We start from the raw sequence: 144,179 nt of genomic DNA on the forward strand, positions 1-144,179 counted from the left end.
AGCAGATCATATTCTAATTTTTGGTGATTTTAATATTCATATGGAGAAGTCCACAGACCCACTCCAAAAGTCTTTCGGAGCCATCATCGACTCAGTGGGTTTTGTCCAACATGTCTCTGGACCTACTCACTGCCACAGTCATACTCTGGACCTAGTTTTGTCCCATGGAATAAATGTTGTAGATCTTAATGTTTTTCCACATAATCCTGGACTATCAGACCACCATTTTATTACGTTTGCAATCGCAACAAATAATCTGCTCAGACCCCAACCAAGGAGCATCAAAAGTCGTGCTATAAATTCTCAGACAACACAAAAATTCCTTGATGCCCTTCCAGACTCCTTCTGCCTACCCAAGGACGTCAGAGGACAAAAATCAGTTAACCACTTAACTGAGGAACTCAATTTAACCTTGCGCAATACCCTAGATGCAGTTGCACCCCTAAAAACGAAAAACATTTGTCATAAGAAACTAGCTCCCTGGTATACAGAAAATACCCGAGCTTTGAAGCAAGCTTCCAGGAAATTGGAACGGAAATGGCGCCACACCAAACTGGAAGTCTTCCGACTAGCTTGGAAAGACAGTACCGTGCAGTACCGAAGAGCCCTCACTGCTGCTCGATCATCCTACTTTTCCAACTTAATCGAGGAAAATAAGAACAATCCAAAATTTCTTTTTGATACTGTTGCAAAGCTAACTAAAAAGCAGCATTCCCCAAGAGAGGATGGCTTTCACTTCAGCAGTAATAAATTCATGAACTTCTTTGAGGAAAAGATCATGACCATTAGAAAGCAAATTACGGACTCCTCTTTGAATCTGCGTATTCCTCCAGGGCTTAGCTGTCCTGGATCTGCACAGCTCTGCCAGGGCCTGGGATCGGGAGAGACACTTAAGTGTTTTAGCACTATATCTCTTGACACAATGATGAAAATGATCATGGCCTCTAAACCTTCAAGCTGCATACTGGATCCTATTCCTACTAAACTACTGAAAGAGCTGCTTCCTGTGCTTGGCCCTCCTATGTTGAACATAATAAACAGCTCTCTATCCACCGGATGTGTACCAAACTCACTAAAAGTGGCAGTGATAAAGCCTCTCTTGAAAAAGCCAAACCTTGACCCGGAAAATATAAAAAACTATCGGCCTATATCGAATCTTCCATTCCTCTCAAAAATTTTAGAAAAAGCTGTTGCGCAGCAACTCACTGCCTTTCTGAAGACAAACAATGTATACGAAATGCTTCAGTCTGGTTTTAGACCCCATCATAGCACTGAGACTGCACTTGTGAAGGTGGTAAATGACCTTTTAATGGCGTCAGACCGAGGCTCTGCATCTGTCCTCGTGCTACTAGACCTTAGTGCTGCCTTTGACACCATCGATCGCCACATTCTTTTGGAGAGACTGGAAACCCAAATTGGTCTACACGGACAAGTTCTGGCCTGGTTTAGATCTTACCTGTCGGAAAGATATCAGTTTGTCTCTGTGAATGGTTTGTCCTCTGACAAATCAACTGTACATTTCGGTGTTCCTCAAGGTTCCGTTTTAGGACCACTATTGTTTTCACTATATATTTTACCTCTTGGGGATGTTATTCGAAAACATAATGTTAACTTTCACTGCTATGCGGATGACACACAGCTGTACATTTCAATGAAACATGGTGAAGCCCCAAAATTGCCCTCGCTAGAAGCCTGTGTTTCAGACATAAGGAAGTGGATGGCTGAAAACGTTCTACTTTTAAACTCGGACAAAACAGAGATGCTTGTTCTAGGTCCCAAGAAACAAAGAGATCTTCTGTTAAATCTGACAATTCATCTTGATGGTTGTAAAGTCGTCTCAAATAAAACTGTGAAGGACCTCGGCGTTACTCTTGACCCTGATCTCTCTTTTGACGAACATATCAAGACTGTTTCAAGGACAGCTTTTTTCCATCTACGTAACATTGCAAAAATCAGAAATTTTCTGTCCAAAAATGATGCAGAAAAATTAATCCATGCATTTGTTACTTCTAGGTTAGACTACTGCAATGCTCTACTTTCCGGCTACCCGGATAAAGCACTAAATAAACTTCAGTTAGTGCTAAATACGGCTGCTAGAATCCTGACTAGAACCAAGAAATTTGATCATATTACTCCAGTGCTAGCTTCCCTACACTGGCTTCCTGTTAAGGCAAGGGCTGATTTCAAGGTTTTACTGTTAACCTATAAAGCGTTACATGGGCTTGCTCCTACCTATCTTTCCGAGTTGGTCCTGCCGTACATACCAATACGTACACTACGGTCACAAGACGCAGGCCTCCTAATTGTCCCTAGAATTTCTAAGCAAACAGCTGGAGGCAGGGCTTTCTCCTATAGATCTCCATTTTTATGGAACAGTCTGCCTACCCATGTGAGAGACGCAGACTCGGTCTCAACCTTTAAGTCTTTACTGAAGACTTATCTCTTCAGTAGGTCATATGATTGAGTGTAGTCTGGCCCAGGAGTGTGAAGGTGAACGGAAAGGCTCTGGAGCAACGAACCGCCCTTGCTGTCTCTGCCTGGCCGGTTCCCCTCTCTCCACTGGGATTCTCTGCCTCTAACCCTATTACAGGGGCTGAGTCACTGGCTTACTGGTGCTCTTTCATGCCGTCCCTAGGAGGGGTGCGTCACTTGAGTGGGTTGAGTTACTGACGTGATCTTCCTGTCTGGGTTGGCGCCCCCCCTTGGTTTGTGCTGTGGTGGAGATCTTTGTGGGCTATACTCGGCCTTGTCTCCGGATTGTAAGTTGGTGGTTGAAGATATCCCTCTAGTGGTGCGGGGGCTGTGCTTTGGCAAAGTGGGTGGGGTTATATCCTTCCTGTTTGGCCCTGTCCGGGGGTATCTTCGGATGGGGCCACAGTGTCTCCTGACCGCTCCTGTCTCAGCCTCCAGTATTTATGCTGCAGTAGTTTATGTGTCGGGGGGCTAGGGTCAGTTGGTTATACCTGGAGTACTTCTCCTGTCTTATCCAGTGTCCTGTGTGAATTTAAGTATGCTCTCTCTAATTCTCTCGTTCTCTCTTTCTTTCTCTCTCTCTGAGAACCTGAGCCCTAGGACCATACGTCGGGACTACCGGGCGTGGTGACTCCTTGCTGTCCCCAGTCCGCCTGGCCTTGCTGCTATTCCAGTTTCAACTGTTCTGCCTGCGGTTATGGAACCGCCACCTGTCCCAGACCTGTTGTTTTTCAACTCTTAATGATCGGCTATGAAAAGCCAACTGAAAATTATTCATGATTATTATTTGACCATGCTTGTCACTTATGAACATTTTTGAACATCTTGGCATAGTTCTGTTATAATCTCCACCCGGCACAGCCAGAAGAGGACTGGCCACCCCTCATAGCCTGGTTCCTCTCTAGGTTTCTTCCTAGGTTTTGGCCTTTCTAGGGAGTTTTTCCTAGCCTCCGTGCTTCTACACCTGCATTACTAGCTGTTTGGGGTTTTAGGCTGGGTTTCTGTACAGCACTTCGAGATATTAGCTGATGTACGAAGGGCTATATAAAATAAACTTGATTGATTGATTGATTGATTGTTATCGCCAGAGAGGCACATGTTAGGCTAAGTAACGTTAGCTAAGTTAGCTCTTTGTTATCATTACGCAGGATATTCACAACATTTAACTACACAACACAGATGCCGACCCCAAATGGAGGGCTCCATATTGCTCTGTATTTACATGATTGGTTGACAGTAGGTGGGGACGGGAGGTCCTGTTGGAATACAAACTCACTTTGACAAATTCTTCGTAACAGGTCTGCTCCATGAAGCACAAGAAGTAGGAATGCCCTGACTTATTTTTATTTTATTTAACCTTTATTTAATTAACTAGGCAAGTCAGTTGAGAACAAATTATTATTTACAATGACGGCCTACCAAAAGGAAAAAGGCCTCCTGCGGGGATGGGGGCTGGAATTAAAAATAAAATATAAATTATAGGACAAAACACACATCACAACAAGAGAGACAACATAACACTACATAAAGTGAGACCCAAGACAACAACATAGCAAGCCAGCAACACATGACAACACAGCATGGTAGCAACACAACATGGTAGGTAGCAGCACAAAACATGGTACACACATTATTATTAGGCACAGACAAAAGCGCAAGAAGGTAGAGACAACAATACATCACACAAAGCAGCCACAACTGTCAGTAAGAGTGTCAATGATTGAGTCTTTGAATGAAGAGATTGAGATAAAACTGTCCAGTTTGAGTGTTTGTTGCAGCTCGTTCCAGTTGCTAGCTGCAGCGAACAAAAAAGACGAGCGACCCAGGGATGTGTGTGCTTTGGGGACCTTTAACAGAATGTGACAGGCATTGGTGTGGAGGATGAGGGCTGCAGTAGGTATCTCAGATAGGGGGGAGTGAGGCCTAAGAGGGTTTTATAAATAAGCATCAACCAGTGGGTCTTGTGACGGGTATACAGAGATGACCAGTTTACAGAGGAGTATAGAGTGCAGTGATGTGTCCTATAAGGAGCATTGGTGGCAAATCTGATGGTAGAATGGTAAAGAACATCTAGCAACTTCTGCAGAGGCCCAGGCAAAAACGAAACGAGGATGTTTGGTCACATAATGCAAATGTCGAAGTTCAAATCTCATAATGGAAACTTTTCAACCAATTACAATTTTTTTTAGCTATTTTGTAACTACTTAGCATGTTAGCTAATCCTCCCCCTAACCCTAAATTTAACCCGTTTAGCTAACCCTAACGCTTAACCCTTTAACCTAACTCCTTAACTCAACTCTAACATTAACCCTAACCCCTAGCCATGATATAGCTCCGCAATGAGATGATTGGTTGACGGTAGGTGGGGGCGGTACGTCCTGTATATATACAAACTCCCTTCCTTCACAACAGCTCTGCTCCACGAAGTATGAAATCCCTGATTTCTGCAGAGGCTGCATCTCAGTAAACACTGTATGGCTATTGTAGACGCTGGATTGACCATGCTGCTAGCTTTATGCTAACCAATCACCTACAATTTCACTACAAATATTTTACCTGGAATTGACCAATAAAAGAATTGCTGTTATGCCCGCTTTTATCATAAGCGGGCTTGTGGCGCAATGGATAACGCGTCTGACTACGGATCAGAAGATTCTAGGTTCGACTCCTGGCAAGCTCGTAAATTTTATTTTTGCTCCATCCAACCAAATCACAAAACGAGATTCTCACGTGATGTCTATTCAGTTCATCCAAATAAAAAGGCTCTGCGGAAACTATGCATTATCACCAAGAGAGGCATATGTAATGCTAAGTAGCGTTAGCTTGCTACAGTAGCTAACGTTAGCATTATTCGACAGTTTTTGTTATCATCACGCGGGCTATTCATAACACAGTTGCCAACCCAAAATCGGGGCCTGGGCTGCTTTACTGAGTGAGATTTAACGTTCAGAACATTGTCCATATTTCAGTAGGAGGGGGTGAATTGTTATGGGGGTGCCCGGTTATCAGCACAGACTCTAATTTAACCTTAACCCTTTAACCTAACTCCTGAACTTAACGCTATAACCTTAACCCTAACCCCTAACCTAGCTAACGTTAGCCAGCTAGCTAGAATTTGTAACATATACGTTTTGCACATTCAAAACATATTGTACAGTATCACTACCAATAATGTACCAGGAATTGAAGAATTAAAAAATAGCTATTTTGGCAAATTATGACAGCTGTGGGCTTGTGGCGCAATGGATAACGCGTCTGTCTACGGATCAGAAGAGTCTAGGTTCGACTCCTGGAATGCTCGTACATTTTTTGCCACTTAAATTGATCCATGTCTTATCCAAGATCGTTAGATCAGTATTATAAATCATTGTGTGCTATATTTGCCCTCTGTAGCAGCAGAACCAATTTATAGACTATGTGCGGGGGCATAGGGTCAGTCTGTACTATTTGTGAACTGTGATGTCAAATTATCCTGTCCTATCTGGTGTACTGTGTTATCATATGCATGTTCCCTCAAATTCTCCTCTTATCTCTCTATGTCTCCCCTTCAGGAGGACCTGCGCCCTAAGACCATACCACAGTCCACCCGGTCGTGCTGGCATCTAGTTCTGCTGTTCTGCCTGTGACTATGGAACCCTGACCATTTTCACCAGACGTGCTACCCTCTCCTGGACCTGCTGATTCAACCCTCTCTCTCTCTACCTTTGAATCCTCTACTATGAAAAGCTGACTAACATTTATTTCTAAGGTGCACCCTCTATAACCACTGTTGTTATTATTTGACCCTGCTGGTCATCTATGAACATTTGAACGTCTTGGAAGAATTTTATTTAACCTTTATTTAACTAGGTAAGTGAGTTAAGAACAAATTCTTATTTTACAATGACAGCCTACCCCGGCCAAACCCTCCCCTAACCCGGACGACGCTGGGCCAATTGTGCACCGCCCTATGGGAATGAGCTGGCCTTGATGGCCATGTATTCTTCTTATAATCTACACCCGTCACAGCCATGAGAGAACTGACCACATAGAGAGATTATTTAATTACTAGTTCCAGAATGTGGTGAAACCAGTCTAATTGGAATGAGTAGCAGTAGAGGCATAATCCTGATTTGACTTATGCAGGAAAATAAAAGGCATGTGATACATCAGAAATAATATAATTATTGTCAACCTAAGATAGTCATAATTATAAATGCAGTTTATATACCAATTTTCTGTATAAATAGTCTCTAAAATACACTATATATACAAAAGTATGTGGACACTCCTTCAAATTTGTGGATTCGGCTATTTCAGCCTCACCTGTTGCTGACAGGTGTATAAAATCAAGCACACAGCCATGCAATCTCCATAGACACACATTGGCAGTAGAATGGCCTTACTGAAGAGCTCAGTGACTTTCAACGTGGCACCGTCATAGGATGCCACCTTTCCAACAAGTCAGTTCGTCAAATTTCTGCGCTGCTCGAGCTGCCTTGGTCAACTGTAAGTGCTGTTATTGTGAAGTGGAAACGTCTAAGAGCAACAACAGCTCAGCCGCGAAGTGGTAGGCCATACAAGCTCACAGAACGGGACTGCCGAGTGCTGAAGCGCATTGTGTATAAAAATCATCTGTCCTCTGTTGCAACTCTCACTGCCGAGTTCCAAACTGCCTCTAGAAGCAATGCCAGCACAATAACTTTGTCGGGAGTTTCATGACATGGGTTTCCATGGCCGAGCAGACGCACACAAGCCTAAGATCACTGTGCGCAATGCCAAGCATCGGCTGGAGTGGTGTAAAGCTCGTCGCCATTGGACTCGTTCTCTGGAGTGATGAATCATGCTTCACCATCTGGCAGTCCGACAGACGAATCTGGATTTGGCGGATGCCAGGAGAACTCTACCTGCCCCAATGCATAGTGCCAGCTGAGAAGTTTGGTGGAGGAGAAATAATGGTCTGGGGCTGTTTTTCTTTTTTCCGGCTAGGCCCCTTAGTTCCAGTGAAAGGAAATCTTAACGCTACAGCATATAATTACATTCTAGACGATTCTGTGCATCCAACTTTGTGGCAACAGTTTGGGGAAGGCCCTTTCCTGTTTCAGCATGACAATGTCCCCGTGTACAAAGCAAGGTCCATACACAAATGGTTTGTCGAGATTGGTATAGAAGAACTTGACTGGCCTGCACAGAACCCTGACCTCAACCCCATCGAACACCTTTGGGATGAATTGTAGCGCTGACTGAAAGCCAAACTCGTCGTGTTTGGAGGACAAAGAATGCTGAGTTGCATCCAAAGAAAACCATACCTACTGTGAAGCATGGGGGTGGAAACATCATGCTTTGGGGCTGTTTTTCTGCAAAGGGACCAGGACGACTGATCTGTGTAAAGGAAAGAATGAATGGGGCCATGTATCGTGAGATTTTGAGTGAAAACCTCCTTCCATCAGCAAGGGCATTGAAGATGAAACGTGGCTGGGTCTTTCAGCATGAGAATGATCCCAAACACACCGCCCGGGCAATGAAGTAGTGGCTTCGTAAGAAGCATTTCAAGGTCCTGGAGTGGCCTAGCCAGTCTCCAGATCTCAACCCCATAGAAAATCTTTGGAGGGAGTTGAAAGTCCGTGTTGCCCAGCAACAGCCCCAAAACATCACTGCTTTAGAGGAGATCTGCATGGAGGAATGGGCCAAAATACCAGCAACAGTGTGTGAAAACCTTGTGAAGACTTACAGAAAACGTTTGACCTCTGTCATTGCCAACAAAGGGTATATAACAAAGTATTGAGATAAACTTTTGTTATTGACCAAATACTTATTTTCCACCATAATTTGCAAATAAATTCATAAAAAATCCTACAATGTGATTTTCTGGATTTTTTCTCTCTCATTTTGTCTGTCATAGTTGAAGTGTACCTATGATGAAAATTACAGGCCTCTCTCATCTTTTTAAGTGGGAGAACTTGCACAATTGGTGGCTGACTAAATACTTTTTTGCCCCACTGTACATATGCATTGCTTGCTGTTTGGGGTTTTAGGCTGGGTTTCTGTACAGCACTTTGTGACATCGACTGATGTAAAAAGGGCATTATAAATACATTTGATTGATAATGTATATGTAAACAGACCATAAATGTCTACATTTTCATTTTATTTTATAGCTGTGAGTGATATATGATACAATATCAGTACTTGTTGCATTTACAACTTGTCAACAACTGATTTCAGCCAGTGTATGGCTGTGGAGTGACTGCATTGTTTGAATGTAATGTCATATTGGCAGTTAATGGAAACATTTATGGAATCATTCCTCTAAAACTGTCTGGCTAGCTCACTAACAATCATACAGTGCAGTTACATTCTTCAAATTCATTATTTTACACAGTATTTTATCACAGCACTGTCGTACCATGGTTGACTAACTCCCTAACCAAAATGGTTGCTCTTTATCCCATAATTACGTTTCATGCCCGTTCTAGTATTCTAATTCTGACTGGCCACCCCTCTGAGCCTGGTTCCGCCCTTCTAGGGAGTTTTTTCCTAGCCACCGTGCTTCTACATCTGCATTGCTTGCTCTTTGGGGTTTTAGGCTGGGTATCTGTATAGCACTTTGTGACTACTGCTGATGTAAAAGGGCTTAATAAAATTCATTTGATTGATTGATGTCCAAATGTATGGCTTTATGCATTTAAGATAGCAATTTTTATAATTATTTATTCACCAAACCACGACTTTGAATATTCTTTATATTACGCCTTTACAATATATTAGTCAGTCAGAGATTACAGAAGCAAGAATCATATTTTATTTCACATACAGAAATGGGTAGTGACGACAAAATAGCAACAGTGAACAGTATAACCTGTTTATGATGACGTCTATTATTGTACAAGCGGATGAATTACATGGAGGAAAAGAAAAGTGCTTGATATAGAAAACAAAGAGCATTCTCCAACATTTATTTATAAAACCACAAATATAGAAAAATGAGAACGGATGAATACAAAAGATACATACAGGTTATAAAACAAATACATCATTTTAACAGTACAAAAACAAGAAAAAAAAAGAGTCAATTTTGACACATGTTGAATTGAACTTGATTCTGTTTCATTTTAAACAGGATCCTGCCATTAAGTCCTTTGGCATTTAAACTAAATTCTGCCGTAAGGTCCTTTTGCATTTCAACTTGATTCTACCATGAGGTCCTTGTGCTTTTAAACAGGATTTTTCCTCACATCAATTATGGAATTGTTTGAGATCAGTGGTCCGGTGTTGAGGCTGGATCGGCGGGACTCTCTGCGTGATTTGGCAAATGGCAGAGATGTCGTCCCACTCCAAGGCCCCGTGCCTGTCTGAACCACCCGGTTTACAGGCGTCTCCACGGCCACCCGCTGCTGTAGCTCCTCCATGCCGCAGGGGTCCTCGGTGGGGAGGGAGGAGCGCCTCCATGTGGCAGGGAGAGGGGTGTTGACCAGCTCCCTTATTTCCTCCCGGGACCTGGTTGGTCTCTCTGGATCCCCTGGCCCTCCCCTACGGCTGTCGTCTGGGCCTCGGCTCAGCCTCTCCACACTGCCACTGCCTGCTGTTCTGCCCTCAAAGACCGGAACTGCAAACCAACATATACAAAAATGAATATTCACAGCCCAGCACTGAACAGGACAGACTAGGACAGAATACTCACAAACACTGAATGTTGAATACTTATTATTGCTTGACAGATGTGCATTTTACATATGTACTTTTTTTTTTTATCTGAGAGAGCAGATGTCTGAGTATTTGAGCAGATGAGGATTATTTCAACAGAAATCAGAGATTGGATTATGTTTTTTATACTGATGCCTTCTGTTATCTTATCTTACCTACATTATGTATTTAAAAAAACTATTTTTTTAAAGGGATGGATCAGCTTAATATTGCAAAAGAATGTTGCTTCCAATGTAATTGTCTGCATCATTTCCAATCCCCCATATTTTTGGGTAAATATATATATCCATACACGTATGCATACATATACACATATATACATACACATACCTATGTATATAGACATACATACTTTTTTAAAGAATATACATTTATTATTATTCCCCGCAAACCCTACCACCGATCCCCCAATTGGAGTAAACTAATAAACACTTCTGCCTTTACCTTCAAATAATACATCTTATACACATTTTACAGACACAGTCTACTTTACAATAGTTCTCTCTTGTTTGTTCTTAGTCCTTCCTCTATTTCTGATGTCCATCCAGTTCTATTTGTAACTGTGCTATTTCACAAAAGTTCCGAACCTATATACATTTTACAGATCCCGTATGCTTTACATTGTTTATCTTGTTATTAGTCCCACCCTTCAGCTCCATTCAACCCCTCTCATCTATCTCTCAACATCATCCATTTCGGATTTCTATTTGCCATATATTTTTCAACTGTGCTGTGATGCTTCACAAAATAATTGAACCTTCCTATTCTCATAGCTTCTACAGATTGTAAATTAAAAATATATTTTTTTGCTAAAATAATTATTATATTATTGATTGATTGACTATGGTTTTTCAAATCCCCCAGTATTGCTATCTGTAGCGTTAGTTCTAGGCAAATGTTGCAATTCTTCAGCCATTCCTGGACCTGTGACCAAAAACGAGCTACATATGGACAATACCAAAATAAATGATCTAATGACTCTGCCTCCTCACAGCAGTATCTGCAGAGCTGGGAAGATTGTATCCCCCATATATATATAACATTCTATTAGTTGCAAGAATTTTGTATAGTAATTTAAATTGAAAAATTTGAAGTTTTTAATCCGGCGTTGTTTTGCGTATCAATTCATAAACCATGTGCCATGGAATGGGTACATCGAAAATCTCTTCCCAACTATTTTGCAATTTATATGGCACAGCTGTCAGTTTTTTGGTCCTTAAATGAAATTGGTATATATGTTTTGTATATGTTTTTATTTACCACACTTTCTTTAACCATTTATGTTCTTTAATATAGGGCCGACATACAAGTTCCTTACTTTTCCCCCCTTCTACTTGCCTCTTCCATTTTGTGGTAATGCTGCAATTAATTGGTTGTAATTTTGGGTAGAGCAGACATTTCCACATTAATGTACTTTACCTACTGACAAGGGCGCTTTGTAAAAGAAATGACAATAGTATGTCCCTATCCAAAATGAGCCATACAGTACCCTTTCCCTGCTCCGTGGGTTGGCTGGCGTTGCCACACAGCTCCCTGAACCTGTTGCTCAGTTCCAGGTTGGCAGCCTTGTAGTGGTTGAGCTCTTTACTAAGGTTATGGATCCAGCCCTCGTACTGCCTCTGCCTCCCCGCCAGGCCCTCGTCCATTTGCTCTGTAGGGAAGTAAACATCAGGGGGACCACAACAATACCTGAGGAACACTGCGCTGCAGATAATGAGCCTGGTGGCTGTTATCACACTGGGTGTGGGAGGATTGAATGGGAGGTATAGACATGGCAAACTGAATGGAGATAAAATATCTTAAAAAAAGAAAGGGGTAGTTGTGCCCGTGTCTCATTTTGTTGTCTTGAGGTGGAGCAACAAAGTGTGCCTAGATCTTTGTTGAAAACCAAAACGTGTGGTTATATTCTGACATGTTCTGCCTAAATCCTACTGGTGTGTGTATTTATTTGTGTGAGGCCCACCTCGGCACTGCTGCAGCAGTAGTTGTACACTCCTCTCGTGCTCCTTCTGCTGCTGTGTGAGCCTGCGGTCCGTGTCGAGCTGTGTGCGGTCCAGAGCGTTCTCCAGCCACTGCACCAGCTGCAGCTGCTCCTCACCACGCATCTCCAGATCTGCCAGGGCCAGCTGCAGCTTACGCTCCTCCTCCCGCAGCGACACCACCTACACACACAAACAACTTACATCCCCTATCTTTCTCTCTCACTCGATTTCCATGCTGCTTTGAATCAGAATGGAGACTTGCCGTGTACACATTGGCTAGGCGGCCATGTATTTGAGCTGACACAGTGAAAACCACAACAGCAGGGAAGAGGGCCACACAGACAGACCTTGTCAAAGTACTTGCAGAGCAGTGCACGGGTCTCTGAGGCAGACAGGTAGCTGAGTTTGGCCATGAGGTTCATCTCCCACTGGGAGAGCATGCTGGCAGAGGCCCTCAGCTGCCTCTGTCTCTGGGTGATGGCCTCGTTCTTATACTCTATAGCCGCGTCCAGAGCCTCGATGGCCTCGTCCAGCTGGAACACAGACCGCTCCTCCTGGGGACAGAACAAAGAGAGCCACAGGGGTTGAAATATGGGGGGAAATACAGGCACACACACAATATACCAAACTACAGGGGCACCGCCAGCATTGACACTCAGAGCCTAACACGCCAAACTACAGAAACTATACAAATACTACGTATGGAAATAATCCACAGAGAAGTGTTGGGGCGGTGTTAGAAGCTTCTGTAAGCCTGTAGGGTCTCTGACCTCTGGTGAGAGCAGACTACCCTGGCGTAGTTTGTCGTCCAGCTCCACTCTCTGTTTGAGCAGTGTGTCCTTCTCCTGGCGCAGGTTGTTGATCTCCTGGCGGATCTGCTGAGAGTCCTGGGCACTGCTGCTGCGGAGCAGGCCGTTCCTCTCACTCAGCTCCCGCTCCAGAGACTCGATACGGCCAGACAGCGTCACCAGGTCCTCACTGAGGGCCTACGGGGAGAGAAGAGATATACTACAGTTGAAGGAAAGACGCTACTCGGCCGTACTAGATTTATGAATGATTTATCAATGAGTACAGTAAATCATTAAATTGACAGTAAAATTAGCTTGGCAAACCACTATACCTGAAGGGCCACTGAATGTGTGGGGCCTGTTTAATGTGTGTGTACCTGACTGGAGCGGAGTCTCTTGGTCTCCAGGCCACTGCGCTCCTGCAGCAGGGCCTCCTTCTTGGCTAGGATCTGTTCCCTCTTGGTCAGCTCTCCCTCCAGGTCCTCCAGGCCTTTCCTCTGCTCCAGAACACTTTCCATCTCCTCATCCAGCCAGCGCTTCTGCTCCTCAATCTTCTGCTCGCACGGGAACACATGCAGACACACTTCATTTGGATCCACAATGAAACACGGTAGTACCGTACAAAGGAGCTCAATATTTCAGACGTAACTCACATTGCACACAAAGGGGCACACACAGCAAATGCAGACACATCCCACATCTGAAGAACGTTCAATAACAAGACGAGCCATTTAGCTCATTGGAAGCCCGGACAAGAAAAAATTAAACACTTGTGCCTCACAACATTGTAAATCTATAACTTACAGGCAGCTGAGTTTTTGTTGTTGATTGCCCATCATTCAGTGTATTGATCTATATCGCACCTATCTCCATCACACAGACTGCCAGGTCTCTTACTCTCTTCATTAAAAAGACCATGCTAAGAGACCCACTAAAACAGGCTTTCTCACAGAGTTCAGTATGGTGGCTGTGTATCACGCTGGTCCAGTGTGAGTGTCAGTGTGAGCTCTGGGCCTGTCCAGGCACATAAGTTAATGACTTGAGACTCTCTCCACTCAATGTGTACTATGAGTGTGAGATATAAGGAAACACACAGGGGAAACTCAGCTGCATTTAGTTGCTCGGGGATACGAGGCATTTTTCATCTTTCACTCTTAACAATGGAAATAAAGCCTTTGGATGTTGAAACATGCTTTTTGGATAAATATATAGTCAGCTGATCTCCTGGCCAGGCTAGTTTTTAGTTGTTTTATGTCCTTGGCTCATATATAGATGAAACTATGAGTAAAACCACATAAAATACTTTAAAAGGCCGTAGATTTACTTTATAAATGGTGTAGAACTACTGCATAGAGGTGAATGAGCATGGTTTGTATGTAACATCTGTATAAATGCTTTTGAGATTATATGCCTATTGTATAACTGGTGTATAAATACTTAATCAACTGTTTATATGTGCTATATAAATGCTTCATAAGCATTGTAGAAGCCACATGTCCCACCAGCTGCTCCTCCAGTGATATGACAGAGCCGTTGCTGCCGCTGCGTCTCTGTCTCTGGAAGGCAGCAATCTCCTCCGTCTTTATCCTCAGGATCTTCTGCTGCTGTTCATTCTTTATCTCCAGCTCCTGGGGAGGAAGGGATGGAAAGAGGGAGGGAAAGAGGGATGGAGGGAAAGAAGTAGTATTAAGTAAAAACAGAGGGATACCAAGGTAGGCAGGCATCATATTCTAATAGCAACAATATAATTGCCTTCCAACTGCCTAGTCCTTCTCTCATTTGAGAAAACTGATGTGGGGAAATAGCTGCTAAGAAATAGCTGCTAAGAAATAGCTGCTATGCATAATTCAGGTGTTAGTTACATGTTGGAATTCTGTCCACAGAATTTAGGCCACAGTGGAGTGTTTGTAATACGCTATGAATGAAAATTAGTCATGTGTTGATGTCATGTGATCACTGAAAACTTTTGGATGTGACAAATGCCAATCTGTAAAAACCACAGCATTGTCCTGCTCCACTTTGTATTCTACATTCTCCAGGGCTGCACCTTGACTCTGTGCGTGCGTCGCTGCATCTCTGTCTCCAGGCGTCGTTTCTGTTGGCTCTCGTGTCGCAGACGTCTCTGCAGCTGCTCCTGCTGCTGCCTCATGCCCTGCACGCTGCGCTCCAGCTCCGAAACACGCCGCTCGCTCTGTGCAGACAGTGAGGCCAGCTGCGCCGTGTCCCTCTGACGCTGGCTCAGGACCTAACGCGCACACACACACGCCCACACACACAAAAATGAATAAACCGACACAGGCAAGTACAAACTAGAGGTCGACCGATTGCGATTTTTCAACGCCGATACCGATTATTGGAGGACCAAAAAAAGCCAATACCGATTAATCGGACGATTTTTATATATGTATATTTGTAATAATGACAATTACAACAATACTGAATGAACAATGAACACTTTTATTTTAACTTAATATAATACATGAATAAAATCAATTTAGTCTCAAATAAATAATGAAGCATGTTCAATTTGGTTTAAATAATGCAAAAACACAGTGTTGGAGAAGAAAGTAAAAGTGCAATAAGTACCATGTAAAAAAGCTAACGTTTAAGTTCCTTGCTCAGAACATGAGAACATATGAAAGCTGGTGGTTCCTTTTAACATGAGTCTTCAATATTCCCAGTTAAGAAGTTTTAGGTTGTAGTTATTATAGGAATTATGGAGCGTTGACTATTTCTATACCGTTTGTATTTCATATACCTTTGACTATTGGATGTTCTAATAGGCACTATAGTATTGCCAGTCTAATCTCAGGAGTTGATAGGCTTGAAGTCATAAACAGCGCTGTGAATCAAGCATTGCTAAGAGCTGCTGGCAAACGCAGTAAAGTGCTGTTTGAATGAATGCTTACGAGCCTGCTGCTGCCTACTACCGGTCAGTCAGACTGCTCTATGGAATATCAAATCATAAACTTAATTATAATAAACACACAGAAATACGAGCCTTTGGTCATTAATATGGTAAAATCCGGAAACTATAATTTTGAAAACAAAACGTTTATTCTGTCAGTGAAATACGGAACCGTTCCGTATTTTATCGAACGGGTGGCAACCCTAAGTCTAAATATTGCTGTTACATTGCACAACCTTCAATGTTATGTAATAATTATGTAAAATTCTGGCAAATTAATTAGGGTCTTTGTTAGGAAGAAATGGTCTTTACACAGTTCGCAACGAGCCAGGCGGCCCAAACTGCTGCATATACCCTGACTCTGCTTGCACTGAACGCAAGAGAAGTGACACTATTTCCCTAGTTAATATTGCCTGCTAACATGCATTTATTTTAACTAAATATGCAGGTTAAAAAAAAATATACTTCTGTGTATTGATTTTAAGGAAGGCATTGATGTTTATGGTTAGGTACATTTGTGCAACGATTGTGCTTTTTTAGCGAATGTGCTTTTGTTAAATCATCACCCGTTTGGCGAAGTTAAAGTAGGCTGTGATTCGATGGTAAATTTAACAGGCACCGCTTTGATTATATGCAACGCAGGACAAGCTAGTTAACCTGGTAATATCATCAACCATGTGTAGTTAACTAGTGATTATGTGAAAATTGATAGTTTTTTTATAAGTTAAGTTTAATGCTAGCTAGCAACTTACCTTGGCTCCTTGCAGCCACAAGGTCCTTTTGTTGCTGCACTCGCATAATCGGCGTCCAAAAAGGCCGATTACCGATTGCTATGAAAACTTGAAATCGGCCCTAATTAAATCGTCCATGCCGACCTCTAGTACAAACATCCACTATGAGCAGACACACTAACTGATGTTACGAGTGTACAGTATGCATTAGTGTAGGAGTCTGACTCAGACAGACAGACCTGTACTTTGCTCTGTGCTGCAGCTATCTTCCTGCGACACTCCTGGGCCCTGGTCCTGTCAGTGACACCGCTGGTCTCCTTCTCCTGTTTCTCCAGGTCCTGAAGCTGTCTCTGGGCCTCCCGGACCTCCTGCCTGGCCTGCTCAGCTTCCCCCTCCAGGGCAGAGATCTTACGGGTGTACTGCCTGTTCAGAGCCTGGGCGTCCTTACCTACAGTAACACACGATAACATCTGTCCCACCACTCCATGGTACATTACGTATTTTTTATGGGGGGAAAACAGGCATGTGATTGCCATCATATAGAAAGCCAGGAAGGAATGGTCTTAGGTATGTACCGGTCTTGACCAGTTCTCTGATGAGCTCCTCCTTCATGCGGATGGTGACAGACAGCTCTCTGATCTTCTGCTGGGCCTGTAGCAGGCCCCACTCTGACCCCAGACCCACTGAGCTCTCCCCTACACTGGAGTTGGCTGCACAGAGAGAAGGGGACGCAAACACATGTTAGTGCTTCCACAGTCAACTTAAATTTGAATTAGTTCATTTAGAATTTGATTACGCCCCGTCCTGCTGTGGGACTCACACGGTCGCCTGGTGGAGAATTGTTCAGAGGCAGGCAGCCCAGGCAGCTGAGACAGGAGACCTCTCCCTCCAGCTGCTGATCCACCCACAATATCTCTCTTAGTCCAAGTCAGATTCACGTGTCTAAGAGATACATACAGTAGCCATCAATAATCTAGACAGTCAATGATGCTTGGGCATTCTATAATCTGCCTGATCTCACTCAGTTTTAAATAAAGATGTGATATTCTCTCCATACTTCCGTCTGTCGTGGCTCATGTTGACGTAAGTGTCCTCCTCCTCAGAGTCCTTCACCTCTCCCTCTCCTAGGTCCTCGTGGTCATGAGAAGATTGACCATAACCACACTGGATCTGGTCACCAAATGAGCTGCTCTCCACACAGTCCACTGGACTAACCTACAGCCAACACAGTCACACTCATAGCACACAGCGACATACACTGTGGAACACACTACTGATTAACGTTGAGACTGTGGAACTTCATGCCAGTTTTCATTCCACTACTAAGAGGTGCTGATCAGTCAGTTACCTGTCTGTTGGTGAGTCCGTTGTGGGAGTGGCTCGTGGAGCCCTGGGGGGCGGTGTGGGGGCGTGGTGTCAGGTGTAATCCCAGCCTCGGTACACCTGGCCCCGAGAGCAGACACTGCAGCTCCACTATCACGTCCTGCTGCTCCTGCAGCTTATCACTCTAGGGGAGGGGGAGAGAATAATTGAAACATTGAAACAATGAACAATGTTGATCATCTCTCAAGACGGAAATTATTATCTACGGAGACTAGTACTGAAATATTGGAGGCAAGTGAGGACAGACTAAGAAATGAGACAAAATGTATTTGCTTTTATTCTTTGATGATTACAGTGCTGTCACGTTGAACACCAAAATGCCAGTAAGAAGTCAAAATGCTGTGTAGTTCTGACCTGCTGTTTGTACTGCTCCATGGCATCCTCCAGAGCAGCCAGGAAGTCTGTGTTCTCTCTCTCCAGCTGCTGGACCTGGCCCTGGAGCTGAGCCACACTCTCCTCCCTCTCACGGCCCAACTCCTCCCCACCACTCTCTGCCTCCTGTGGGGTTCAATGACAGATACATTATGAGTCACAGAGCACAACAACACTTCCTGGATTGTTCGGTGAGATAATTGATGTCTTACCACCATAACTCCATCAGGTTGTTTGAATGCTTTTAGGATAGGATGAACTAGGGCTGGGCGATATGGCCAAAATATCACATATTTTTCAAATTTTTGACAGTATTCTATGTTTCTGAAAAATAAACATTCTAAATATGCTTTATGAGCAGTGAAACCTCTCTCTTCACCTCTTCCTCTCGGAACCTTATCTGTGTGTGCCGGGTATCATTTATCCACAAGAAAATACTTTCAACCACTAGCGTTGGGTGCGCATGCACTAGAGATCGGACAGATGAGCATGGACCAAAGTGCTTAAAAGTATGCCACCATGTGCATACATATGAAAACGTTATCCATCACTCTGGCAACAACTCTACTTTGGTGAGTTACAACAACAAATTAATTTTAAGTGGTTTTATTGGGCTTCCGCCATTCTGACTGCTTTAAACTCAAATCAAACTAGGAAAAAACTGACCGTGAAGTAGTCCACTTTTAGGAAAGGGTTAACTTACTTAGCACTGTATCAACATATCGCTATAAACAGCATTGTAAAAACCCATAGCAGTATGTGGGTCCATACCGGTATACCTTAAAATCCGATATATTACCCAGCCCTAGGATGAACCTCTTGTTCATAAGATCAAATATTTTGCTAAGCCTTTTCTTTGAATAAATAGGAGCTTTATGAATATGTAGTGAGCGATGTAGTGATTGTTAATGTGTGTATGACCTGGTTCTTGACGGCAGCCCTCCCCCTCCTCAGAGCGGCGGTGTCCTCGGTGGAGTTGCTCTCGATGCCGCTGTCAGGTCCTGAGGCAGTGGTCAGGCCGCTGCGTTCTTCCTCCACAGAACACAGCCAGTCCTTCACCCTCAGGCCTTGCTCCGCAGTCAGCGCCCCCTCACCCTGCAGCTCACACAGCAACCTGGGGATGGGTACACAGACTTACATATTCAGACAACTACTCCTGAGCCCATTAGCCAAACACAACACCCACACACATCTATCCTCACAATGAAGTGCCCTTTTATGAAACTGTTTATGAAACTGATAATATTACTTCTAGTCAACTACTGAACTTAATGCCAGTGATTATTAATAAAATTAAAGCAGTTTGTGTACATTTCATCTCACCTGTATGCAGTGTCAGTGCAGGTCCTGTAGTGGGCACTCTGGGCTTGCAGTCTGATGATCTCTCCCTCTCCGGGGCGCAACCGTCTGTCTGGGTCCGAGCGGGCGATGATACGGGTCTCTGAGCGTTGACGGTTCTCAAGGGCCCTGCGAAGCGCCCGGATCTGCTGCTCCAGCCCCTCCACACGGTCCGGCTCTCCTCGGCAGTTCACCGTGGCCCGGTTCTGGATGTTACGGGCTCGCTTGGCGTAGTTCAGTGTGTTCAGGCTCTCGTCAAAGTCCGCAGAGGAGGGGCTGATGCATGCAATCATCAGCGTCTTGGCGTTTCCTCCGAGAGAATCTTTCAAGATCCTGAATACAGAATTTAAATGTCAGACTTAAATTATTTGCAAAAAAAAGGAGGAAAACAATATATCCTGCCCAAATGTTAGATGACTACATACCTGGTGATTTTGGAGTCCCTGTATGGTATATGGGTGCCTCTCCTCTTGGGGTCTCCCAGGGCTCCTATGACATTCCCCAGGGCTAGCAGGCCACTGTTGATCTGGATGCTCTCCTTCAGCCTCTCTCCTGTGTTCCCTGTGCGGAGGATCCTCTCCGACCCCGCTAGGTCCACAAAGTGAAACTTAGAGGAGAGGACGTGAGGCCCGGTGCCCGTGGTGGGGTTACCATGGGCCCGGGAGCTGCCGCTGCGCTGGTCCATGTGCACGCTGAAGATGGTGTGTGAGCGGCTAGAGTGGGGGTTCATCTGGGTGGCGCCTGTGTGTCTGGCCGTGTTGCCAGACTCCAGCAGGCTCAGCACCTCGTCCAGCCCCTCCACCTCACACTCCTTCACCCCGCACAGCACTGCAGGGAAGCGCACACACGAGCACAGACAAGAGACATGAATAACTAACACACATGACTTTGACTACTCCCTACCCTCATGTTGAACTTTAAGATCCCTGACAATACAAAGATATGCTTGTTTGCGATAAATATTTTGTTGGGGGAAAAAATTATATATATATATCCATACCAATGTTGCCCTTGTCATCCTCTCTGATGTGGATGTCCTTGCTGGCTGTCTCCACCTCCAGCAGGTCCCTGAAGTCCTCCTTGTACACCTCCAAGTAAGACACTCGGACAGAGAAGTCACTGAGGTCATTCTCATCCAGCAGCTTGAAGACCTCAGCCACAGCCCTGGGGATGATGCCCTGCTCCTCATCCCTAAAGGAAGCTACACACAGACACTGGGTTCCTATACCCTGTATGGTATAGCCTAGTAACCGCTCTGAGGATAATTAAGTATGTACGTATATAAAACCATTGCCTGCAGCTTTGCACTGTTTTCATTGAAGGAACACGTACCTCTGACACACACATGCACCACAGAACTGATCTAATATAACACATACTTCATCACACACAAACACACACGCTCTGTGTTGTAACCATAACCCACCCACACAGATTTGCCATCTCACACACCAGTAGCTCAGATGGCAAGCCTGTCTGGTATTGACTGTTCCCGCAGGCTGTGGCAGCTGAATTGTAGGAAGTGCAGTTGGCTTCCAGGATGGGTGTGAACTCTCTGCATATCAGCATTTCTATATCACACACCAGAAGATGTGCATCTATTCTCCGCTCCTCTACACTACAAACTAGTACATCTTCTCTGATGGAACTCAAAAGGCCTAGAACAAAAATTATTAAATGACCAAACATTGCAGGTAGCGGGGAAGAAACCAGAAACTCACAAAGGTTGGCTTCTCCGATAGTGTATGTCTTCCCAGAGCCTGTCTGCCCATAGGCGAAGACAGTGGCGTTGAAGCCCTGAAAGAAGGCCTCTATGAGGGGCTGGACACACACAGCGTACACCTCTTCCTGGCAGCTGCTCTCCTCAAACAGGAAGTCACAGTGGAAGTGTCGGTCGTGACCCAGAGTGACCCTGCGCTGCTCAGGGTCAGCCGTCATGCAGCTCTCGTGGCTGTGCAGCAGCTCCTTGGGCAGCAGGGGGCGCACTCGAACAGCGACCTGTACCGCCGTGTCCTCCGCCCTGCCATGGCCAGGCACTTTGGGAGACATCGCTGGCAGGCTGGGATAGTAGTCAGGGGTCCAGGACTCCCTTCAGGGTCTCTGGTTTGTGAGTTCAATCATCTTAGACAGGACATCCTACACAGGCCAAAATAACCACAATCAACTCATACACTCATAGAGAAAAACCCCATCAATAATCCTCATACAGAAAATATGTTTACATTCAATAGAAATAAGAAATAAAATGTGTCAAAGAAAGAAAATGCCAGTAGAAAGAGACTAAACAAATATATTGTGTAAATAATATATTATAAACTGGGTGGTTCGAGCACTGAAGGCTGATTGGCTGAAAGCTGTGGTATATCAGACCATATACCACAGGTATGACAAAACGTTTATTTTTACTGCTCTAATTACATTGGTAACCAGTTTATAATAGCACTAAGGCACCTCTGGGGATTGTGGTATATGGCCAATACACCACGGCTAAGGGCTGTATCCAGGCACTCTGCGCTGCATCGTGCATAAGAACAGCCCTTTGCCATGGTATATTGGCCATATACCACACCCCCTCGGGCCTTATTGCTTAAATATAGGCCTAGCTCTATCTAGTTATATAGACAATGCCAATGAGTCCATGCTATGATGGGAACTTAATAGATAGCATTGTTATCTGGTCATAATAAAATAAGCATCTAGCAAAGCAATATGTGGATTTCTGTAACTGGCTAGTCATCTGCTAAACAGCACGTCCAGTCTGAATTTGTTTTGAGGATTTTTATACATTAATTACTTTAATTAGCATGGAAAAGATGTCTGACGTCTAGACCGCCAAGTAGACAAAAACTTTGATTTGGAACTCGCACAGCCTGCAGGCTAGCTTTAGCTTAGCTACACACAGGATAGCATAGCTCTGGTCCATTGCGTGTCCATTGCATAGACGAACCCAATCAATGATTTGTAGAGTAGACCCAAAAGTATAAATGTTGCCAGAGAGTGCTGTCTGGAGAAGTTTTCCAGAGATCTGTATACAATGAGGAGATGTTAATGTCTCCGCCCTAATAACGGGAGTCATTGTTCCAAAGGTGGGAAGGTGTTAATGTAAAATATTATCCCATACATACTAACGCTTCGCATCTTCCTCTCTGACCCTTCTCTGCGTGTGCAGGGTACCATTTATCCTAAATAAAATACTTTCGACCACTGGCGTCGGGTGCGCCTGCACTAGTGGCGATCCGTCGTATGAGCGTGGACCAAAGTGCTTAAAGGTATGCCACCCTGTGCGCGCATAAGGAAACGTTATCCATCACCCTGGCAACATCTTTACTTTGGTGAGTTACAGCAGTGGTATATTGATGCCAGTCACTAAACAAAAGTAATTTACTGCCAAAAATAACACTCAGACTGAAGATGTTGTTAGCAGATGACAGTTGTGGATGCTTTGTGTGATGTATTGTTGTCTCTACCTTCTTGCCCTTTGTGCTGTTGTCTGTGCCCAGTAATGTTTGTACCATGTTTTGTGTTGCTACCTTGCTATGTTGTTGTCTCATTTCTCTATGTAGTGTTGTCTCTCTTGTGATGTGTTTTGTCCTATATTTATATTGTTTTTATTTTTAATCCCAGGCCCCCGTCCCCGCAGGAGGCATTTTGCCTTTTGGTAAGAATTTGTTCTTAGCTGACTTGCCTAGTTAAATAAATGACCAGCCAATTCGTTGTCATCGCGCGATGGACCAGATCTAACGATAGCCTAGGTAGCTAGCTTGCTAACTAGCGAGGAAAGTAACTTTTTTTTGTTGCTAACTAACGTTAGCTGGCTAACATTGTTTTACGAGAACAACAAAATACATACACGTATACCGTAACGTTAGTTGCCAAAATAACTAGTTTGGTTGAGCATCTTCACAAAACGCCATCGTTAGCTAGCAGAATTTGGCAAAAAAAGTTATCTAGCTAACGTTAGTTAGCTAACGTTAGCTACGTTTTTTGTTGTTGTTACACACCAATTAGTTATTCCGTACCTCTTATGCATTCATAAAGCATCCACAAACAAATGTGTAAAATGAATACGTAAATAACATATTGCAATGTATTCACTTACAGAAAACTTTAACTTTTCAGCTTCCAATCCATTAAACCTCCAGCAGAGAGACTTGAGAGTTGCATGAAAGGTGTGGGAATGTTTGGATGAAGTGATGTCATTCAGTAGACACAAGCAGATGCTCGTCCAAGGGGTTTTGACTATGTGGTAGCACAGATAGAACACATCTTTGGGTATACATCCATGACCGTAAGTTACTTTTTCGTAGCAGGTTGGGAGAATTAGGTTAAGGTTAGGAAAGGGGTTAACTAAAATCCTTTACTAGCGTACAATGAAAAGTCACTTCCGGTCGTAGCTGTACTATATCTATTCACAACCAGTCCAAAGTAATGTGCTGAGCGTGTTCAATTGAAACCGCTCTGGTCCAATGACTGTAATCAAATAAACTATGATTCTGAATCTTCTCCGATTGTTTTACATTTGAATAAGACAGGAGAAATAAGAGTACTCTAGCAAATATGCAGTAGGTTATTTGGCAGTTTATCCTTCAATATTAAAACATGGTTAATCATAGTCTCATTATTATTATTGCAATATCCACATATAGTTATATTATGTTATCTATGTGATTTAATATACAGTGCATTCGTAAAGTATTCAAACCCCTTCCCTTTTTCCACATTTTGTTACATTACAGCCTTATTCTAAAATGGATTAAATAAAACATTTTCCTCAATCTACACACAATACCCCATAATGATAAAGCAAAAACAGCTTATTAGAAATGTTTGCAAATTCATTAAAAATATATAAGTATTCAGACCCTTTGCTATGAGACTTGACATTTTTGCTCAAGTGCATCCTGTTTCCATTGATCATCCTTGAGATGTTTCTACAACTTAATTGGAGTCAACCTGTGGTAAATTCAATTGATTGGACATGATTTGGAAAGGCACTATAGTGCACTATAGTTTTTCTGTTGAGTTTCATAAATGATTGCTACTACACAGCAAACGCCACAGTCTTTGACTTCATTCATACTTTGTTTTGAAGATTCTATGAGACAAATTATAACTTGTTCTGGCTTTGTTGGTGATGTCATGCTGTTTTCTGCAGCATTGAAGGTCCCCAAGAACACAGTTCCTCCATCATTCTTAAATGAAAGAAGTTTGGAACCACCAAGACTCTTCCTTGAGCTTGCGGCCCGGCCAAACTGAGCAATCGAGGAAGAAGGGCCTTGGTCAGGGAGGTGACCAAGAACCCAATGGTCACTCTGACAGAGATGGTCACTCTGACAGAGCTCCAGAGTTCCTCTGTGGAGATGGGAGAACCTTCCAGAAGGACAACCATCTCTGCAGCAATCCACCAATTAGGCCTTTATGGTAGAGTGGCTAGATGGAAGCCATTCCTCAGTAAAAGGCACATGAAAGCCCGCTTGGAGTTTGCCAAATTGCACCTAAAGGACTCTCATGCCATGAGAAACAAGATTGTCTGGTCTGATGAAACCAAGATTGAACTCTTTGGCCTGAACTCCAAGCGTCACGTCTGGAGGAAACCTGGCACCATCCCTACTGTGAAGCATGGTGGTGGCAGCATCATGCTGTGGGGATGTTTTTCAGCGGCAGGGACTGGGAGACTAGTCAGGATCGAGGGAAAGCTGAACGGAGCAAAGTACAGAGAGATCCTTGATGAAAACCTACTCCGGAGCGCTCAGGGCCTCAGACTAGGGCGAAGGTTCACCTTCCAACAGGACAATGACTCTGAATGTCCTTGATGGCCCAGCCAGAACCCTGACTTGAACCCGATCGAACATCTCTGGAGAGACCTGAAAAACGCTGTGCAGCGACGCTCCCAATCCAACCTGGCAGAGCTTGAGAGGATCTGCAGAGAAGAAGGGGAGAAACTCCCCAAATATAGGTGTGCCAAGATTGTAGCGTCATACCCAAGACGACTCGAGGCTGTAATCGCTGCCAGTGGTGCTTCAACAAAGTACTGAGTAAAGTGTCTGAATATTTATGTAAATGTATATATATATTTTTTTTAATGTATTTCTAAAAACCTGTTTTAGCCTTGTCATTATGGGGTATTGTGCGCAGATAGTTTTTTTCCTCGTCAATCAATTTTAGAATAAGGCTGTAACATAACAAAATGTGGAAAAAGTCAAGGGGTCTGAATACTTTCCAAATGCACTGTATGTATGGATCATGTTTTGTCATGTTTCTGCAGAAAGCCAGCTGGAGTCACGTTAAAAATGACCTTTCCCAAATAAAAGAAAGCAAATAATTACAAATAAACCAATAATAACACTATCAATTTATGTAAATGTGATGTTTTGGGTGTAGTATCATATCCGTGCTCATTAAAGGCCTCGTGAACAGCTAGTTTTCTGTCTGTAAAATTATTGCTTGAGAAATGTCTTTTTGTTATTAGAAGTATTTATTTTTTATTTAGGACCATTTTAATTGAAAACAATCACAGTAAGGTACTTAATTGTTACCCATAAATTATTTGATATTGAGATAAAAGCGGCTGCATTGGATCTTTAAGAAATTGATTTTGAGACTATTGGATCTATGCTTGAAAAGCCATTTCTATAGGCTATTGCTGCTGAGCCCCTGTCTCAAACCCACTCATCCTAACCCTATGGCACAATTAATGACCTAATAAAAATGTAGACAGAGGAGGTCTACTGCTAAAATTATCCCAAAGGTATTTCTCCAACATTGAGTTCAGCTTGGTATCATCTATTATGGATTAATTTCAAAATGCACTGTATAAAACAATCTTTTCACTGTACTTCAGGCCATTTTAATACTCAATTTTGCAAAAAGACCTTGGAGATTATTCTTCCTGCAGTATAGCCTGATATTATTGTAGCATTTATATCTTTATATTTTGGTTGTCTGTCCATTTCAGTTGAGGCACCGTTCAATTATCCAGCTATCTACAGCATGCCCCTTTTCCATAGAGATGTATTTCTACAGCACAGTGAAAGGGTTGTTGAGTTTCACCAACAATGACCCTCAAGGCCATGGAAATCAGACTATTCCATACTGATTTGTTCTAGGCCGATGTCTGTTTTTTAGTAAAGGTTGCCATGGTAGTAACCATGGAAACATCCTACACTGATCTCAGAGTTGAAGGTAACGCCCACTCTCATTGTTACTCTCTGTGATGCATATTCATATTCAAAAAAAGCTATTACAAATGGCTGTCATTAGGCTTCTATTTCATCTGTCCATCTCTTTCCAGTAACTACTGTAAATGCAATAAATACAACTAATTTCCTCCAATACATTCTTCTTTCCTTGCGGCGAATGAATTTAAAATTCTATAGAGGTCTAGAATTTCACAAAATTGTAAAGGCTATACTGCTGGGAAATTATACATCATAGTCATTTGGCACTATGGGCCGTCTGGCGTGGACAAGGCTTACCTGTTCAAGGGTTACTACTTACTATTTGCCACTCAAGGTCTATGGAATGATATCTGTAAACAGAGTGTGTGCATTGTGTTATTACAGTGTTAATAACCTTCTGATTGGTAACACTAAAGAAAAAGTTAAAGTACCTACGCTAAGATTTCATAAGACTTGATCGAATATGAAATCACAACGCATAATCCATTGTTTTATAACATATTTCAACACATTTGCATTTTCTGTTCATAATATATCAATCCCATTACTGATCATGGATGGTAGTTCATAGCTCAGACTGGTAATATCAGATATATAAAGTTCAATAAGATGTGCTCAACTCTAACCAAGTTCACTAGTATTAATCTTTGAGTATGTATTCATACTGACTATTAATTTAGACAAGAAACCTGGAGAAGAACCGTGGCGAAGGAGATGAATGACTGTGGCCTGTCATGGAATAACATTCCCAAAAAGACTGGAGTTCAGCAGCAGTGGTGCTCTCTTATAGAAAACTTGTGTTCCACATAGGAATGAAGAGGATTAAGTATGAGTATTTATTCCATATCAACACTCACAATGGACCCAGCATCTGATGATTGAAGCCTCTTTGTCCGAAACGTGTCCATTTTAACATCAGATGTAGCCTAAACACAGAACTGACAAAAGCCATTATATTTTAAAAGAAGAATAAAAGACGCCTCTCAATCAAGATGAGTTTTCTTTAATGGTAATAAACATACATTATGTGAATTTATGATGAAACGTCAAAGCACACATAAGCCATCGAAAATAACAATAGGATAAGAGTCCACTCTTCCTAAGCGTTCTACGTTTATGTCTCTACTAAAAGCTTGACGTGTCATTGATGCATGAGTTCTGGACACTGAGGTAGACTATGACTTGTTGTCTGGGTGCTGAATTTACAACAACAAAATCACTAGTCTTCCATAGCGTCCAGGACCACAATAGTCAGAACTCTTCACCTTGAGCTGTGGCTCCGTTTCTGTTGTAGCGTTCTGTAAGGTCAGCTTGGATGGTAGCCCCCTGAGTCACGATGCAGTGTCATCTCCCTAGGGAAAATAAAAAGACATGACAAGCTCGATCAGGGCCAGCCAGATACATTGTAAGATTTAATTTACCACCTGTATTAATTACTAGGAAATTAAGACAAATTAAAGACTGCAGTTATAGCTACTAAACTGTTGGAATTGTATATTATGGCTCCATGTGCCCTTACAAATCCTGTTTTGGAGAAATTAATAATGTCATGGTGTAAAATCTCAATGCCCTTTCCAGTGAGTGGGCAGAGAGTCTCCCAAATCCATAATATTCTCCTTCATTTCCGGAGACTGTCACCTGTGTCCCCCTCCTCTCTCAGTGCTCAGGAAGGACATAGTCAATACAACCACAGCACTCTGAGTCTAATAAAACCCATCAATGGAGAGGGGTTGTCCTTGTAAACGCTCAAACTGCATCTAATGCATAGTGCAACCAATGGTCCAAGTGACACGGTGGGACACAGAGAAACTAATGTGCAATAGACCGTGTTTATGCACATCATTTTCCTAAGATACTTTCAATCACGATCAGATCTCTTGATTGGATGCATTGAAGTAGAAATAAAGAGTTCAAATAGGACATGATACTTCACCCGCTATCCTCTCTGATGAATATTTAGCCATTCTGTTTAACGGTCTGAACATACTGAGTAGCAGAAGTATAACAGTCTTTCAGTGTCAAGTTATCAACTTGCTCATCAAAGGCAGTTCAACCTGTCTGGATGCTGAAAAGGTGCTGAAAGGGAGTTGGGTCCTTGAATTTTAAACAAGTCAATGTGAAATAAGGCACTTGGGTAAATGAATGATTCCCCATTGATCTCAGCAGGTAGTGTAGAGCTGTGTTGGCCGCCTCTGATTGGAACTGTGGCTAATCTGCTTAATTTGAAATGGTATTGTGACTGCTTAGCCTTAGACTGTCTCTCCACTCTTCTCCATCCCTCTTGCTTTCTCTTTGTCTACACGACATACACCTACAGTACAAACACATAATTCTATATCAATGAATATATAATTATTAGCCTCTAAATAGCTTTTTGTCATTACCCCCACTGACGGGTTTGGCTGTGTGCTAACTGGCCTGATTAGCCTATATTTAAGTCCCATTTATTTTGCATAAGGAACTGCTTGGGTTATCACAAACAAAAGCGGAGGTCATAATTGGATAGCATTGTATGGGAGTCAGCTCCACTCAATGGGAGCAGACTGGCTGGGAAGGAAAGGGTAACTTGCCACCGACATGGGTAATGTATTACATTAGGAGTCCCACTGTGAGAGGGAAATTGACTTGGATCAAATACGTTTTCCCAATTAAATATATATTAACCATAATAGGGCCATCCGCTAGTGTGAATATGAGAGACTTGTTCAAAATAGCAGAGCCTGCCTCTGCATCCATTTATATATTTACTTGGGGTCTTCATGAGGAAAAAGGGCTGGAATATGTTCCTCTTATTTCTGCTGGAGTCCTGGCAGAACTAATAGGTGCAGCATAGAATGGTAATGCATTATTAAAGCCGGCTGAATTATGCTCTCCAGCTCAAATGAAGGCCTGTCCTCTATACAATTACCCACACATCGGGCAGAGAGGGGCCAGGGCCAATTCTGTCCTTGTGCGCTTTGAATGGAAACTAATGTTCAACTAGAGCGCCTATGATTATGGCAGACTATGATTCATAAAATGCTGGCAATTTGCCTTTTTTTTTCATCAACACAGAAAGGAGAAAATAACAAACACCAAAGCATGTTTCTTCCTGACCCCATGACTAAAACACACCACCTCTGAACATTTCACATTCTCCGTTCGACATAAGATGTAGAATGGTGAACAACAGAGGAAGAACACCTAGAAACAGTATATATGTCGTTACATTTAAAATCACAATGTCTAGACAGTGCAGTTGGAAACATTCTGATTCTAAATAACACTGACAAATTAGACCAGCATGCACCTGGCATGGGGGAGAAAGATAAAACAGACTCCCTGAGGCCAAACAATCAGGTGTAAAAAGAAAAATACATTCCAGTTTTCCAGAACCAGACTGAAATGAGGATGAGGGGGACTTTAATTCAATAACTCTGAGTGAGAATAATCATGCCCTTAGGGCAGCTCTCTGGCCTCACCTTAACTCCATTATAACATCTCATCACCCAGCCCTGTCAGCAGGAAACATGGCAGGAATTTCTTAAATGGCTTTTTATTCACCCCTCGTTTCATTAGTTCTGTCTCTCCACAGGAGTGGAGCGGCTCTGATTAGTGGAGAGACTTATGGAGACAGACAGACCCTCCCCTATCTCCGATAACAACACACACACACACATATACATACATACTGTATGATGTGCATGCACAAACGCACAAACAGATGAACAAACAGACAGGCACTCGCATGCATGCAGGTACACACACAAACACTGGTGGGGGTTTCCCTTTTGATCTCACATTAAGAAGCTGATGAGGGAATACCTGTCTCACTCTGATCCCAGGGGCCTCATCTTTACGCGAGTGACAGCAAACGGCTCAGAATAACAGCTCAATTCGATCTGAAATGCAGTTTGTTTCCATCTGACAGACTAACATTACAGTGGCAGGGGAACATGAAATACAGCAGGCGTTGTTGTTGCTTATTGTATGTAATAATAGAATACCTGCCTGTGGCCTGTCGGCAGATCTGAGGAGGTATCAGAGCTCTAGAAACAGCACACGATCCAGTGTCTGCTATGACTGGAGCACAGCTCAGCTTCTCTTTACTACTCAAGCATGATGTCTCCCCTGAGATCTCTGTCAAGCTACATGAACAATTTGTTTTATTACAGTAACGAGAGGGCTGCGCTTTAGAAATCAGTCCAGAGTCCCTGTGCTCATCTTCTTCACGCCCGTCAAAGTGTAAAAAATCCACTCTGAAATACATCTGGCACAGAAAGAATCTTACACTAGACGGAGAATCGTACTCTATAACGAGGAACACTGCTTGTGAGAGTGTGCAGTGCACACTAACTGTTGCTGTAATGGCAATTGAATGATTTCCTACTGTAGCTCATCTACATGGAGTGATTCCCAACAAAACTGTACATGTCCTACCTAGAAAGCCTCCCTAGTATTGAATTAAGAATGATCATTATCTAAATGGATTTTTTATTATTGTGTAAATTGATTTTGGTTTGTCTTAAACGGTAGTCTTATGGGCCAATGGGGTTCCTTTGGAAACAAGCTCTAAATATGTGGCTTCTTTCTTGTAAAAAGCTGTGGCTAGAAACTGAATTTTGCACAATGGAAGAAATCCTGTAAGTCCTAATATTACATCTTATCTTACAGCTGCTGACATGCGGTGCAGGAAAATCAAATCCACTACATCCCCAGGCTATCCAGACTGTATTTTCCCTTATCAATTACCCAGCAAATCAAATAAAAACACCTTTGGGTCAATACACATTCGATTACAATTCTCCGTCACCTCAAAGAATCGGCAGTTTGATCCTATTTTCAGGAGACACTAACCGAAATAACATTTTGCTGGTGTTTGATCAAATGACAGTAAAAGATCACATTAGGTGTAGCCTGACTGCGACTGTCCGCTGTATTTATTTTGTATTCTCCATGTTTCATTGCATTTAGTGTGTAATTTCATGTCAGGTGCTGTGCTATCAGTGACCCTGTTCATGTGTAGGGCAGTGATCTATCTCCACTCCTGCACCAGAGCTGCTGCCACAGACAGTAGGCCAGCTGGAGCCTGACGACTCACCACCCACAGCCATGCCTCAGCAGGAGAGAAGACTGGGGGCAGTGGCCCCCTTTCCTCCACCCTGGCCCCCTCCCCAATGGATGTGCTCTATGGTGACTCAGTTAGTGTGCACTGCACGCTCTCCCAATCGTTTTACCTCGTTATAGTGTACGATACCCCGTCTAGTGTAAGATTCTTTCTGTGCCAGATGTATTTCAGAGTGGATTTTTTACACTTTGACGGGCGTGAAGAATACGAGCTCAGGGACTCTCTACTGATTTCTAAAGCGCAGCCCTCTTGCTATTGTAATAAAACAAATTGCAGGGAAAGTAAGGTGCTGGGGGATGGAGGGAGGGGAGTCAGGGATGGAGGTATACAGGGGTGTAGTGGAGGGTAAACGCACGTTATGGCCGTTAACCCACCTTTTGCGTAAAAATGAATTGAAAGTATAGGGAACATTAATTTACTCACCGAGAACTGCGATCAGAATAGTTCTTTTTATACCACAACATCACTGGAGGTATATCAAAGTAGCGGTGGGGTGGGATTCTGGGGTTGAAATGGAGGCTGCTGTTGAAGAGGGGGTATGGATGGGATGGGGGGATGGGTTATGAAGGTTATAGGTAGATGCAGGGTGATAGATTGGGGTATTGGGGATATTCAAAGTGTGGGGGGAGAGTGGTTGGAGGTGATGGTAAGTGTGTAGAAAGGGTTGGGGTAGTCATAAGAGGCAATGTAGTCAGTCATAAGAGGGATATGAGAGATATGTGAGTAGTAATATTATGATGTGTGGATGCAGGGAATGAGTGTGTTGGTTAGAGACAGCGGCTGGGGGGTTAGGGCCATGGTGTCCGTGTCAGTAAGTGAATATATGGTCCTCTGAGAGGCTTGGTGACTCTCTCTGGGCACACAGCCACACTGACTGTCTCTCAACTCATCCATCTGGTGTCAGATCTGCCACGTTCCTTCCCCACTCCTCTGCATTACATTAGGACTGAGCTTCAACTCTGACTACATGTTAACCACCAAACTGACTGTATAACAGACATCTACCATGCATCCGCACCGCCACCTCACCTCCTTCTCCATAGATACCGTTCACACTTTTCCCCTTCAGCGAAACCATGGAAATGTATTCTAAGACACCAAAAGCTGTGTGAACAATCTATCGTCACAAACCAACAGGGATGGATATGCTTAGACACATGATTCACTTTCTATTCTATTATTCATATTGTATTATCCTTTGAAAGCTGACATTAAACAGGTTTGATTTTAGTGGACCCTTCCTCTGATCAGCTGTGTTCTTTCCTGTCTCATTTCATCTCGGCTGTTGTGGATTTCTTCTTTCTCTATATATATCTGAGTCGTGTGGTGATGAGGAGTCTGGGTGCTCTTTCTCAGTGTGGGTGACCAGCTCCCTGCCCTGACAGGCTGATGAAAGGACAGTTCAGATGCTGGGGCTCCTCCCCTGGGCTCCATGGGGACACACATACAAACCGGCCACTCGGGCATTAACTACTGGGACTGCACTTCATATGTCTCTCTTTAAATGGCATACATTCTCTCTCTCACACATGCACACACATGCACACTCTCTCAGACATACACACGTGCACACATGCACACACATGCACACTCTCTCAGACATACACACGCGCACACATGCACATACATGCACACCATCTCAGACACACACCCACACAACACATAAAAATACATTTAGACCTGTTTTTGTGTATGTGTGGGTTTTCTGTACCCTGTGGCGCTTCAAAAGAGCTACTCTTTCAGAAGCAGATTGCCCTCTTCAAGGTTAGAGCTGAGACTGAATTTCGCACGATGTGCTCCTGGCAGATGCATCCCTGCTTGCACATATCTGTTTAGCCTTGAGGGAGCCAGAGGCATCAATATGATAAATAATTTCTCCACAAACAATCAGACATCAAAGATTGACTCTTAGCATGAATTGGTTTGGTTCATTTCTACATTTATGTATACTGCTTTGTTCCAAATAACTACACCAAACCCACTGAATTAATTTAACCAACCTGTTTGTTAAACATGTTTGCTCATATTATATGCTACTCCTTTTCTCCACCAGTTTAACATAATGCATCAATAAGTACAGGTGCCCTATTCTGCCACTTCAATTGGTTAAACAGGAACAACGAACAGGTATACCCGTTAACCTGCAATTGTTATGAAAATATGATTTCTAGAAAATATATCTACTAGTTTTGTTGTGCTTACCGTGGATCATATACAGTGGGCAACTAACAGGCCAATTACAACCAACACATAGCGAAATGAGCTGTCCACATCGGTGGTGCTGAACCGCAGATGATAGTGCTGTGTGTTATGGATGGTTTATCTATCGGAAGTAGCATAAAGCAATAATAAATGATGTGTCAGAAATGGCAATGGTTACATATAGTCTACTTATCGGAAAGCAAAGTAGCAGACGTTTTTACAAATAATTAACTGCAAATCCGTTTGATAGCGACGCACTACAGCTGCTCAATCCTAATCCTAGGAATCGTGAATAAATATATAATGTAGTCTACGGTTCGAAAGGTCATGGTTTATGGGAATATATAAACGGTACCTAGGCTACAAGAAATCTATGTCAATCGGGGGTTCTTTACCAATGCTTTTGACCGACGAATGTAGCCCAAGTAGCTTACTGTGTAGGTGGAGGAAAAAGCCGTCTGTGTGCTTGGTTTTTGCTTGCTACAGCCGACCTGTTGCACAGTCCGGCATCCTCTCTCCTTTCACCCCGACTCCAACATAAACTCTCTCTCTCTCTCACACACACACACACACACACACACACACACACACACACACACACACACACACACACACACACATTAAATACAAGTATCTTACCTTCAGAGTACTTAGACACAGCGTGTTTTTCTTTCTTCAATCCTCCCTGGTTGCTGATGCCTCACGCGTCACTGGTTTGCTGAGAAGGACTATCATGCTCAGATGGTATAAACTGCACATCATGAATTAGCGCCAACCTATAGCACTTCCTTCTCTCCCTCTGTCAACCTGCTCTATCTCTGTTCCTCCGTTTATTTGTCGCTTACTCTCTTGCTATCTGTTGAGGAAGAAAGATGACGGCCCGTCTCGTTGCCATGTGTAGAGAGAGAAGTCTAGCGTTGTTACAGCCCTGCCGCTTTAAAGAGCAGCTCGCCCGACAGGTGGCCTGTCAATATTCTGAACACCGGTGACGTCACCATCGAGGAGACTGAATTTGAAAGTCCCTGAAGATTTTTTTTTTAAAGGGCACACCACAACTCCAGCCAATCTTCCACCGAGCCATTCAACATATACATTTGAATATGCAAGATACTATATACCTGTTCATATTAGAGAGATAGATATCACAGCTGTTGCCTGTTGGGACTAGATCTGGTTAAACCCCTTCCACATTTTTTGCATGCATTGTGAAAACCCAATTGAAAACACCTCCAATGAACCCCTTAATGCATTAAGACTGCATCTATAATCTTAATGCCTTTATAATCATAGGGAAATTAGCAACTGTATCAATAATTGTGACAAATCATGTTTATCCTTTTTATTGTGATAAGTCACTATATGTATTATTCACAAGGCATTTTATTATTCAAATAAGACACATACTATTCTGTTCATGTTGACCACTGTGTCACTGTATTCCTGTCCTGTTAAACAAGTAGCTGTATAGTAGCGTACCAGCATGCTTGCCTGACTACATCTGGCTGATCTGCTCCTGCTTTGTCTCACTGTGTGTGGACTACAGTATACAGAACATTGCCTCCATTCTCCACTGGAGATCAGCACCTCAGCCTTTCAAAGAAACAGCTTGTATTTAAACACAGTGTCTCCACCCTCAGGAAGAACGCATGGAGGCAAATTGTTCTCTGTATTCATCTCAAATTGGGCTTTTTACATGCATATTTCCTCTCTTTTATCCAAGACAGCAGCAAAAAGCCTGTAACTGGCATTTAGCAGTTTCATAATGTTTCACAAAGCAAGAGACCATGTAATCTTTTCAGATGTCAATGTGCTGCTTTAAACAGTATTATCTACTCAAAATATGTAGAGTTATAGTTTTTTTCTGATTGAATGAACACCTGAATTTTGTATTTTGTCCAAAGAAATGTGCTTTGATTTGTATGCAAGTGTCTTGGTGGGTATAAATGAGACATATGGAAATATATCTTATGAAGAGCGCACAAAAATATAGTTTGTCGAGCGTTATACTAATGACTTCAATATAATATACTAGCTTTTTTATTGTGTGGCGCTAAATGTTCGCGTTTGACATACTGTAGTCGATGAAAACACATTTGAATATCACAGATCTAGATATTCTTTCATGTATGAAACATTATTACTGAAACATTCTGGTTATTATGATATTGGTGTAGTATTTCTACAATACCAGTCGATACCATCATTTTCTCTGTAAGCGTGTGATTCTTGAACTGCATTGTTGGTTAAGGGCTTGTAAGTAAGCGTTTCATGATAAAGTCTACATCTGTTGTATTCGTCGCATGTGAAAAATACAATCGGATTTGATTCTATTCTAATCCCTGTGTATAAAGAGTGCTTAATGAGACAATTAATAAAAAACCTGGATCAGAGGGAATGGCTCACATTGTATTTATACACCATGGTTCATCATGCTCCCCGATGGTTCCAATCAGCCACTCAGAGTTCTCAGGAGATGATAAGGGCTTTGCTACCTGCCATGAAAACAGAGCTGGGGTTCAAAGGTCACTAGAACAGATGTCTGTACTCGGTATCAGTGCTACAACACACACACCTGTCTGCGATGGGCTGGGTTTGTTTAGGCAGGGTATGGGTAATTCACTGTGCTGCGTGAGAGCGAGCATCTGCTCATGTATTCTCTCTCTCTCTCTCGATTTCAATCTCTCCAGCCAACAGGAAAGCAGGATCACCCACCAGGTGCCTCTCTTCCAGGTAACTGCCCTCATCAGCTAATGACCTTTTCTTTGGTAGGGTGTAAAACCTCAAACAAGGCTAATGCTCTCCAGCCTGGCAATGCATGCTGCAGAACCATGACCTTCATTTAGGTCCTAACTAATCTCTTGTGGACAGACGAGACGTATCTGACCAAATTAAGCAAGATTTTTGTTCTGGGTTAACTGAGATTAAGACCTAACTGAGATTCAGATTGATTTGATCTTCTTGGGTATAACAGCAGCATGATGTCATGTGGCAAATGAAAGGAAAACCACTGGTAGTCCAATTTTGGTATTTTTTTGTTGTTGAGTAGACTACTCCCTCCAAATGGCCCCATTGTGAATATGAGCCCCCGACTCCCCACTGTTTCTCCTGTTGAGTTCAGGTGTCAGTCTGTTCTCACTTCAGCCCACCCACAGTGCTGCTTGACCTCTTAGTGCTCTGCTCTTCATTTAGAAAATGGAGGGAATAATTGATTGGCCAATCTCTATTCCATTTCTCCTCCTTCACGTAGTACCTTGCTCTCCCTGAAACTCTCATTAGTGTTCTCCTACTGTTCACCCCACACTCCAACAGCACCATCTCTCGAAAAGAAAGTGTGGAAAAATAAAAAGATGTAACGTAATTCCATTTATGTAGTAGTGCAGTGCAAAAAAATATCAGTATCAGACTTCACTATAGTGGGTGATATGACTGTAGGCGATACGAACATTCATTTAGCCTTCAGCGTGACTGGAGTAGGCGATATACTCCTTCAATGTTTCAGAGTAAAACCCTTTTCAATACTATGCCTATTCATAGTTCATAGTAATATCAAAGAATACTGACAGAGTACATAGCTCACCACATGAGAGAAGACTAGTTTAATAGCAAACAACCGTGCACCACCAAGAGCGTAGTCATCCAATCTGTTAGGACGCCCACGTAACACCCACACAAACACATGGTCGGTCTCTCTCTCTCTCGTTCTCTCGCTCAATCTCTCCCTCTTTCTCTCCCCTCCTCTCTCTTCCTCTTGAACATACACATAAAAGTAGCCAATTAAACACCAATCAATCAAACCAATCAAAAGTCCAAGACGTTTCACAAATATTTATAGGTGTCTTGATGGCTTTTGAACTTCCTTTAAGCAAATATACACAATTACTCCATCACACCTGAATAAATCTTTTACTGGATGCAAGACAAACCACACACGCACACGTCACGTGAGTTGTTAAGCTATCTCCTTTCCTTCCTGTTTCTCTCTCCCTTTCCCTCTGTCCTTTGTTAGGCACATATCTATTTCCATGGCAACCAGCATTAGAGTAAAAAGCAACCAATATTTTCCTGAGCTGTTTTTCAGTGAGTGAACAGGATGAAGCAACACAGGCAGGGCGTGAGGAGTAGGACTAGTCCCTCCGACTGGGTGGGGAAACAGACAGAGACGGCTACTTTTACACATCACACGTTACTCATGTGTTGTACACACTTTAATTTTTTTTTTTACATAGAGCCAAATAAGGGTTATTTGGCTCTTAAAAATACCGGAACCCTTTTAGGTGCTATATAGATCTCGTTTTTAAAGGTTCTATAAAGAACCATGCTCATACATTTCTAAATGGAACCTTCATTTATTTTTAATTTAACTAGGCAAGTAAGTTAACAACAAATTCTTATTTACAATGACGGCCTACCAGGGAACAGTGTGTTGACTGCCTTGTTCAAAATGACAGATTTTTACCTTGTCAGCTCGGGGATTCAATCCAACAACCTTTCAGGTACTGGTCCAACGCTCTAACCACTCTAACCACCTGTCGCCCCAACTCCCCAGTGTTATTGTGCTATCAAGAATTCTTTCCTAAGCTTCCACAAAGAACCATACCATATCGTTTTTATATATATATATATATCACAAAAAATCATCACAACCCTTTTCTGGTAGTATAAATTACCTTTTTTTCTGTATATAACCTTTATGGAGAATCTCAATAGCCTTTTGAAAACCATACAGGGTTATTTATTCTGGTTAGCCATATTATATTGCTTTCTCTTAAATTAAAATTACTTTGTTGTTATTATAGTGTTAGTTGATTCATCTGGTGAGCTAGCTCTGGAATTTATCATTTACATGGAACTGCTCTGAGTCTCCGGGGAGAGGTTTGAGAACCACCAGTTCCCATGACACAAGGCCTTACATGAGTCTTTCACGAAACATAATTTCTGGCTGAAGTCATGTTCAACATTTAGTGGTATAAGACAACACATTTGATAAACTGGAATGACACTTACGTTTGTACAAAAAAAGCTGTGCGCAAACCACACCTCAAAATATTCTAATGAGCTGCCGCCCCTACATTTTAATTATCCCAGAAAGAGGAAAGAACACTTTTCTGAACTGCAAAGAAACATTGACGGGCTCAAAGGGTTCTTTGAGTCATTATGGTTCAACAGGGGCGTAGGACAATGGTGACCTTGGCCACCTCACTTCCTGCGGGTGTCTCAGGGGGAGTTGAAATATGCAAGAAACACATTTGTATTACACACTTGTGTGTAACAGGACAAATATAAACACCCACCAATTTTATATCTTTATATATATATATATATTCTTTTTTTTGTATCTTTATTTTGTGTGATTTTCACAGCCGAACAACTACAGTATCTTCTCTCTGAGCTTTAGAGTAATATGACGTGGCGTTACCAAGGGGAGATAATTGTTCAATAAATCTGAATAAACCAGTACCATTTACTCAGACACGTTTTGTCTAGAACATTCTAAAAATGTAATTCTATGCAAGCTAAAACTATTTTTATTCACTCATGTACTACACAATTTGATGAGGATGTAGTGAGTCATTCAGTTAACTTCTGAATGAGGCTTTCTTCAAAATGTCAGGCATTGCTTTTTAGATAACAAAGCATGTTTTTTTATTTTATTATCCGTTCCCCACAAAAAAGTATATATATATATACGTGTGTGTATATATATATATATATATATATATATAGTACCAGTCAAAAGTTAGGCTACACCTACTCATTCAAGGGTTTTTCTTTATTTTTACTATGTTCTACATTGTAGAATAATAGTGAAGACATCAAAACTATGAAATAACACACATGGAATCACGTAGTAACCAAAAAAGTGTTAAACAATAAAAATATATTTTATATTCTTCAAAGTAGCCACCCTTTGCCTTGATGACAGCTTTGCACACTCTTGGCAAAAGTTAATGTTAAAAGTTAATTTGTGGAATTTCTTTCCTTATTAATGCATTTGAGCCAAACAGTTGTGTTGTGACAAGGTTGGGGTGGTATACAGATAGCCCTATTTGGTAAAAGACCAAGTCCATATTATGGCAAGAACAGCTCAAATAAGCAAAGAGAAATGACAGTCCCTCATTACTTTAAGACATGAAGGTCAGTCGATCCAGAACATTTCAAGAACTTTGAAAGTTTCTTCAAGTGCGGTCACAAAAACCCTCAAGCGCAATGATGAAACTGGCTCTCATGAGGACCGCCACAGGAAAGGATGACCCAGAGTTACCTCTGCTGCAGAGTATAAGTTCATTACAGTTACCAGCCTAAGAAATTGCAGCCCAAATAACTGCTTCACAGAGTTCAAGTAACAGACATCTCAACATCAACTGTTCAGAGGAGACTGCGTTAATCAGGCCTTCATGATTGAATTGCTGCAAGGAAACCACTACTAAAGGACACCAATAAGATGAAGAGACTTGGGCCAAGAAAAACAAGCAATGGATATTATTTGAGATTTTTGGTTCCAACCGCTGAGTCTTTGTGAGAACGGATGATCTCTGCATGTGTGGTTCCCACCGTTAAGCATGGAGGAGGAGGTGTAATGGTGTGGGGGTGCTTTGCTGGTGACACTGTTGGGGATTTATTTTGAATTCAAGGCATACTTAACTAACATGGCTACCACAGCATTCTGCAGTGATACGCCATCCCATCTGTTTTGCGCTTAGTGGAACTATCTTTTTTTTTAACAGGACAATGACCCAACACACCTCCAGGCTGTGTAAGGGCTATTTGACCAAGAAGGAGAGTGATGGAGTGCTGCATCAGATGACCTGGCCTCCACAATCACCCGACCTCAACCCAATTGAGATGGTTTGGGATGAGTTGGACCGCAGAGTGAAGCAGCCAACAAGTGCTCAGAATATGTGGGAACTCCTTCAAGACTGTTGGAAAACATTCCAGGTGAAGCAGGTTGAGAGAATGCCAAGAGTGTGCAAAGCTGTCATCAAGGCAAAGGGTGGCTACTTTGAAGAATTTCAAATATATAAAATATTTTTATTAAACTTTTTTTATTACTACATGATTCCATATGTGTTATTTCATGGTTTTCATGTCTTCACTTTTATTCTACAATGTAGAAAATAGTAAAAATAAAGAAAAACCCTTGAGTAGGTGTGTCCAATGAGTAGGTGTGTCCAATGAGTAGGTGTGTCCAATGAGTAGGTATGTCCAAACTTTTGACTGGTACTGTATATATTAATATAATATAATATAAAGCTTTTTAGCATCAATGGTAAACTTTTCCGTCACGTCCATCACAGATCCCCGACCGTACCTGAATTTAATTTCCTTTCATAATTTGCCTTTTCTAAAATGGCTTGGCCCACCACCACCATGTCTAGACAACGCTAGAGGAACAAATGCAGTCCCCCTCCTGAGCATCTGCATCCTCCCTCCAACCTCCCGCATGGTCCCCTGCAGAACAAAGGAGCTTTTCACAGAAGAGAGGCAGGTGAGAGTCACCAAATGGAGCTCAAGTAGGCCCCCTTGCCTTCCTCCGTTGATGGCACAAGTACTGCTCTCTCTCTCCTTCTCACTGTGTCACTCACAGGTCTAGTCAATCTTCATAATACATCTCAGGCTTCTGCTAAAAGCCTGAGCGAGCAAGACTAGTATAATTGCATTTCTAGAAATACACTAATAATGTCATGTACTCAGGAAAACGCTGGGCCAAATGTGTGTGTCCTCAGAACAACCCTGGACAGGCACAGATATAGCCATACCACGTACAGGATGTGAGTTTTACCCTGATGAAAAGATGAAGACCTTTTGTCCCCATAGTCCCTATTAGAGAGAATCCACGGTACATACTGCAATGTTCACTAAGAAACTCTAATGTTCTTTCCCTCATTTTTAAAGTCTGTTTTTAATGTTAGCCTGTACTATAACATGCTGCTAGCAAAGAAAATTATAAGTTGTAGAGTGGCCATGCGTGGAACAGGGATAATTGGTGTTAGACCCATTATGCTGCACTCAAGGCCATGTATGCAGTCCTTCCCACTGCTTTAAGCCTTTTTCGCTCTTTTCTGTGTTTTTTTTTTATACACACATCCATCGATGCTAGAGCGCACAGAATCACGGAGCAAGATCAAACAGGGGGCTGAGAAGACCGTTTCTTTTGTTTGTGTTTTCTTTTTCTTATAAAGAAAATCTAAAATCAATATGTTATTCCTTAAAAAATGGAATATTAAATATAATAGAATACAATACAATACAATAACAGAATGCAATAATGGATACCAAAATAGTTTAAAATGCCATTCTTGTTCATATTTGACGAACAGACACATGTAAGGGTTGAAAGAACATGGGCTTATAATAGTTGGGTAAATCCAATGTAAAAAAGGAATGAATGAAAATTGTAGGACAAATCAATTGTATGAGAAAGCGGTAAAACTGCGTACTGTATAAAGGAGACTTTTCATTGTGGACTTTGTATTAAGGCCTTTCACAAGACGTCTTACCTTACCATTGAAACCTATCCTGAAACAAATACCTAATGCTGTGACGTACTGTATGTCCTTAGAACATTGCAAGGTTATTAAATGGAATGGAAAAGGCGTGGGCAGTATACCGTATATACCGAATACCGGGGTATTTTGAAATACCCATGGTATTCGGGGGTTGGACACATTCATAGTTTTCAAAACCTATCAGAAATAAACAGCACAACGCAGAAGTGTCAATTAACATATCACTTAGCAACGACTATGGAGGAAAAAGTGGCACCATCGGAACGTTCAGACAGAAACTGCATTGGCCCAACTCTCTATACACACACAGTTTACAAAACATTAGAAACGCCTTCCTAATATTGTGTTGCATCCCTTTTGCCTTCAGAACAGCCTCAATTTGTCAGGGCATGGACTCTACAAGGCGTTGAAAGCGTTCCACAGGGATGCTGGCCCATGTTGACTCCAATGCTTCCCACAGCTGTGTCAAGTTGGCTGGATGTCTTTTGGGTGGTGGACCATTCTTGATACACACAGGAAAATGTTGAACGTGAAAAACCCAGCAGCGTTGCAGTTCTTGACACACTCAAACCAGTGGGCCTGGCACCTACTACCATACCCTGTTCAAAGGTACTTAAATATTTTGTCTTTCCCATTCACCCTCTGAATGACACATACACAATCCATGTCTCAAGGTTTAAAAATCCTTCTTTAACCTGTCTCCTCGCCTTCATCTACACTGATTTGACGTGGATTTAACAAGTGATCACAGTAAGGGATCATAGCTTTCGCCTGGATTTACCTGGTCAGTCTATGATGTCCTGCAAAGAGCAGGTGTTCCTAATGTTTTGTAAACTCAGTGTATATAACTATAAGTTAATTTATTTGGCAAATCTTAGATAGTTATCTCCAGCTCAGGGCTCCAGCTATGCATTTGGTTTGCTAACATGCTAACTAAGTGGCTAGCTTGCAAGATCAAGCTTCTTTGTTACAGCAGAGACAATCAATCCCCCCCACTTCTCCAAACCAACCCTGAAAAGACTGTGCCCCACGTGATGGGCATCCAGATATCATGCCATTCAATATGTGCAGTTCCGCTATGCAGACAACAAGCAGGCGCTGAGCAAAGAGGCCAACTCCATGTCCACCCCAATTTGTTTTGTTCATGCACCAAACTGTGAGTAGCCTTTTAAGATACAGTAGTTGTATAATTTTATGAGCTGGGTTGTCTGCCCTTGCAATTAGTTTATGTTCGCTTGTTAGCATTGGTATTTTTTTACATTTGGAAAGAAATAGTGCCCCTTGTGTGCACTGCCGGTGCTACGGTTTACCCCGGTATGGAACAGGAACGGTATGAAGGTATGAACATCTGTATACTGCCCAACCCTAGTATGAGATATTGTCCTGTATTGACCTGAATCCTTCTTGAAAGCCCTCCATACAGAAGCATACAGTATGTTCTACAGTGAAGGATTATTCACAGGACTGTTGCTAACAGACACTAATCCTTCGGTAGGAAGGGGGGGAGGACATTGGGGAACTAAGATACACGTTTAGGAGGAAGGACGGTTAAACTATTCTTTAGGACAGGATGGCCATCTGGAAGAAAAAAACACAATTTAGAGCGAGTGGGCTCAAGAGATGCCAAGACAGTGTGATTGGAGTTGGTGCGCACTCATTTTAGGGTTGAATTTATGTTCTATGAGCTGGTCGATAATTGATTTGAATATTCTTTGTTAGTTTCTGAATTTGCCTTGATTGTGTTATGTGTGTGAGGTGAACTGATAGTGTACAATTCTCTTTCTCTTTCTCTCACTTACCCTCTCTCTCTCTGAGAGGTGTGATTCTACAGCGGCTCCTTGTGTGTGAGGGTGTCCGTCCGCATGTGGAATGCTTTCCATTTGATTTCACCTGAATGCCAGACCTGTAATATGAAACAGAAAACCCTACAGGAGTCCCTATTTCAGTCTAATCACTTCAGCCCTCTCTCTCATTTGGGAAAAGTTAGAATTGCAGGTACTTCATGCAAGAGCAAATTACATGAAAGTGGATTTTTTTATATTACGATCGCTTAGTGACCTTATAAAAGTTTCTCCTCATGGTTGGGGGTATTTCCTAAGTCCATATGTAGTTTGAAGGTTCACAGTTTTTATTAAATTGCAAAATCTGGTTCCCGATGGCTCAGGTTGTTGAGGCATGGTGCTTGCATGCATGTCTATACAGTATATGGCTTAACTGTAAGCTGCTTTAAATAACATTTGTGCAATGAAACCGTAATCTCATATGTTTAAAAAAAAACTGAAACCTGTTGCCATTAATTAATGCTCCACTACCTTTACCATATGCATTTGGCACACTGAGGCCTTTTGGATACAGGCTGTGTATTTTGGTCATGTTTGACCTTGTGATGTGAACAGGATCAACAGTAGACACTTCTTTATTATTATGGTTCTCTTGAGTAAATATAGTATAGTTGATCAACAGTTTTGACCTCCCATATTACATTACACACACTAAGACAAGTACCATCCCCATGAACGCTTCCGGTGAGCGTCCATCATATCATGCCACATAAACTAAAAGATCATGTAACATCATACCTGCCAACTCATATGCATTGGCTGTGAGACACACGTATTTTACCCTATTCTCACGCTCACACGGCAAACCTCTTATATCTCACGCATTGAAAAGTACTTCTTTTATTTTTCTAATTAGTTCATTATATAGTCCGTGCGTTGACTTTTCAACTGATCTCCAAATCGTTTTGAAGTCGGAGCATCTGCGACTGCAATTTAACATCACCGGCGGAATCACTATCATTGTTCTGTCTAGCCACAGCACTGTGAACCGCGGCACATTGAAGCATATGATTGGTCTAGCTATGTAAGGGATCAGGGGGATTGGATGCAATTTTTATAGGAACGCCCCTCAAGATTAGAGTGACGCTGAATTGAGAGAAAGCGTTCTCTGCTGAGTTTATAAAACTGTAAAAAGAGCAGCATGGTAGCGTTGTTTTATGTACAGTGTTGACAACAAAATGTGGTTGCCGCTACTCCCGTCCCTGTTGCAGAATGCAGCTTTTTGACAGCATGTACTAAAGTCGGTTTAATCCACACTTGCATTAGTCCTCTCGTTTGGTGATTGGAATTAAGGTTGTGTCAACGGAAAAGCAGTAGAGAGCTACAGTATGTTTTAGCAGGGAAGTTTGGTAGGGTGAACTGATTTGTAACCATGAATAAATATAATTTTGTCAAACAGTTGTGATTCCATACGTGTACGTTTGATTCTATAGGGGAAACAATGAATCCAACAATTATTTGGTTAGGTTATAGGGGCAAATTTATGTAATCTTGTCTTTAGGATATTTTATTATCTATTTACTTTATTTAGTCTGATCAGTAGAATAATTCTTATCCTTAACAATGGGCTAAAATGTAGAGTAATTACTGTGCTTGTGTTTTACAATTTTTCCAGTGTATTCACATATTTTAAATCTAATATTTCTACTTTTGCCTTTGGAAATTATATGAGGCTATGCATTATTGCAGCCATGCATGGATCATTTTCAATAAGTCATACAAATAAGTATTGGATATTTAAATGCTCCATGAATCAAATATAATTTTGTACATTTTAGTATTTTGTAGGCAGAGATGGTAGGGGTTCAAAGAAATATGGCAGCAAATCTCTTCAGTAGCCAATGGTGATATGACTACACAAAGGAATAAAATGAACTGATCCAATACTTAATGCAACTGCTATTTCATGCACTATACGTTTTGCTTAACTTAGATAGTTGTATTTTGATCAATTGTATCTGTCCCCACAGAGAGAAAGAAGCCCATGTGCTTTGCTCCACACCATCATGGCTGCTTTTCATTTCAGACAGATGTGTGTGTGGCTGCCCTGACCTTGGTTGCCATGGTGACAAGGCACAGAGTTATTCACTGCCTGCCTGGAAACCGAGTTCCTGCTAATTGCTGTTGTCATGGCAACAAAGCAGCTGATGTAATAGTGGGAAAGGGCAAGAATCTTAACCCTTTTTGGATGCAGCCCTAAAATACCATGCACTTCTCCAAGAGCTGGGGTACGGGAGGATGTGCTGTAGTTAAATTAGTACTTGAATGAATGTAAAAAAAAATATATATGGATAACAAAAATACATTTAGGCCTCCAATGAAATATGGCCCAAAGAAATGATGGATGACGAACAACATTTTTTTTATTGTGTTCTTCACACACAGTCTCAGTAATTACAAGTGGTCTTATTCTGGTTTTGTCTTAAAGATGGCAATTTGTTATGGCCTCGTGGTAAACTGCAGTGTGTTGATTTTTGCCAAGTCCATATGATTTAACCCTGCTGTGCCTCTACTTATGCAATCACTTGTTACCATAGAGGTTGCCTAACTGCAATGTCAGTGGTTGATTTAACAATGTCATCAACAAGAAGAGCCTTGAACAACTGCATCAATAACCCAACATCAAAACTAACATTCTGTGACTCTAGGGCCAAATGCTGATTGTCAATCTTTTACATGAGCAACAAGTAGAATAACGTCACTGTTTCAATACTTCCCAGGTTTAATAGCAACGTTTCAACCACTTACTGTAGTTGCCTGACAAACATAGCATGCAGTTATTCACCCCCCCCCCCCCCCCCCCCCCCCCATTTGGCATTATATACTGCTCCTGTTGGTGTTGGATTTGTGTACACTACTCAATCTTGAACATGGACCACACATTATTCAGAATTTGTTCATGTTGTGTATGTACAGTTTGTGAGATTTTACTTTCTTACTCCCTCCTCTTTGCTCCTTGTGGAGCATAAGACTGCATAAGGCTGCAACAAACCCACGCCACAAGGGTCCTTGACCTGCCCCGGTGTCGTCTCCTTTGTGGTGTCCAGCAAAGGACTGTCTTGACTTTGACGTCTGATTACATCCTCAGTACATGACCTACATCCACCTAAGACTGGATTGGTTGACTTGGCATGACCCAAAGCCATGACAATACACATCTCTGACTGTAGCATGACCCTTGTCTTAAGATAACAACACTTCCAGACATAAGGGCAGTGTTTCTCTATGTGAACCACACTAATCAGAAATCCCTATCTCACCAGTCACTTCCAACAGGAAGAAAGGGTGGTTTAATGAGAGATGGCATTTTATTGAGTGTTTCTTACCAGAGGGCAGGGTCCCTTCTGTCCCGTAGAGAAGGAGGTATGTAATTTTCACTTCCCCTGGGTCCTACAGAGTGACAGTGTGATGGGGGAGCACCCATTGAGAGGAATAAGGTTGTCGTTAATGACGAACACCTCCAGTCCTTCTATATTTAACCCTTGTATGTGACCAGCAACTCTTAACTTGTTATTTTCAATTTGTTACAAATTTGCAGGGCCTAGGATAACTACTTGGATCGGATACCTCCAAGAAAAATCTGGTTTTTAGTGATTGTGTTACATACTTAGCTTCTGACTCTGTGTGGTCACTAAAGATCCTATGGCACTTGTCATGAGAGGGGTTATCCATCCGGTTTCCTAGTTTCCTAATCTGGCCCTTCATACAGTATTATCATACCAACCTAATCATCCCAGCTTCTAATTTGCCCATTCAACTTAACACTCTCTTGCAAGTCTCCAGCTGGCTGTTGTTGGAAATGAGAATGCATTCTTGTTCACGATCTATGTTTATAGATAAATGTATGACAAAATTGAAATAAAAGATTGAATCACTTATTCTACCAACTGTGTATCGACTACATGGACCCCTGTAGTTATTGGTGTTTTTTCCTCTAGAGCGTATCATATTTAAATCTTCTATATTGACACACCATACTTCCGGTTTTGATTATGTTGTGCTCTCTTCACAGAGAAATAATTTGACATCAGCAGGGAGTGCATACAGTGCATTTATTTACAAACTAGGAGATAACACCCTCCTTGTGCGTTTGGCTCTGACATATTCATCATCAATGATTCTGTTCCCTTTCCACTGATGTCGCTGTCACATAGACACTGATTTTTAAAATGACATTTTAAAAAAGAAGCATGAAAAACATAGTTAGAGAAAGCAGAACATCGGGGGAAATAGCTAAATACTTAAAGTATAAGGACTAATTGGCGGAGGGAAAATAAACAGCAATAGAACCGTCCCCTTGAACCCTCTCACACCCTATTGTCAAGACTAGAACATTAAGGCTTAGGAGGAGTTTGCCCCCAACTATTGATCTCACCACATGTATTTCATTATTTCATAGCAGCTATATATCTCAGTACAGATGTTGTCTTTGAAAGCGTGATCGCCACCTGAGGAGAGGCCTGTTACAACACTAAGACGCATGGACTGCTGACAGCTGATATTAAATTGAGTGCTGTCGCCTGGTGATGCAGGCTGTGAATGTATTGGGTGAGGAGTGGAAGGCCTCCCACAGGTTCTGACAGCACCCCACACTGCTCCTCACAGTCCCCCCACAGCCCACCACACCGCTCCTCACAGTCCCCCCACAGCCCACCACACCGCTCCTCACAGTCCCCCCACAGCCCACCACACCGCTCCTCACAGTCCCCCCACAGCCCACCACACCGCTCCTCACAGTCCCCCCACAGTCCACCACACCGCTCCTTACAGTCCCCACACAGCCCACCACACCCACCGTTCCACAGTCCCCCCACAGCCCACCACACCGCTCCTCACAGTCCCCCCACAGCCCACCACACCGCTCCTTACAGTCCCCACACAGCCCACCACACCCACCGTTCCTCACAGTCCCCCCACAGCCCACCACACCGGTCTTCACAGTCGTCCCAGAGCCCACCACACCGCTCCTCACAGTCCCCCCACAGCCCACCACACCGATCCTCACAGTCCCCCCACAGCCCACCACACCGCTCCTCACAGTCGTCCCACAGCCCACCACACCGCTCCTCACAGTCCCCCCACAGCCCACCACACCGCTCCTCACAGTCCCCCTACAGCCCACCACACCGCTCCTCACAGTCCCCCCACAGCCCACCACACCGCTCCTCACAGTCGTCCCACAGCCCACCACACCGCTCCTCACAGTTGTCCCACAGCCCACCACACCGGTCCTCACAGTCGTTCCACAGCCCACCACACCGCTCCTCACAGTCCCCCCACAGCCCACCACACCGCTCCTCACAGTCCCCCCACAGCCCACCACACCGCTCCTCACAGTCCCCCCACAGCCCACCACACCGCTCCTCACAGTCGTCCCACAGCCCACCACACCGCTCCTCACAGTCGTCCCACAGCCCACCACACCGCTCCTCACAGTCGTCCCACAGCCCACCACACCGCTCCTCACAGTCCCCCCACAGCCCACCACACCGCTCCTCACAGTCGTCCCACAGCCCACCACACCGCTCCTCAGAGTCCCCCCACACCGCTCCTCACAGTCCCCCCACAGCCCACCACACCGCTCCTCACAGTCCCCCCACAGCTCACCACACCGCTCCTCACAGTCGTCCCACAGCCCACCACACCGCTCCTCACAGTCCCCCCCACAGCCCACCACACCGCTCCTCACAGTCCCCCCACAGCCCACCACACCGCTCCTCAGAGTCCCCCCATAGCCCACCACACCGGTCCTCACAGTCGTCCCACAGCCCACCACACCGCTCCTCACAGTCGTCCCACAGCCCACCACACCGCTCCTCACAGTCCCCCCACAGCCCACCACACCGCTCCTCACAGTCCCCCCCACAGCCCACCACACCGCTCCTCACAGTCCCCCCACAGCCCACCACACCGCTCCTCACAGTCGTCCCACAGCCCACCACACCGCTCCTCACAGTCGTCCCACAGCCCACCACACCGCTCCTCACAGTCCTCCCACAGCCCACCACACCGCTCCTCACAGTCCCCCCACAGCCCACCACACCGTTCCTCACAGTCCCCCCACAGCCCACCACACCGGTCTTCACAGTCGTCCCAGAGCCCACCACACCGCTCCTCACAGTCCCCCCACAGCCCACCACACCGCTCCTCACAGTCCCCCCACAGCCCACCACACCGCTCCTCACAGTCGTCCCACAGCCCACCACACCGCTCCTCACAGTCGTCCCACAGCCCACCACACCGCTCCTCACAGTCCTCCCACAGCCCACCACACCGCTCCTCACAGTCCTCCCACAGCCCACCACACCGCTCCTCACAGTCCCCCCACAGCCCACCACACCGCTCCTCACAGTCCCCCCACAGCCCACCACACCGCTCCTCACAGTCCCCCTACAGCCCACCACACCGCTCCTCACAGTCCCCCCACAGCCCACCACACCGCTCCTCACAGTCGTCCCACAGCCCACCACACCGCTCCTCACAGTCGTCCCACAGCCCACCACACCGCTCCTCACAGTCGTCCCACAGCCCACCACACCGCTCCTCACAGTCGTCCCACAGCCCACCACACCGCTCCTCACAGTCCCCCCACAGCCCACCACACCGCTCCTCACAGTCCCCCCACAGCCCACCACACCGCTCCTCACAGTCGTCCCACAGCCCACCACACCGCTCCTCACAGTCGTCCCACAGCCCACCACACCGCTCCTCACAGTCGTCCCACAGCCCACCACACCGCTCCTCACAGTCGTCCCACAGCCCACCACACCGCTCCTCACAGTCGTCCCACAGCCCACCACACCGCTCCTCACAGTCGTCCCACAGCCCACCACACCGCTCCTCACAGTCGTCCCACAGCCCACCACACCGCTCCTCACAGTCGTCCCACAGCCCACCACACCGGTCCTCACAGTCCCCCCACAGCCCACCACACCGCTCCTCACAGTTCCCCCACAGCCCACCACACCGCTCCTCACAGTCCCCCCACAGCCCACCACACCACTCCTCACAGTCCCCCACAGCCCCCTATAAAGCTCCTTTCAGCCCCCCATACTGCTCCAGTGCTCCTCTGAGCCCCCATATCTCTCCCCCTAGCCCTCAGAGCTCCCGCCGCTCGCAGCCATTCACTGCCTCATCACATGCTCAGTGTGTCTTCATCTCTGCTCTGCTCCAGGGACGCATCCGACCAGACCACAGCAGAGCTGGCTGTTTGTGGATGGTGTGTGTGTCTATGTCTGTGTGTGTGTGTCCGTCCGTGGGAGCATGCGTACAGGGAAGGGGAGCAGGGGGGAGTTAGCCGCAGGCCACTGAGAATGCAGAGTTTAAGTTCTTATCATTGACTGGATTATAAGTTTTCCAATTAGCATTCACAGTCCAAACAACATATCAACAACAGCATCCTAATGGTCCAGTACAATGAAGACACACACACACAACTCCAGTGTAGATTTGGCCTTGTGTTTTAGGATATTGTCCTGTTGAAAGCAGTGGGCTGGTAGGAGGAGCTATAGGAGGATGGGCTCATTGTAATGCCTGGAATGGAGTTAATGGAACAGTATCAAACACATCAAACATATGGATACCACATGTTTGACTCCGTTCCATCATTCCATTCCAGCCATTACAAATGAGCCTGTTCTCCTAAAGTTACTCCCACCAGCCTCCTCTGGTTGAAAGTTGAATTAATCTCCCAGTGTCTGGTGGAAAGCAGACTGGACCAGGTTTTCCTCTAGGATTTTGCCTGTGCTGTTCTTTTTTATCCTGAAATACTCCCAAGTCCTTAACGAGTACAAGCATACCCATAACATGATGCAGTTTTAAGTTCCTCGGCGTACACATCACAGACAAACTGAAATGGTCAACCCACCCAGAGGGTGGTGAAGAAGGTGCAACAGTGCCTCTTCAACCTCAGGAGGCTGAAGACATTTGGCTTGTCACCCAAAACCCTGACAAACTTTTACAGATGCACAATCGAGAGCATTCTGTCGGACTGTATCACAGGCTGGTACGGCAACTGCACCACCCTCAACCGCAAGGCTCTCCAGAGGGTGGTGCGGTCTGCACAACGCATCACCGGGGGCAAACTACCTGCCCTCCATGACACCTACAGCACCCGATGTCACAGGAAGGCCAAAAAGATCATCAAGGGCAACAACCACCGGGCCACGGCCTGTTCACACCGCTACCATCCAGAAGGTGAGGTCAGTACAGGTGCATCAAAGCTGGGACCGAGAGATTGAAAAACAGCTTCTATCTCAAGGCCATCAGACTGCTAAACAGCAATCACCAACTTGGAGAGGCTGCTGCCTAGATTGAGACCCAATGACTCACCACTTTAATAAATGGATCACTAGTCACTTTAAACAATTCCACTTTAAATAATGCCACTTTAATAATGTTTACATATCTTACATTACTCATATCATATGTATATACTGTATTTTATTCCATCTATTGCACCTTGCCTATGCCGCTCGGCCATCGCTCATCCATATACTTATATGTACATATTCTCATTCACCCCTTTAGATTTGTGTGTATTAGGTAGTTGTTGGGAAATTGTTAGATTACTTGTTAGATATTACTGCACTGTCGGAACTAGAAGCACAAGTATTTCGCTACACTCGCATTAACATCTGCTAACCATGTGTATGTGACCAATAACATTTGATTTGATTTGAGCGAACACAATGATTGAAAATATGAAGAGTGGTACTATGTAATGTGTTGTATTTGATTTACCCCACTCTGTATTCAGGACAAATAGTTAATTGCTTTGCCACAGTTTTTGCAGTATTACTTTACTGCCTTGTTGCAAACAGGATGCATGTTTTGGAATATGTTCATTCTGTACAGGCTTCCTTCTTTCCACTCTGTCATTAAGGTTAGTATTGTGGAGTAACTAGAATGTTGTTGATCCATTTTCAGTTTTTTATCTTACCACAGCAATTAAACTCTGTAACCGTTTTAAAGTCACCATTGGCCTCATGGTGAAATTCCTGAGTGATTTCCTTCCTGTCTGGCGACTGAGTTAGGAAGGACGCCAGTATCTTTCTCATGATTGGGTGTATTGATACACATTCCAAAATGTAATTAATAACCATGCACAACGGGATATTCAATGTCTTACATTTTTTTAAATCTACCAATAGGTGCCCTGTTTTGTGATGCATTGGAAAATCTGCTGAATAGTTACAAGGGTAAACCTGCTTTATCAGAGTATTGGGACATAGCCACAGGTGTAAACCTGGTTCGTATGTAGATACGGTTTATATTAGTATTGGAACTAAGTCAAAGGTGTAGACCGGGTTTGCAGTTTATGAGTATTCAGGCTTCGGCATATTTAGACCTGGCTTAGTTGACTAACTGGGTTCAAGCACAGGTGCAGACTTTGTAGGTATGTAAATTGGAGCTAAAGTACAGGTGTAGACCTGGTTTGTATGAGTATTGGGGCTGAAATGCAGAAGTACACTTATTATTATGACAATTGGGGATAACATGAAGCAGTAGACCTGTTTATTTATTTTTTAAATCAGTACTGGGTTAGACATGCAGGTGTACACCTGGTCTGCAAGAATATTAGGGCTGAAGTATGAGTGCAGACCAGGTTAATATGAATGTTGAGGCTTGGTCACTGGGGTAGACCTGTTTTATGTGAGTATGCACATGGATTTACCTGGTTTAAATGAGTATGCCCATGGATTTACCTGTTCTATATGAGTATGCCCATGGATTTGCCTGGTTTATATGAGTATGCCCATGGGTTGACCTGGTTTATATGAGTATGCCCATGGGTTGACCTGGTTTATATAAGTAATGGGGTGTAGGGATACACAAGGCTAGTAGGTTACTGTTGGAGACTTGGGTAATACAGGCCAAAGGAAAGTGGGTAACAGGGAGTATGTGTATTGGCAAAGGAACTGGGTCTTTGAGTAACAAATAGGGCATTTAGGGCTAGGAAATGGGTGTATCGGTACTTGATTGTATCACAATTAGGGTATTGACATGTGGGTGTTAAGGTTAGGACATGGGCTGGGGTGTGTGGATAATTAGGTTTAGGTGTGTGGGTAAGTGGGCTGAGGAATATAGATATTGGGGATGAGGAATATGGGTAAATGTCTGTTCATCTTATTATAGGCAGAGCACTGTATTTTCCCATTGGTCAAGATTGTGATCGAGAATGAAACATAAAAAAATTAATATATATATACATACACTACCGTTCAAAAGTTTGGGGTCACTTGTTTTTGAAAGAAAAGCTGTTTTTTTGTCCATTAAAATAACATAAAATTGATCAGAAATACAGGGTAGACATTGTTAATGTTGTAAATGACTATTGTAACTGGAAACGTCAGATTTTTTTATGGAATATCTACATAGACGTACAGAGGCCCATTATCAGCAACCATCACTCCTGTGTTCCAATGGCACATTGTGTTAGCTAATCCAAGTTTATCATTTTAAAAGGCTAATTGATCATTAGAAAAACATTTTGTAATTATGTTAGCACAGCTGAAAACTGTTGTACTGATTAAAGAAGCAACAAAACTGGCCTTCTTTAGACTAGTTGAGTATCTGGAACTTCAGCATTTGTGGGTTTGATTACAGGCTCAAAATGGCCAGAAACAAAGACCTTTCTTCTGAAACTCGTCAGTCTATTCTTGTTCTGAGAAATGAAGGCTATTCCATGTGAGAAATTGCCAAGAAACTGAAGATCTCGTACAACGCTGTGTACTACTCCCTTCACAGAACAGAGCAAACTGGCTCTAACCAGAATATAAAGAGGAGTGGGAGGCCCCGGGGCACAACTGAGCAAGAGGACAAGTACATTAGAGTGTCTAGTTTGAGAACCAGACGCCTCAAGTCCTCAACTGGCAGCTTCATTAAATAGTACCCGCAAAACATCAGTCTCAACGTCAACAGTGAAGAGGCGACTCCGGGATGCTGGCCTTCTAGGCAGAGTTGCAAAGAAAAAGCCATATCTCAGACTGGCCAATAAAAAGAAAAGATTAAGATGGGCAAAAGAACACAGACACTTGACAGAGGAACTCCACCTAGAAGGCCAGCATCCCGGAGTCACCTCTTCACTGTTGACATTGAGACTGGTGTTTTTAATCAGCACAACAGTTTTCAGCTGTACTAACATAATTGCAAAAGGGTTTTCTAATGATCAATTAGCCTTTTAAAATTATAAACTTGGATTAGCTAACACAACGTGCCATTGGAACACAGGAGTGATGGTTGCTGATAATGGGCTTCTGTACGCCTATGTAGATATTCCATAAAAAATCTGCCGTTTCCAGCTACATTAGTCATTTACAACATTAACAATGTCTACACTGTATTTCTGATCAATTTTATGTTATTTTTATGGACCAAAAATGTGCCTTTCTTTCAAAAACAAGGACATTTCTAAGTAACCCCAAACTTTTGAATGGTAGTGTATATACTTTTTAATATGTATAAAAAAGTCAATATGGCTTACATGTTAGGCTTACTAATTGCAAATATTTGCATAGTGTCATGTCTGTGAAAAATGTGGGAACAAATGGGTTAAGTTATTTAAAGCCACCATACCTGCAGGTACAGTTACCCTTAGCATGATGTTCAGGAAGAAACAGGTGGCCTAACTCTGGACCTGTAATTGGGAAAGCTTGTGTTATTTCTGTCACTGAGCCACAGTAATCACACAGACATGCTCTCTCCCACACAGTAAAGGTAGAAAGATATGAACGACCACCTGTTTGTGAGCTTGACTGTCTAATAAGTGATGGAGGTAGTACGAGAGGGATGAGGAAGAATAACAAACTAGAAGATGAAACATACTGCAAGCTCTATTTGCTGATGAACAACAGCTAATAGATGGAAACAACCTGAGTCTCTAATGCTGCAGTCACAGGAAACAACATCAACCTCTCTGAAACCATTGACTAACCTGATATCAACATTTAGGATCAATAACAGGAGAGAATTTTGTGTTACGAGTACTTTATTGATTCATTTGATGAGATGATTGTGAGATGTGAGTCCTTTTAAAAGTGATATTGAATTGACAGCAAGGGAAACAGGAGCTGTGGAGAAGTAGTGGCAGGTCAGTTCACCTTTTACCATAATAGTGAATCAATGTTAGCTGGTGCTGCCACCTTGTGGTATAACACCATTATTGACCAATCTGACACACCCTGTAATTAATCATTTGATATCAATTAAACAAAGTGGGGGGGGGGGGGGGGGGGGATCTATAGGGGAGGCATGTTTGGTGAGCGGTATCGTGCTGTTCCATTAAGATGATGCCTCCACATAAACCCATGCCTCCCCTCAGGCTGGTAAAGTGCCTTGTTATTGACACTAGGGAGCAGTGCAGCTCCATGTGACGGACTGGTAAACCGATCTTCAAATCAAATCGAATCAAATTGTATTTGTCACATGCACCGAATACAACCAGTGTAGACCATGCAGTGAAATGCTTACTTACAAGCCCTTAACCAACAATAAAGTTTTAAGAAAATATTGAAAAACATAAGAAATAAAAGTAACAAATAGTTAAAGAACAGCAGTAAAATAACAATAGCGATGCAAATAGTCTGGGTAGCCATTTGACTAGATGTTCAGGAGTCATGGCTTGGGGGTAGAAGCTGTTTAGAAGCCTCTTGGACCTAGACTTGAGGCTCCGGTACCGCTTGCTGTGCGGTAACAGAAAGAACAGTCTATGACTAGGTTGGCTGGAGTCTTTGACAATTGTTAGGGGCTTCCTCTGACACCGCCTGGTACAGAGGTCCTGGATGGCAGGAAGTTTGGCCCCAGTGATGTACTAGGCCGTACACACTACCCTCTGTAGTTGTTGTTACACACAACTGCAGTGTTCCCCAAATGCCCCATAATAACCACACACATACTTTGGAATCTATGCTACTAATCAGAGCGAGGAATGAATTTCCATCAAAGACTAAAGTGGTACTGTAGCCTGAAAGAGAGCGACTCTCCGTTTGGGCTGGTCTGTAACCTGGTAGCACCTCCACTGCTGAATGAGGCAGCCTCAGTGTTACACACAAGGGAACTTTAATGCCGTACACATATACAACAGACAGGGAATAGTTGTGGGAAGGATGTGGTTTTCTGCACTCCAATCCACAAGTCCACTCAGACAAGTGAGGAGATAGTGGCCTGCACAGTCTGAAGTGCTGCCGGGTGTCCTGGCCCCTAACAACGTGCCCCTTAGCAACCATCAATCAGGGCCAGGTCACACAGTTCAGGGAGAGTTTGAGAGGACGGTCTAAGGTGCCCCTACACCCTCAGGCTCCGGTCGTGGGGGATTGGGAGTGGAGTGAGCAGCTTGGAAGGGCTGTGAGGTGCTGATAAGTCACCAGCAGGGAATTCATAACACCTCCATAACACCTTCAATAGAGAAAAGAGGAAGGGGGAGAGAGAGGGTGGGACAGGGAGGAATAGAGGAATAGAGAATGACACAGTATCAGAACAGAGTCCCGGGGAGAGGAATAACGGACAGTTAGAGGTCAGATCAGACAACTTCCGGAACAGTTCCTCCCCTTCCCCTTCCCCCACTCCACACCCACCTTCCTTACACCCCCACATCCTGTTTGCCATACCTGGCTGCATGTGTTACCTGCTCCTGGCTCTAGGACTGGGGGACTGACGTGGGCACAGTCAGGGCTTTGTTGGCCCTGGCCGTACTTCTCACAGACCTCCCATTGTAACAGCTGGGCACTGCTACCATGCATACCAACCCCCCTCACCTGCCCAGTGCGCCCACCCAGGTTGGGCCTCTGCCAGCCAAACTCTGGCTCTAGATCTAGGCCATGTCTCAGTTTGCCTGGGCCCAGTCAACAGACAAGGGTCTGGGCCCCAACTCTCTTCCTTCCCTTAAACCCACGACAGGGACGGAGTGTCCTCTTTCACATACAATCCTGATGTCTGACTGAGAGGGGCTTCAAAGAGAACTAGGAGTATAAGCTCTTATTGTGTGGGGAGGCCGGACTGGAATGAGGATATTGATTTCAGAGAGTTGGCACCGCTGGCACTCAGAGGTTAATCTGCTCAGAGGGTGACTCATCCACCACATCAGACAGAGAGAGAGAGAGAGATAACGATGGAAGATCTAGGGAAAGAGAGAGGAGAGAGAGAGATAGGCAAAGAGAGATGGAGGGAAGGAGAGACACTCTAGACCTGACACATGGGCACCCACAGACAGGCCGTGATAGATGAAATCATCAGAGCACCCTATTGGCTGTACTGTGTGTGTGTGTATGTGTGTGTGTGTGTGTGTGTGTGTGTGTGTGTGTGTGGGGGGGGGGGGGGGGAGATACAGAGGAAGAGAGCTTGGATCTCTTTGATGTTGTTGGAATGGAATGGTGGTCTAAGGTTACTAATAGATAAAGAGTACTGGAACGCTCGCTACTGTTTCCAACTCTGTTTTCACCCAGGGTGTGTTTGTGTGTGTGTGTGTGCATGCGCCTGGGTGCTCATGCATGTGTGTCCATGCTTGTGTTTTAATCAGTGCAGCTGATGAAACTAACACTGTAAAAGTGTGAAAACATTTATCAGTATTATCTCTCTTGGGGCTGCAAGTAGCCTAGTGGTTAGAGTGTTGGACTAGTAACCGAAAGGTTGCTGGATCGAATCCCTGAGCTGACAAGGTAAAAATCTGTTGTTCTGCCCCTGAACAAGGCAGTTAATTAACCCACTGTTCCCTGGTAGGCTATCATTTGTTCTTAACTGACTTGCCTAGTTACATTTTAAAAAATGTTGCTGGATTAAAATACAGTCTTCCACACAGGTTTGTATGGGCGGGAGTTTTGGCTTTCCATGGTGACATCACCATGCGGTAAATTGGTTAATAGACTAATTAAATTCTAGCTTGAGAAATAGTTTAGAATTTTTGCCCATTTGAATGGAAATCTCTTCACCACATCAGCTTTGTTCCTCCCCCGGGGACAGACAGCATTGGGACAGGATGCCATTCAACTATACATCTCCTTTCTTCCTTTCTCTTTCTGTCCCTTCCTTTCATCAAGACAGAAAGGGAGAGAGATACAGACAGAGTGAAGAACAACGAGGGGTCTCTTTCAGAGCAGAAAGAGAGACACTGGTCTCTTAATTCACAACAGCCTTCAGCCGATGACTGACTATCTGCTTTGATTTGCTTGCTATTCAGACCACTCTATTCAGCCATCACTCTCTCCCTCTGTCTCTCTTTATCATTTCCCCCCGTCCCTCAGTGTGCAATCTTATTTTGGGATCCTCACCCCCCCTGTGGTCCCCTAGTGGGTCTCAGCCAGGCCAGGGGAGCCCCCTCCTCGTCTCTCTCTCAGCCCAACAGGGTGACTCCGAGGTGGGGCTGGGTTCAGCGTGTTAGTGCCTGTTTGTCTCCACTGATGCACACTGCCTGGCTCTGTGTGGCTGCACTGGGCTGGTTAACCCCTCACACTCTACACCTACATCAGTGCCTATATATGCGACTGTGTGATCACGCTCTCCGTAGCTGACGTGAGTAAGACCTTTAAACAGGTCAACATTCACAAGGCTGCGGGGCCAGACGGATTACCAGGACGTGTGCTCCGGGCATGTGCTGACCAACTGGCAGGTGTCTTCACTGACATTTTTGACATGTCCTTGATTTAATTCTGTAATACCAACATGTTTCAAGCAGACCACCATAGTCCCGGTGCCCAAGAACACAAAGGCAACCTGCCTAAATGACTACAGACCGTAGCACCCACATCTGTAGCCATGAAGTGCTTTGAAAGGTTGGTGGCTCACATCAACACCATTATCCCAGAAACTCTAGACCCACTCCAATTTGCATACCGCCCAAACAGATCCACAGATGATGCAATCTCTATTGCACTCCACACTGCCCTTTCCCACCTGGACAAAAGGAACACTTACGTGAGAATGCTATTCATTGACTACAGCTCAGCGTTCAACACCATAGTACCCTCAAAGCTCATCAATAAGCTAAGGATCCTGGGACTGAACACCTCCCTCTGCAACTGGATCCTGGACTTCCTGACGGGCCGCCCCCAGGTGGTGAGGGTAGGTAGCAACACATCTGCCACGCTGATCCTCAACACTAGAGCTCCCCAGGGGTGCGTGCTCAGTCCCCTCCTGTACTCCCTGTTCACCCAAGACTGCATGGCCAGGCACGACTCCAACACCATCATTAAGTTTGCAGACGACACAACAGTGGTAGGCCTGATCACCGACAACGACGAGACAGCCTATTGGGAGGAAGTCAGAGACCTGGCCGGGTGGTGCCAGAATAGCAACCTATCCCTCAACGTAATCAAGACTGAGGAGATTATTGTGGACTACAGGAAAAGGATGACCGAGCACACCCCCATTCTCATCGACGGGGCTGTAGTGGAGCAGGTTGAGAGCTTCAAGTTCCTTGGTGTCCACATCAACAACAAACTAGAATGGTCCAAACACACCAAGACAGTCGTGAAGAGAGCACGACAAAGCCTATTCCCCCTCAGGAAACTAAAAAGATTTGGCATGGGTCCTGAGATCCTCAAAAGGTTCTACAGCTACAACATCGAGAGCATCCTGACTGGTTGCATCACTGCCTGGTACGGCAACTGCTCGGCCTCTGATTGCAAGGCACTACAGAGGGTAATGCGTACGGCCCAGTACATCACTGGGGCTAAGCTGCCTGCCATCCAGGACCACTACACCAGGCGGTGTCAGAGGAAGGGCCTAAAAATTGTCAAAGACCCCAGCCACCCCAGTCATAGACTGTTCTCTCTACTACCGCATGACAAGCGGTACCGGAGTGCCAAGTCTAGGACAAAAAGGCTTCTCAACAGTTTTTACCCCCAAGCCATACGACTCCTGAACAGGTAATCAAATGGCTACCCGGACTATATGCATTATGTGCCCCCCCAACCCCTCTTTTTACGCTGCTGCTACACTCTGTTTATCATATATGCATAGTCACTTTAACTATACATTCATGTACATACTACCTCAATTGGGCCGACCAACCAGTGCTCCCGCACAGTGGCAAACCGGGCTATCTGCATTGTGTCCCACCCACCACATGTACATACTACCTCAATCAGCCTGACTAAACGGTGTCTGTATGTAGCCTTGCTACTTTTATAGCCTCGCTACTGTATATAGCCTGTCTTTTTACTGTTTTATTTCTTTACCTACCTATTGTTCACTTAATACATTTTTTGCACTATTGGTTAGAGCCTGTAAGTAAGCATTTCACTGTAAGGCCTACACCTGTTGTATTCAGCGCATGTGACAAATAAACTTTGATTTGAAATACCAATTTGTAAGTCGCTCTGGATAAGAGCGTCTGCTAAATGACTTAAATGTAAATGTAAATATAGAGTACACTCACTGTGCTGATGTCGTTGCAGGGTGCTCCATGTTGAGGGAGCTGTGATGTGGGATATCTTATACACTACTGGTCATTTATTGTGTAAGAGTTTGTGTGTATGCGTTCTCACACCACTGCTCACTTGGATCTTGTTCGTGTGTGTCCGTGGCATTGGCCCTATGTGTGGTGTGGTGTTAACCAGGGGTTTCACGTACGTCCAGATGATAGAGTGCAGAGTGGGGAAGGTTTGTGGGTAGCCTGGCACAGGGGTGAAACATTTCATCAGCCTCCTCTACAACCCACGCCACAACAACACCAGCCGAATCTACAGTACATCTCACAATCACAATCACACACAAACACACAGGCATGTACTCCTAAGCCCCCAAACACCCAGTGCTAAAAAGGTGGAAAAGAGCATTTCAATTTGTCATATCTCATTAAGAAACAATATACACAGTGTGTGTGGTTTAGCTCATTCATATACTGTAAGGATCTAGTAGCTCTTTGAGCAGAGTGTCTTTGGCTGTCTGTCTGCTGGACAGTGTAGCTCTGTACTGCCATGCCTGATGTCTTCCCCAGACCTGCACTACTCATACTGTACATCATACTCCTGTTTAATCCTTTATGACGGACAGATTATCTACAGGTCACAGTTCAAGGCAAGCCCCTTATTCAGTCCTGTGCAGAGATATACATATATAGGAAAAGTAAATAATTAAACCCTAGAAATCATACAGTAGTGTTTTGATTAAATGTTTAATAGTGCTTTCTCAGATAAATAAAAAGCAGATCACAAAGGGTTTACAACACCTTCAAAATAAATACAGTTGAAGTCGGAAGTTAACATACACCTCAGCCAAATACATTTAAACTCAGTTTTTCACAATTCCTGACATTTAATCCCAGTAAAAATGCCCTGTCTTAGGTCAGTTAGGATCACCACCTTATTTTAAGAATGTGAAATGTCAGAATAAGAGAGAATGATTTATTTCAGCTTTCATTTCTTTCATCACATTCCCAGTGGGTCAGAAGTTTACAATTAGTATTTGGTAGCATTGCATTTAAATGGTTTAACTTGGGTCAAACGTTTTAGGTAGCCTTCCACAAGCTTCCCACAATAAGTTGGGTGGATGTTGGCCCATTCTTCCTGACAGAGATGGTGTAACTGAGTCAGGTTTGCAGGCCTCCTTGCTCACACACGCTTTTTCAGGTCTCCCCACAAATTTTCTATAGGATTGAGGTCAGGGCTTTGTGATGGCTTCTCCAATACCTTTACTTTGTTGTCCTTAAGCCATTCTGCCACAACTTTGGAAGTATGCTTGGTGTCATTGTCCATTTGGAAGACCCATTTGTGATCAAGCTTTAACTTCCTGACTGATGTCTTGAGATGTTGCTTCAATATATCCACATACTTTTCCTGCCTCATGATGCCAACTATTTTGTGAAGTGCACCAGTCCCTCCTGCAGCAAAGCATCCCCCAAAACATGATGCTGCCACCCCCGTCCTTCATGGTTGGGATGGTGTTCTTCGGATTGCAAGCCCCTTTTTCCTCCAAACATAACGATGGTCATTATGGCCAAACAGCTCTATTTTTTGTTTCATCAGACCAGAGGATATTTCTCCAAAAAGAATGATCTTTGTCCCCATGTGCAGTTGCAAACCGTAGCCTGGCTTTTTTATGGCTGTTTTGGAGCAGTGGCTTCTTCCTTGCTGAGCGGCCTTTCAGGTCTTGTCAATATAGGACTCGTTTTACTGTGGATATAGATACTTTTGTACCCGTTTCCTCCAGCATCTTCACAAGGTCCTTTGCTGTTGTTCTGGGATTGATTTGCACTTTTCGCACCAAAGTACGTTCCTCTCTAGGAGACAGAACGCGTCTCCTTCCTTATTGGTAAAACGGCTGCGTGGTCCCATGATGTTTGTACAGATGAAGGTGGTACCTTCAGGCGTTTGGAAATTGTTCCCAAGGATGAACCAGACTTGTGGAGGTCTTGGCTGATTTCTTTTGATTTTCCCATGATGTCAAGCAAAGAGGCACTGCGTTTGAAGGTAGGCCTTGAAATACATCCACAGGTACACCTCTAATTGACTCAAATGATGTCAATTAGCCTATCAGAAACTTCTAAAGCCATGACATCATTTTCTGGAATTTTCCAAGCTGTTTAATGGCACAGTCAACTTAGTAAACTTCTGACCCACTGGAATTGTGATACAGTGAATTAATCTGTCTGTAAACAATTGTTGGAAATATTACTTGTGTCATGCACAAAGTAGATGTCCTAACCGACTTGCCAAAACTATAGTTTGTTTACAAGACATTTGTGGAGTGGTTGAAAAATGAGTTTATGACTCCTACCTAAGTGTATGTAAACTTCTGACTCCAACTGTGTATCAAAATAAGTTTAACACAAGACCAGGAAATAAAGGATTGTCAATGTGTAGCTTCATGTCTTCTCATCTTACAGATATTGATTGTCACTTTGTCATATGTTGGATGTAAAACAATAAAACCAGTCAAGGACTTCAGCTTGTATTTACATGCCCAGCTTTCTCTCACTCTCTCTGCTACAGTGAGGAAACATTCAATCTCCACCACAAGTGGCCATTTTCTCATTTTCATGTCTTTGACCCCTTTTTCCCATCCCTAATTTCTCACGCCCCTAAACCTTAACCCTTCCCTTTCTGTCACTAGAATTGATACAACTCTACCAAATGCATCCATTCCTGCCATACCTGTATGTCTCGACTCAACTTAGACTCCCTCTTCCCCTCCTTTTAGTCCCTCTTTGATCCTTAGGACTTAGTGCCTCACCCCTTTCTACCGCCCTCCTAGCCCCCTAGCCACTGCCCCACTCAAACTCTTACCACAGTACCCTTTCACGCAACCCTCTGCCAACCCCTCCATTCTCCATCCAACTCCAGCTGGCCTCCCTCTTCTTTCCTCCCTCTACATCCCTCCCTCTCTAGAACTCGTACTGGGAGATGAACATGGTGATCTAGAACTCGTACTGGGAGATGAACATGGTGATCTAGAACTCGTACTGGGAGATGAACATGGTGATCTAGAACTCGTACTGGGAGATGAACATGGTGATCTAGAACTCGTACTGGGAGATGAACATGGTGATCTAGAACTCGTACTGGGAGATGAACATGGTGATCTAGAACTCGTACTGGGAGATGAACATGGTGATCTAGAACTCGTACTGGGAGATGAACATGGTGATCTAGAACTCGTACTGGGAGATGAACATGGTGATCTAGAACTCGTACTGGGAGATGAACATGGTGATCTAGAACTCGTACTGGGAGATGAACATGGTGATCTAGAACTCGTACTGGGAGATGAACATGGTGATCTAGAACTCGTACTGGGAGATGAACATGGTGATCTAGAACTCGTACTGGGAGATGAACATGGTGATCTAGAACTCGTACTGGGAGATGAACATGGTGATCTAGAACTCGTACTGGGAGATGAACATGGTGATCTAGAACTCGTACTGGGAGATGAACATGGTGATCTAGAACTCGTACTGGGAGATGAACATGGTGATCTAGAACTCGTACTGGGAGATGAACATGGTGATCTAGAACTCGTACTGGGAGATGAACATGGTGATCTAGAACTCGTACTGGGAGATGAACATGGTGATCTTGGTGATGTACCGGCCCAGCTGGACCCCTTTCTCCAGCTCGGTCATCTCCACCTCTGCCTCCAGTGTAGCAGGTCCTTGCACCGGGCTCCCCAGCACCAGCTGGCCTGTCTGGCGGTCCGACCGCTGCACCGTGAAGTGCCGTCGGGCCTGCCCGCGGCCCAGCAGGGAGAAACGCAGCGTGTCGCCGATGAGGCGGAGGGCCGACACACGGAACATGGTGCGTGGTGCCGACAGGTTGGATACGACAGACAGGTAGTGGTGGGAGATGGAGTTAGGGGCCTGAGAGCACACCTTGTTGTCCACAGAGCAGGGGTTACGCTCACAACGCCTGGGGAACGGGGAAGGATATAGGCATTAAGAGGGATTATTGCAAGAGACTGATAAAAAGAGTTATCAAATCTTTTCTTGATGAACTATAAGAGGAGGTATTCACAGGGGTGAGGTTTTGCTGTAGGTGGCGTTTCGTATGCGGGGGCAGTCCACACGTACACACTGGAACCCTCCGTAGGTGTTTATACACATCTGCTCCCAGGTGCAGTTATTCAGTCTGGTGGCACACTCATCTATGTCTACAGGCCGGGGAGAGAGAGGGAGAATAATGTGTGTAAAAGTGAGGGAGGGACAGATAAAGACACAGAGAATTAACTGATTTATTGTAATTGTCTACAAAAACAAACATTTATTCAGACCAGATGTATGGTTTGTTTAATTATTCAGCCAGTGGATAACAGAATTGCATGGAATTACAGATACAACGGATAGGAAATAATAGGAAACATTCATTATCCTTCAGCCAAATGATCTTCTTTCTCTTTGTGGTAGACTATTCAAATGTTTAGTATTCATCTGGCATAACTGGCATGTTTTGAGCCAGTGGATTTGATGGTGTGTGTGAGTGTGTGTGTTCAGCGCTGCGGGAGCATTTGAGACTTTGGTACAGTGTGTGTGGTCTCCTTTCACCTTTGCAGTTGCGTCCATCACGGCTGACATTGTATCCAGCAGGACAGGTACAGCGGTAGCCTCCAGGGGTGTTAACACAGGCATGTAAACACAGCCGGCCAGCCTGACCCATGTGGAACAACTCACACTCATCAATGTCTGAAAGACACACAGTTAAAATTGCCATTGATGTCAGTTACAGTATATAACATTATGCGGTCAGACTATGTGTCTTTTGATGTTACCATAGCAATGGTAGCTGTTTGCAGTATACCTTTGCAAGTGGTGCTGTCACGCCCAGAGATGGTGTATCCGGCGTCACAGGTGCAGTGGGTGGTGCCCTGGACATGCGTACAGTGAGATGAACGGAAAAACGGACCAACAGTCACAGCCGGGGGAGAGATGGCAGCAGCCGCAGAGGAGGTGGCAGACGAGGTGTTCGTCATGGTGACAAAGACTGGAGAAAAACGAAAGAGGGAGAAAAAGAAAGAGGAATGAGGAGAAGAGTGATACTAAGGATGATTCTCATTGATATGGAGGTTTCTGACTGCAGTCTGAGGGCATGGCCATCTAAACATCTCCATCTTCAAATCAGTACAGTGCAGCTTATTTCTTTATAAAACACTATGGATACCATGTGAACAAAGAGTTACAAATTAACTATTGGTTCACAGGGTAACCAGTGTTTGGACCAGTGTTGTGTTTGAGACCACCTAAAGCGAGGCCAATTCATGACCAAGATCGGAGCAAATCTCGTCCGAGTCAAGACCAAGACCGGAGGGGGACAAGGGGTACGAGACCGAGTCCAGAAAAATGTGATTCCAATTCAAGACCATGATTGTAATTTTGTCAATCGCCACCATAATAACAGTTCAAAATGTCCAGTATTTCTGTGTTCATATTTCAGAACAACATATGGATTCTTTAGACATTCAGAATGGTGAAAAAAATGCATGCTGAGGGAAAACAAAGCCACTCTACAAACAATTACTAACCCAAACACAGTGGGAAGAATGGACCTTATACAGCTTCAGAGAAGGGCTAATGGATTTAAAAAGTAACTATTATAACAATAATAAATAAAATTACATTATTTTCAATGGCGTTCTGATTTAAATCACTTCAGTTTTTGTTGGAAAGGAAAGGGTTAATACTGAAGAGAAAAAAAGATCCAATCAGGATTTTTCTTTGTTGGTCTCTGGGGAGATAAATCTAGCTAGCAAAGTCAGCCATTGGCTCGGCCATCAGAAGCTAGATAGGAAAACTACTATTGTGTAGCTAGCTATCTTTTGTTTTTATCTAGTTTGTAGCGGCTGCAGCAGGTGTTATAGAAGAGGATGTTGTTGCTAATTTGTTAGCTTCTCCCTTTTCAAGAATAACTTCTTGAATAAGTTTAAATTTATCCTCATCTATTGAGTGGAACTGTGTTTATTTTATTTCAGCTCGCTTGCAGTTGTTAGCCATCTCTTTGAAAATAACTTGTGTGTGAAACATTGTTGCATTTAAACTTTAGGTCACCGGTTACTTTGTGTGCTAAACGTGAAATGTTTTTATCAATGGAAATTAATAGTTAGTACATTTCGATTAAGAAATGCTTAGCCTAATGGTTGTGTTTTAGTATTCTTATGATTGGAAACCACTGGCTTACTATGTCAGAGTGATTGGACTGCTTATTCTTTAACATCATGCTGTGTGTGACTGCTGTCTTTCCATTGGCCCTATGCAGTGGTGCAGTTGAGCCTGGAGAAGTGGGTATACTCACATTTTGCCCAAAAATTCTCAAATGGTCTGCCCAGCAAAGGTAAATCTTATGTTTTTCTGTTTTTTAGATTTGCACTCTAAAATCACACTTTTTTTTTTAAAGTAGAAAAACAAAAAGGTGACATTAAGTCCACAACAATGCTTAAACCACATCAGGAGACCCTTTTGGAGGTCTGAAAATAAATAATATAGAAGAGTATTTTTGTAATAATAATAATAATAATAATGTATTATTTTTCTGTTTTTGCTCAATCTGATTGGGTGGTTCTGGCTCCCCAGTGGGTAGGCCTGTGTCCACCCAGGCCCACCTATGCCTACGCCACTGATGCAAACATGGTATGATGACTGAATTCCCTACTGACTTTGGACCAAACCTTTTCAATACCTTGTTTGCATACCCATTGTTGCCTTAGTTAGCATTTACTGGTAGATATCATACATTGAAAAGTATTTCCTACCTACCCTACTGGCTACCAATGTCATTTTTCCGTGAGCTGCTCTATGCCAAAAAAAACAGTTGAGAGCTGTGCACTCTTGCTGCCTGCAGATGACATTCCGCTGAAACTAGGCTGTGTGTGCTGCGCACATGTGAATATACAGCTCTGGAAAAAATTAAGAGACCACTGCAAAATGATCAGTTTCTCTGGTTTTACTATTTATAGGTATGTGTTTGGGTAAAAGTAACATTTGTTTTATTCTATAAACTTACAACATTTCTCCCAAATTCCAAATAAAAATAGTCATTTAGAGCATTTATTTGCAGAAAATGACAACTGGTCAAAATAACAAAAAAGATGCGGTGTTGTCAGACCTCGAATAATGCAAAGAAAATAAGTTCATATTCATTTTTAAACAACATAATACTAATGTGTTAACTTAGGAAGAGTTCAGAAATCAATATTTCATATATATATATTTGGAATAACCCTGATTTTCAAATCACAGCTTTCATGCGGCTTGGCATGCTCTCCACCAGTCTTTCACATTGATGTTGGGTGACTTTATGCCATTCCTGGCGTAAGAATTCAAGCAGCTCGGCTTTGTTTGATGGCTTGTGACCATCCATCCTTTTGATCACATTTCAGAGGTTTTCAATGGGGTTCAGGTCTGGAGATTGGCCCTGGCCATGACAGGGTCTTGATCTGGTGATCCTCTATCTACACCTTGATTGACCTGGCTGTGTGGCATGAAAGCTGTGAGGTGGGCGGACGGTCTCGAGTACTACAACACTGGTTTAGACTGACTTGCAACTTATGTTTTTCTTATGTTTTTTAAACTTTAAAAAAATTAAATCAAACCTTCATGCAACACTGTAGTTTCCCAACATTTCCTGACCTCAGTGTTCACATCCATTGCACCATGCAGCCCTCTATCAGTGGGCTGTGTGTGAGTGGGATGATAGACTTATAGAAGGCTCCCACACAGTGCAAGCAATGTTAGTCATGGTCAAAGTCCATCCAAATCCCCATTAGTCTGTATGTGGCTCTCACCTACAGCAGTGTACTGTACACACGGGGGAGAAATGAAACAAACAGACAGAAACAAAACCAAACTGGGCCGTATTGAGGCGCTGGCTCCGCCTGGAGCCCTGAGTGTGTATGATAGCCCAGCCACCCAGAACCAGCGAGAGGGAGTGGACCTGGGTCTGCCTCGGTGTCTGGCCCTTGTGTGTTGTTGTTACTAGTTAGCCATAGCATAGAGATATATAGGACTGTAAATTCTGGTTCCAGTTTATAATAGCAATAAGGCACCTCAAGGGTTTTGTTGTATATGGCCAATATACCACTGCTAAGGGCTGAGTCCAGGCACTTCACTTTGCGTTGTGCATAAGAACAGCCCTTAACCATGGTATACTGGCCAATATACCACACCCCTTTGGGCTTTATTGCTTAAGCATCTCTACCTACATGTTGGCACAGGGCTCTGGCAGGTGGCTCCGGCCCAGCCTTTGGTACACGTGCAGGAGAATTGGTTCACCTCGTCCACACACGTCCCCCCGTTCAGACAGGGAGACGAGGCACACTCATTTATGTCTGAGGAAAGACAGGAGGAGTAAGGGATTAGTCAAGAGAGGAGAATGAAGTAATATTAGCCCTGATGTAAATGTTGGCTCGCTAACTCACTGACAAGCACAGGTGGAACCTTATAGCTCTGATGCACGAACCAAAAGAGAAAAGCTCCTTCTCTCTCTGTGTGTGTGTGTTTGCATGAGCATGAATGTGCGTGTGCATCCATGTGTGTGAGTACTCAACCTAACTGGAGCGAAAGGGATGGCCTGACTTTTAGTCTCACAGACATCTTTGAAGTGTTATCTAAATGTTAGCGAGCTGTCAAGACAGAGGGCTGCTATCACTATGTGTCACAGTCACTGGATTCAATAACCCATTTTGGATGGCCATGAAAATACATAAAAAGGAAATTTGATAATGAAACGCATATGGATGCAAGCCATCTTATCTAGATAAATGTTAGTAATATGCATGAAGTTTAAAATGGGGGAAAGAGAGATACAGAAAAGAGTGGGGCACAAAGAGGATGGTGACAAGGACATGAGAGAGATGCTAGAGCAGATAAAGAGATGGGCACAAAGAGGATGGTGACAAGGACATGAGAGATGGTAGAGCAGATAAAGAGATGAGTGACGGGACAGAGAAGAGGAAAGGAGAAGATAAAGGGGGGGAGACACCTGACAGGAGCCAGAAAAAGAGAAGTAGATGGTAGTTGACAAAAGATAGTGATTTCACGTCAGATGTGTGTCTCCCTAATGGTTAAGGTTTGGATTAGGGGTAGGGTGATCTGTAGCAGATGGTAGGGTCACTCACTGCGGCAGGTGGGCTGCTGGCCGCTCCAGGTGAGGCTCTCCTGACACATCCTGCTCTCTGCTCCCACCAACTCATAACCCGCATCACACAGGAAGTGAACCTCGTGACCTGGGTTCTGCGCCTTTCCCAACTTCCTGCTGTTGGCAGGCGTGTCCAGCTTTAGACAGGTATCTGTAAAGCGGTGGGGGCTGGTTGGTAGGGGCCATAATCCAAGACTTAGCTCTCCAGCCATAGCTCCATAGGAGTTCAATTTAACATTTCTACCTACCGCTAACCACCAAATGTCAAATTACATACCAGTAGTAGCAAAGGAATAACAATCCACCAGAGTTAACATTTTTAGAACGCAGTGTGACGCTGCTAATAGCATTTTTACCGCAACTACTCGGTCCGGCTATGCTGTGTGTAGGCCTACACAACTTACTGAATCACGATTGGTTCTCGTTCATGAGCTAGACAACAATAGCAAAAACATTAGTAATACAAACCTCCGTCACATTCTTGCAACTGATGTTTTTTGTATTCTAAAATAAAAAGCAGCAGGCCTACTAAAAGCCATTTTAGGCATTTCAGTGTACTTAAAAAGAACATGAAGAAATCTAATTTAAGCTTATGGCTAAAATGGTAGGCTGCATGTTGCTGCATGTTGCTTCTTTGACCGATGTTTGGGCTGTGTGCAGACTTACCATTGTTTACTTTGCCAGTCTGTTTGGTGGCTGTGTTCTGTAGCAAGTTGAGTTTCTTCCTCAGGGTGCGGAGGCTCTGAAGATATGCAGCCTCGTGGGTCGACAGCAGCTTCTGGACCTGCTTTAGGGAGCTCTGCATGTCCTGCCTGCTGGGACAGTCCTACAGGGACAGGGCATGGTAAGCAGGTGAACACTTTTTTGTCCAACAAAAACAGGGGAAGCCAGTGGCAGTCGAACAGTTAAAAAGTGCTATACAGGGATAACTTGACAAGAGAGTCATCCCAAAAGGCAATTCTTTTGCAGAGTTACTGTATTTTAAAAAGCCATAATACAGGAAGATCTTAACTGCATTTTAGCAAAGGGGCAGGTTACAAACATGGGTTTGTAAGATCCATTAAAACATTGAGGAGCATGCAAGCTTATTTTTCCTATACTGACATAGGCAATGAATGTGCTCTGTGTAGCCTAATGAAATGCAGTTCCAGTTGATAGACGGCTGCCTAATTTAAACTCAAGTCAGGGACCGTGAGACATAGGTGACTTGGTCAGAGGATGGAGGCAGAACTAACGCTTACATTAGCTTCCTAGAATTTGACATCACTCAGTTATACAGACCACATTCTGTAACGTCTGCTTCCAACTCCTACTCTCAAACACGTAGATCCCCTGAACGCAGCTCACTTTCCAGCTCACACTCTCAAACACGTAGATCCCCTGAACGCAGCTCACTTTCCAGCTCACACTCTCAAACACGTAGATCCCCTGAACGCAGCTCAATTTCCAGCTCACACTCTCAAACACGTAGATCCCCTAGAACACAGGTGTCAAACTCATTCCACGGGGGGCCGAGTGTCTGCGGGTTTTCGCTCCTCCCTTGTACTTGATTGATGAATTAACATCACTAATTAGTTAGGAACTCCCCACACCTGGTTGTCTAGGGCTTTATTGAAAGGAAAAACCAAAAACCTGCAGACACTAGGCCCTCCGTGGAATGAGTTTGACACCCCTGCCCTAGAAGCTCCAGATGCCAATTACCTAAATTCTGATCACCTGTTCACACACCTGTATGTCATTATCACACACTATTTAGTTCTTTGCACCCCATCATTGTGAGGTATTGTTTGTTTTGTGACACACTTCTATTGGGAGCGCTGGTTTTCCCATAATGTAATCGTCCCGTGTATGATAGTTTTGGCCTGCCTCACTAAGGACGCCTTTTGCCTATTCCCTGCCTGTACTTTAGCCTATCGGATTTCCTGTTATCTACTTTTGCCTGATCTCCCGGACGACGTTACTAGCCATTTCCCTGCCTGTACTGTTGCCTTTTGGACCCCCTATGTATGACCACCTGCCTGTCCCTGGACCCAGCTACCTGCCTCCTCCTGTGGTCCTTTACAAATAAACACCTGCTGCGCCCTGCGCTTGAAACCAGCTCTTTGTCTTCCATCGTGTTCATTACACATACACTGCCAAGGAAAATGTCCTCGCAACTTAATCACTGGACAGAACAGAGAAATTACCTCACCAACAAGTTAATGTTGGAATAACAGGACAGAAGTACAGCAGCTACTGTACATTGGCTTGAGTTATGAATGATAAACTAGCAGCTGGTGAGCCACATGAAGTGATTTGTTACTGCATTTAGAAAGTATTTGAGGGGTTTTCCTAAGATAGCACTGAAAGGTAAAGAATGTAGTGTACAGTACATAAAGTTTCTAAAAAGGCATATGGTCACTGGTCTGGGTTTCTAGGGAGACCAGAGGAGAGACATCAGAGTAGATGTACCTGCTTCAACACTACCTCAGCACTCAGAGGGTCATGTTTTTAATCTCACTGTACACAGTAGGCAGCCTAGTCGATGTGGTGAATGAATGAATTGAGCGGCGACATCATCCCCCTGGTTGTCTGCCCTACACGTGAACCAAGAGTTCTGGGCACGCATGGGCATCTCAACAACCCCTACCACCAGCTGGGGAACTTGAAGTCAGAGGTGGCTGTAGTGTTGGTAGGCTTTTGCCTTTGTGCAAAGTGAGTTGTTCTCTAGTGGTAGTAGTTTTATGTTTTGGAGGTTGTGTGCTTATGCCCCTGGTGGGGTTACTTGATGGTGCCAGAGAGAAGTCCTGTAGGCCTCCTGTATGGTCTAAGGGGGTTGCTGTGAAACACTGAAGACACACTCCATGAGAGAAAGAGTGGCTCCAATCCTATCTGGACTCATTCTCACAACAGATTCCCATCACACTAAAGCCCCTCCCAGTCTGTCTTCTCTCATATCCCAGCCTATCTCTGCTGTTCTATCTCTTCAGCCCAGAAGTGTGTGGAAGTTCTGACAGTCAGTGGAATGATCTCCTTGGAGGCAGAAAAAAATGTTGCTTGCTCATAGCGTTCATTGTTTGATGCAGGGGTGGGTGTACTGTAGGTTGGAGAGGCTGTTTGGGGTCAGATGGTGTGGCATAAACACCCAAAGGGTAAACATCACCTGTGTATGAGGCACAGCCTCTCCTCCCATTGGCTGAGAAAATCAGGGAGTGTTAGTAGTATATTTTCCCTGAACTTCACCTCTCTCCCTCCTCCTCTCTGTCCGCTCATGGATGTTTTCAGAAAGCCAATTAGTGTTTTCATCTGGCAGAAGTTATGTAAGAAAAGTAAATATTTGGTCATCCTGTGAAAACACCTGGCTGATTGAAACTGGAGCAGGGAGCTGGGCTGCTGGAGCGACATCAGTCAGGACGGAGGGAGGGAGGGAGGGAGGGAGGGAGGGAGGGAAAGGCTGCTGTTTGTGTGCCCCAGCGATAATGTCCTTTTTCTGCCTCCGCTGCAAAACATTTCATGTGTTTGCATTTCATGTGTCTGTGACATTATCTTGGTGTGCCTAGGTAACATACCTATAGTCTCCTTCAGTAAGTTCTGAGCTGCTCTTTGAATCGAGAGGTGTGCAGTGCAATGATGAAGGCCAAAGTAGCATGGTGATCTAATCCAAGGATTCTAGATTGTTCTAAGTGAATTCTGTGATGCAGAAAGGTTTTGCATAAAAGGAAAAGTGTCCTGTAGCTAATAATACTCTGGCTGACATTGTTCAATTATGTAATCCCTGCATGGCTTCAGTTCTGCAGTGTGAGTTGTGCCATGACAAGAACAAGCCAAAGATCACTAATGAGACCTGAACAGACTCCTCATACACACAGCTCATTACCACACAGTACGTCATGATCTTAACCAAACGTGGACAAAAACTAAATGGAGTCCCAATTTGACATTCCACATTAATTTCTAACTGAACAACAGAAAGAGTACAGCATAGCATACACACACACACACACACACACACACACACACACACACACACACACACACACACACACACACACACACACACACACACACACACACACACACACACACACACACACACACACACACACCAGCCTGCTGTAATATAGACCCTTGCCCTTTGACAAGGTAGAGAGGTTTCGCAGTTTTGTGTTGAAACACGTCAGAGGTGTTGGGTCTATTCATAGTGATGGGCCTCTCGGTGTCTGGACATGCATGCAAGGGGCCTTAGTAATTGTTTGTGCAGCTTGCCTGGGAATTGAGGTCGACCAAACACCAGTTCTATCAATGGGTATCTGTCCATGTCATGATGCATGGATAATGACCTTATAGCTGGACTTGCAGGCTCCTGACTTTGACAAGAGATTGACACTTCAGCTTGATGCGTTTTGACCTTCAACAACACCCAGACATCAATGCTGCATCCCTCAGTGTTAGATGTTGAACTAAAGCCTGTCCACGAAAAGGGCATTCAGACAACCTTTCTCTCAGGTCTATTTTCTCAGTTGTAAATCTTGTGTGATATTTACCCACTGTCTTTTCAGGTCATTACAGATAATGGCAAGAATTTTAACTATGACCTGAGGCTATATGTGATAGTTAATTGGTCTGGAAATGTTTTCTGAGTTTATTAAGTTAATGGACTACCTAAACACGTCAGAAACCACAATAGCCTACATTAAATCGTAACACACTCATAGAGATTATAATGGTAACCCATGATCATATCAAATACAGTAATTTACTTCGATTTTATGTATTACTCTGTGATATGTAGTGTGAGACGTGCTTTTAAATCAGTTACATTTTTGATTGGACCAAGCAGCTGTGCAAAATAAATCCAAGAAACACCATATGTTGTCTCTTAATAGTGCCCAGGGTGCCCTCATGACACTGACAAGCTCAGGAAACACTCACCTGCCCAAATGCAGCGTGGACTGGACAAAGACACAGGAACACAATGACAGCGTGCATGCAAATCATTTTCAGTTAATCCTGTACTGCGAATACACTCAGTCCCGAAGTGCGCTGGATTGGGTATCTTCCGGGTACAGTGAATTTCCAGTGTGTAAAATGCGCTTATAAGCACCTCAGTGGTATTTGTGAGAAATGCTATTAATTCCTTCACATGTCAGACAAGATGCCAAAGCAAAACTTTATGGAATATAGGGTTTACTCTTCGAGAACCAATCAGGTTATGGGACTAGAAGACCTGTTGACCACATTTGACAAAATAACCATTGCGTAGGCATGTATTTTTTTTTCAAACTCTTTTCCTTTTTTTGGAAGGCACATGGCAAATTTCCTACCTCATGAAAGCCTCTCAGATGTGGAATTTGTAAACTGGAGAGAAAAATTAATTTAGCAGGAAGTTTGGATGGATTGATGCAAGCTCCACTGGGCAGTGGGCATTGTGGGAAGGTGACAAGCAGGGTAATGTGAGACACAACTCATACAGGTTGCATCTTCTCATGATTTATGAGGAAATGTAGGCCCATCTTTCATTAGGGAAATAACTATGTAACACAGGGATACATATAACCTACTTGAGCAGAACACACATTTTGTTGAATTAACTCAGCCTTGTGCTTATTACCAGGTAATTACAGTAGCCTAATGGACAATGAGTCTGTGTTCCAATGTGTTTTTCTGTTATCTTGAATGGCAGATATCCTGAGAGTAAAAGCGTACTGTTGAATGAGCATAGAAAGTGGGGAAGGTGTGCCCTCTGCAGGGAGTAAGTGTCCATCACCTTGCCATCATCTAATTCAATGGTTATGTTCTCATCTCCCCAGCAGAACACACCTAACACCATCACTACCATGGAAGTATAGCTAAGGTTAGTTGTTCTGTCATACCCCCAGCCTGGTGAACATTCTCATCCCATAAAAACATTCTCATGCCATAATCAGCTCCAGATAGTAAATCACCAACTGCTGAAGCATCAGGAGTCCTGTTTCATTCCCCACGCTGGGGCCATCACAGACCTGTCAGTGAGTTAGATCTGATTCCACCTGTAGCTCCCCTCCCTCTCAACCACCCACCCACGTAGTATAGACCCACTGTGACTGCATTGAACTGTACTGCATTTACTGGCCTCTACTTTACTGCTCCTTGCTTCTCTGCTTGCTCAGCTATAGTTCTCTCCCACTGTCCATTATGATACACATTTATCCCTTCTGCATTCCATTCTATTCCAGGGCTTGTGGTTCTGCATCACTCTACACAGGGACCTCCGCACCCGTCCTCTTGGGTTAAGGCTCTGTCTCTTTCACGACTCATTGACATGATGGTCTCAAATCCCCCAGGACAGCACTGAAGACAACAGTCACACAACAGTAACTTCCCCACTACCACCCACCCACCTACTCACCCATGTGCAGTACCCCATCCTACTGAAAGCCCTTCACTAGGCCCAGGATGTGATGTAAGCATCACCCCCATGTCTGAATCTCTATACTACTCACTGAGGTGACTCGGCGCTACTACAGTACCTTCCCTAATCCTAGTAGGTGATGTCACTATGGGAGGATAATGGGAAGAGAGCCGCATGTAGAATCGATAGCCCATGACCAGTGAGTGGTTCGTGACTGATTGGCGCCTCACTGCATGGGGGTCTCTCTCCACAATGTCTGTTCTTTTATATCTTTGAGAATTTAATACAGAAACACGAGATGGCTCTCAATCCTGTGAGATCCTCCTGTAACGAGAAGCAGAACAGTACAGCTAGTTGAGGTTCTGTTGAAACTGGTTACCCAATACACACCCCCTACCCCCTGTCCTTCAGTTTCTGTGGGGAACACACACATACAGTATGAACCCTCAAATTAAATCACAGAGTCTTGAGAAGACACAAGTTTGGAGGGATTTATTGTGAAATGTCATTTTTGATTACATTTACGCATATTATTTGCTACTAATGGTCAAGACATATGATGTTTTGTGTGTCGTGCGGTGGGGGTGTAGTTGGAAAAGTTGGGGTTTTGATGTGATGATGGAGAATGATTGGGTATCAGAACTCTTCTGTTCAGCAGACGTTTCATAGTTTCACTGTGGTGATTATATTGTCTTGCTGACTTTGTGGGGATCTACTGCTGTAGTAGACCACTACGTAACAAAGGATTCCTGAAAAGATAGGTGAGATTTCTCGTCATGGTGTGTGAGCATCCCTGATTATTGAAACTTCTCTCGTTCTATAGTTGTACTGTTTGCAGAGATTAGCCGTATAGAGCTGGCATAGGAAAACCTCTGATTATTTGGTCTCTCTGACTGTGTTACCCACTATTGCATAAAGGCAGACTGAGCTATTTCTTTCAGCGCTACACCCTGCAATCACTGTAGTTACCTATCCTGAGGAAATAGGACAAGCGGTGCAGATTTCTCCAAATGAATGCCATAGTTAGGACTGTAATGCCAGTCATTGGTAGCCCAGTCTCATCAAATGCACACACACACACACACACACACACACACACACACACACACACACACACACACACACACACACACACACACACACACACACACACACACACACACACAAAATATATGTTATTTGGAAAACCTTAATTAAAAGAAATGCCACGTCAGATATTTGTTATGTCTGTGGCCTTCAGTGAAACATAAATATTTTTATTGTGACTCTGAATAAGTTTGAGATGTTATTCTCATGGATCAGTGACACTGATGTCTGCTTGGTTTGGGCTCCTTGTCTATCTCTCAAGTACGGTATCTGTTGTTTATAAAGAGTTTAGGCTTGTGCTAACACGGATGTAGCCTACTGTTGTATATAGCTTGCCCTACACCACACCTGGGATCACTCAGATAGGCCTACTGACAGTCACCTTTGGTTTTTTAATTGATGTTTTCTTGATTGTTTTACATAGGGTATACATTGACCTTAGGGATGGTCCAGACTAAAAAAAACTATTGGTCGATCAAAAGTCAAGCCAATCGATCGGTAGACATTTTTTAAGGTGTATTTTTCCATATATAGACACACCCTATGTGTTTTATAGTGTCGACTTGTCATTCAGGGCAGATGGGGCTCTGTTTAGCTAATATACATATATATATATATATAGTACCGGTCAAATGTTTTAGAACACCTACTCATTCAAGGGGTTTTCTTTATTTTTACTATTTTCTACATTGTAGAATAATAGTGAAGACATCAAAACTATGAAATAGCACATATGGAATCACGTAATAAACCAAAAGGTTTTAAACAAATCAAAATATATTTTAGATTTTAGATTTTTCAAGTAGCCAACCTTTGCCTTGATGACAGCTTTGCACACTCTTGGCATTCTCTCAACCAGCTTCACCTGAAATGTTTTCCAACAGTCTTGAAGGAGTTCCCACATATGCTGAGCACTTGTTGGCTGCTTTTCCTTCACTCTGCGGTCCAACTCATCCCAAACCATCTCAATTGGGTTGAGATCGGGTGATTGTGGAGGCCAGGTCATCTGATGCAGCACTCCATCACTCTCCTTCTTGGTCAAACATCCCTTACACAGCCGTGAGGTGTGTTGGGTCATTGACCTGTTGAAAAACAAATGATAGTCCCACTAAGCGTGGGATGGCTTATCGCCGCAGAATGCTGTGGTAGCCATGCTGGTTAAGTGTGCATTACTACATGATTCCATATGTGTTATTTCATAGTTTTGATGTCTTCACTATTATTCTACAATGTAGAAAATAGTAAAAATAAAGAAAACCCCTTGAATGAGTAGGTGTGTCCAAACTTTTGACTGGTGCTGTATATATATATTTTTAGCTAAACAGCCTAAACAGCCCCACCGGGTCACCACTGCATGATACTTAATACTGTGTGGTTGAAAGGTCAGTCAAGCTTTTATAAGTTTGGTTGTCCATGTGGGTTTATCGTAGATCGCGTATCATTCATTCAACTAAATTTTGAGTAGCGGCCAACTTTGTGCGCGTGAGTGGATAAGAACAGTTGCAAAATGTTGACAACTCGTGGGAAGGGGAGAGAGAGAGTGAGTGGGAGTGAACGAGAGGGAGAGAAGAGCAGGGTAAAAGAGGGAGCCACTTGTTCACAAGGAGTTTAGAGTACTTGGCACTATTTACCTCAGTAGCCATGGGGTCTCTAACTGGACCCTCGTGTCTGCTTCTGTTTTTCATGGTGACCCTCCAGACCCCGTACCTCACCCACGCGAATAGGATAATCACAGAGAAAACAGGCCGCGCTGATTCATCTGAGAGCGGTAAGAGCGAGCGTCGACAGTTCTGTGTACGGCTCAGCACCAGTCAGAGGAAAACAGCAGGGTGGCCGATGCACGCGATACAGTATATGTAAAGAAAAGTGTGGTTGTTTTTATTAACTTCTCTTGCAAAGAATCCTCAAACTATTCTAATTAATGCAGGATGTTATTTAATTTACAGTGGATATAGGCTAACATTTTAGCAGACCCTCTCATCCAGAGCGATTTATCTTAATGAGTGATTACATTTTCATACTGGGCCCTCATGGGAATCGAACCCACAACCCTTGCGCCATGCTCTATCAACTGAGCCATACTGGACTAACCAACTAATTTGAAGCAGATACAACTTGTAAGTTGTCATCTGTTTCCTACATTCCATCTTAACTTTTGTAAATTGCTAAAATGTAATTTGCAAATAGGCTAAACATTGGACATTCATTAGTAAATTATGCTGTGCTACGTTTAATCCCCCAGTCAAAATGACCTATGGGATTTTTCTTCTTTCCCAATAAAATAAAGAATGCTATAGGATTGTGAAAACTGTAAGATTTTGTTATATTTCTGTCAGAATCCTATTTGGGGAAAATATCCTCAGTAAGGCTACAAGGCCTATATATTGAATAGAGATATTAGTTCTCCAATGATAGGCAATACACATTTCAGTTCTCCAATGACAGGCCATACACATTTTTGTTCTCCAAATGATAGGCCATACACATTTGTTTAGCCTATCACATGTACAGGCTGTGGATATACACTGTCCCAATGTTGTGGAGTGCTACTGTATCAACAGACCTTTCAGCCAACCCCCTTGCCCCCCTTACAGACACTTGCATTCCATTGCCATGGCGACCAGTCCTAAATATTTGTGTGCTTTTCTTTATTCCAGGGCTTGGGTTGAAGGAGCATTTTCTGATTGTTACACAGCACAATAGGCTGCGCAGCTGGGTCACCCCCATGGCCGCTAACATGCAAAAAATGGTTAGTTGCCTTGCCTGCCTTTCATTATATTTATTTTGTGTGTGTGTGTGTGTGTGTGTGTGTGTGTGTGTGTGTGTGTGTGTGTGTGTGTGTGTGTGTGTGTGTGTGTGTGTGTGTGTGTGTGTGTGTGTGTGTGTGTGTGTGTGTGTCAGTTTGTCTGTCTGTTTGTCTGTCTGCCCCTCTGATTGGGGAGTATAGGCTGGTCCTAGCTCTATGATGGCAACTTCTACCCGGAGCTGTAAGCAAATGTAACTATGCCAACTGCCGTGCTGCCATGCAGGCTGGCCCCTTTGAAACACATCACTGAGTTACATGGCTGCTGCTGCCTGCTGGACACCAAGGTCACCTGAAATAGAGCCCTGCCAGAAACCCTCCCCTGTGCTCTTTCCCATACTCCCAATTACAGTTTGTCACAGAGTCTGTCTCTTGGTTAACCGAGCCCTCGGTAAAGGCCCACCATTTGATCCATGATTTATAACACAGCTATATATTATATCCAAAGGTACTGTACAGATAAGTTGAAATTGTATCCTCATAAGTAGTCACAGTTCCTCCCTCTGAGGGTATCCCCATTTCCCCATCTCTAACAACTAAACAAAGGCAGGGACACCAGAGATTTCTCACAGGGTATCTTCTGTTGAAACATTGATATTCCCAACAGTGAGAGACAGTGAATATCAGTGTGTTAACGAAGACAGTGCATGTTGCAGTCACAGGGGCACTGACACCACAGCTGTTCTGTATGGTGCTGTCTCTGGCAGGGTGTTAATGCTGAAGGCCATAAACACTGTGTGGGGTGGATCTGGGATCTGTCCCTGGGGCTCTGCGATAGATATATCTGTTAGGGACCAGGAGGATTACATACGGTGTCTCTCTGTCTCTACTCAAACTAACAGTTTACATACACTAAGTTGACTGTGCCTTTAAACAGCTTGGAAAATTCCAGAAAATTATGTCATGGCTTTAGAAGCTTCTGATAGGCTAATTGACATCATTTGAGTCAACTGGAGGTGTACCTGTGAATGTATTTCAAGGCCTACCTTCAAACTCAGTGTCTCTTTGCTTGACATCATGGGAAAATCAAAAGAAATCAGAAAAACCACAGAAAAAAATTGTAGACCTCCACAACCCTCACGCCCTGGCCATAGAGAGGCTTTTATTCTCTATTTTGGTTAGGCCAGGGGGTGACTAGGGTGGGCATTCTAGTTTCTTTATTTCTATGTTTTCTATTTCTTTGTGTTTGGCCGGGTGTGGTTCTCAATCAGAGGCAGCTGTCTAACGTTGTCTCTGATTGAGAATCATACTTAGGCATCTTTTTCCCACCTGTGTTTTGTGGGTAGTTGTTTTCTGTTTTGTGTTTGCACCAGACAGAACTGTTTCGTTTTGTTCCACTTTGTTATTTTGTTTCAGTGTTCAGTTTGAATAAATAATCATGAACACGTACAACGCTGCGCTTTGGTCCACTCCTTCTTTATCAGACGAGCGTGACAGAACTACCCACCACCAAAGGACCAAGCAGCGTGGTAAGAAGGATGACTGGACATGTGAGGACATTTTAAATGGCAAGGGATCCTGGACGTGGGAGGAGATCCTGGCTGGGAAGGATCGCCTGCCCTGGGAGCAGGTAGAAGCAGAGAGGAAGGCGAAGGCAGCAGCTAAAGCGGAGCGGCAATGTTATAAGGGAACACGGCTGGCAAGGAAGCCCGAGAGGCAGCCCCCCAAAAATTTGGGGAGCACAGGGAGTGTGGCAGAGTCAGGTTGGAGACCTGAGCCAACTCCCCGTGCTTACCGTGGCGAGCATGTGACTGGTCAGGCCCCGTGCTATGGGGTGATGCGCACTGTGTCTCGGCCGAGCATTCACAGGCCGGTGTGCTCGGTGTCAGCGTCCCGCATTTGCCGGGTGGAAGTGGGCATCCAGCCAGAATGGGTGGTGCCAGCTCTGCGGTCGAGACCGCCAGTGTGCCTTCACGGCCCAGTGTATCCGGTGCCTCGGCCAAGGAAGAGACCTCCTGTATGTCTCCCCAGCCTGGTGAGTCCTGTGCCTGCTCCCAGTCAGGTCTCCTGTGTGTCTCCCCAGCCTGGTGAGTCCTGTGCCTGCGTCGAGCCCGGAGCCTCCAGCGACGGCCTCCAGTCCGGAGCATCCAGCAACGTTCTCTAGTCCGGAGCCTCCAGCGACAACGGTCTCCAGTCCGGAGCCTCCAGCGACAACGGTCTCCAGTCCGGAGCCTCCAGCGACGACAGTCTCCAGTCCGGAGCTTCCAGCGACGACGGTCTCCAGTCCGGAGCCTCCAGCGACGACAGTCTCCAGTCCGGAGCCTCCAGCGACGACGGTCTCCAGTCCGGAGCCTCCAGCGACGACGGTCTCCAGTCCGGAGCCTCCAGTGACGACGGTCTCCAGTCCGGAGCCTCCAGCAACGACGGTGTCCAGTCCGGGGCCCGCTACGAGGATCCCCGAACCGGGGTCGGCAGCGAGGGTCCCCGCACCAGAGGTGCCACCAAGTGGGGTGAGCCAGCGGTGGAGCGGGGTCTGCGTCCCGCACCTGAGCTGCCGCAGCGGATAGATGCCGACCCAGACCCTCCTCTATAGGGTTAGGTTTTTTGGCCGGAGTCCGCACCTTTGGGGGGGGGGGGGGGGGTACTGTCACGCCCTGACCTTATAGATCCTTTTTATGTCTCTATTTTGGTTTGGTCAGGGCGTGAGTTGGGGTGGGCATTCTATGTTTTGTGTTTCTATGATTTTCTATTTCTATGTTTTGGCCGGGTATGGTTCTCAATCAGGGACAGCTGTCTATCGTTGTCTCTGATTGGGAACCATACTTAGGTAGCTTTTTTCCCCACCGTTCTTTGTGGGAAGTTGACTTTGTTTAGGGCACATAGCCTTTGAGATTCACGGTTTGGTTTTGTAGTGTTTATTGTTTTGTTTTGCGTCCTTTTGACTTAATAAAGAAAATGTACGCTCACCACGCTGCACCTTGGTCCTCATCCTTCAACAGCCGTGACAGGTTCATCCTTGGGAGCAATTTCCAAACGCCTGAAGGTACCACGTTCATCTGTTCTAACAATAGTACGCAAGTATAAACATCATGGGACCACGCAGCCATCATACCAATAAGTAAGGGAATACCCCCCTGAAATGGACAAAAATGAATGGGAACTTATTGGCACCGTACGAAACATATATACAATGTACAATACCACTCAAATGGACGTTGTTTCAATTAAAATTTACTGCAAATGCCATATGGCAAATGCCAAGTGTCACACAGAAAAAATCCAATAGATGGCGAGCGCGCTCCACGGTAAATGTTCATATTGCAAATGCACATCAAGTCAAGACCCAAGGGTAAAATTTTGAAAATGTGAACTTTTTTTCAAAAACTTATCACCTTCTTAAAAAAGTGCTTTCTGGACCGTTTTTCGAAATTTTTGCGTTTTTTTGGGGTCAATTGTACAAGTATAAGAACTGTATGAACATACTTTTGTCATATTTTATTGTCATATTTTTTTTTTTTAATTGTCCATATTGGCATATGTTTTGTCCATTTGCAATAAGATTTCATAGGAAGTCAAAAGTCGAAGTCAAAAGTCAGTGAACCATTGCCAAATGCCGTAAGAAATGTCCAAATGCAATATGAAAGTATTGAAAGTGCCAAATCAGGATGTTTTGTCCATTTGCAATATGATTTCATATGGAGTCAAAAGTCGAAGTCAAAAGTCAGTGAACCATTGCCAAATGCCATAAGAAATGTCCAAATGCAATATGAAAGCATTGAAAGTGCCAAATCAGGGTGTTATGTTCATTTGCCATGTACGATCATAGGAAGTCGGTTTCCAAACCCAAAAGTAAGTGAACCATGTCCAAATGTCATTTATACTGCCCAAATGATATATAGCACTATGTTAAGCCATGAATCAACCTAGATGGTCTAATTGTCATGTATGATGAGGGAGAAGTGGGACTCTGTTGTTTTTTAATGATAAAAAATAAAAAATCCAAAATGACCCTATTGGACGGGTGGGGGGGTGCTCCCTACCCCACAGTAGACCCCTTGCACCCCCTTAAAGGCATTACATTTTTTTTTTTTTTTTAAATGTGCTCCTGGTAACCCATTCCAATCACCAGGCGCACAGCTGTCCATTTGCAATATGTTTTAATGGGCATTTACCATCACAAATTTGACATGCTCAAAAATCCTGCAGGAATGCGAAATTGACTGGCCCGATAAACTCGGGATGGCCGGGCAGTGATTCTGGTTCCTCTCCATCGCTCGTTGTGTTGATTTCATAATGTCCATTTGGTGATGTTTTTTCACTGTTGAATCTTATTGCAAATGTACTGTTCATTTGCAATATGTTTCAATGGGCATTTACCATCACGAATTTGACATGCTCAAAAATACTGCGGAAATGCAAATTGACTGGCCCGATGAACTCGGGATGGCCGGGCAGTGATAGTGGTTCCTCTCCATCGCTCGATGGTGACATGAGAGAAATGGGACTCTGTTGTTTTTTATAGATTTTTTGAAAAACATCCAAAATGACCAGGGACGCCCCCTATTGGATGGGCACGGGTGGGGGGTGCTAACTACCCAACCGTGAACCCCTTGCACCCCCCTAAAGGCAAAAAAACATTTAAAAAATGTGCTCCTGGTAACCCATTCCAATCACCAGGCGCACGGCTGTCCATTTGCAATATGTTTCAATGAGCATTTACCATCACGAAGTTGACATGTTCAAAAATCCTGCAGGAATGCGAAATTGACTGGCCCGATAAACTCGGGATGGCCGGGCAGTGATTCTGGTTCCTCTCCATCGCTCATTGGTGTTGATTTCAGAATGTCAATTTGGTGATGGTCTATCAATGTTTAAACATATTGCAAATGGACAAAAGTCAACAATAATGTTTCAACCGGGCAATTCCTTTGTCTTTAGAAAGGAAAAGGAACGCAGCTACCTCTCACGGGCGCACGCCTGACTGAGCTCATGGCATTCTGCCAGACACCTGATTGAAACAGCTCTTATTCTCTCCCCCTTCACAGTAGAAGCCTGAAACAAGGTTCTAAAGACTGTTGACATCTAGTGGAAGCCTTAGGATGTGCAATCGGACCAAATTTTACACTGTATATTGGATAGGCAAAGACTTGAAAACCTACAAACCTTAGATTTCCCACTTTCTGGTTGGATTTTTTCTCAGGTTTTTGCCTGCCATATGAGTTCTGTTATAATCACAGACATCATTCAAACTGTTTTAGAAACTTCAGAGTGTTTTCTATCCAAATCTACTAATAATATGCATATCTTAGCTTCTGGGCCTGAGTAGCAGGCAGTTTACTCTGGGCACCATATTCATCCAAGCTACTCAATACTGCCCCCAGCCATAAGAAGTTAAACCATAATAAAAACATTAAACATGTAGTTACGTTCTAGTTGGGGGTCCAGTTCTGACATTATGTGTAGGCCTAGCTGAGGCGACCCCGGAACTCAAGTTTTGGCTCGATTGGTCATTTGGAGCCCGAGCAGCAAACTTAATTGGTGCTGAAAATCCATATTTTCCGGGCGTTGCTACGGGTACCTTGAATGAGCTATCAGACAGAAAGTTTAGGGTCCGTCTCTATGGGCCGAGGCGGTTTCAATGCACCTAGCCTTGCGACTTTTCAAAATGTCATCATTTTCGTGATGGTCACAATGAATTTAAGTTATTGCAAATGTACGAGGCTGTTTCTCGGTCTGAGAACCTTCTAGAGCCACATAACTCACTGTGCACTATCGACTTGAGCTCTAGAACAGGTTTCTAAAGTTTCAGAGCTCTAGGTCTGACGGTTCTTTGATAGTTCGAACAAAGGTAACTATTGCAGGCTCTGTTTTCACTGTTAAGGGTTAATGTCACACGGTCTTGGTTAGGCTTCCACCGTTCGGGAGGACCTCAGGAACGTTCCATTGGTTGAATTGTCCTTCTAACCCTAACGGTCCGCCGCTGTCCCCTATAAGCACCCAAAAGTTAGGGCCCGGCTTCATTATGGGCCTACTTTTTTTCATGGTTGCTGCGCTCAGACCGTGCAAGCTACGGTCAAGCGGGGCATCTCGTTGAACTCGGCACAGCCTAGAGATTATGGTAATGCCATTGTAAGCTCTGTGTGTCTTTAAGCCCCGCACTGTGTCACTCCATCCTTGCTGTTTGTGTGTGTGTGTGAGAGAGCTTTTCTTTGACATCTGTTGGGAGAAATGACTGATTTACAGTTCATGAGGGTTGCCTAATCACACATATGAAGTTTTGAAAAGATCTGACCTTTATAACGCTTCGAAACAGCCCCTATGACCCCAATTTAAGACACTTCCGGTTGACACAGGAAGCTGAAAGTGAACACATATCCTCTTTGGGGTAGGCTCTTACAGAATTTTGAGTTTTAAGTCTTTACGTTAACTTCTCTAGGATAGGGGGCAGCATTTTCACTTTTGGATAAATAGCGTGCCCAATTTCAACTTCCTTCTACTCATCCCCAGAATATAAGATATGCATATTATTAGTAGATTTGGATAGAAAACACTCTGAAGTTTGTCTGTGAGTATCACAGAACTTATGTAGCAGGCAAAACCCCGAGGACTAACCATTCAGAGGTCATCGTCTGTTCAATGAGTTTTCATTGGGATACTAGATTTCTAATAAACCTGTTTGCAGTTCCTACCGCTTCCACTGGATGTCACCAGTCTTTGGAAATAGGTTGAGGTTATTCCTTTGTGCAATGAAGAAGAACGGCCATCTGGAATCAGTGTAACGTTATGTGTACTGTTTGAGAGTTGCGCAAGACTAGAAAAGTATCGTTAGTTTGTTGTCATCCTGTATTGAAAACAGATAGACCCGTCTTCAATTTGATCGATTATTAACGTTTACAAATACCTTAAGTTGTATTACAAAAGTAGTTTGAAATGTTTTGGCAAAGTTTAGAGGTAAATTTTGAGATATTTTGTAGTGACGTTGCGCAAATTGGAAGCTGTTTTTTTCTGGATCAAACGCGCCAAATAAATTGACATTTTGGACATATATGGACGGAATTAATCGAACAAAGGGACCATTGTGATGTTTATGGGACATATTGGAGTGCCAACAAAAGAAATTCGTCAAAGGTAAGGCATGATTTATATTTTATTTCTGCGTTTTGTGTTGCGCCTGCAGGGTTTGCTTTAATTTGGTATCTTATATGTGTGATTTAATGAAAATTTGATTTTATATAATTTTTTTGAATTTGGCGCTCTACATTTTCCCTGGCTATTGGCCAAGTGGGACGCGTCCCACATATCCCAGAGAGGTTAAGAACTGACTGATTTACAAAGGGTTGAATGAGTGTGTGTGATTTCAGAAAATCACAGAAATTTCGCAGCGCTCCGAAACCCACCTTAACGGATTCGTCTGAACACGCCACAACTGGATCTGTAACTTTTTGGAGAAAAAAAACTTTTTTTTTGAGCATCACCAATTGTACATTGTACGATTTCTCTTAAATTACGATAGATAAATGGCTGGTTCTTTTTTACTGACACTGTAGGTTCATGTACTATGACGTGAAGCAGTCAAATGAGTGCTCTATTTTCGTTTTTGACCTTTAATCCCAGAAAAATGGCCTTAACTTCACTAGGGTAGGGGGCAGCATTCGGAATTTTGGATGAAAAGCGTGCCCAAATTAAACTGCCTGCTACTCAAGCCCAGAAGATAGGATATGCATATAATTAGTTGATTTGAATGGAAAACACTCTAAAGTTTCCAAAACTGTTAAAATAATGTCTGTGAGTATCACAGAACTGATATGGCAGGCGAAAACCCGAGGAAAATCCAACCAGGAAGTACTATTATTTTGAAAGGCTGTTTTTCCATTGAAAGCCTATCCACCATACAAAGACTTAGGACCCAGTTCACGAGCTCTGTGGCTTCCTCTAGATGTGGCCAGTCTTTAGTCATTGTTTCAGGCTTTTACTCTGAAAAATGAGGGAGATACAGCACTTTTAATCAGTGGCCAGTGGACATTTCCATTCATCAGCCATGCACCTGATCGGGAACGCACCTTTCTTGTTTCTCCTTTCCTATTGACGAAGCTTTTGTCCGGTTGAAATATTATTGATTATTTATGACAAAAACAACCGGAGGATTGATTTTAAACATCGTTTGGCATGTTTCTACTAACTTTTATTGTACTTTTTGTTTTACTTTTCGTCTGGACTTAGTGCACGCGCCTTAAGCATTCGGATTACTGGACAAAACGCGTGAACAAAAATGAGCTTTTTGGTCATAAAGAGGGACATTATCGAACAAAACGAACATTTATTGTCTAACATGAAGACCTGGGAGTGCCACCAGATGAAGATCATCAAAGGTAAGTGATTCATTTTAATGCTATTTCTGACTTTTGTGACACTCTCCTTGGCTGGAAAATGGCTGTATGGGTTTCTGTGGCTAGGTGCTGACCTAACATAATCGCAAAGTGTGCTTTCTCCGTAAAGCCTTTTTGAAATCTGACACAGCGGTTGCATTAACCTGTTTGGCGTGCAAGCCCGACGTCGGTACACTTATGACAACAGCCAGCTCAAAGTGCAGGGCGCGAAATTCAAAAGATATATTTTTTTAAATATTTAACTTTCACACATTAACAAGTCCAATACAGCATATGAAAGGTACACATCTTGTGAATCAAGCCAACATGTCCGATTTTTAAAATGTTTTACAGGGAAGACACAATATGTAAATCTATTAGCTAACCACGTTAGCAAAAGACACCACTTTTCTTACTCCATCAGTTTTTTACTCCATCAGTAGCTATCACAAATTCGACCAAATAAAGATATAAATAGCCACTAACCAAGAAACAACTTCATCAGATGACAGTCTGATAACATATTTATTGTATAGCATATGTTTTGTTAGAAAAATGTGCATATTTCAGGTATAAATCATAGTTTACATTGCAGCTACAATCAGAAATTGCACCGAAAGCAGCCATAATATTTACAGACACCAACGTCAAATACCTAATTACTCATCATAAAACATTTCTGAAAAATACATAGTGTACAGCAATTGAAAGACAGGCATCTTGTGATTCCAGACAATATTTCTGATTTATCAAGTGTTTTACAGCGAAAACACAATAGAGCGTTATATTAGCGTACCACAATAGCCAAAAACACAAGCAATTTCCCATTAGCAAAAGTTAGCGATCGTAACAAACAAGCAAAAGATATATAATTTTTGACTAACCTTGATTTTCTTCATCAGATGACAGTCCTATAACATCAGGTTATACATACACTTATGTTTTGTTCGAAAATGTGCATATTTAGAGCTGAAATCAGTGGTTACACATTGTGCTAACGTAGCATCTTTTTCCCACAACGTCTAAACAGCAACGATATTTTTCTGACACGTTTTCTGACACACATATTCTGACCAAATAGCTATTCATAAACATAAGTAAAAAATACATGTTGTATAGGAAATGATAGATCCATTAGTTCTTAATGAAATCGCAGTGTTAGAATTCTAAAAAATAACTTCATTACGACATCCAGCTTCGGTATAGCTGAGTACCCCAAAGTTGGGCGCCCACGACTAATTCACATGCACGACAGATATATGAATTAGCATCATAAAATGTTTCTTACTTTTGGTGATCTTCCGTCAGAATGTTGGACAAGGTGTCCTTTGTCAAGAACAGTTGTTGTTTGGATTCAGAACGTTCATTTTCCCTCTCGATTTAGCACGCACACTTGCCAAGTGGCACGGATCTCTCCAACGTCAACAAAGTCAGAGAACGGAACACGGCAAAACTCCCGAAAAAATTTCAATAATCTGATTAAACTATATTGAAAAAACATACTTTACGATGATATGGTCACATGTATCAAATAAAATCTAAACCGGAGATGTTAGTCGTCCATAACGACAGCTAAACAGAAGGCAAATCCATGTCCCCTTTCGCGCGCTCCAGAAACAGGAAATGGACGGTCACGTCATACAAAGAGCTTTAATTCCACCTCAGACCAAGATAAACACGAAATGTCTTCTCTCACCGCCTCTTGACAACCAGGGGAAGGTGTATGAAGTGTACGTAGACTCTTACGTATCATGCCCATGTATAGGCAGGAAGTTGAACAGAGCATCGATTTCTGACATTCCACTTCCTGGTCAGGAAATGTGCTGCAGAATGAGTTCTGTTTCACTCAGAGAAATAATTCAAACGGTTTTAGAAACTAGAGAGTGTTTTCTATCCAATAGTAATAATAATATGCATATTGTACGAGCAAGAATTGAGTACGAGGCCGTTTGAAATGGGCACGATTTAACTGGCTACTCAATACTGCCCCTTGCAGCCATAAGAAGTTAAGGAGAAGTTTATCTTTATCGTATGTTCAACACTTGTATCGTTTATCAATGTTTATGATGAGTATTTCTGTAATTTGATGTGGCTCTCTGCACTTTCACCGGATGTTTGTTTGAGACAATGCATTTCTGACCATAACGTGCCAATGTAAACTGAGATTTTTGGATATAAATATGAACTTTATCGAACAAAACATACATGTATTGTGTAACATGAAGTCCTATGAGTGCCATCTGATGAAGATCATCAAAGTTTAGTGATTCATTTTATTTATATTTCTGCTTTTTGTGACTCCTCTGTTTGGCTGGGAAAATGGCTGTATGGTTTTCTGTGACTAGGTGCTGACCTAACATAATCGCATGGTGTGCTTTCGCAGTAAAGCCTTTTTGAAATCGGACACTGTGGTTGGATTTACAAAAAGTTTATCTTTAAAATGGTGGATAATACTTGTATGTTTGAGGGGTTTTAATTATGGAATTTCTGTTGTTTTGAATTTGGCGCCCTGCAATTTCACTGGCTGTTGTCGAGGTGGGACGCTAGCGTCCCACTTGTACCAGAGAGGTTAACTCAAAAAGCAGCCCATTAGTCCAAACCTATGCTCACCAAGTTTCGTCTTCAAAGTCTTTTCCGTTTAGGAGAAATGGCCATGTCGTGATTGGTGATGTTTTGTACATTTGCAATAAGATTCCATTCGCCATCTGGTGGAATTTACCAGGACAACGGAAAAAGAAGAAGCCACTGCTCCAAAACCGCCATAAAGAGCCAGACTACGGTTTGCAACTGCACATGGGGAGAAAGATCGTACTTTTTGAAGAAATGTCCTCTGGTCTGATGAAACAAAAATAGAACTGTTTGGCCATAATGACCATCATTATGTTTAAAGGAAAAATGGGTAGTCTTGCAAGCCTAAGAACACCATCCCAACTGTGAAGCACGGGGGTGGCAGCATCATGTTGTGGGGATGCTTTGCTGCAGGAGGGACTGGTGCACTTCACAAAATAGATGGCATAATGAGGGATGGAAAATTATGTGGATATATTGAAGCAACATCTCAAGACATCAGTCAGGAAGTTAAAGCTTGGTCGCAAATGGGTCTTCCAAATGGACAATGACCCCAAGCATACTTCCAAAGTTGTGGCAAAATGGCTTAAGGACAACAAAGTCAAGGTATTGGAGTTGCCATCACAAAGCCCTGACCTCAACCCTATAGAAAATGTGTGGGCAGAACTGAAAAAGCGTGTGCGAGCAAGGAGGCCTACAATCCTGACTCAGTTACATCAGCTCTATTAGGAGGAATGGGTCAAAATTCACCCAACTTATTGTGGGAAGCTTGTGGAAGGCTACCCAAAACGTTTGACCCAAGTTAAACAATTTAAAGGCAATGCTACCAAATACTAATTGAGTGTATGTAAACTTCTGACCCACTGGGAATGTGATGAAAGAAATAAAAGCTGAAATAAATCATTCTCTCTGTTATTATTCTGATATTTCACATTCTTAAAATAAAGTGGGGATCCTAACTGACCTAAGACAGGGAATTTTTACTACGATTAAATGTCAGGAATAGTGAAAACTGAGTTTAAATGTATTTAAATGTATTTGGCTAAGGTGTATGTAAACTGCCGACTTCAACTGTATTCATACCCCTTGACTTATTCCACATTTTGTTGTGTTACGGCCTGAATTCAAAATGGATTACATACATTTTTTCCCTCTTACCCATCTACACACAATACCCCATAATGGCAAAGTGAAAACGTGTTTTTAGAAATGTTTGCGAATTTACTGAAAATTAAATACATACATATCTCATTTACATAAGTATTCACACCCCTGATTTAATAGTTTGTAGAAGCACCTTTGGCAGCGATTACAGCAGTGGGTATTTCTGGGTAAGTCTCTAAGAGCTCTCCACACCTGGATTGTGCAACCTTTGCTCATGATTCTTTTCAAAATTATTCAATCTCTGTCAAATTGGTTGTTAATTATAGCTCAACAGCCATTTTCAGGCCATAGATTTTCAAGTAGATTTAAGTTAAAACTGTAACTCGGACACTCAGGAACATTCACGGTTTCCTTCCTCTCCGGCATCTGAGTTAGGAAGGACGCCTGTATCTTTGTAGTGACTGGGTGTATTGATACACCATCCAAAGTGTAATCATAACTTCACCACGCTCAAAGGGATATTCAATGTCTGCTTTTTTTATTTTTACCCATCTACCAATAGGTGCCGTCCTTTACGATGCAATGGAAAACCTCTCTGATCTTTGTGGTTGAATCTGCATTTGAAATTCGCTACTCGATTGAGGGACTTCACAGATAATTGTATGTGTGGGGAACAGAGATGAGGTAGTCATTCAAAAATCATGTTATACACTATTATTGCACACAGAGTGAATCCATGCAACTTATTATGTGACTTGTTAAGCACATTTTTACTCCGGGAACTTATTTAGGCTTGGCATAACAAAGGGGTTGAATAATTATTGACTCAAGACATTTCAGCTTTTCATTTTTAATTCTTAATATTTTTTTAGTTATGGGGTATTGTGTGTAGGCCAGTGACAAAATAATCTCAATGTAATCCATTTTAAATTCAGGCTGTAACACAACAAAATGTGGAAAACGTCAAGGAGTGTGAATACTTTCTGAAGGCACTGTAAATTAATCTTAACTGAACTTAATTGAAGAAGTTGTAGTTTTCATCACTGAGGTAATGCAAACTAACAGTCTCAGGTATAGTCTAATGATTTTCACTTAAACACTCAGATAAAGTGAGAGAAAACAAGCATGTTACCCAAGGACTGAGTGAATAGTGTGGGTGGGCACTGTGCAGCCTGAAACAACACGAATGTGTGACAAGCCTCCAATGATAATCCACTGGGCATTTTCTCTATATCTGATTCCATCTATGCCAGTCTTATCTCCCTTTGCTTACATTGCATGAGGACAGACGAAGACAGAGGACAATCAGTGGATAATGAAACACACAACAGTGGGGTTGAATAGTGTAGGTCCTAGAGGCCTAATGGCCGTTTTGTCCAAAACCGTCACTTATCATAGATTGCGTTCTCTAAGCCCATGTATACAGATAGAGCAGAGTTCCTAGACTGCTGCTAAGCATCGGCAAACTGCACATAGCTGATAACACGTAATGAGAAAAAGAGGATGAGGATATTATCATGCTTCATTCAGGACTGTGGTATTACAGGTAATTTGCTTGCGAAGGCCGATGGAGGAATCCCGGGCGAGCTGAAGAAGCATATTAAGGAGCTTTACTGATAAACGCTTAAAAGGCTCAGGGCTTTAGCTGCGTTTGTGATTCTCTTTGAGGAATTTCCACCCAGGCAGGGCAGCAGGCGTGGGTAAGCGCTGACTGATTGTGTCGGTAAAGAGATTATAGTGTGGCCCTGCAGCAGCCTCCCTCTTCTCCCTCTTCTTCTTCTCTTCAGGAGATAAAAGAGCAGCGCTTCACACAGTTTCACAAATGAGGCTCTTCTCTCTCTGTACTCAGTCCATGCCCTCTGGAGGTTCCCCGAGGGCTGGGGAAGCCTGTCTGACAATAGGAGGTACTTTGCTTCAAATACAGAAATGGAAATGAAGTATTTTCTTTTGGTGTAAGACAGGAGAGGGAGGCGTTTGTTTTGCGTCTACTCATTGCAGAAACTCGTTTTCTCGTTGTAATGACATAATTTCAAGTTTTGCCTGCTGGGTATGTGTGAGAGAAAGTGTATAGGCTATGTGTGCGTCTGGAGCTAAGTAATTTACAGTACATTAGGTCAAAGTTCAACCCGCTTAATGTCTCCACTTAGCTGAGGACTCCCACGGCTAAAAGACAGTTTTGAGTGGGCATGAAAACATCGACTGGGAAACAGTGTTCCTGCTGAATGTCACTTTGCTATTAAAAGCTCTGCTGTCTTGGCTTATTTTATGGACTACACTCCTTGCCAACATCAATTCCTCAGCTATAAGTTGTTGACTTTACGGACCATAACAGAGTAAGACTCAACATACTCCTATGTCTGGTCTTTGCTTCACTCCTGTAGTTACTTAATTCCTTGCGCTGATGCATTGTGACGTGAAATGGAACATTCAAGAAGGGGACTTGCCCGGTGACCCTGCTCCCCTCTGGTGGCATCAAAGCGTGCGCTGATGATTTTGACCAGAGGACATCAGGGGGAACAATGTGCTCAAAGGGGCTTAGCACACTCTTAATTAGCTGTCACTCCCCTGACATCTGGACATGCCTCCATTCATCAAACAACAAATGTCCTATGATGAGGAAGTAGTGCTAATGATGAAGTTAGTCCTACAGGAAGCAATATCATCCTTTCCAAGCTCTTTATAGCATGGCATGTATACTCCCATACACTGGGCCTGTTGTATTCTCTCCAATGTTTTCATGTGTCAGTCATAAGACCTTCATCTGAGTTTTAGTAGGTATTTTCCTTAATAAATTGAAACACATGTCTCCAGTTAGTGTTTCTGCGTATTGAGGATCTCTTACTTCACTGCAAATTGACAAACGGGTCAGTGTTCCCTTTTAGAAGGCCCTTAAATATTAACACAGATGTGCCAGAGGAAGATTAACTTAAAAGATGACAAGATGAAAACTCCCCTCTTGTCACCCCGTCAGTGGACCCAGTCAAAGCCACTGTGGAGGAAATTACACTGATTTGTTTGGCTGTCTCATTCTGGCCCCCCTCTAAGGGGGGTGTTTTTATATAACACACATTCAGGTGAAAACACCAGCTGTGAGCTCTGCTGAGTACACACAGGCAGGCTGTGAGATGTGGCTATCAGTAGGACAGGAGTGGCCTGGAGAGTCTGTTTGTGTTGGGGCCCTCTCAAGGTGATGGAAGGCTGGCAGAATCTCTGAGGAGCAACGTTGAGAAGGTGTGGAAAGATGCGACTGGTGGGGGCTGTAGTAATGGTGAAGGAGAAGAGACGGGGGTCAGTGAAATGGAGAGATGGTTGGATGTTGACGGCCTGGCTAACTTTTAGATCTCTCTGAAGAGCGAGTGGGAGTCGGATAGCTTTGCATGACATCCCACTGATGTGTGCCAGGATACCCTCTCCCTCCCCTTTCCTCCCCCTCTGTCCCCTCTCCCCATCTCTGAAACAGGACCCCTTCGTTGGGAACCAGTCGTGAAACGGCATATGTGGAAACACGCCCCTTTCACGCTCGGGTCCTGAGTGCTGACAACCGTCTCCACGATAACTGGCTGCGGTTGCCGGGGCAGCTAACGCTGAGGAGAGAAATTCTGCTACCACTCGACACGCACAAGACGAGACGGGTCAAACGGCTTAGCCAATGAGTGACAGCCACTGTCCGTCTCCCTGTCCTAACAGAGGCAGAGGCTGCCTCATCAGTTCCTCATAAGCAAAACAGAAGAATCCACACTGTTTATATGCTGCTTATACAGTGCATTCAGAAAATAATCAGACTTTTCCCACATTTTGTTACGTTACAGCCTTATTCTAAAATTGATTTTTTTTTTTTATCCTCATCAATCTACACACAATACCCAATAATGACAAAGTGAAAACAGGTTTTCATAAAATGTTTGCAAATGTATTACAAATAAAAAACAGAAATACCTTATTTACATAAGTATTCAGACTCTTTGCTATGAGAGTCGAAATTGAGCTCAGGTGCATCCTGTTTCCATTGATTATCCTTGAGATGTTTCAACAACATGATTGGAGTCCACCTGTGGTAAATTCAATTTATTGGACATGATTTGGAAAGGCACACACTTGTCTATATAAGGTCCCACAGTTTACAGTGCATGTCAGAGCAAAAAACCAAGCCATGAGGTCGAGGGAATTGTCTGTAGAGCTCCGAGACAGGATTGTGTCAAGGCACAGATCTGGGGAAGGGTACCAAAACAATTTCTGCAGCATTGAAGGTCCCCAAGAAAACAGTGATATATCCTCACGGCAATATTTTATACATTTGCAAACATTTCTAAAAACCTCTTTTTGCTTTGTCATTATGGGATATTGTGTGTAGATTGATGAGGGGAAAAAAACAATATAATCTATTTTAGAATAAGGCTGTAAAGTAACAAAATCTGTAAAATGTCAAGGGGTCTGAGTACTTTCCGAATGCACTGTATGCTTATAAATGTGTCTACTGGGACACTGTTTAGACACTCAGTTCTTCATCTGCTTCAGTGCCTTGTGTCTCTTTAGTGGGCGGATATCCCAACTCAGTACTTGATACTGACAGGCCCATCATGTCTCTGACTGTACTGTATCTTTAAGCATAACCCTGTGAGTCTGTCTATGTTGTAGCAGGCTCTGTGCCAGGAGAGGAGAGAATGTTAATAGGTGTGTGACGTTGGGATTTAATTTGATCCCTCCACTTTAGAGACACACACCTCTCACCAGACCAGGGCATGACTAAAGGACACTAACCCGTCCAGACTGTCCCGCCTCTGGCACCCTACTCCCCACCCCCGATTTACCCCTACACTCCATGACCCCTTCTCCAACTCTCCTTACTTCTCTCTCCCCCTACATCCCAGTCCACCAGTGTCTATGTCTCTCCTCTCATGGTGAGAGGAGAGACATAGAGAAGCTCAATGGGTGTAACTTTTGTTGACAATTTCAATACCCTTTGGAAACAAAACATGTTTTATAAGGAGGATGGGATACACCCAAATCATTTGGGTTCCTGGATCCTTTCACAGGCTGCATTGAGACAATTACTTATTAATGACCCAAAGCCCAGCTCAGTTAATCCCTACCATTGTGACACTGAGTTGTCATAATGTCAAATGTATATTATACCAGGGGCATTGGAAGACACAATGTAAGTAACCTAATTGATGTCCCTCTAACTGCCTCTGCTGATCCTACAGCTATTGTATGCAGTAATCATGTGCCTATGAACCAGATTTATACTGTTAGCACTGAGGCGGTGTGCCCTAGTAGGAAGTCCACTGTGTGCATCTCACCCTGCACTGACCTAAATAACATGAGCATATCTACTTCTGCTAAGTAAAGCAATGAAAACAAGTAAGCATCCCAGAAAAGTGCTCAAAATAGCCCACATTAATATATGTAGCTTAAGTAACAAGGTTCTTGACAATACCTTTGATACAGTGGCAGCAATACAAGGTTATAACATTTACAGAAATGCCAATGGTGTTGCTGTTAATATTCAGAACCACATTCCTGTAAAGCTTAGAGGATCTCATGTTAAATACAGGTCTCTTCACAGTCCCCAAGTCCAGAACAGACTATGGGAGGCGCACAGTATTACATAGAGCCATGACTACATGGAACTCTATTCCATATCAGGTAACTGATGCAAGCAGTAAAATTAGATGAAAAAAAACAGATAAAAATACACCTTATGGAACAGTGAGGACTGTAAAGAAACACAAACATAGGCACAGACACATGCATACACACACACGAAAACATACGCACTATACACACAAGTACACATGGATTTTGTATTGTAGATATGTGGTAGTGGTGGAGTAGGGGCCTGAGGGGGCACAGTGTGTTGTGAATGTATTGTTTTTAAAATTGTATAACTGCCTTAATTTTGCTGCACCCCAGGAAGAGTAGCTGCTGCCTTGGCATAATAAATACAAATACAAGGTGTCATAGGACACCTTGCTTAGCCGGAATCCTGCCCTAAGTGCACCAGCTTTGAAAGCAGAGATCACCTTTCAGCCTCCCAGGGTGTTTGCTGTTCACCATCCTGACTGTGTAATTTCTTTAGGACTGTCTTGTTTAAGATCAGGTACCATCACATGGCCTGTGCTGGCCTTTAGCGATGGATAGCACTCTTGCAGTTGTTGATCTATTTAAGGCCTATGAGGATGAGATAGTATACTCAGTGACCTAATGGTCAGCTGGCCGAACAGCAGAGTCACTATGCCATGGTCTGTGCTCATACAACCAACTTTATTTATTTATTTCCCTCCCATACTCCCACACAGTCTGTCTTTTTATCGATCTCCCCATCAGTCCCTGCCCAAATACCGTATCCATTTTAGGCTATAGATTTCCAGAGCTCTGTGACTAAGTCTTCAGAAGAAACCTTGTCAGTGAACATTAACAATGGGAGGCCAAATGGAGAGCCTGGCATGGGGAGTGTCCCAAAAGCAAAATGTGTCCCTGAAAAAAGGCCCTTCAGGTCACAAAGAAAGGAAGTCGGTCTGTCACCCTCAGTCATTGGAAGGTTGTTCCCCATTGTATTAGTTTAAACGTGTGTGTGTGTGTGTGCGTGTGTGTGTGTGTGTGTGTGTGTGTGTGTGTGTGTGTGTGTGTGTGTGTGTGTGTGTGTGTGTGTGTGTGTGTGTGTGTGTGTGTGTGTGTGTGTGTGTGTGCGTGTGTGTGTGTTGTCTTCTCCCCCTTCCCCATATCTGTAGGACTGGAGTGAGAAGCTGGTTCTACTTGCCCAGGAGAGGGCGGAGTCTTGCCACACAGACCCCTCTCCTCAGGACCAACAGCTCCGCCACATTGGCTGGAACACCCATCACTCAGCCCATGCCACAACTTCATTTGCTGAGGTCATTGACTCATGGTTTGAGGAAGGGAGGGACTTCATGTACTTGAGTGGGCAATGCAGAGAGAATGCTACCTGCCAACACTACACACAGGTAATGGTTAACAGTTCTGGATCTGTCAACTGTGCAGCAACCCTAAGTAACTTTGTGACGAAACAAGAAGTCTCAATTCAACTCTCAATTCAATTTGAGTAATTGGCGTGACTGAGTTTGTGTTGCCCACTTGCCAATACATTGTGTTGCCAATATACTCCCTTTCCCACTCTGTTTTTCTCTAACTCTGTCTGTGTGTCTGTCCTGTCTGTCAATCTCTCTCTGTCGATCTCCCTGTTGCTCTCTCTCTCTGCTGTAGTTGGTGTGGGCCACCTCCAGTAATGTGGGCTGTGCCAGACAGTTGTGTCTGAGGGGTGATGCTCTCTGGGAGCTGTTTGTCTGTGCATACTCCCCTGGGTAAGAGCACAACTAATTTACCTGATGTCAAACTTCTCCTCCTGTTTTAGTACTCAGCCTTAGTGTGTGTGTGTGTGTGTGTGTGTGTGTGTGTGTGTGTGTGTGTGTGTGTGTGTGTGTGTGTGTGTGTGTGTGTGTGTGTGTGTGTGTGTGTGTGTGTGTGTGTGTGTGTGTGTGTGTGTGTGTGTACACGTATACGTGTGTGATATATGTCTCTCTGCAGGGGTAACTGGGAGGTGAATGGGAGGTTGGTGGTGCCCTATGTGGCTGGTTTCTCCTGTTCTCTCTGCACCTCTTCCATGTCAGGCTGCTTCAGACTGTGGGACCATGTGGGAGGAATGTGTGGTGAGACCCCTATAGAGAACACTCTCATTCATTTAAAGGTAGACTCAGTGAAATGATATTGCCATGAGCAGCACCGCAGATTTTGCGATGAGTGAGATGCAAGGCTCTTCTCTCACAGTCACACACAGTATCTGCGCATGTGCATGGGTTTGCTTCACACTGTTACAGCGTGGGAGCCACGGGACCAAAACAGCGGTGAAGTTTAGACTCGCACTTCAACGCTCTTAGTTGTTGTGGAAATTGACCCACTATGCTGTTTACTTTGTGCATATAGCTGAGTCTTCCTTTAAATTAGTGAAAAATGTTAGCATTTTAATCATATTAGCTGTTCCTTACTCAAAGTAGTATCTATTTCAACCAACTCTGTTCTCTACAGATTGTTGTCTTAGAATCTCTTTAGTGCACTAAAAGCGACGTATCACCTCTATTGAGGATGACAGTTCATTATCTATTTTGAGCCAAAGAGGTTAAGTGTATTTTTTTCCTCACTTAAAGTATTGTCATGTGAAGGGGTTTTCACCTAATCCGGTTTAACAGTATAGCCAACACTTAACCACTTACCATGCAATGATGGCCTTGTCAGAGAACAAGCACCAACTGGAGGCTAAATGTATTCATGGAAAAATGAAGACTTTTAAGCAAAGGTATTTAGAAAATTGTATCTGTGTTCCAGAGACCCCCAGAAACCCATGTCGTATGAGCTGTGGGCAGCATGGTCGTCTGAACATCTCCTCCTGCCAGTGTCATTGTGGACCTAGGTTCACTGGACGATTCTGTCAGGGTATCAGTCTATGTGCCTGTGTTTACCAGTCTGACAGTCTACTACAGTCATTATTACCTCTGTGTGTCTGACTAGGCATGCTCTGCAGTGTGTGTGTGTTCAGGTATCTCTGTAGGTGCATCATGGTCGATATACTGTATGTGATTGTGTGTGTGTTTCAGTGCGCTGCAGTGTGAAGTGTGTGCACGGCCGCTACAAGGATGAGGAGTGCTCCTGCAAGTGTGGTATTGGTTATAGGGGTGCTGAGTGTGCAGGTGAGTGTGATGTTGGTTATGGGGGTGCTGAGTGTGCAGGTGAGTGTGATGTTGGTTATGGGGGTGCTGAGTGTGCAGGTGAGTGTGTATGTGTGTGGGAATCAGGGTTGGGGTCAATTCCATTTCAATTCCAGTCAATTCAGGAAGTACATTGAAATTCCAATTCCAATTCTTTACTGTTTTAATTTAAATGGAATTGACCACAACCCTGGTGGGCAAAAGACCGTGCTCCGTCCTCTCTCCTCCATCCTCTCTCCTCCGTCCTCTCTCCTCCTAGAACTGGAATCCGATAAGTGGTCATATCGTCGAGCAGTGTGTCAATTTGTCAGTAGGAAGAGTGTCCTCCCCTCCTCGATAGCCACCTTTCATCGAGGATACTCATGTATCCTACCATGGAAGAGTTTTGAAATCTGTCACACCCCCATTTGAATCAGTTTTTGTTTTGTCAGAGACTAAGAACATGCACACATTTAAAAACAATATGCTACTTATTGTTTTATCTATAAAATGTCTTGCACAACTAACTTCATTAATTTTGATCATTTTACACATTTATTTTGGGATCCACCTCTGTAAACGTAATTTGCCTATTGACGCGCGATTGCAGAAGGACCATCTCATTTCAAGCAAGCACATTTTCATCCACGTTCACTCTGCTCGCCGACTCTCCTCGATTAACTTTGAACGTTTTCAAAAGGAAGCGAGTGAGGACGGAGGAGAGAGGACGCAGGAGGTGGGCAAATCGAAATGATAAAAGGTCATAGTGTTTATTGTGACCAGAATGGACTGCGGTCTGTACACTAAGTTTGAGCCAAGATGGATGGTCAGTGCCTGGTGTCTCTTTGCTGAGGCCTAATGTGTGTTGCTTATGTTTCTGTAGAGAAGCAGCAGTTTCCCTTCCACAGCTGTGACGTGAGGATAGATGGAGAGTGCTTCATGGTGTCTCCAGAGGTCAACACCTACTATGGAGCCAAGACCCGCTGTCAGGTTAGAGAGAGAGAGAGAGAGAGAGAGAGTGTGTGTGTGTGTGTGTGTGTGTGTGTGTGTGTGTGTGTGTGTGTGTGTGTGTGTGTGTGTGTGTGTGTGTGTGTGTGTGTGTGTGTGTGTGTGTGTGTGTGTGTGTGTGTGTGTGTGTGTGTGTGTAACCCATGTTGTGGTGTGTGTTTGGACCCCAGGAGCGAGGGGGGATTCTGGCCCAGATCCACAACCAGAAGGTTCAGGACATCCTCACATTTTACCTCAGCCAGCTGGAGACCAGCAACGAGGTCACAGACCCCAACTTTGAGACACGCAACTTCTGGATCGGTACGTCACTTTCACTGTCCTTCTCTACGTACAGCCAAATAGCTTTGACAGGCTGACTTTGGGAGTTTGTGTGAGCAGCATTGAGATGTGTCAAGGTGAGATAAGGATAAGCGTCCTGTAAGGCTGTGTGTATTGTGTCCAGGGCTGACATATAAACCTCTGAAGGACTCTTTCCGCTGGGACTCAGGAGAAATCCCCACATACAGCAGCTTCGCATTTGGACAGCCTGACAACCAGGGGTGAGAGAGTCATAACTTTTGACAACTTAATGATAATAGTAACAACAATTAGAACTTTGTATTATCATGGCATCTTGTTCAATGGATAATCATAAAATAATATTATTGTAGTCAGAATCTACAGTAAGCAGGTGGAATGAGGCACTGCAGATGCGACTCCACTATATTTTTTACTGGAATGAACATATTGATACCATCATGGTTATTCTATACTGTGTGGAACACAGGTATAGTCTCACGTAGTCTAACATTATCACCTCACACTCTGTGTCAGGAGGAGAGAAGCCTGGGCCCATACCCACAAAGCATCTCAGAGTAGGAGTGCTGATTTAGGATCAGTTTTTCCATTTAGATCTGAATGAATATGATTATATGGACAGATCCTAGATCAGCACACCTTATCTGAGATGCTTTGTTGATACGGGCCCTGGACATTGAGGCTGCTGTGTTTGAAAGCAGAACTGTCATTTTCTGTCTGACCACCAGATGTCTCTGTGTTCCCTCTCTCCATCTCACTTTTCCTCCCTCTCTCCTCTCTCTCGTTTCTCTCTCCCTGCAGCTTTGGGAACTGTGTGGAGCTGCAGGCATCCAGCGCCTTTAACTGGAATGACCAGCGCTGTAAAACACGCAACCGATACATCTGCCAGTACGGTGAGAGAACACAACTCTATGAGAGACAGAAAGAGACAGAGGTGAAAAGAGAGGGAGGGAGAGAGAGGTGGAGAGAAACAGAGAGATGCTGAGATATTCTAATCAAGGAAATCTGTCCTCACACTGCATCCAGACTCATTACAATTAGATGTAGCATTCACTGATATATCTTAAAACTCTCTAAGCCTGCAGGTGGTTTAAAACACCTGTTGGACATTGACATCACCGTGACAACATATTAAGAGAGACTGACAGCAGCTCGTAAAAAATCCTGACAGACAGAGCGGAGTTCAAACACTATCGGTAGAAGTTACCAGTACACACAAATCTAGGATCAGCTTACTATCCCCAAATTCTGACCTTAGATCAGCATGCAAGGGAAAGACATCAGGACCCTAAATCTTTACCTGGTCTCTCTTGCTGAGGAATGCTGGAGTCAAAGTGAGTGTTCGGTATAAAACCCAAGCAGAGAACACATAAACACATCACAGCTCTAACTCCTGATCTGGGTGCAGTGTTTACCGTCTGTGTTTATGAGGGAGAGGCTGTGTGACACGGCCCACACATTTTAATGATACACTCAGCTGGAATCAATGGCACTCAGGGCTCCTCATAAAGAGCCTTCTAGAGATCGATATACGTCAGGCCTACAATGGAACCAAACACACACACACATTTCTCCCCTCTATAATTCACCAGTGTGATGGAGTCAGAATTGGAGGGTGGTATTGTTTGTTTTGTTTTGGTTAATTGTGTGTGTTCTAGGCAGGTGGCGAGCTCTGCAATCTCATATTGATCATCCAGGGCCGTCCTAATCCAGTCAGTGTTGCTGGACGTTTTTAACAGCTCACCGTTTAAAAGCTCTTAATCTTGATGGAAAACCATCGGCTTCTAAGAGCGAGAGGCCTTTGTGTAGAGAAGGATCAGTAAAGAGGATTGGAGAGGAGTGTGTGTGTGTGTGTGTGTGTGTGTGTGTGGGGGGGGGGGATGGACCTGACCAGAGCTCAAAGTGGAGTGGTAAGGCTAGTGAAAACAGAACACATGAGAACACAGCTGGACTAGAGGGGAGCATGTTTTACTCAACCCCCTCCTCTACACAAGCACTCTAACTAAAACAAAAGATTCATTGGAGCAACAAGGAGTGAAATGAATGGATTTGACTGTGATTAATAGCTCCCCTACACACACACACACACTCTCTCCCTCTATCTCGTACCCCCCTGAAGGTATAATTGTAAAGCTGCATTGATGTGTTCTCTTAATTGGCAATAAAATGATAAGCTGAAAGCACAGGGAGCCTGAGGGGTCCACACAATTACCCAGATACAGTGTGTGTGTGTGTGTGTGTGTGTGTGTGTGTGTGTGTGTGTGTGTGTGTGTGTGTGTGTGTGTGTGTACATCCACAGCTCCAGAGCACATTGCCCTGTGGGAGGTTGGCCTGTGATGAATTCGGCACTCGAGGGTGGAGAGCACAGCATTGGAGGGGTTGGGGAGGTGGGTCGTTTGGGCCGTTCGTTGGACCCGGTCTGGGTGTGTGTCAAGCAGAAGCTGCTCTTATTGGTCTTATTTCATCCAGTGTTTTTCACTCCAACCCTTGTTGCACATATCAATCAATAAATCAATCAAGTTTATTTTATATAGCCCTTCGTACATCAGCTAATATCTCGAAGTGCTGTACAGAGACCCAGCCTAAAACCCCAAACAGCTAGAATGCAGGTGTAGAAGCACGGTCCCCTGTTGCCGGTCAGGACTGGGCCTGTCTAACCAGTGCAGGAAAAAAGCACACAATGGGAGAACTTCCAAAGCAACATAGAGTTTGAGCTCAACTGTAAATGGTCCATGGCAGCACAAATCTGTGTTTTGTACTATACTGTTTTTTGTATTGCATATTCTTTTCTCAGAGCTAAATTATGATTCATTTGTGATGTTTGCCATATCTGCCTCCCTGCATTGTCAGTTTGAATGTACAATTCTCCCCAATGCACTGAATGTACAGTGCCATGACAACCACTATTTTTGCTTTCTCAGTCATCCAGTAAGTGAATTAAAACGGTTTGCTACAATGTGCTGTGGGGTATTTTTCCAGACTGGGTAATTCTATTGGTCTCTGTGTTTGTGAGTGTGTGTGTGGTCTTTAGTGGAACTTTTGTGTTCTAGTATGTGAGTGTTTGTTTGGAATAGTTTGTGAACGTGGCACTGTGTGTCTTTCTACACTAGTTTGGGAAGAGGCCAGTTTTTCTCCTGTGTGTTGGGAGCATCTCTGAGGTCTCTGAGGTGACATCACAGACAGTGTCCAGGAATCCCTATGGACCAGGGATGAGTGTGTTCAGCTGTCTGGCAGGCAGCGCTAGGAGGGGAGAGAGGTATGAGGGTGGGAGGATGAGGGGAGGAGTCGGCTGCAGAGAGAGGGATTAAACCAACCTGCAGTGCTGCAGTGGAATCATGCAAATGAACAAAGCAGGGAGAAGGTCACCAGGTTGAACAGGTGGGCAGTGGAGGAGGAAGACGAGCAATAACAGTGTGTGTATGTGTGTGTGTGTGTTTACCATACCTGCATTAATCAGTGGTGTTAATGCCAAGCCCACTGCGTAGCCGCGCTGCCACTCAACAGCTGATTGGTACAAAAGACAAAACTACTGAAATAGTTGTTTTTAAAATGGAATTACAATCACCCATATTCACCACACAGCAATCAGACTTGAGAAATCACTATGAATTTACAGTAAAGTCAAGAATACAGGGAGCTATTTTGACTTACAGTAGGTCATATTCAGAGTTGTTCTGCTCTACATTGAACAAACTGATAACGTGGTATTGATTGTAGATGCAGAGAGAAATGTAGATACTGTGTTCATGTCTTTGTGTGATAGACGAGCCTACCATAATGCAGATGAAACTGGTTTTAGAGCTCCTAACTGTTTGTATGACAATGCGTGTGCTGCGACTAAGTCTTCATTTACATGTATGCATGTAGAGTGTGTGGGTGCACTAGGGCTGGCTGATATGGCCTAAAAATCATATCTCCATTTTTTTTCACTTATGGGCGATTCATGGTATACAGTATCTAGATTATTTGAGGTTTTTCTAGCTAAGCTTTGTTGTACAATTTAAGGTCAAATCCACTGCATTTCAAACAGTCAGCAATAATCTAATGAATTGTGAAATTATGGCTAGGCTAAATATGATTATTTAATCTAAATAGTTTAACTGGCTTTTTTTTCTCAATAATCACTGATCTGGCTTATTGTAGCAGGCATTATATAAAATTAACACAGGTCTCAAACTAATCTTTATATTTCAAGTTTAGCCAACTTGGATCTTCAGTATTTGCTAGCTTACAAGGCAAAACCGTTAAATTGTTATGAACACATCCTTCTGTCCGTCTCCAACTGTTTGAACTGCATGTTAGCCTGTCCACTGTCACTCTGTGCAGAGCATTGCATTTCCAGAATCAATGTTCATTGCAAGTCAGCAAGTCAAACCTCTAGCTTCGCCTCTTCCTCTCTGACACAGCACAGAACGAGTCAAGGAGACGAGACCAAACAACATGAGAACAAGAGGACATAACGCTCATTAAAATGAAAATGTAATACAGACATTTGGAATATCGCGCAAAAACGTACATTTGAATTAACCAAATGAATGTGATCGCCCAGCCATAGCGTGCACTGGATATACAACTGTATGTGTGTATCATGCATGTTACAGAAAGAGTGTGTTTGCCCATGTTCTATACCTGTGTGTGTATGAGAGGGCCTGCACGTGTGTGTGTGTGTGTGTGTGTGTGTGTGTGTGTGTGTGTGTGTGTGTGTGTGTGTGTGTGTGTGTGTGTGTGTGTGTGTGTGTGTGTGACTGTGCGTCCATGCTCCATGTGAGAGACAGAGCCCTATCCCAGAGCCAGTGTTAGCGTGGCTGGCCGGCCGGCCTGCAGCCCGCTGGTCTCATGGTGCCCTCTGATAAGCTGGCGCCGTAGCTCGCCTCAGAATGGAAGCAGTGCCAGTGGAATTAGCTCTCATTGTCATGGTAATAACAGTGATATTACTGCCCTAGTCCGCCATCGACCCACCATTGTAAGGAAACAGGAATGCAATTTCTCCTGGGGCAGCGAGCGGAAGGAGGATGACAATTACTGTTGTGTGTGAGAGGGAAAGTCTCTAAATGACTCTCCATTCAAGCGAGGCCAATGGGCCAGGAGCCAATTAAAGAGGGAGCAGGGGAAGAGCAGCATCCCCACAACCCACAGCTCTTACACGCACACACTTATTCAGGGTTACACACACACACACACACACACACACACACACACACACACACACACACACACACACACACACACACACACACACACACACACACACACACACACACACACACACACACTCACGTTAAGAGGGACAGACTGAGGCACTTCTTTCTCATTGTCAAACACAAGCACACACACAAAGGAATTCTCTCACATGCATAACTCTAGCGGAGTTTGATTTAACGTTACACTGAGTCTCATGACTTATTCATTTGAACACGTAAATATTTGGGTTTGTGGACTTCATAATGCAGCGGGGGTTCGTCTGAGCTGCATGGATCCCCTCACACAGACACCATCCGTCATGATTAAATGCTCCTGTGGTGTTTATGGGATCAGACAGTCTCCTCTGATTCCTACAGATATTTATCTACACAACGAAGTGCCGTGTGAATCACCATGGAGGATGCCAGGGGTAAAAATGGTGACGCCGTTCGCTGCTCTCTTTCACAGAAGAAGAATAAAGTACCTGAATAGCAGCGTAGTGGTAGTGTAGCTGGCGGCATGTGGAGGAATATGTGGGCCTTTCAGCAGGGAGGAGAGCTCCAGATTAGTCTGGTTAAACCAGCGGCTGATAATCAGCCACAACAATAGAGCCAATTACTCAGAGCCCACAGATAACTGAGCTCCCCTTCAGACCCAACCCTTCCTCTCCTCTCCTCCGCTATGGCTCATTTATTCTGGAGGTGTTTCTCTCTCTCTCTCTCTCTCTCTCTCTCTCTCTCTCTCTCTCTCTCTCTCTCTCTCTCTCTCTCTCTCTCTCTCTCTCTCTCTCTCTCTCTCTCTCTCTCTCTCTCTCTCTCTCTCTCTCTCTCTCTCCTCTCTCCTCTCTCCTCTCTCTCTGTGTGTGTATAAGTATCTCAAAGCAGCAGAGCTACTGAAGGCTGCAATCAGTAGTCAATTAAAGCCTTTTACATTCCAATGGTAATGAGGGCTCCAATGCCCACCTGCGAGGAGGGAGGGCGGAGGGGATGGGGGGGGGGGAGGGGAGGAGTGTCTGATTATGACTCTTATGGGGAGGTTGATGGTAGGGGATAGACATTTGTAGACAAGGCCTATAGAGTTATCATAAACCTATGTAAGTCGCTCTGGATAAGAGCGTCTGCTAAATGACTTAAATGTAAATGTAAATGTAATGTAAATGTCCCTCCAGTCATTGGGGGATGCAGTGTGTTCTGGTTTTCATCCCTACCTTTTACTAACTGATTAAGACCTGAGACACCAGGTGAGTGGATTCTCCAACCAATCAATGGCCCTGATTGCCAAATTAAGGGCCAGCATCAGAGACTGTTGCCCCCGAGGGTCACCCAGATGTGAACCCCTTGTCCCCTGTATAACCTCATTGTGTTTGGGAGAACTAGTTGAAGAGTAAATAGCACACCACTGCTCAGAGAAACACTCTATAGGATAGGTTGATAAGGTTGCATCTTTATTTCTCTCCAAGGTACTAATGCATTTCTCATTTATTTCCCAGACCTGCAAATCCATACACACAAAGCCAATTATATGGTTATGGGGAGAGAGAATTATCAGGGCCCACTGCCTAATAGGAACAGTAACTAATTTTAGCCCAAACCAATAACTGAATCTATTCAAAGGGAGCTTGTGAATACGCTACAGTTCCCCTCATCATTAAACCAATATCTTTAGCCCTTTATCTACATTATGGGAACATGTTCTCTCTATTCTCTCTTCCCTCTGTCTTTGTCTACTCCTCTCTCCCTCTCTTTATTGCAGACCGAGCGCCCGGCACATTGCATTTGGATGCCAGATGAACTTTGATAAGAGTTAATGAGAAAGCAGCATTGTGCTGTGAGGACAGAATGGCCCTGGCTGCTCTTGAGAGCCCCCTCACCACAAGATGGAGAGAAAAGAACTGCCCACTCTACCTACTGTATGTCTGGCAATAGGAGGGGGGAGGATGGGGAGGAAGGGGAAGAGGTCGGATGATAACGGGGAGGGAGGAGGAACAGTACATTTTCAGTCAGTGACCATTTTGTCTTGTCATTAACCATTTAACCTACTCTCCCTCTGTTTACATGTTCTCCGTTACGGCTGCAGGTTTCATCTCAAAATGGCATCACCCGTCCGCAGAATCTACAGCAGCTAACCTGGATGGGACCTCTAACCACACTCTTTATAAAAGGGTCGTGTTCAGCTCAGGCCAAGACATTCAACAACACTGGAGTGGGACATGGGAAATAGAGTAGATTGGTTTGCTTTAGATGCATTAGTTCTGCCTGATGATATTAAGCCATGATAGACAGACTAGGCTCGTTGCAACTCATAGAACTCATAATTCTCATAAGTAAAGTGTAACATCTATTTATTTTAATGAGCATCTATCATGACTTTCTGTTTTTCCAACGTTTAGTCCCAGTGTCTTTATGGAAATTGAGAACATTTCAGAATGTCCATGAGCCTCTACTGTGAAGATAATGGATTTGACCTGCTGTTTACTTCATCCCAATAAAATCTTCCTTTGCATTTGATTTATAAACACTTAATGGCCTCAAGGAGGATACGAAATAATCGTCAGGCTCCGATCAAATAAAATCAAAATAAAATCAGATGCAAGCATACTTCTGTTAAATGCGGTCTAACTTGGAATGCTTTGTGTGTGTGTGTGTGTGTGTGTGTGTGTGTGTGTGTGTGTGTGTGTGTGTGTGTGTGTGTGTGTGTGTGCGTGCGTGCGTGCGTGCGTGCGTGCGTGCGTGCGTGCGTGCGTGCGTGCGAGCGTACGTGCGAGCGTGCGGAGCTGATTCGTGAGATGGCGAGGTGGAGAGACAGGGCTCGTCTCAGACACGCCAGAGAGGCTAATGTATCTCTTCAGCTCTCTGATTAGAACCATTTATCGGAGAGGAGGGAGGGGAGGATGAGGAGTGTTGGAGAGTGGGAGGGATACAGGGATAGACGAGGAGAGTAGAGTGAAAGTGTGATGTGGAGGAGAAGGAGTGTGGAGAAACGAGACAGGGAGAAGCAAGGAAAGAAGGAGTGAGATGGAGGAGTGAGGGAGGAAGCAAAAACATGGAGCGGAGAGTGAGGCAGAAACAGAGGAGATGGGAGGGGAAAAGAGAAGCGATAAGAGGAGAGAGGAGTTGGACTGGAGAGAGAGAGGAAGGGTGAAAAAGGGCATAGAGGAGAGAGGATGGTCCTCTACAGTGGAGAGGTGCACCTGGTCAACTGATGAGACGGGTCTTTAGCTCTGGGGAAGAGGAGAGGTAGAGGGGAGGAGGGGATCTGGCAGAGGAGTAGAAAAGCGAGGGAGTGTGCCAATAAATGAATAAATAACAGAGGGAGAGATGAGAGGGCCTCTCAAGGACGTCATATCTTAATTGAAAATGACAGCTTCAATTAAAAATGTAATCATTCTGTCCGTTTTCTAATTAAAATGGGTACGGCTGATAGTTTGTCTTATTAACTTCAAAGGGTGATGCAGTGCGACGGGAGGGGGGGCGGGGTATCGTTAGTCGAAGTGGGAGGAAAGGGAAGGAGAGGGGTGAGGAAGGGTGAGGATGAGGAGGGAAAGAGCGGATGAAAGGGTGTCCTCCTGTGTAAAGGGATGCCACCCACTCACCTACTCTGACCTACGAGTGAGAGGAGCAGACAAGAATGGAGCTGGATGACAGATAAATCTTTTGAAACATTTATTTGTCTTTGATCCTCTTCATGAGTTGATTGTGAAAGAAGACTGACAGAGTTTGTTGTTGTTTGTTTGTGCAGGCGGTTGGACAGGAGGAGTGGCTGGCATGACTTTACACAGCTCTCTTACTCTACTCCCTGCAGCGAGGAACAGCATCAGTCACCACTCCAAGCACTCTCACTCAGTATGGGTCTCGGTCTCTCTCTCTCTCTCTCTCTCTCTCTCTCTCTCTCTCTCTCTCGGTCTCTCTATCTCGGTCTCTCTCTCAGTTTCTTTCTCTCTCTCTTCTCTTCCAAAGTGACCCCCTCCCTGTCTTTCACCAACTCATACCACAGAGTATTCATGCGTTGATAGAGTAGCTAAACACTGTAGTCTTGATCAAAGGTCCATTGGTATGAGGATAGAGCACTCTGTGGTGAGATTCCTGCTCTTTTCTTTTCTGGGGCATTTGTTCAGCTCTCTATTGTGTGGAGCTAGTCGTCTCTGTTGTATTTAGCGTCGTGCCATATTGATTTCCCCTCAGTGCTGGAAAGACCACATTTTAAACCGGGTGCCTTGACGTGAGGAGAATAGAGTGGTGGGAAAAGACACACATATACACCCGTGCAAGCACACAGATACACACACAAACTCACACACAAGCACACACGCACACACAGTGACTTCACAGTTTATTTAGCCCAAAACCAACAGGATTATTGAGGTGGGATTAGGTCAGATTAGAGGCAGTGAAGGAGAATTCCATTCAGTCTGAGAAAGACAAATACGCTGGACAAACTGGCTATTTGAATGTGCAAAGAAAACAGCCCCATTCTTTCCATTACTCCTCCTGTCACTATTTTCTCATTTTCATTTTTCATATTTTCAATACACCTTATCCTTTAATCTGATTGTATGTTGATTCCTGTTATACTGTAGACACACTGTTCTACAGCAAACACACAAACACTCACATCTCTCCATATTCATCCCAAAACTCTCCTCATACATCCCTCTCTATTCAGACTGTTGCAGACTGATCCCTAGAAACACACTGCGATTTCGGACGTCTGAAGAGGTCCTGAGAACGTCAATATATGCCTTCCTCGGCACTCACCCCAAAAAATGTAGGCGATTGCCCAGCACTGAGCAAACTGGTGATGCTCGGAGCCGGAGCACACTGTTTAGACCACTGCGCTATGGCAGTTCACAATGCTCTAGCAAGCCGCAAGAATACTGTGAATACTGATGATACCTGATAGTAATAGTGCATTGTTTTTAATTATTTTGTTTTAAGCCTTCCCCAAACCATAGCCCTAACCTTAACCACTCAGAATGAATACCTAAACGTAACCTTTTGAGTTGTTTCTGTTTTAACTCTGTAACCACGCGTAAATAATTCATAAAAAATAGACATTCATCCAATAATACGTCAAATTTTGAAGGGAAACTATGAGATATTTTTGCTATATTCACCCTCCTTTACAGTGGGTTCTGGTGAGGGCTCCTCATGCGTAGTGTGGACACACTGCAGCTGACCTTGACAGTGCTGAGATCACTTACCGCAGGGAGAGAAGGAGTGGATCGTTAGGTTGTGGCGAGAATAGAGACACGTCAGAGAGGATGACGGTGTAAAACTATTAAACCAGGCAGGTGGAAAAGCTTCAACAGTGAGCAGCTGTAACTGAGCAACCTTCAACTTGATGAGAGACAAAACAGGAGAGAGAGAGAGAATGAGAGAATGAATGCTATTTTGTGAAAGGTTATCCATCAATGAAAAAGTGTGTGTGTGTGTGTGTGTGTGTGTGTGTGTGTGTGTGTGTGTGTGTGTGTGTGTGTGTGTGTGTGTGTGTGTGTGTGTGTGTGTGTGTGTGTGTGTGTGTGTGTGTGTGTGTGTGTGTGTGTGTGTGTGTGGTAAAGGACCATGTGTGTTTTATTGCCATAGTTGCATTGTCAGGTCAACATAGACCTGGATCTCATTCACATTACATTCCTGTTCTGTTATTCTGCAGGCATTCTTATCCAGAGCAACTAACAGTATGAGTCATGCACATAACACGCAGCCAACACAAGCAGAAACCCTTGGGACAAACTTGATTAAATAAATGCAAAAACGCTATGACTAAAAATGTGCAATACAAACACAAATGTTTAGGATATAGGTTGATGTGGTATATGGCTTTAATTTGATAAGTGTTAGAGCCAGTATCATACATGTAGTTTCCGTGTCCTTTCCGTGTGCTTTCACAAGTATGCTCTTTAGAACACACAAAACCCTCCATCCATAAGCATGTTCATTTCCAACATTGTTCGGAGACCGAGAGAGCCTCTTCCACATAATCAGCGCTTTGATTTATTTTGCATAGACAGAGATGATCATTAGTTTGTGATGGTGGCAGCAAATTGGACTTACAAGGCACCTAATATCTTCCTCCCACTTAGAAAAACAATTTTCCTGCTTATTATATTAGTGGGCCGCACTTCTCCCCAGCTAATCATCCTTCTCTTCTTCTGCACAGAGAGAGTGAAAAAGAGAGAGATAAAGTGGGAAAGGAGAGAGATGAGCCGGCAGATTCAGATAATCACTTCTGCTACGAGGATTAGAGAGATTCTTCTCTTTCAGAGCTGCTGTCTCAGTGGATCAGTGTGTGTGTGTCTGCATGTGTGTCTGCCTGTGTGTCTGCGTGTGTATGTGTGCCTCTGTGTATGTGTGCATCTGTGTGTGAATTCCTCAGTGTGTGATTCCCTGTGAGCCACTGTGTAGGAACATATCCCTTACACTCTGAAAAACAACTCACTAATTGCATTTGACCTCTAATTTTCTGTGTATGCAGATGAAACCCATCAAATATCTATTCAATTTGGCTGTATATTGTTTTCCCTTTCTCCCACATAGTGTCTCTTTCTCTCTGCTCCTCTCCTCCTCTCTCCCTCCGTTCTGATTTTCATCAGACTCTGTGGCCGTGGCACTGGTTGTTAGAGATGTCTGGTTAGAGTGTTATCGTCCCGGCCGGGAGGGGAGGGAGAGCCTACCAGGTTCTGCCGTGACAGAGAGAGAGACAGGGCTGCGGAGGATGATAAATGGGGTGTCAGTGAACGCTACTCTGTTCTAAAGCGTTCTCCACTGCCTCTGTCTCATTAGACCCAGCCAGGCCTCTGTCGCGACCAAGAAGGTGCTAATGCAAAGTTAACTGCCTCTCCTTCTCTCAAATCAAATCAAATCAAATTGTATTGGTCGCATACACATATTTGCAGAAGTTATCGCAGGTGCAGCGAAATTATTGTGTTTCTAACTCCAACAGTGCAGTAATACCTAGCAATACAAAACAATACACACAATTCCCCAAAATTTGAATTAAGAAATATCTCCATCTCTCTCCACGCCAAAACATAGTTTCATCTGCCTGCCTCCCCCTAGCTAACTCGTCATCACATGAAACACTTTTCTTTAAATGATGGATTCTCCACTGAGGGACCTAGCTGGGTCTGGCTCGGCTGGAGCTTGGCTGGGCCTGCTCTCTTTGTTCAGCACATCACAAGTTTGGAAAGTGTTGTTGAACAGTCTGACTGTCCCATATCCCAGGGTGCATCTCCACAATGCCTGCAGGACTCTGATCAAAATCACCTTGAACATTCACATGCATCCATCTATCCAGTATACACCAGTATACACCAGCCAGAGAGATGATGGCGGTAGACAGACAGAAAGTGGGGGGTGGAGGGAGGGAGAGAGAGAAAGAAAAAGCAGGAGACACAGGCAGACAGAGCGAGATAGAAACAGAGAGAATGTGTGAGAGAGGGGTAAAAGTTAGAGGGTGAGGAAGAGAGAGAGAATGGAAGGGGGAGTGAAAGAGAGAGAAAGGGAAGGGAAAGAGAAAGGTAGTCAATGATAATGTATGAGCTGCCTTTTCTGATCTGTAGCAGCTGGGAGGGGAGTAGTGATGCATTTAAAGAGAAGATTATTATGTCAAGACTCAGTAATACCTCTGTGAACACTCAACTTCAGTTTGTGTGTGTGTGGGGGGATGCATGTGATTACTTTTTTACTTCTGTGTGTGTGTGTGTGTGTGTGTGTGTGTGTGTGTGTGTGTGTGTGTGTGTGTGTGTGTGTGTGTGTGTGTGTGTGTGTGTGTGTGTGTGTGTGTGTGTGTGTGTGTGTGTGTGTGTGTGTGTGTGTGTGTGACTGGCTCTGATTTCCCCTATGATGAGAATAGATGCGTCCAGACATAGCAAGCACCACTGCCCTCCCTTTTCTACTCCCTGGCCATATTACCTCCCTCCCTCCCTCCCTTTCCCCTACTCCTTGGCCTTGTTCCTCAGTGCTCGCTCTCCTTCCCCCTCACTGCTCTATATTTTTCTCTTTCCCTTGTGCCTCTGTCTTTCTCCTCCTCTCTCCCTGTCCTTCACCTTCCTCTCCCTCTATCCCTTAACTCTGTCTCACTGCCTCTCCAACTCTCTCCCTCACTCACACTCTGTCTCACCTTCTCCCAATGCCTGTTCCTTTTAGCCTCCTACCCCTCTCTCTTTCTTCTCCCACCACGCCCCACGTCTCGCTCCAACCCCCCCCCCCACCACTGACCACAGAGGTTCTGAACAATATTTTCTCTAGCTACCCTCACTGAGTCAGATGTTGGGCTTGTAGGACCTTGGATTTCACTGTTTGACTGACATGGAAAGGAAAGAAGTTAAAAACAATGACATACTGTCCTACTGTGTTATTTTGTTTTTCCATGTAAAATAGGGACCTTGTAGCAGTAATAAGGGCAGAAAAGTTGCAAGAGGCAGACAGGTTCAGGTGCAAAAGAGCTTTTATTTTTTACAGATGACGATGCTGATCCAGCCTTTTAAATATATATATTTACTAACTTGTTAATAATACTTCAATTAAAATCAAATAAAAGCAGTGATCCACTATACAGACAGCCACGCTAGCTTCACCATTATGTTGGTGCTAGCAAGCAGGCTAAAGAGTGCTAGGTATCAACAGCCAATCCAGTAGGGGCTGGAAACAGTGAGCTTTGATTGGTCAATAGCAACGCGATCTTGTGGAGTACACAACAAAAGTTCAGCTTTCCCCAACTTTGGTCCCGCCCTGTTCACACTACTGCCCAACTGTCCCCAGCCTGCTTCACTTCCCTTCTTTGAAAATCAATGGGAATCCGTTGTTTCATCTCCTCCAATGTGCTAAATGGATTTCTATCGTAACTATTCGAACGTGCCAATGCGCACATTTAACTTTGACTGGTGCCGGATATTTAACACTGAGGACACACACTAACACAGCAAACAAACACATTTGATGAAAAAATGTATATTGCGAATGTTCCTGTGCACTATAAATATTGCGCATACTCAGAGGAGAGGAAATTATATATGAAATGCAACAACATATTGTTGGCCTACCAAACATGAAACAAAAATGTCTAAACTTTTGCAGTTAACAGTAAGGGAATGCGATGGTGTAATGCTCGTGATTATTGTAATATTATATGGAATATTTAACAAACAGCATAAAACATTTTCAATACGGGAACAAAGCACTCTCAATTGGCGGGAGATCGGAGAGGGCACTAGTGGAGAGACAGGTCTAGTGAGTCTTCACCACACTCCAGTGATGCAGTAGGCTATGGTTGTGCCTGTGTATGTGAAGAGAGAGTTGATTGAAGTGTGTGTGTGTGTGTGTGTGTGTGTGTGTGTGTGTGTGTGTGTGTGTGTGTGTGTGTTACTACACAGTGATTAGTGTGTCTTTGTTTGTTGAAGAGCATTATTTAGTCACCCGTGTAAATCCTGATGGGTAATTACATGGATTAGGATGGCTCTTTCAGAGTGCTGGTGGAGATGGGCCTTAAAGGTAAGGTAGCATAAATGTAACCACATGTAACATATGGATTTGCATCTGAATACTCATCAAAAGTCCCAATGCAAAGTTACACCTCACTTTTCTATTTTTCGAAGAATGCCGAAGTCATGACGGAAAAAACATTTGCGGGGTGTAACGTAGAACCCAGCAAGCCAGCCTATTTGCTATAATGTCAACTTGGACAGAAATAACTTCAAATGTATAACTTAAAATTAAACCAAATCATTACACTCATGACTACTGGTTTCAATGACCTTTTCTGACAACTTACAAGCAAATACTTTATGAATTGATTGTTATAAATCAGCTTGGAAGGTCGCTAGCTAACTAGTCTGCCAGTGTTAGCCCTACTAGCTTAGCACTGCGTGAGTCAGCCAGTTGCTATCAACACCTAGCTTACAGCTACATTAAAGTAAACCAAAGTTTTGAAAATAAATGAATGCCATCTAACCAGTTATCAAATAATGTTACCAGTATATGCAGTTATCTTAGCCAGCAAACCAGTCAGCTAAAGTTAGTTATTTTAGCCTGCTAGCTAGCCTAGCCAGCTAACTAGCCTAGCTAGCCAACCACCACAGTCGACATTGCTAAGTAGTTAGCCAGAGAACAAGCACAGATGGGGTTAGTTATAAATATCTTGAGACAACTAACGTAAACTCACCCCATTCCGTACAAATGTGCGTAACCGCGACATTCAAACGAGGCTACAAAGAAAACTAATGGGACTGTAGCGACTGTGTTGACTTCAAAATCGGGGGTGTGAACTAGGTTTCTATTCAAGTGTTGATCGACATGGTAATGGCTCTATAGTATTGGAGAAAAGTTTAAAAAACTGACCCTCCGTTACATCTTGACGTGTCATGTCGTAATGTACAGCACGCATAAAGCAACTATTTCTGTCTTACAATCTCTCTCCACCAGGTGTAGCACTTCTCCTATCGTTTAAAAACAAGAAATGAACAGTGACGGGGGTAAGGGGGATACCTAGTCATTTTTTTCGTCATCATTGCATGCGATCATCATTCTCAAAGCCGCTGTTTACTTCTAAGATCACTTTAGCACCGCCCTAAAAACCAGACTCAAATTCGACACAAACCTTCAAATAGGTATGTAATGACACATTATATAAACTCTTTATAGTGTTTTATTTACATTTTAGAGGCGATAAGGTGATAAGTTGGACAGATCGAGTGAAAAAAGCAATTTTCCCACACGACATCTGTCCTTCTCACTACCACGCATTAGTTTCATTTAGTTTCGCTAAAACATAACTATGTTTGTAGTTATAGGTAACTATATAGATTGTGACTACAACTAAGTTACTAAGTCTTTGACCAAACTGTGTTGCTACTTTGGTGAGTAAAAACTCATGCTTCCTACCCTTTAATACCTGTGTGTCTGTGTGTGTTTACCACTTCCCTCCCAAACCACAACCCCAAGTCATGAGCAAACAAACCCAATTGTTATCATACGGATCAGTAGAAATCTGAGGTTTTCTTATGGCTTTACAAAGTGTTATTTAGTGTTGACAACAACAGCCTCTCTACCTAAAGCCAGTCTACTCTGTGTTGACTTTTTAATAGGCTAATTAAATACCTAGATGAAAGCCTCTACCCTGGGACCATCAGCTCTACATTCTACAGGCCTGTATACACAACAGTACACTAAACAAAGGAACAACTATTAACGATGCTGATGGTTACAGATGGATTCAGTTGATTTTGGTGTTAATGGTTATGATGATTGTAAACACAGGCCTAAGTGATATTAATGATGCAGGGAGCTACAGCAGAACTATTTATCCTAGGCTCAGCCTTCATGGATTGATTTATACAGTGTGTGTGTGTGTGTGTGTGTGTGTGTGTGTGTGTGTGTGTGTGTGTGTGTGTGTGTGTGTGTGTGTGTGTGTGTGTGTGTGTGTGCACGTGTGCAAGATTGCTTGCCTATATCTGCATGGATGCATGCACATACAGTGCCTTCAGAAGGTATTTACACCCCTTGACTTTTTCCATATTTTGTTGTGTTACAAATTGGGATTAAAATGGATTTAATTGTTTTGTTTTTTTCAACAATCTACACAAAATACTCTGTAATGTCAAAGTGGAAGAAAAATTATATATATTTTTTAAGATGAATGAAACTAAAACACTAATATATCTTGATTAGATAACTATTCAATCCCCTCAGTCAATACATGTTAGAATTACCTTTGGCAGCGATTACAGCTGTGAGTCTTTTTGGGTAAGTCTCTAAGAGCTTTGCACATCTCGATTGTACAATATTTGCCTATTATTTTTCAAGCTAATTCTTCAAGCTCTGTCAAGTTGGTTGTTGATCATTGCTAGACAGTCTTGCCATAGATTTTCAAGATTTTAAGTAAAAACTGTAACTAGGCCAAGCAGGAACATTCAATGTCGTCTTGGTAAGGAACTCCGGTGTATATTTGATCTTGTGTTTTAGGTTATTGTCCTTCTGGTTGTCCTAGTGGTACTCAGTTATGTGTTGTGTTAGATTTGCCCTGAACATAATGCTTTGCATTCAGGATAAAAAGTGTATTTCTTTGACACATTTTTTTCAGTATTGCTTTAGTGCCTTATTGCAAACAGGATGCATGTTTTGGAATATTTGTATTCTGTACATCCTCAGTTTTCTCCTATCACAGCCATTAAACTCTGTAACTGTTTTAATGTCACCGTTGGCCTCATGCTGAAATCCCTGAGCAGTTTCCTTCCTCTCCGGCAACTGAGTTAGGAAGGACACCTGTATGTTTGTAGGAACTGGGTGTATTGATACACCAAGTCTAATTAATAACCTCACCATGCTCAAAGGGATATTCAATGTCTGCTTTTCTTCATTTTTTACCCATCTACCAATAGGTGCCCTTCTTTGTGAGGCATGGAAAACCTCCCTGGTCTTTGTGCGTGAATCTTGAAATTCACTACTCGACTGAGGGACCTTACAGATAATTGTATACGTGGGGTACAGTGATGGGGTAATCATTCAAAAATCATGTTAACCACTATTATTTCACACAGAGCAGTAGCGGTGTCGGTAAAATCCCTGGGGAAGCCAAGCCAAGACAGTAAAAAAGCCATATTGTGTTGTGATAATTGTGTTGTTCGCTCTATAACCCATTCGGTCATACGCCACTGTGATACACCATAAGGCCGAGACAACAAAAAGACAGTCACACAGAGCAGGAATAAATGTGTTTCTTCACAAAACCGGAGAGCAGCATCTGTCCGGGGAAGTCCACAAAGCAAATATTGCTTGTAACAAACAGTTACGTGACCTACAGCATGGTCAAGCAAGTTAATGTTTTCGATAGTTAACTAAACAACTACTGCTTTAGAACCACTGAGTTACCACAAGTCAGCACAAAGTCAACAGGAGCACTGCCTCTGCTATTCAAGCACCATTTCAACATCATCAAACAACTAGACTATATATGCTTAGTTTAATGCAGTGAAGACTTAACTTAAAGATACCAAAAACAATTGAGTCCAATCAATGTTCCTAAATATCATGGTGCTGTCCATGGTACTGATTTCTATGTATGTATGTGTGTGTGCGTGCATGCACAAGTAAAAAAAAAAAAAGTTGACCCACCCTACTTGTAGACTAGTTGAAAGCCAATGCCATCCTCCTCTCTTTCATGTTGGCAAAATGGTCTATGGATCTATCATACAGTACACTTTTAGTTTTTGTTGCCCTAGGCTACCGAGCTAACTTCCTTGTATGGGCAACAATGAACCAGCTAAGTTACTTAGCTATTTAACTTGAACCTACTAGGCTACATATTGAACTTCAATCGTCTCATAATCTTCGCCGTCATAATCATTGGCCTGTACAGAGAATTAAGTAAAAACCACAAGTCCAAATCCCCATCTCCATCCATGGCTTAGGAAAGGGTCTGATTTAGCAAGCTGGCTACTGCAGGACAACAACACAGCCAGACCAGAAATAAATGTTTACTCCTGAACGTATATTATTTTGGCTTGCCATAACAAAGGGGTTGAATACTTACTAACTCAAAACATTTCAGATTTACATTGTTATTAACTTGTAATCATTTCAAAAAACAAAATTCCACTTTGACATTGTGGGTAACTGTGTATAGATCAGTGGCACAACATCTAAATGTAATACATTTTACATTTGTGGAAAATGTGTAAAAAGTCAAGGGGTGTGAATACTTTCTGAAGGCACTGTATGAGTGTCCACACTGTGGCGTTGTCTGGTGGGGTCCGCTCTGCATTGACACTTCTTTGGACACTATGTTAACTAACCTCCAAACAAGCTTCAATGCCATACAACACTCCTTCCATGGCCTCCAACTGCTCTTAAACGCTAGTAAAACTAAATGCATGCAATTCAACCGATTGCTGCCAGCACCCGCCCGCCCGACTAGCATCACTACTCTAGACAGTTCTGACTTAGAATATGTGGACAACTACAAATGCCTAAGTGTCTTGCTAGACTGTAACCTCTCCTTCCAGACTCATATTAAGCATCTCCAATCCAAAATTAAATCTGGAATTGGCTTCCTATTTTGCAACAAAGCCTCCTTCACTCACGCTGCCAAACTTACCCTAGTAAAACTGACCATCCTACTGATCCTCGACTTCGGCGATGTCATTTACAAAATAGCCTCCAACACTTCTTCTCAGCAAACTGGATGCAGTCTATCACAGTGCCATCCGTTTTGTCACCAAATCCCCATATACCATCCACCACTGTGACCTGTATGCTCTAGTCGGCTGGCCCTTGCTACATATTCGTCGCCAAACCCACTGGCTCCAGGTCATCTATAAGTCTTTGCTAGGTAAACCTCCGCCTTATCTCAGCTCACTGGTCACCATAACAACACCCACCCGTAGCACACGCTCCAGCAGGTATATCTCACTGGTCATCCACAAAGCCAACACCTCCTTTGGCCGCCTTTCCTTCCAGTTCTCTGCTGCCAATGACTGGAACGAATTGCAAAAATTGCTGAAGTTGGAGACATATCTCCCTCACTAACTTTAAGCATCAGCTATCTGAGCAGCTTACCGATCGCTGCAGCTGTACACAGCCCATCTGTAAATAGCCCATCCAACTACCTACCTCATCCCCATATTGTTTTTATTTACTTTTTTGCTCTTTTGCACACCAGTATTTCTACTTGCACATCATCATCTGCACATCTATCACTGTCAACGGGTGTATAGAGGCGAAGTCAGGTGCAGGAGAGTAGAGTGATGTAAACAGGCGCACTTTTATTTTAGTTCCAAAAACGAGAGCACTACATAAATCAAACACGCTCAAAACACGGAACATAACAAAAGTAAACCGCGTAATAAAACACCACAATAACATAAAACAATTACACACAAAACATGATGGGAAACAGAGGGTTAAATACAAGTAGGTTGATTGGGGAAATGAAAACCAGGTGTGTATGGAACAAGACTAGACAAATGGATATATGAAAAATGGAGCAGCGATGGCTAGAAAGCCGGTGACGTCGATCGCCGAACGCCGCCCGAACAAGGAGAGGAGCCGACTTCGGCGGAAGTCGTGACAATCACTCCAGTGTTAATTTGCTAAATTGTAATTACTTCACGACTATTGGCCAGTTTATTTATTGCCTTACCTCCTTACTCCATTTGCAGACACTGTATATAGATTTCTCTATTGTGTTATTGACTGTATTTTTGTTTATCCCATGTGTAACTCTGTGTTGTTGTTTTTTGTCACACTGCTTTGCTTTATCTTGGCCAGGTCGCAGTTGTAAATGAGAACTTGTTCACAACTGGCCTATCTGGTTAAATAAATGTGATTTTTTTATATTTTTTATGAAATTGACGTGTTTCTGTTGTTGAGTAAATTACTGGTTAATCAAGTGGAGGGAAACAAACACCAAAGGTCTGCTATACCTGTCTGTAATCTCTAGCTCCTCACCCTAATCACATTGCACTCGAGGGACACTGCCTGTGTTTATACTGTATGTGTGTGAGTGTGTGTTCAGCATTTGATTGCGTGCATGTGTGTGTGTGTGTCTTAGCCTCAGTAGAATGACTCTGTCTTAGATAAGGCTTAATTAATGTTGCTCTCCCCACAACAGGGAGGTGAGTCCCCCCCCCCCCCCTCTCTCGCTATCGCTCCCTCTCCCCCTCTCTCTCTATCACTCTCTCTCCCCGCCCTCTCTCCCTCCCTCTTTCCCCTCATACTCAAGTATCTCCACTGTTAGTTCATCCAGTTGTCACCCACAACACCCACATTCTCTGTATGACGTGTGTGTTTGGTGCGTGTGCGTGCCTGTGTATAATGCTATCCCTATGTGATATGAGGTCAGTGGTGAGCTCCTCTCGTCATCTCTGTATTTGGCTCTGCTGTGTCCTCAGATTCATGCTCCTCTCTTAGACCCCTGCCCTCCCCTGTCCCACTTCACTCCCTTAGCCCCCGGCTGTGGATAGAGTTACCCTCTCTTCACCACACCCTACACACACACACACACACACACACACACACACACACACACACACACACACACACACACACACACACACACACACACACACACACACACACACACACACACACACACACACACACACACACACACACACACACACACACACACTTCTTGGCAGCTCTCTCTTTGCCTGGGCAGACTCTATAAGCCCTGAGCCCCAGCCAGGCTCCTGTTGCTGTGAAAAATAAATTGACACACTCACACTAACACCCCCCCTGCCTGCTGGAGCTAATGGGCTAACCCAGTGCTTCCTCTGTCCACCCCCGCTGCAGAGGGACAGATGGTACATACTGTTGGTGCTGCTCTAACTGCTCTGTCATTGATTCAGTAGTAACACAGTCGTCAGTCCACAGCCTGCTTGCCTGCAGAGAGAGAGCCAAAGCAGGAAGAGAGAAAGAGAGGACATAAGGAGAGAGGAAAAGAGAGTGATTGTGAGAGAGAGAAGCAGGGAAAGCGTCGAGCCATCTGTCTGTCTCCAGTCTGAAAGCCACAGCCGCCCTCTTTGTTTGGCGTCCCTGATATGACCCTGTTCAAAAGTGAGCACCACCGCAGCCCACGATGTGAGTATGCCAGGCTATAGATACCACTCTATGTGTGTCTGTATGTTTCAGTGTGTATGTATGCATCTCCTACTCAATCTCTCTCTGCTTATACCTCCCTCCCTGTTTTTGTCTCTCCCCGTCTATCCCTTTCTTCACCCCCCTTTTTCTACTTTTCACTCCCCTTTCTTTCACATCTCTTTTCTCCTTCCTCCCTACTTTCTCTTGGTTTCTCTCCCACTGCCTCTCTATTCCCTAAATCCCTCCGTCCCTATTTCCCCTCTCCTTACTCTATCCCCCCTTTCTCTCTCCCTCTGGTATTTCCTCATGCCGACCCATACGCCTGGCCAGGGATAACCCTGTCTAATGGAACGAGAGACAGAAGGAGAGAGAGAAGGAGTGAGTGAGGTAGTGAAAGGATCCTGAGTTGAGGTGACAGGAACTCGGCTGTTTACTCTCCGAACACAGCTGAGCTTAGCCAAGGACTGGAGAGATGTGTTTGAGAGGACATGAGCGTGATGAGAGCGTGTTATGTGTCTGTCATTTATCTGGGTGTGGGTGCTTGCGAGAGAGAGAGAGATAGACAAAGAGAGAGATACAGACAGAGAGGTAGAAAGATATCACTTATGTGTGTCCACATACATGTTACAGTATGTGTGAGCATGGGTGCATGAGATTGCATTATGACAGATGTCCGCAACTGTGATAGTGTGTTGGCCAACAGAGTGGTGTTGGATTTGGACTCTCTAAGGCATCAGGCTGTTTTGCCTGACAGGCTCTCCTGCAGTGCTAGACTGTGTGAATCGATCCTGTGGTTCAGCCAAGACCAGAGCAGCCCAGGAGGAAGAATAAGGGCACAGGGTCAGCTCTCTCTCACTGGAGCAGAGAGGACAGAGCGAGAGTCTTCAGGACCCGAGGGCTAGAGCTGAACCTTCTACCCAGCTGAGCCTTCACTAGGGTTGTCAATAACTGTGGAGAGTGGGATTACATCGGTGCACAGGGAAGATGCTATTTCTATTGCACGTCTTAGCCACTGCATGCGTATATGTAAAAAGAGAGAAAGGGCGAGGGGGGAGAAGACATTATTAAAAGCCCACTGCAGTCAAAAACATGATTTACCTGTGTTTTATCCAGAAAATGATGCCATGGCTTTAGAAGCTTCTGATAGGCTAATTGACATAATTTGAGTGTCACGGCTGTGTGTAGAGATGGACCAAGGCGCAGCGTACTCTGAGTTCCACATCTTTATTTTTTGTGAAACTTACAAAAGAAACCTAAAGGAAACAAACAACGAACCGTAACATAAGAGGTGCTACATGAACTCAAAAACAAGATCCCACAAAAAAACAGTGGGGAAATGGCTGCCTAAATATGATGCCCAATCAGAGACAATGATAAACAGCTGACTCTGATTGGGAACCATACCAGGCCAACATAGACATAAAAAAACCTAGATAACCCACCCTAGTCACACCCTGACCTAACCAACATAGAGAATAAAAGGCTCTCTATTGTCAGGGCGTGACATTGAGTCAATTGGAGGTGTAGCTGTGGATGTATTTCAAGGCCTACCTTCAAACTCAGTGCCTCTTTGCTTGACATCATGGGAAAATCAAAGAAATCAGCCAAGAACTCAGAAAGAAATGTGTAGACCTCTACAAGTCTAGTTCATCCTTGGGAGCAATTTCCAAACGCCTGATGGTACCACATTCATCTGTACAAACAATAGTACACAAGTACAAACACCATGGGACCACGCAGCCACCATACCGCTCAGGAAGGAGACACGTTCTGTCTCCTAGAGATGAACGTACTTTGGTGTGAAAATTGCTAATCAATCCCATAACAACAGCAAAGGACCATTTTTTATTTAACTAGGCAAATCAGTGAAGAACAAATTCTTATTTTCAATGACAACCTAGGAACAGTGGGTTAACTGCCTTGTTCAGGGGCAGAGCGACAGATTTTTACCTTGTCAGCTTGGGGATTCAATCTAGCAACCATCCAGTTACTAGTCCAACGCTCTAAAGCTTCTTGTCAATAGGGGGGCGCTATTTTCACTTTGGAAAAAATCATGCCCAATTTAAACGGCCTCGTACTCTATTCTAGATCATACAATATGCATATTATTATTACTATTGGATAGAAAACACTCTCAAGTTTCTAAAACTGTTTGAATTATATCTGTGAGTAAAACAGAACTCATTTGGCAGCAAACTTCCAGACAGGAAGTGAAAATTCTGAAAATGGGGCTCTGTTTCAGGGCCTGCCTATTCAATTGCCTTATATTTATCGATATGCATGCACTTCATACGCCTTCCACTAGATGTCAACAGGCAGTGGAAGGTGGAATGGGGTGTCTAGCTTGATCTGAGGTCGAACAAGAGCTTTTGGAGTGGCAGGTCAGGAATTTCCTTTCTCTACCAAGGCGCGAGGCGGAGCTCGACATTAGCTTCTGAAAAGCTTTCGGTTTACACGGCGAATATCTCCGGCTCTGATTTTATTTGATACATGTGATAATATAATCGTAAAGTAGGTTTTTTCAACCGAGTTTTATCAGTTTATTCAACGTTTATTGGGACTTTTGGAGTTTTCCATTCTTTGCGTCAAGAGAGGGTGGGAACGTTATCAAGCTTGGCTAGCATTGTTGGTGCGAATTCGACAGAAGAAAAGGACATTCTAAAACCAAACAACGATTTATTCTGGACCAAGGACTCCTTGTACAAGATTCTGATGGAAGCTCAGCAAAAGTAAGAACAATTTATGATGTTATTTCGTATTTCTGTGGAAAATGTTGATTCCTATTCTCTGCCGTTTTGGCGAGCGCTGTCTCGCAATAACGCAAGCTGTTTGTTATGGTAAAGTTATTTTTAAAAATCTAACACGGCGGTTGCATTAAGAACCAGTGTATCTTTCATTTGCCATACAACAAGTATTTTTATTTAAAGTTTATGATGAGTTCTTTGGTCAGATTAGGTGAGTGTCCAAAATATCTCTGGAGATTCTGGTGAATCGATGCTACGTATTCACAATGTATAATCAGGATTTGTAGCTCTAAATATGCACATTTTCGAACAAAACATAAGTGTATTGTATAACCTGATGTTATAAGACTGTCATCTGATGAATTTGTTCAAGGTTAGTGATTAATTTTATCTCTATTTTGTCGGTTTTGTGCAAGCTATTTTTGCGGGGAGTAAATTGCGTTGTGTGTTTGGCTACTGTAGTGAGCTAATAGAAATATATATTGTGTTTTCGCTGTAAAACACTTCGGAAATATTGGCTGGATTCACAAGATGCTTATCTTTCATTTGCTGTACACCATGTATTTTTCATAAATGTTTTATGATGAGTATTTAGGTATTTCACGTTGCTCTCTGTAATTATTCTGGCTGCTTCGGTGCTATTTGTGATGGTAGCTGCAATGTAAAACTAGGATTTATACCTCAAATATGCACATTTTTCGAACAAAACATAAATGTATTGTATAACATGTTATAAGACTGTCATCTGATGAAGTTGTTTCTTGGTTAGTTTGGTTGGTTCTTGGTTAGTTTGGTTGGTTTTGTGCATGCTACCTGTGCTGTGAAAAATGTCTGTGCTTTTTTGTATTTGGTGGTGAGCTAACATAAATATACGTGGTGTTTTCGCTGTAAAACATTTTAAACATCGGACATGTTGGCTGGATTCACAAGATGTTTATCTTTCATTTGCTGTATTGGACTTGTTAATGTGTGAAAGTTAAATATAAAAAATAAAATAAAAATTGAATTTCGCGCTCTGCCTTTTCAGTGGAATGTGGGAGGAGTGGCGCTAGAGGAACCCCTGTCCTAGACAGGTTAAGTTTATTTTCCTGCTGAAAGGTGAATTTGTCTCTCAGTGTCTGTTGGAAAGCAGACTGAGACAGTTTTTCATCTATGATTCTGCTTGTGCTTAGCTCTATTCCGTTTATTTTCATCTCCCCACAAAACTCCTTAATCATTGCTGATGACAAGCATACCCATATCAGGATGCAACCACCACCTTGCTTGAAAATATGAAGAGTTGTACTCAGTCATGTGTCGTGTTGCATTTACTAATTAAGCAGTTTTTGGGTGGTATCTGTCTGTACTTTTCTTTACTATTAATATTTTTGACAACTTTTACTTTACTACATTCCTAAAGAAAATAATGTACTTTTACTCCATACATTTCCCTGACACCCAAAAGTACTAGTTACAATTTGAATGCTTAGCAGGACAGGATGGTCCAATTCACACACTTATCAAGAGTACATCCCTGGCCATCTCTACTGCCTCTGATCTGACGGACTCACTAAATAAAAAAAGACTTTGTTTGTAAATGATGTCTGAGTGTTAGAGCGTGCCCCTGGCTATCCGTAAATACAAATTAATTTTAAAAATCATGCCATCTGTTTTGCTTAAAATAAGGAATTTGAAATTTGATACTTTATTAAATTTGAGCAATTCCATTTACTTTTGATACTTAGGTATATTTAAAACAAAATACTTTTAGACTTTTACTCAAGTAGTATTTTACTGGTGTAACGGTTGTCGTCTGGAGGAGAAGAAGAGGACCAAGGTGCAGCGTGGTAATTGTTCATCTTGTTTAATGAAGGTGAACACTCAAAATACAAAAACAACAAATGTGAAAAACCGAAACAGTACTGTCTGGTGCAGACACACAAAGACAGAAAACAACCACCCACAAAACCCAACACAAAACAGGCTACCTAAATATGGTTCCCAATCAGAGACAATGACAAACACCTGCCTCTGATTGAGAACCATATCAGGCCAAACACAGAAATAGAAAAACATAGATAAACAAACATAGACTGCCCACCCCAACTCACGCCCTGGCCAACTAAATAAAGACAAAAACAAAGGAAATAAAGGTCAGAACGTGACAACTGGATAACTTTCACTTTTACTTGAGTCACTTTCGATTAAGGTATCTTGACTTTTACTTAAGTATTTTTCCACAACTGGCTATAACAACGGGGTTGAAAACTTATTGACTCAAGACAGTTCAGCTTTAAATTAAAGCACATTTTTAAACATAATTCCACTGACATTATGGGGTATTGTGTGAAAGCCAGTGACAAAAAAAAATCTCAATTGAAGAGGTGGTATGAATAAATAAACACAGCAGCACCAGCAGGCTCACCAGACAGACCCTCTGACTGGTCCACCCAGAGCACATCTCCCCACAGTGCCACCCTGCCCTCCCATCTCTCCCTTCACACCAGGGAGAGACCTACACAGCTAATATCTCTCTAAAGCTCTCAGAGGTGTGTGGTGTCCTTACAGCATACAGTATACCTGTATATGACTAGAAAAAGTCATATGGAACGTTGAATGAAGTATGTCTAAGAATGCGGTGAGAGCGGTACGGCCAGGCAGCTTGTATCAGAAACTCAGCCGTTCCAGTGGTTCTGCTCTTTGTGTATGCTGCGCTGCCATGCCCCTGAGCCAGTGTGTGTGTCTGTGTGTCTGTGTGTCTGTGTGTCTGTGTGTGTGTGTGTGTGTGTGTGTGTGTGTGTGTGTGTGTGTGTGTGTGTGTGTGTGTGTGTGTGTGTGTGTGTGTGTGTGTGTGCCCAAGGCTCCCTGTCTCTATGTGAGCTGACTGACAGACTAACTGACTGATTGACTGACTGACTAATTGACTGACTGACTGACTGATTGACTGACTGATTGACTGCGTTCAACACTAGGGAACTAGCTGGGGCTATTCTATGGACAAATGGAAGTGTTATTTATTGAATCTCAATTAACATAAATGATTAAAAGAGGAGACAATAGAATAGAGGCTGTGGTACGTCCCCACTGGGCACACCACGTCATTTCAACGTGGAAATGATGGTAATATTTGGTTGAGACGTTGATCAATGAAATTTCAACCTTTATTTACCCACTAAAAAAGACAGGCTGAAGTTTGTTGAATTCCATATGTGTTATTACCATGCTTTCAACCATCTAAATGCTCAACCAAATTCCAATGTAAAAAGAATGTCATATTCCTGGTTTAGTTGTCATCTAAATGTTATCACTGCGCTTTCAACCATTTAAAAGCACAACAAAGTTCAAATGGGAATACGATGGCAGATATTTTGTATTTATACAGCAACTTAATGTGTCATCACTGTGCTTCATCTAACAGCACAACCAAAGGCCCTGGATTGTAGTTGAGATTACATTAAAAGTACATAGGCCTAGCACAAGTGATCAATGCTGTTCAAGACTCTGCACAGATTATTATAGAAATTGTGAAGATCTCAACAGACCTGGGACCTTTGCATGCTATCTTGAACATGCACACTTTCTATGATGACATAAGAAGACATTTATAGTTACAGTAGGCTAACCTGAAAATGTGGCCGTCAATGTGTTACTCATGTCCGAAAACCATGAAAATGTCAAAATAATGAACAACTCATGTGATTTGTTCACACGTGTCTGAAAATCATGTTGTTTTTTAATGTGATTTTTTTAATGTGATGTTTTGTAAGGGCAATAATGCAACTGTCAGGATCGCTGTGATATACCTCCTCTACTGTCTTTCTAACCTATACTCTCTCTCTCTCTCTCTCTCTCCCCCCCCTTCTCTCTCTTTCAACTGTCAGGATCGCTGTGATGTACATCTACTGTCTTTCTAACCTATACTCTCTCTCTCTCTCTCTCTCCCCCCCCTTCTCTCTCTTTCAACTGTCAGGATCGCTGTGATGTACCTCTACTGTCTTTCTAACCTATACTCTCTCTTTCTCTCTCCCCCCCCCCCCCCTTCTCTCTCTTTCAACTGTCAGGATCGCTGTGATGTACCTCTACTGTCTTTCTAACCTATACTCTCTCTCTCTCTCTCCCTCTACACCCCTTTCTCTCTCTTTCAACTGTCTCTCCCCCGTCTTTTTCTCCATCCTCTCTCTCCCTCTCACGCCCACTCCCCGTCATGCTGCTTTGTTAGGCCTATTGTTATGACAGTGATGTTGGTGATTGCTCAGCTTGTGATATCGTCAGTAAGAAACCTGTCAGCAGACTCTGATCTGAGATCAAATAGACCAGGACTGCTGTCAGAGAAAGCAGATGGGATGGATCCAGGAAGTCAGATCTGAGAACAGCAGGATGGTAGAGACGTTGAATTGTTTGTCAGCACGATATGAACAGGCAGGTGGGCTGTGCTTTAACAGTCCCGTTTGACAAACTACCCATTCTGCCACTGCAGAATGCCAGCCTCGTGTGTGTCTGATAGGCGGTGCCACTTGCCAAAAACACACAGGGCTCCACGCTGTGCAGGATCCCCCACAATTCATCTGTTCCTGGAGCGCACAAAACTGCCAAAATGTCACTCCACTCCACTCCACAGCTCATTGCTCTTGTTACATCATCTTTTCCACATCGGGGGCTTGACTCCAGGTTTAAGAGGTCACAGTATTTGCCTGAGTAAAATACTAATAAAAAACAAAGCCTAATTCCAAGTAGGATGTTTTTGCTTATGCATATCCTCCTCTCTTCCAGGTAATGTGATTAAGCTGGCTTTAGATATGAGCATTTACCATAGCTGGTGGTGAGGCAGAGTAGAGGTCGGTTGGAGAGGCAGGAGCCAACAGTCACTCAGTACACGGCAGTAGGGATTATGGATTTATAATCCTGTGGTTATGATTACAACTCATTTCATGTGACCTTGGTTTTGTGACCTCTGCTACAATTTGGTCACACTGACAGACAGTCACTGGCTGCAGCCGCTTGTTTGATGACGCATCTCTGTTTCAGTTTACTGGTTTTGTGGTTGATGAGATTCTATACCGAGTCCTCCACCCTTTCTAACCTCTTTGTCATCATGTTCACAGACTTCAACACAGAGATTGTGGAGATAAACTCATGAACGAGGGATAATCAGAATCGAGGTCAATGCAGTGTTAATTTTGTCAGATTAGGAAGTGAATTGGAATTTGTGTGTTTTCCATGTTACATTAATAGTGGGACTGAAAAAGTGTAGTTAATGCTTGTTACAATAGTTAATTCCTACCCCTGCTGTTGTACTCTAATCAGAAATTCCATAAGGAATTAAATAGAAAAATATGCGTAGAACATCTTGTCGATGACTGTTTGTTTTTTACTGTAGACCTGTGTTCATGTTATAAAGTACCATCTGTGTAGGCTTGAAAAATCCTAGGAACTTTGCCCAAATTCCCAGGTTTTTTAGAAATACTGGTTGTAGGTTTCCGGAATTTCTGCTTATTCTCTCCTGATTTCAGGAATCTTTCAACTGGAATTTCTGGAAAACCACGGAATTTTGGGAAAGTTACCGTAATTTTGCAACCCTACACGTGTTTGTGTGTCCATCCCCATCCTGACTCTGGGTTGACTAATCTGCTCAGGGTGCCGGGCCAACTCGTGTGTGACCTGGCTGCACTGTGGTGACTGTCCTATAGCCTCATCCATGTATGTGTATGTGGCCACTTTGAGTCCCTTTGAGTCTGTTAGCATCCTCCCTGGTTTTTCCTTAATAGACTCTCAATCTGTGTATGTCCTCTGTGCAGGTGGGTCCTCTGTTCACAGACCCCTCAACACAAAATGCTCTTCCACCCCCATAGTGCTAATGCCACCTCTGGAAGCCTGCCATTTAGACAACAACAACAGAACACATAAGTGTCAAAAATTGTCACTCTTGTCACTCTAGTCCTGTTCTATCCCCAGCAGACATTAAAAGCTTTGTGTAGTGTTTTTAGATGTTTTTAGTGTTGAGAGGCATCCTGGAATGTGTTTGGATTGAGATCACAGTGGGAAAGCTAATTGCATTGTATTGCTTTAATTTCCTTTCATCTCTCCCTGTCATTATTGTTGTTCATTGAAACCAATTGAGTTTTATTGTCATATTGCATTTGACTCTGTTACAAGCCATTTATATATAGTACATGTTCTCATCGTAGCATTGGTTATGGAAGGCAAAAATACTCACATCATGTTTGACGAGCACACTTTGCATAACACCATTGTAGGTTGCAATCAGCTGAAAACATTGCAATGTCTGTTCTTACAAAATCAATAAAGATACAGAATATCTGAATAGCTAAATGCAGAGACGGAAGTGAGAAGGCGATCAGGGGCAACTTTTATCTGCAACAGGAAAAGTAAAATAAATCACTGGAGGACGTATTTTAAGAGACCCGGTTTTTCTACAGTCAGTTGACTGTTGACAACCAAAGCAGCCATGACTGCAGTTGTTTCACATATCAGTCAATCTATTTCCTGTAGTCTTAAAATTCTAAAATATTTTGTTTTATGTAATAAAGTTTTATGTAAAAAATTATTTCTAATTTAAATGGAGCACACTTTGTTAAACTGCAGTGGGCTAAATCAGGCTCACAGTGTTTCTTGGCAAATCTACTTTGAAACAAAAGTATACACCTCACACAGATGGTTATGGTCTTAAACAAAATAACACACCTGTTGTCACGCCCTGACCTTAGAGAGCCTTTTTTATTCTCTATTTGGTTAGGTCAGGGTGTGACTTGGGTGGGCAAATCTACAGAAGATCCCACCACAAACGGACCAAGCAGCGTGGTCAGGAGGAGAGGACACGACGGTAACCCGTGGGCGTCGGTGCTGAGGGGTGAGTCCGAGACCGAGGAGGAATTCTTGGACCGTTTGAGCGAGGAGTGGTTGGCAGTGGAGAGGGACGAAAGAGTTTGGAGGGGTTGAAGTCTGGAGCAAGACAGTCGCTTTGAGGAGCGTGTGACCCTTCAGGCACCATGCTTTGCGGTTACACGTACTGTGTCTCCAGTACGCATCCACAGCCCGGTGCGCTCTGTGCCAGCTCCCCGCATTTGCCGTGCTAGAGTGGGCATTCAGCCAGGACGGATTGTGCTGGCTCAGCGCTCCTGGTCTCCAGTGCGTCTCTTCGGCCCAGGATATCCTGCGCCGGCTCTGCGCACTGTGTCTTCGGTGCGCCTTCACAGCCCAGTGCGTCCTGTGCCAGCGTCCCGTAGTTGCCGGGCTAGGGTGAGCATCCAGCCAGGACGGGTTGTGCCAGCTCTGCACTCCAGACCTCCGGTGCGTCTCCACGGCCCAGTATATCCTGTGCCAGCTCCTCGCACCCGGTCTCCTGTGCGTCTGCCCAGCCTGGTAAGCCCTGTGCCAGCTCTACGCACCAGACCTCCAGTGCGTCTCCCCAGCCCTGTAAGCCCTGTGCCAGCTCCACGCACCAGGCCTCCAGTGCGTCTCTCCAGCCCGGTGCGTCCTGTGCCAGCTCTATGCACCCGGCCTCCAGTGATGATCCATGGCCCGAAGCCTCCAGTGGTGATCCATGGCCCGAAGCCTCCAATGATGATCCATGGCACGAAGCCTCCAGCGACGGTCCCCGGTCCAGAGCCTCCTGCGACGGTCCGCAGTCCAGAGCCTGCAGCGATGGTCCCCAGTCAGGAGCCTGCAGCGATGGTCCCCAGTCAGGAGCCTGCAGCGATGGTCCCCAGTCCGGAGCCTGCAGCGACGGTCCCCAGTCCGGAGCCTCCAGCAAGAGCACCTAGGCCGGAGCCTGCAGCGAGGATCGGTGGTTCGGTTCCTCCAGCAGTAATCTACGGTCCGGAGTCCGCGACGACGATCTACGGTCCGGAGTCCGCGACAACGATCTACGGTCCGGAGTCCCCGGCGACGATCCCCGCACCAGAGGCACCACCGAAGTGGGGGAGCCTCAAGCGGAGCGGGGTCTGCGTCCTGCACCGGAGCCTCCACCGAGATGAGATGCCCACCCGGACCCTCCCCTATAGGTTCAGGTTTGCGGCCGGTACTGTCACGTCCTGACCTTAGAGAGCCTTTTTTATTCTCTATTTGGTTAGGTCAGGGTGTGACTTGGGTGGGCAAATCTATGTTTCTATTTCTTTGTTGGCCTAGTATGGTTCCCAATCAGAGGCAGCTGTGTATCATTGTCTCTGATTGGGGATCATACTTAGGCAGCACTTTTTCCCACCTTAGATTGTGGGATCTTGAGTTTGTATAGTTGCTGTGTAGCCTGCAGAACGTTACGTTCGTTTATATTTTGGTGTTTTTTTGGTGTTCATCAAATAAAGAAAGATGTACGCTTACCACGCTGCACCTTGGTCCGCTCATTTCAAGGAACGTAACACCTGTACCATGTCAGATATACAGTTGAAGTGTATTACATTTTGAGATGCATCCCAATATTAGACTTTATATGCATCACAGAAAACTGAAATATAACAAAACTTTTTGATATAGAAACACCAGATTTTTGGCTTTATTTTTTTAAAATGTTAATTAATGTTTATTAATTATGGATTTATGAAAAATATGAATAATGTATCCACCCATGAAGCCGCTAGAGGGCGATTTCGTCATTTGACTGCAGGAAAGGGAAATAATGTCATTCAAATAAGTTGACTCACCCACATAAGTACAACTGGATGCACATACATTTTAAAGACATCCTCCAGAAATGTAGGAACGTTTACTGTTGAAAATTGATATCCCTAGTATAAATACAGTAAAGTGCAGACACTAAAAGGTAAAACATTATGTTTTAAGTAAAATTGTGCTTTTTAGACATAACTGTAAACTTCAAGGAGTAGGGCATTCCATTCAATGAGTTGTTCTCATGGGAACCCGTGATGTCATCGGCCTCCCCCTTGCTTGAGGAACAATAGAGGAGCAGAGAACAAAAGAGGAAAGCCCCACCCCACCACTGCAATGTCATGACTTACCTGGACCACCTATTGAGATGTGCCTTTTATTTTGTAAACAGTGGTGCATATTAATGGATGCCAAGGGAAACCAGGCTTCCCCAAAAAATGTATCAAGAAAAAAACATAAAATAATGTATCTTTCATCTCTCTGTCTTTCATAATTTTCCTTCAATTTGCAAGAGGCTGAATGTATATCACAGGAGAAAGCGCGCCTATGTCTCTATACGTGTAGGCCATCTATCTGATGCTGTCTGGTCCAAACAAGTATGACATTGTTGCTTCCCTGTAGCATTGAAGGCAAGGGAAGCCAGCGAGCATCTGGCCTCCCTTGACAAAAATTGTATACAAAATTTGCCAAACCGCATTGAGCTATACTGAGCGAGATCAACTATGAATGGTCCTGGCACACCAAAAAAAAATGTCAAGGGAAGCCAGCTTGGATTTGGCATCCCTCCTATCAAATCCCATTGAAAGTAATTGACAGAAAATGTTTGTGATTTTTTATCTTCCAGTGGCTAGCTATCCAGCTAGCTTAAATTGGCTCTTTCCTAAATTAGCCATGGATGGAGATAGGGATTTGGATTTGTGGTTTTAATTAATTCTCCATACTGGCCAATGATTATAACGGTGATTCTGATCCAACCATTAATTCATACATTGTTGTGCCCCTGGCCTGAGAGAATGGAAGTTCAACATGTAGCTAGTTGTAGAAGGTTAATGTTAACTAGCTAACGTTGCACATGAAAGGAAGTTAGGCTAGTGAGCAAGCATTTTAGCCAGGTAGCCTAGGACAACAAAAAATAAAAGCATGTACAGTACTGTATGACAGAGTCATAGATCGTTTCTTCAACATGAAAGAGAGGAGGATGGGTCAACATGTTTCTCTATTTGTTGTTGTTTCTCTAACGCTCACGCACACAAACACACATGCACAGATATCAGAACCATGGACAGCCACATCATATTTAGCTTATGTTGATTGGACAAAATTATTTTTGGTATCTTTTTGTTGTCACTGTATTAGACTAAGCATACTGTAGGTGATTTGATGATGTTGAAATGTTGAAGTTGAAATGGTGCAGTGGAGGCAGCTCCTGTTTTCCTTGCGACTTGCAATAACTCTCTGTGGTTCTAAATCAATAGTTGTTTAGTGGTCCGAAAATGTGGGAAACATTAACTTGCTTGACCATGCTACAGGTCATGTAACTGTCTGTTACTGTACATGCAATATGCTTGTGGACTTCACTGGACAGAGGTTGCTATCCGGTTTTGTGAAAAAAAAACAAAGGTGTGGTTGAATTTATTCTGCCACTGTGTCTTCTTATTGTCTCGGCCTTTAGGCCTATATATCACGGTCGCAAGAATTAACAGGTTATGGGGGGGGCGTGGCTTCCCTAGTTATTTTACCCAGGCACCACTACTGTTTGTAAATCAGGTGATAAATGAGGTGAAAAGCTGACTGGAGTGCCACTTTAAAACATGGTTTTGTTTGTTTGGGCTAATAGCTATGGCTTCTATCTGAGCACATGGCACGTGGTAATTGTCTGCAATTCACACCTCCCGTGTAGATGGCGATTATTAGCACAACAGTCCCCCAAACATTCCTTTGTTCAATGAGCAATTTGAAGCCTTTTCCACTTCAGTCGGCAGTGTCCTTTTTTGTGGACAACTGTAACACTTTTTTTTAACCCAGCGTGAACTGGCAGGAATTCATCATTTGTTGATGCAATTTACCGATAATTTACCGAGTGCTCCCACTGATTGGCAGCTCCTGATGAGTGACAGTTGGTCTCGCTCGGAGGGAGGCGCATGCAGTGTGGTCTGCTGTATATGGCTCAGGAGTGGGGAAGACGTTTGCTGCATTTACACAGGTATCTCAATTCAGACCCCCCCCCCCCCCCCTAATTGCTCTCTGGACTAATCAGATCAGCTCTGAAAAATATCTGATATGAGAAGATCTGATGTGATTGGTCAAAAGACCAATCCCAAAAAATATCAGAATTGGGCTGTCTGTGTAAGCACAGCCTTTTTGGTATTTTTGAGATGGCTGGGGAGTGGTAAGATGGTTTGGTCGTCTGTAGATTGCTCAGGGGTGGGGAATATGGTTTGGCAATCTGTTAATGGTTCAGGAGCTGGAAATATAATAATATATGCCATTTTAGCAGACACTTTTATCCAAAGCGACTTACAGTTATGCGTGTATTCACCCAGTTCAGAGCCTGTCTCATTCCCCCAGCTCAGAGCCTGTCTCATTCCCCCAGCTCAGAGCCTGTCTCATTCCCCAAGATCAGAGCCTGTCTCATTCCCCCAGCTCAGAGCCTGTCTCATTCCCCCAGCTCAGAGCCTGTCTCATTCCCCCAGCTCAGAGCCTGTCTCATTCCCCCAGCTCAGAGCCTGTCTCATTCCCCCAGCTCAGAGCCTGTCTCATTCCCCCAGCTCAGAGTCTGTCTCATTCCCCCAGCTCAGAGCCTGTCTCATTCCCCAAGATCAGAGTCTGCCTCATTCACCCATCTCAGAGACATGAAGATCTTCTCCTCTTCTTCCCCATTTCAACTATTCTAGGTTTAACTATACGGAACCATGTGGCTTGGGAGCAGTCTTGCCCACTCAAAATGAGAACTTTGAAATGATCAAAAACTATACAGCAGTTTTCTGTAGTGCAGAGTTATGGCGAGATGAGACACTGAGAGTTACAAGATGTGAAATTGAATGAAAATGTAACAACATACTGGTGGTTATTTGAACTTATGCAACCAGGTTCATGAGAGTGATGGGTTTCCTCTAGGCTCCATGTTGGTCTACTGTATTTCAAACCACCCACTCACCACTGGTCAGGTTGCTTACGAGTCGAAAAGTCTCTCAAACAGCCAAACAAAAGAACACATCAACAGCAAAGTCAAAATTATTGGCACGCTAATCATGTTCTGTACCCTGCAGACACTGAAAGCTTTGTAGTTGTATTTTTTAGCGTTGAGAGGCATCCTGCTTTGTGTTCCAATGGAGAAGGCAGTAGGGAAATCGAATTGCCATCCCTCTCTCCTGAGGCTGGTTCCCTGTAGAGCAGGATGCATGGGGTCTCTCTCTCTCTCAATTCAATTCAATTCAATTCAATTCAATTGACTTTATTGACATGGCAAGTTCATTATTACTTACATTGTCAAAGTATACATATCGAAAAATCTAAATCAAATATATATGTATATATATACAAAATATATATATATATTTATATATAAATAAATGGTGGGACCAACAGCAATAATAGTAGTAGTGTACATGGGATTACCATTAACAACAACTACAACAACAATATTAATCAGAACAACAATACATTAAATCAATGGTAGTAGACCAGTGTCAATATGATTTGAGAAGACATATGACCTGGTATGAAAGACAAAACAAAACTAAGCTAAATGGGAAATATTATCAACATTACTTTGCATTTTTCACTGGCTGTCCCTCAGGTTGTGGCAGGAGGACACATATTTGGCTGCCAAAACTGCACATTTTGGCTTTTCACCCAATAAATATTTGATTTTTTCTTCATCTTTTATAGTTTCAAATTCTTTGTATTGAGTTATAATTTTGGGAAAGAAATATGCTCTTAGGTCTGAGTATTTGTCACAGTGTAGTAGGAAATGCACCTCTGTCTCTACCTCTCCCCTGGAGCAGAGTGGGCACAGCCTGTCCTCTCTGGGCAGCCAGGTTTGTCTGTGACGACCGGTCTCTATAGCCAGACTGTGCTCACTGAGTCTGTACCTAGTCAATGTTTTCCTCAGTTTTCTATCAGTCACAGTGGTCAGATAGTCTGCCACCATGTACTGTCTGTTTAGAGCCAAATAGCATTGAAGTTTACTTTGATTTTTTTGTGGTGTCTTTCCAATAGGTTATATATTTTTCTTTTTGTTTTGTGATCTCTCTCTCTCTCTCTCTCTCTCTCTCTCTCTCTCTCTCTCTCTCTCTCTCTCTCTCTCTCTCTCTCTCTCTCTCTCTCTCTCTCTCTCTCTCTCTCTCTCTCTCTCTCTCTCTCTCTCTCTCTCTCTCTCTCTCTCTCTCTCTCTCTCTCTCTCTCTCTCTCTCTCTCTCTCTCTCTCTCTCTCTCTCTCTCTCTCTCTCTCTCTCTCTCTCTCTCTCTCTCTCTCTCTCTCTCTCTCTCATCATGTAATCGATTAGCTCAGTAAACATAACATGAGGTACAGTATTCCCCCAGCATTGTTGTAGTCAATTCTGAAGCCTGTGGGGTTAATGTTATAGTGATGCATCTCAATGCTACTAATGGCTTATTCTGACTTCGTTTCGATAGGGTGTAGCTGTGGGCTTGGGGGGTGGTTTCAAATGCTCTTCTAAATGTCTCTTCAGAAGACATGAAATAGTTAGAAATGTCGTTCACCAAGGCATATTCCTACCAGCAGTGTGTATACTTTGCTTGTTTGTGCATACTGTATCTGTCTGTAGGTGATTGTTGACCCATGTGTGCCACTGGATGTGGACAGGAGGCAGCGGACAGCGGGGTGCGTTGTCAAAACTCTGCAGACTGAGAGCCCATACATTTCCCTGTGACAGACGGAGCGCAATTAGGCAACACAGCTCCGTTTATCAGACATGCTGTCACTGTGGGAGGCTAGGCCGGCCCTGGGCCTGAGCTCCAGAGTACTGCCACTCTGCCAGCCTGACCCACCCTGCCAACCCCACCAGGGAGAGCCTGAGCCGGGCCATGAGGTGGAGGAGACCTAGGTCACACCCAGACCCTGGAGAACAGGCAAATAGGCTTGGTCAGGATATACAAAGAGGAGGGCAAACCTACACAAATGCGCACACACACACACACACACACACACACACACACACACACACGCACACACACACACACACACACACACACACACACACACACACACACACACACACACACACAGCATATGTTTCACTATCCTTGTGGGGACCTAAAATGTATTTTCATTTAAAACCCGAACCCGAACCCAAACCCCAAACCTAACCCTAACTACTAACTATAAACCTAACCATAAACCTAACCCATAACCATAATTCTAACCCTAATTGTAATCCTAACCCTAAATCTAAAATAGCCTTTGTCCTCATGGGGACCTGGGAATTTTCCTTGTTTTACCATCCTTGTGGGTACTTTTGGGGTTTTCCAGTACCCACAAGGATAATAATACAAGCCCACCACACACACAAAGATGCACACTCCCCCATCACATCTCTCTCTCTGCAGCCGGCTCAGTCACGCTTTAGTCCCCTCTCCCATCTGTCCATATTAGAATGGCCTCTCTTCTCTTCCCTCTTCTCTGAACCACCATCCCCTCTCACACGCCATAGAGGGAGAGCTGCTCTGGCATGTGCAATAATCAAGATGGCTCCTGTATAATTGAGCCATGGGGATGGTGTGTTTGTGTGTGTATTTGTTTGTGTGTGTGTGTGTGTGTGTGTGTGTGTGTGTGTGTGTGTGTGTGTGTGTGTGTGAATGTGTGTGTGTGTGTGCGTGCGCAAATATGTGTGCAAGTCGGAATGACCAGTGCCATGTGTCTCAACGCCAGTGAGCTAATGTGGTGCTGTGACAAGAGTCTCTTGATGTACAGAAATGTTTGTTTCTGATGCTAAGTTGGCGCCAACAGAGACACAGTTAGTGTCAGTGTGTAGATAGACAGCATGGGTGCCAGTCTGTTTCTGCCAACCACTGTCGTTTTCATGCCACATGAAGACAACAACAAAGTCAATTGCTAGAGTAAAAACAGATAAGATACGGTTCGTTAAAGCAGAAACAGCCTGATATTCGTAGTGCTGGAGCGAGTTATGCCATACTGTGCCATGCCTTTTCATACCTGACTGCTTGTGATGCTCTTTACAGACATTAGCATGAGTGGAGAGCTGAAGTCCAGCCGTTCCAGGACCGGCAGCAAGAGACCCAGCAGCAATCCATACGGGTGAGTCTCATATCAGTTTATACACTTTCACATCACTTTAGACTGCCAACCTGCATGTCACACACACACACACACTCTTCTCTCTGTTATGTGTGCCCTACAGCAGCACCGCTGTTGCTGTGGTAAATATCCCAGCTGGTGATTGGTTGTGGGTAAAGAAATAAGGTTGCTGCTGGGTGTGTTTGCCCCTGTTGAAAAATGGGGATAAACCAGAGAAACACACACACACACACACACACACACACACACACACACACACACACACACACACAGACACACACACACACATATTTGCCAATGCAATATCTGTTATCCTATATAATCATATATATTATACCATGGCATTGTTAACTACTCGTTTCTGATTGGCTTGAAGGATATTCTAGAGCGTGCATTATTTCCCTATAAGGCACGGTATATTTGCACGGTAGAATTAAATGGCTTTAGTTCATTCTTACATGTTCTATGTTTGAAAGCAAAAGTCGCTTTGAAAACATTGTTGGCATTGTTGATTTCGATTTTCCTAATAGCAAGCTAGGACTGATGGTTTTGTTGTGGCAGAATTTGGGGTGAGCTGTTGTAACTTCTCAAGGAACATATTCTGTTTTGAACTGTGATGTTATGCCTTGCGTAGACTCCTGTTATGTCGACACCCTAACACAAGGCCATTGTGTTCTGGAACTGTTGCTCTTAGAAAAGATCTGTTGCGTAACAGTATGATTGTATTATGACCTCCTATTAAGGGACATGTAGCCATTTATTATTTGAGTAGTACCATGTGGAATCAGAGATAGATCTCCCATGCAGCTTCTTGATTGATGATTTTCTATTATACAATTAAATATTCTCTGCCTTAGTCTTTGGATCAAATTTTCCACAACAGTTTAGTTAGCTAAACTAGCAAGTCTGTTTGTTTGGTTACCAAGGCAACTACTGTAGCAATCTAGTAAACTTGCTACCTACTGCAGTGGAGATTGAACACATTTCTACCTGCAAATGAACACATTTTTAGGAGCAAATGTGTTAAATTATAGTCATGGTATAAAAGTGATCATCAATTCGGGGCTCTATGCGTTCTCTGGAAAATAATGCAACTCTGTGGAAGGTCAGTTCCACTCCGCTAACACGTTGTGGAGCACATCTTCCACGTCATTCACTATTTTACATAGAACGCCTAGCCCCTCATTGATTATCCCTTACATACTGTATGTTCTATCTGAGCTGTCTTAGTCAATGTTTTAATCAATCTGTTGATAAAGTGCATGCATGTGATTGGATCTGATTATGATTAACTGTTAGCCATTGGATAGGCAGCCCTGCAGCTACACCAGAGTTATGGTAACTGTGCTGAGACAGCTGATATGTCATATCAGGACAGCAATAGTATACAGTCATGGTCAAATATATTGCCACCCTTTACAATGGAGTGAAATGGAGCAGAATGTCCTGTTTTCTCTTTTTAAAACTGTGTGGTATGTGACCCTAGAGGTTACTATGGTGATGCCAGTATTCCC

At 43.6% G+C, this 144,179-nt stretch overlaps 4 protein-coding genes and 1 non-coding gene across 5 annotated transcripts; 3 read left to right on the plus strand and 2 right to left on the minus strand.

Annotated features, from left to right (window-relative positions):
• The first annotated feature begins 5,079 nt into the window (after window positions 1–5,079).
• trnar-acg lies at window positions 5,080–5,152 on the plus strand. Its single transcript has one exon. It is a non-coding gene; the product is annotated as a tRNA-Arg (tRNA).
• A 4,078-nt stretch (window positions 5,153–9,230) lies between these two features.
• LOC120025246 (kinesin-like protein kif7) lies at window positions 9,231–23,965 on the minus strand. The gene is made up of 20 exons (XM_038969730.1): window positions 23,757–23,965; window positions 21,379–21,793; window positions 20,658–20,858; window positions 20,083–20,485; window positions 19,643–19,990; window positions 19,241–19,433; window positions 18,302–18,445; window positions 17,913–18,071; window positions 17,622–17,779; window positions 17,385–17,506; window positions 17,140–17,274; window positions 16,804–17,012; window positions 14,973–15,170; window positions 14,428–14,553; window positions 13,303–13,479; window positions 12,908–13,123; window positions 12,485–12,691; window positions 12,119–12,317; window positions 11,645–11,806; window positions 9,231–10,057 (listed from the first exon to the last, which is right to left on the minus strand). The coding sequence occupies exons 2-20, from the start codon at window positions 21,704–21,706 to the stop codon at window positions 9,666–9,668; spliced, it is 4,077 nt and encodes a 1,358-aa protein (XP_038825658.1). The 5' UTR covers window positions 21,707–21,793; window positions 23,757–23,965; the 3' UTR covers window positions 9,231–9,665.
• A 20,002-nt stretch (window positions 23,966–43,967) lies between these two features.
• LOC120024823 (extensin-like) lies at window positions 43,968–64,846 on the plus strand. The gene is made up of 3 exons (XM_038969149.1): window positions 43,968–43,981; window positions 49,098–51,711; window positions 64,814–64,846. The coding sequence occupies exons 1-3, from the start codon at window positions 43,968–43,970 to the stop codon at window positions 64,844–64,846; spliced, it is 2,661 nt and encodes an 886-aa protein (XP_038825077.1).
• Window positions 64,758–76,141, minus strand: LOC120025187 (fibulin-7). Its single transcript, XM_038969640.1, has 8 exons — window positions 75,959–76,141; window positions 71,714–71,873; window positions 71,028–71,198; window positions 70,113–70,238; window positions 66,719–66,901; window positions 66,466–66,603; window positions 65,939–66,074; window positions 64,758–65,833 (listed from the first exon to the last, which is right to left on the minus strand). Exons 1-8 carry the CDS (start codon window positions 76,022–76,024, stop codon window positions 65,470–65,472), a joined length of 1,344 nt encoding a protein of 447 aa, XP_038825568.1. The 5' UTR covers window positions 76,025–76,141; the 3' UTR covers window positions 64,758–65,469.
• Window positions 76,142–80,141: 4,000 nt separating this feature from the next.
• LOC120025265 (C-type lectin domain family 18 member A-like) lies at window positions 80,142–105,654 on the plus strand. Its single transcript, XM_038969761.1, has 12 exons — window positions 80,142–80,271; window positions 81,161–81,252; window positions 100,016–100,246; window positions 100,506–100,603; window positions 100,827–100,948; window positions 101,622–101,729; window positions 101,891–101,983; window positions 102,864–102,970; window positions 103,159–103,288; window positions 103,431–103,527; window positions 104,087–104,178; window positions 105,585–105,654. Exons 1-12 carry the CDS (start codon window positions 80,145–80,147, stop codon window positions 105,620–105,622), a joined length of 1,335 nt encoding a protein of 444 aa, XP_038825689.1. The 5' UTR covers window positions 80,142–80,144; the 3' UTR covers window positions 105,623–105,654.
• Window positions 105,655–144,179: the final 38,525 nt, after the last annotated feature.

This window comes from Salvelinus namaycush, chromosome 30 (assembly GCF_016432855.1).
Source record: "Salvelinus namaycush isolate Seneca chromosome 30, SaNama_1.0, whole genome shotgun sequence".
In the NCBI taxonomy this organism is placed as follows: domain Eukaryota; kingdom Metazoa; phylum Chordata; class Actinopteri; order Salmoniformes; family Salmonidae; genus Salvelinus; species Salvelinus namaycush.

Bases quoted from the DNA above. Each gene is read 5' to 3' on its own strand.
- LOC120025246 (XM_038969730.1), bottom strand. From the start codon at position 21,706: ATGTCTCCCAAAGTGCCTGGCCATGGCAGGGCGGAGGACACGGCGGTA. The intron at 18,072-18,301 runs GTCAGAACTACA...CCCCTCCCCTAG, and splicing joins TGGAGCAGTACAAACAGCAG to AGTGATAAGCTGCAGGAGCA. The intron at 17,507-17,621 runs GTATGGAGAGAA...TGTATCTCTTAG, and splicing joins ATGAGCCACGACAGACGGAA to ACACGTGAATCTGACTTGGA.
- LOC120024823 (XM_038969149.1), top strand. The intron at 51,712-64,813 runs GTGTGTGTGTCT...CTCCCTCTCTAG, and splicing joins GAGCTGGCTGTTTGTGGATG to AACTCGTACTGGGAGATGAA.
- LOC120025187 (XM_038969640.1), bottom strand. From the start codon at position 76,024: ATGATTTGCATGCACGCTGTCATTGTGTTCCTGTGTCTTTGTCCAGTC. The intron at 70,239-71,027 runs GTGAGTGACCCT...GTCTTTCCTCAG, and splicing joins CCAGCAGCCCACCTGCCGCA to ACATAAATGAGTGTGCCTCG. The intron at 66,075-66,465 runs GTGAAAGGAGAC...CCCGGCCTGTAG, and splicing joins TGATGGACGCAACTGCAAAG to ACATAGATGAGTGTGCCACC.
- LOC120025265 (XM_038969761.1), top strand. From the start codon at position 80,145: ATGGGGTCTCTAACTGGACCCTCGTGTCTGCTTCTGTTTTTCATGGTG. The intron at 101,984-102,863 runs GTGAGTGTGATG...ATGTTTCTGTAG, and splicing joins TAGGGGTGCTGAGTGTGCAG to AGAAGCAGCAGTTTCCCTTC. The intron at 102,971-103,158 runs GTTAGAGAGAGA...TTTGGACCCCAG, and splicing joins GAGCCAAGACCCGCTGTCAG to GAGCGAGGGGGGATTCTGGC.